Below are 142,567 nucleotides of genomic sequence, written 5' to 3'. Positions count from 1 at the left end.
ACTGTTTTACCCACTTTATATTGTATTCCAGTCATGGCTCATCCTATATAACTACTGCTTTACCCACATGTTCTATTCATATACTGTCCATACTGTCTATGCACCATTCACATATTTATTTATGGGGGGGCTTGCGTGTGTTTTGTTGTTGTTTTGCTTGATATTGCTGCTTTGTTGGAGTTAAAAACATAAGTATTCTGCTGCACCTGCGATAATAACTGCAAAGCTGTGTACATGACCAATACACTTTGATTAGATTTTTTCGAAAAATTATGGACAATTTACTTTAATTAAATGAATTCACATTAATTCGTTTGGGTTTTAAATGAAAACGTCACTGTTGAAACGAGAAACCTACACTATATTGAATGCGCTGCGTGAAGGCTAGGCTACTTGTAATTCTCTCTATCCTGTAGGCAGGTCTCGCCCTCTGGTGGTGAAAATGAACACTACAATATTACTCTGTAGGCTCCACGAAGGAGTGATAATTGCAAAAGAATGCAATGCCAAAACATGTAAATAGCAAATGAAAAGTCATCCTAATAAAACACTGCATGAGTATAATGTCTGAGACGCAAAACATTTGACAGTACAAAGTAGAAAAACACTACAATAGCCTAATATGTTATTAACCGTCCAATGCAGCTGTTTTTATCTCAATATAGAATCATGTGTGGGTAACAATTAAGTCACTTACTGTGATTGTATTCAATTAAATTGGTCAAAAATAAACACAAATAGCTTCTTAGCAAAGAGCAATTTCTCAAGCAAGAATTTAGCATGGACTGTCTAGTGGTCTGAGTCCGGAGTGGAAAGCTAGCTGTTATTGGCAGAGGTTTGGATCTCTCTTTTATAGGTCGTTATCAATAAAACATCACAATAAGGTCCAGCGTGTTCGATTTGCCTGTTGTCCTGTTAGCTGTCCTGTTCCATTACATAACCTGGCACATTTAGCCCTACCGTAACTTTCGGGGGGAAAGGTAGTCATGACCCCTCCAATATCAGAGACATGTCAATTTGAACCCCTCAATAATATACCATGATGATGAATGTGATTGATAGTAAGCTATTTTCTCACCGTAAAGCGCCACGAGGCTACTGGCTGTCTATGTCTTTACACTACGCAGTGCTGCTCAGTTCCACATTTTATGATTGGATCCCCCCGCCGCTCATTATGCTTTCGGTTGAGGCTTGTAAGGAGAACGCGCGACATCTCGTATCTCTCTCTCTCACACACTATCTCCACTCTTCTTAACAAACTCAGGAATCTGTGAGCTAATTTGAAACAAACAAAATGTTAGGCCTACAGTCAAATGTAACATGATACATTTATAAGCACGCATAATAATTATATAGAAAAGGATAATTATTCAAATGGAAATTCTCTATTGCAATGTGACAAAATGCGCACATCGCCCGTGAGCGCCATTTCTCAAAACGAGTAATAACTGGTGACGTTTATATTGGCCTAAATGTTTTGAGTTTAAAGACAACTTTGGTATTATTACAAACTTTTTTATGGTCTAGTTTATATTAGGCTACACCATTAGAGAAGGGCTGTTCTATGAACCTCAGGCCGTAGGCTCAAGCAAGCCTGTTTCTCTCCCCAGTCAGAGGCAGCCTGTCTCCCAGACTCTGACCAACAGCAACAGCATAGTAATCACCCTCAGAATACTTCCCGAATAAACCATTTTTTATTTCATTTCGAGAATCTACAATAAAAATGGTCTCACCCTAGTCTTCAATGATAGGAATGCATGTGACGTTACACAACATTAAGCTGGTTTATTTATCCTTTATTCATGTATTTTTCCCTTCTTTATTTAAATATGGAAGGGAAAACAGGTACTGGTGTTTGTATGTACTGTTTCACGATGAGTAAAAGGCTCATTTATAAACTAAATTGTAATAACTGTGTTATTCTTAAACCATATTTTTGTGTAGCAATAGTAGCAGCTCATTCAATTGTGGGAGGTGAGGGGGCATGGGGGGGAGGAGGCATGAATGTAAAAGTTTGGGAAGCACTGATCTAGCCAATGATTAGCAAAAAATACAGAATGGCAACCCCATGTTTCAGCTTATTATTTATAGCCACTATGCTGCATCAGTTGGGGTACAGGTGATGATGCTTATTGTTTAATAGCACAGCAGCCTGATAATATGGACAAATGTTGTAATGCACATTTCTGGATGGGAAAATTATATTTAAGATAGTGTCAGCATCATTTTATTTTAATTTATTTTGGAGTACAAATAATCAGAACTGTGGTTCACAGTGGTTCTACAAACGATTACTTGGCACACGTGGGGAAGGGTACTGTCACGTTCCTGACCTATTTCTGTTAGTTTGTTATATGTGTTAGTTGGTCAGGACGTGAGTTTGGGTGGGCATTCTATGTTTTCTGTTTCTATGTTGGTTTTTGGGTTGCCTGGTATGGCTCTTAATTAGAGGCAGGTGTTTGGCGTTCCTCTAATTAAGAGTCATATTTAGGTAGGCGTTGTCACAGTGTTCGTTGTGGGTGATTGTCTTCCGTGTCTGTGTCTGTACACCACGCGGGACTGTTTACGGTTTGTTCGGTTTGTGTAGCCTATGTTTCCTATTCGTGCGTTCTTCTTGTTTTATGTAAGTTCGTCGTCTAGGTCTGTCTACACCGTTTGTTGTTTTTGTTAGTTTAGTCAAGTTCGTGTTTTCGTTAATAAAATATGTCATTTCACTACGCTGCGCCTTGGTTCCCTCAATACTCCTCCTCTTCAGATGAAGAGGAGGAGGACTGCCGTTACAGGTACGCAAATAACAATAATGGACTATGATGATATTTAAATCTAGTTAAAGCAGGGGTTTGGTGGTGACTTTCTGAACTGTTAAATTAGACCAAAAGTTTAAAGTAATACAGAAATTATTGGTATTTCAGTTGTGGTTGGGATATTTTGACAAAATTATCAGTAAAGTTTTGATCACCAGAAACAACCATTTCACAGCTATTTATTTTTTGTTATGACCCCTGAACCCCACCTATAACTTTTCAGAAGAAGACCCAGATGCAGAGAGTGTCGAAGTAACAAACATTTATTTCTAGAACAGGGGGCAGGCAAAACGACCAGTCAGGGGCAGGCAGAGGTCAGTAATCCAGATCAGAGGCCATAAGGTACAGAATGGCAGACAGTCTCGGGGTCAGGGCAGGCAGAGGTCAATAATCCAGTGTGGTGAGACAAGATATAGAACAGCAGTCAGGGTCAGGGTCAGGGCAGGCAGAATGGTCAAAACCGGGAAAACTAGAAAACAGAAACTTGAAAAAGACAGGAGCAAGGGGAAAACACTGGAAGGCTTGACGAACAAAACAAACTGGCAACAGACAAACAGAGAAAACAGGTATAAATACACTGGGGATAATGGGGAAGATGGGTGACACCTGGAGGGGGGTGGAGACAAGCACAAAGACAGGTGAAACAGATCAGGGTGTGACACCCTCGAAGTTTGTTGATCCCGGAATCCATTGACCCTGAACCACATCAGCCTTTCAAAGATCTCAAACGTTTTATCCACAAAACAACGGCTTTTCTTGAAATAGGTCAACTCAGCCACCAGTGGGATATATTTAAACCTCCAAAACTAAGGTTTACTTTTGTTCCCCTTCACTTGGTCTGTCTCAAGTGGAGAGTACCAATATTGCATTATCATTGCATTCTTGACTAGGTTACTTTATTTATTTTTATTTATTTAACCTTTATTTAACCAGGTAGGCAAATTGAGAACACGTTCTCATTTACAATTGCGACCTGGCCAAGATAAAGCAAAGCAGTTCGACACATACAACAACACATAGTTACACATGGAGTAAAAACAAACATATAGTCAATAATACAGTGAAAAAAAATAAGTCTATATACAATGTGAGCAAGTGAGGTGAGATAAGGGAGGTGAAGGCAAACAGATATATGTATAAATAAATAAAATATAAAAAGGCCATGGAGGCGAAGTGAGTACAACACAGCAAGTAAAATAAAAACTAAAAAACACTGGAATGGTTGGTTTGCATTGGAAGAAAGTGCAAAGTAGAGACAGAAATAATGGGGTGCAAAGGAGCAAAATAAATTAATAAATAAATAAATAAATACAGTAGGTATTTACTAACGCTACGTTAGACAAAATTCCAAAGGCTCGTATTTGCATATATGACAAAATCCCACGTTTTTGCTAATCTGTTTCCCACACATACATGTGCTTTTATGGAGAAAAGATGAAGAAGGTCTTTACAACATTTAAGTTTTATAGTACTTCATCAATAAAAGGCGAAGAGCCTTATGGTCTTGTTAAATAGCTGTCATGTACCTTTGTTACAACTGCTGCATGGTGGCATATGCTACTAAAGTGAATGATTATGGATCAGCAGGGTATGTTACCTGTGGGTCAATCTCATGTCAATCTATATGTTAAGTATTATTGGTTGTTTGACTGTGAGCATTTGATAAAATGCACGCATTATCATAACTTGATATCTCTGAAACATTTTGTAAGTAGGAGTGCATCCTATGCAGATTAAGGAAGACCGGGGCTATACAGGGGATATAGGCTAGGCCTAACTAATATATTCATGTCGCAGTTAGAGCGGTTTTGCGCCGTTTTCCTCCCACATGTTGTTGGAAGACCAAAGTTAAGGTAATATAACGATTGGGACACACAAGTGATGCTCCATGATTATCCATGAGAACTCGGAACTCGGATATCTCTGACTTCCGACTTCAGTGAGTTCAAAACAAATGGGAACTCTGAAAAAAACTATCTCCGACTGGAAAAAAATCTATTTGAACTGTCATCTAACTCGGAATTCCAACTTCTTCTTCAATGAGGTTTAACGGCGGTTGGTGTCCAATAAATGTTGCATTACTGCCCCCTACTACACTGGAGTATAACTCCCTTATACTTAGCTTAATTTCTTTTTTACAAATACCCTACCATCTAACACTACACTCACTAAATGAAAATGAACATTGAAAATTGAAATAATACATTTAAAACACCACCCTACTCCACTATTTAAATCTATTTAGTCCTACCTCAGGCCAACAGCCTGAAGGGATGGGGCATCACCACTTAACACACCCTATAACTCTTCTGACGTCAAGTCTCTCACACCCAAATACCTCTCTGCAGCTGCCACCACCACCTCAATTTTCTGTGACTTACATTCCATCCCTGCAGTACAGTTGATATCCATTGCTATAAATTCTAAAAATCCAATCTTACTGAAACATATATCACTTGTTGGCCTATCCCTCTGTACTGGTACATATCTACTACTCACATCACTCCTCTCAGTATACCTCCCCCTTGACCCATCTTCCTTACTTTATTCACTGCCTCAGCACATGACTTCTGCACTACTCTAACCCTGGAAACCTCAAGCAGTCTCTCACATGGGACATTTCTGATCCCCAGCTCCATGGTCACCCTACAATTAACACATTTCACTACTTCCTCCCAATGGTACATATTCCTTTGTCTCATGCCCTTCTGCACACTTCTCACGTCTAGGAACCTCCCTCCTACACACTGCTGCCACATGCCGATAAGCTTGACACCTGAAACAACGTAATGTATTCGGCACAAAAGCTCGTACAGGATAACCTATGTATCCTAACATCACTTTGTCGGGCAAAGACTCAACATCAAAACTCAAAAGAACAGACAACGACTCTTCTGTTTCACCACTCACGCCACCCTGTGTGCATCGCACCAAACAACAAGCATCACAAACACCGGGAATCTTCCCCTGCAGTTGGTAAACTTTCACATTTACCGCTACCTCAGTAATCACTCCTTTTAATGGCACCCTTTTCTTGAGAGCAAAACAACTCACATCTCTTGCCCCCATTCATTTAACACAGAGCGCCTGGTCCCTCTGACCAGCAGAAACACAAACAATTATCACAAGACCACTCCTGGTTACCCTCACCGATTCCACGGCACCCAACTCTGTTTTCACCCACCCTGAAACCACAAATGCATCAACCAAAAGGCAAGGGTCCAATTTTGGAAAATAACTTCACTCCTACTGTCGAAGACTCATCTTTATCCTGACCCTCGGTGCAAGCCTCGGGCTCCGAGAACTTCATCACACCTACCACCTCCGATACACTTCCATTTCTACCCTGTCTTCAGCTCACTCTGCTTACACTTTATACCATTCTTCTTTAACAAACCATCTCCCTTTTTTCCATATTTTTTAACTGACTCAACCTCACCCTCTTCCTCCCTCTCTCACTTAGACCTCCTCTGCCTCTCTTTTTCCCTCCATTCCTCCTTCTGATAATACTGCACTTCTCTTGCCATACATCTTGTTCTTGCCTTCTCAAGGGATGCCTTGAGACACAATCTCCATACAATCAGCACAAACCACTCGGGATGTAAAGCTCAACAGTGCATCCCACTTGTAAAGCAGCTGCTTCGTCTTGATGTTCCTCTTTCTCAATAGCTACCGCAAAAATGCTTTTCCATTTCAAACAAGCGCGCTCTTCCAACCACCATCCACTGTCTTGCTTCCTTTTCCGTTTGCCTTCCCAGCCGCCCAGCCGGGTCTCTAACACAGGTGTTTTTCTATCTCTCCGGAATTCGGGCCTCTTTCTAGAGTTCCGACTTTCCGACCTGAAGATCACTGACATCTTGATTTGACCTCGTATTCCCAGTTGTTTTGAACGCGGCATAACTTTAGCAAATGATGCAGATGATTATAAAAATGCATATAACATGTTGAAGGGCTACATTTAGGTGTACACGTCCAGGTAATATATCCTATGCAATATGATTGGTAGGCCATAGCAGTGTGTTTGTCAGCAAGGCTTAAGATGTAGCTCCTTATTAACTGTATTCTTAGTCATTTTCAAACTGTTAGCTGCACTTCTCTTCTCAACACATTAACACAATAAATGATATTTTACATTTCAAAGGGGGGGAAAAAACGAATGTGAGATCCGAACCATTGCCACAATCTGCAACAATTACGTGGAGCTATTTGACCAGACATTCTAGCTGATTTGATTATCAGAACATGCCATTGGACTTCTGTTAAGGACAAGTCCATAAACAAGTGATGGGTCACGTGCAACTACATAGACAATTTGAATGGGTTGGTACGTAATTTGAACTGCATATAATCATGGCCACCTGGTGAGGTTAGCATAGGGCAGAATTCTCAACAATAGAATGTTATATACAGTTGAAGTCAGAAGTTTGCATACACTTAGGTTGGAGTCATTAAAACTCGTTTTTCAACCACTCCACAAATTTCTTGTTAACAAACTATAGATTTGGCAAGTCGGTTTGTCTCCTAGAAATGAACGTACTTTGGTGCGAAAAGTGCAAATCAATCCCAGAACAACAGCAAAGGACCTTGTGAAGATGCTGGAGGAAACAGGTACAAAGTATCTATATCCACAGTAAAATGAGTTCTATATCTACATAACCTGAAAGGCCGCTCAGCAAGGAAGAAGCCACTGCTCCAAAACCGGCATAAAAAAGCCAGACTATGGTTAGCAACTGCACATGGGGACAAAGATCATACTTTTTGGAGAAATGTCCTCTGGTCTGATGAAACAAAAATATAACTATTTGGCCATAATGACCATCATTTTGTTTGGAGGAAAAAGGGAAAGAACACCATCCCAACCGTGAAGAACGGGAGTGGCAGCATCATGTTGTGGGGGTGCTTTGCTACAGGAGGGACTAGTGCACTTCACAAAATAGATGGCCTCATGAGGAAGGAAAAGTATGTGGATATTATGACGCAATATCTCAAGACATCAGTCAGGAAGTTAAAGCTTGGTCGCAAATGGGTCTTCCAAATGGACAATGACCCCAAGCATACTTCCAAAGTTGTGGACAACAAAGTCAAGGTATTGGGGTGGCCATCACAAAGCCCTGACCTCAATCCTATAGAAAATATGTGGGCAGAACTGAAAAAGTGTGTGCGAGCAAGGAGGCCTACAAACCTGACTCAGTTACACCAGCTCTGTCAGGAGGAATGGGCCAAAATTCACCCAACTTATTGTTGGAAGCTTGTAGAAGGCTACCCGGAACGTTTGACCCAGGTTAAACTATTTAAAGGCAATGCTACCAAATACTAATTGAGTCTATGTAAACCTCTGACCCACTGGGAATGTGATGAAAGAAATAAAAGCTGAAATAAATCATTTTCTCTACTATTATTCTGACATTTCACATTCTTAAAATAAAGTGGTGATCCTAACTGACCTAAGACAGGGCATTTTTACTACGATTAAATGTCAGGAATTGTGAAACTGAGTTTAAATATATTTGGCTAAGGTGTATGTAAACTTCCGACTTCAACTGTATATGGGGGATACAACCATCCCAGCTCTGCAGATTTTGCTGTGAAGAGACAGAATCATTTATTTTTATTTTTTATTTAACCTTCATTTAACTCATTAGATCACTTGTTTTTGGTACTGCCCATATGTAGCTTGTTTTTGGTCACAGGTTCAGGAATGGCTGAAAAATTGCAACATTTACTTGAAGCTGACTGCTGGGTGATTTGAAAAGTCATAGTCAATCGATCAATAATATAATAATACTCTTAGCAAAGGCGTTTATCTGTAATTTACAATCTGTAGAAACTGAGAATAGCACAGTGGAAAAATATATGCAACTAGAAGTCAAAACTAGATTGTCTTCAGAGATAGATGGGAGGGGTTGAGGGTTTTTGTATTTGTTATGGATCCCCATTAGCTGCTGCCAAAGCAGCAGCTACTCTTCCTGGGGTCCAGCAAAATTAAGGCAGTTTATACAATTTTAAAAACATTATATTACATTCACAGATTTCACAACACATTGTGTGCCCTCAGGCCCCTACTCCACCACTACCACATAACTACAGTACTAAATCCATGTGTATGTATAGTGCGTATGTTATCGTGTGTTTGTGTGTGTGTGTGTGTGTGTGTGTGTATGCATGTGTCTGTGCCAATGTTTGTGTTGCTTCACAGTCCCGCTGTTCCATAAGGTGTTTTTTTAATCAGTTGTTTTATATCTAATTTTACTGCTTGTGTCAGTTACTTGATGTGGAATAGAGTTCCATGTAGTCATGGCTCTATGTAGTACTGTAGTCCGTTCTGGACTTGGGGACTGTGAAGAGACCTATTCAATGCATTTCTATGCACTAATTGTAACGGTTCTCTTCGTCCTCGTCTGACGAGGAGTAAGAAATGTCGGACCAATGCGCAGCGTGGTATGTGTCCATAATATATTTCAATTAAATATCACTGGACACAGAAAAACAAAAGGAACAAGAGAGCACAGTCCCGTATGGAACAAACACTGATACGGAAAATAAACACCCACGCAACACAGGTGGAAAAAGGTTAGGATTGAGAATCATACCAGGCCAAACGAAAAAACCAACATAGAAAAACGAACATAGATAACCCACCCAACTCACGCCCTGACCATACTAAAACAAAGAAATAACAAAAGAACTAAGGTCAGAACGTGACACTAATAGCAGTAAGGCCAACAGTGAAGAGGCGACTCCAGGATGCTGGCCTTCTAGGCAGAGTTCCTCTGTCCAGTGTCTGTGTTATTTTGCCCATCTTAATCTTTTCTTTTAATTGGCCAGTCTGAGATATGGCTTTTTCTTTGCAACTCTGCCTAGAAGGCCAGCATCCCAGAGTTGCCTCTTCACTGTTGACATGAAAGTGGTATTTTGCGGGTACTAATGAAGCTGCCAGTTGAGGACTTGTGAATACATACAAAGCTGTTCATTTCAGTCTATTCAAACAGACCTCATTTCAAAGGAAACAAGCACTCATTAAGATCAGGTATGGCCAATTAGAAGGCGAGGCTAACACACCTGAACACACTTAACAATATAGAAGATAGAGAGAGTTTTGTTGATGCTGAGAACGGAATGTATATGTTTTGAAATGACATTCTTAGAATGTTCTCTGAACATTACAAACATTTTCTTGTGGTTTTTATGGCAAGTTTTCTTAACGTTCTCAGAAAATTTTGAGAACGTGACTTCAAATAGAACCATAAGGAAACCTGTAGGAAACCTTATGCTGAAGTACTGAAATTCCCACAGAAGAAAAATAAGAACATTTCCAATGTCAAACCAGTTGGAGAACATTCCCAAAATTGAAATGAAATTTCAATGAAACGTTCTGTTAAAGTAATGAAATACCAAGAAAATAATGTTTTTTTTGTTGTCAATTCCCTTAAATGTGCCGAGAATGTTCCAAAGCCAAGCAACTATCCTGCACCATTTGGAGAAAGTTGTGGGAAGGTTGTATGCAAAATAACTCACCCAGCACTAAGAAACATATGGTTCTCAAAATGTTATGTGCTAGTTGCGATTCTACTACAGGTCACATTCTACTAGAGTCACAATCTACTAGAGTCACAATCTACTAGAGTCACAATCTACTAGAGTCACAATCTACTAGAGTCACAATCTACTAGAGTCACATTCTACTAGAGTCACAATCTACTAGAGTCACAATCTACTAGAGTCACAATCTACTAGAGTCACATTCTACTAGAGTCACAATCTACTAGAGTCACAATCTACTAGAGTCACAATCTACTAGAGTCCCATTCTACTAGAGTCACAATCTACTAGAGTCACATTCTAGAATGTAGTCAGTTAAAATAAGGGATGCAGAACAAGTCCCCATTCTCTCACCACAGGACCTCCATCTCTCTGAGCCAAGGCCAGAGACACCCAAAGCCTTATCTGAGTGAGCCAAGCAGGGCATTCCTCTGGGCTGGGGGAGGGGGCAGCTGGAGGGGACAGGGCAGGGGTGCATATGGTCAGAAGGGCAGAGGGTGCGGGAGAGGGGTTGAAGGTGAGACCATGCCTGATGCTTGATGGTGGCACATAGCTGCCAAGTGTATTTGTCAAGGTTATTATAGATTTGTGTTTTTATATTAGATTTAATGGAGTTTTTTGTATTTGAAATTCTGTTTAGTTTCAGTTTGTTTTCAGATCCACTTTCCTCATTTTTATTAGGTTGAAGTTTTATAAAAACATTTCTATTTTGTTTTTAGATTATTTCATTTCAGTTTTCGTTTTAGTGTTAGGGACAGAAAGAAGCCTGTGCGTGGGAGGCCAGAAGTGACATTTTTGGAATGTCACTTATTGCCACTGTGGGGCAGTAATACAAAAGGTGATGGGTCAGGTCATAGGTTAGTCATAGGTTAGGTTTAAAGGTAGACTCAGCGATATGACGTAGATGCACGAAACAAACAGTATCAGTGGGTCAATTTCCGCAACAACCAGGAGTGTTGAATTGCGAGGCTAAACTTCTCCCCTGTTTTTATCCCGTGGCTACCATGTTGTAGCAGGATCAAGTGCACATGTGCACATGCTCTGTGTGACTGTGAGAGTAAAGTCTTGCATCTTGCTCATCTCAATGGGCGCGTTCAAGCGGATCACTTTTGTCAAGTCAGTGATCATCGATGGTCACCACCTTTTAAAGTGTGTTGTATTCTGGGAATAAAAAATGTAAGTCAACCTCAATGTAAACCGCCAGATTCAGAAGCTTGAAAATCCCATTAGGAAGAAAAGCCTGAAAACCCCAATTAGATTTTTGCCGGACAAAAAACAAATCATTTTATTTTATTTTAGCTTGTTTTGGAGTCATAGATAATAGTTTCAGTATAGTTTTGGTTGTTCAAATGGGTTTGTTAATATAATAATTGTGTGTGTGTGTGAGTGTGAGTGTGAGTGTGAGTGTGAGTGTGAGTGTGAGTGTGTGTGTGTGTGTGTGTGTGTGTGTGTGTGTGTGTGTGTGTGTGTGTGTGTGTGTGTGTGTGTGTGTTAAAGCCGCAATTCATGCCACACTGCCTCCAAACCCTCCGTCACCTAGACCAGTTGGCAACCTCTGCTAAGTGGGAAATATGGTTTGTGTTCAGGGAGAGCTCAGCCCTCTCCGTCACCCACACAAAGCTCTGGGGTTTACACAGAGAACGGAACTCCGATCACACAGCCTCTGAGACAAAGAGAGAATTCACAGAGAATTCACCCTATATAATTCCCCCTCTACTTCTTCTTCTCTCTCTCTTTCTCTCTCTCTCTCTCTCTCTCTCTCTCTTTGGGTGTTGCCTCCAAACTACTGGGCATGGCGTTGGTGACCATGTTACAGATGTAGGACCTTAATTTGAGCCAGTTTGCTACAGCATGAAACTAATCTTGCAGGAAATGTGGATTATAATTAAAGCACATTTTTGTATGGGTTGATACATTTTTCATTAGGGCAAATACCGTCTGAAATTTAAAAATGGAAATTACAAACTTTAGAAGCCTTTTAAAACTCAACTACATTACAAGTTTGCATTTCCTGCCTTGCAGGAGAATTCTCAGCAACGAAAGAGTGCTAAAATGAAGACCCTAAATCTGTAGTTATTAGTCTATATGTCACACGCTGATCTGTTTCACCTGTCTTTGTGCTTGTCTCCACCCCCTCCAGGTGTCGCCCATCTTCCTCAAAATCCCCAGTGTATGTATACCTGTGTTCTCTGTTTGTCTGTAGCCAGTTCGTCTTGTCTTGTCAGGTCTTACCAGCGTGTTTTCCCGTCTCCCTGCGTTCTCAAGTTCTGTTTCCTAGTTTCCCTGGTTCTGACTATTCTGCCTGCCCTGATCCCGAGTCTGCCTGCCGTTCTGTACCTTCCTAACTCTAACTTGTTTACGAACCTCTGCCAGTCCTGACCCCAAGCCTGCCTGCTGTTCTGTACCTTATTGACTTTCCCCTGGATTACGGACCTCTGCCAGCCTTTGACCTGTCTTTTGCCTGCTCCCTGTTTGGGTCAATAAACATCTGTGACTCTAGCTGTCTGCATCTTGGTCTTATCCTGAGTTTTGATACTATAATCTGTCTCTCAGTGTTCACCTCCTGCTCTCATGTGGGACATTTGATTTATGGTTCTGTGGCATTTGAAAATGGTGTCACATATGAGACAAGCCCCTGACATTCTCACCTAACAACGTCCAGCTGGAGGAAGGCTGTCACTCGCCTATGTAAAAATGGGTGTGTGACCTCGCCAGTTGATTCATACACAAATGTGCGTGTGCACACACACATTCACACGCACGTACTCACACATACACACATTCCGCTACACTCGCAATAACATCTGCTAACCATGTGTATGTGACCAATAAAATGTGATTTGACACATGTATACATACACCCACACATCCACACAAACACCAGGGATGGGGGGACCGTCAGAGACATGACATCATACAGTCCCCCAGAGAGAGAGAGAGAGAGGTTCAGGTTGGTTCTCCCCTAATATGCTTACTGTTGCTCTACTCACTATGGCCTTGTATCAAGACACACATGAACGTGCAAGCACACACGAACACACACACACCGAGAAATAAAAAGAGAGAGAAAGGGAAGTGAAGGAAAGGAAAGGAAAGGAGGAGTGTAAGGGTGATGGAGTGGAGAGGGCCAGAGGCTGAGGAGGATATCTCCCACAGTACTCAGCTTAGGGTCTCTGTGGTTAATGGCTCCTGTGGGAGAGAGAGGGAATGAGGGAGCAAGGAAGAAAACGAGGGCGAGAACATAGAGAGAGAAACACATTAATGGTATGTTGCTCTTATCAAATACATAGCAATAATAAAGTCTACCTCAGAAGCAGCACTCCCCCAAATTACCTCTGGAGAATTACAGTGTGTGTGGATTTTAGCAAGGAGTAAAATGTTTATTTAGGAACTGTTACTGCATTGCTGCTAACTGTATGTACGTGTAGGCCACTCAGCAAACTCAGCCGGTCATACCCATATCCCAGAGACAGAGAGGGGAAGAGAGAGAGAGAGAGAGGGGTAGAGAGAGAGAGGGGAGAGAAAGAGGGAGAGAGAGAGTATAAGAGAGACTCTGTGAGAGAACCTTCCTTGCCTTCTTAAATACACCTGCAGTGCAGACTGACTGACTATGCAAGCTCAGTCAGAGATGGAAAAAGACAACATTTCACTAAGCAAAGGAGATAATATGTTTGTGTGCGTGTGTGTGTGTGACCCAACTGCTGTGTCAAGCTGCCCCTGCACTCCCCATGGAAATCTGAGGAGAGACATAGTTCAATTCCATCCATTTCATTTCAAGTCTATTCAGAGAAATTAGGCTACCGAAATTCAATTAGTGAAGTAAATGTTTTTCATAGAAAATGTACTTTATTTCTATTCGTTCCCTAAAGCAATAATATACGTGTCACGCCCTGGCCTTAGTATTCTTTGTTTTCTTTATTATTTTAGTTAGGTCAGGGTGTGACATGGGTAATTTGTGTGGGTTTTGTAGTGTCTAGGGTGGTTGTAAGGTTTAGGGGGTTTATTTAGAGTAGTTGGGTTTATGTTTAGTATAGTTGTCTAGCTGTGTCTATGTTGTGTGTAGTTGTCTAGGAAAGTCTATGGTTGCCTGAATGGGTTCCCAATTAGAGACAGCTGGTTTCTGTTGTCTCTGATTGGGAGCCATATTTAAGGTAGCCATAGGCTTTAGTTTGTTGTGGGTAATTGTCTATGTCTAAAAGTTAGTAGCTTGTGTGTGCACTTTCGTTTTGTAGCTTCACAGTCGTTTGTTGTTTTGTTAGTTTGTAAGTGTTTTGTTTCGTTTTTCCTTCTTCAAAATAAAAAGAAGATGTCTTATTTTTTCACATGCTGCGTTTTGGTCCGTCTCTCCCCCACACGATCGTGACAGAATTACCCACCAACATCGGATCAAGCGGCGTGTAAAGCGGCAACAGGACCTACCTACACAGGATTCTTGGACATGGGAGGAGATACTGGATGGTAAGGGACCTTGGGCACAACCGGGAGAAAATCGCCTCCCTCGTGAAGAGCTAGAGGCAGCGAAAGCCGAGAGGAGGCGATATGAGGAGGCAGCACGGAAGCAAGGCTGGAAACCCGTGAGTAATACCCCAAAATTTCTTGGGGAGGGGCTCATGGGGAGTGTGGCGAGTCCAGATGGGAGATCTGCGTCAACTTCCCGTGCTACCCGTGAGGACTCTAAGAGGGAACCTGAGCCAGTCGGGCTGATATTGGAGGTAAGCAATGGGAATGATACAGAGACTGTTAAGGATTTATTGGGGAGGTTGGAAGAGAGTGAAATGAGGGAGCTGCTGTGTTGGTGCGTGAGGCACAAGATCCACCCGACAGAGCGTGTGCGGGATGTGATGTTACCTGAGTCAGCTCTCCATGCTCGTCCTGATCTCTCCTGTGACAGTCCCCAGCCCAGTACCACCAGTGCCTCCTCCACGCACTAGCCCTATGGTGCGTGTCTCCAGCCCTTTACCACCAGTGCCTAAACCACGCACCAAGACTCCTGTGTGTCCCCAGGGTCCAGTATGCCCTGTTCCTTCTCCCCGCACTAGCCCTGAGAAGCGTGTCCCCAGCCCGGTAACACCAGTTCCGGCACCACGCACCAGGCCTACAGTGCGCCTCAGCCGGCCAGAGTCTGCCGTCTGCACAGCGATGCCTGAACTGCCCGTCTGCCAAGCGCCATCTGAGCCATCCGTCTACCCAGCGCCATCTGAGCCATCCGTCTACCCAGCGCCCTCTGAGCCATCCGTCTACCCAGCGCCCTCTGAGCCATCCGTCTACCCAGCGCCCTCTGAGCCATCCGTCTACCCAGCGCCCTCTGAGCCATCCGTCTACCCAGCGCCCTCTGAGCCATCCGTCTGCCCCGAGCCATTAGAGCCGCCCGTCTGTCCCAAGCCGTCAGAGCTGTTCGTCAGTCAGGAGCCGCTAGAGCCATTTGTCAGACAGGATCTGCCGGAGCCGCCAACCAGACGGGATCTGCCAGAGCCGCCAACCAGACGGGATCTGCCAGAGCCGCCAACCAGACGGGATCTGCCAGAGCCGCCAACCAGACGGGATCTGCCAGAGCCGCCAGCCAGACGGGATCTGCCAGGGCCGCCAGCCAGACAGGATCTGCCAGAGCCGCCAGCCAGTCATGTGCAGCCAGATCCGCCAGCCAGCCATGAGCAGCCAGATCCGTCAGCCAGCCATGAGCAGCCAGATCCGTCAGCCAGCCATGAGCAGCCAGATCCGTCAGCCAGCCATGAGCAGCCAGATCCGTCAGCCAGCCATGAGCAGCCAGATCCGTCAGCCAGCCATGAGCAGCCAGATCCGTCCGCCAGCCATGAGCAGCCAGATCCGTCCGCCAGCCATGAGCAGCCAGATCCGTCCGCCAGCCATGAGCAGCCAGATCCGTCAGCCAGCCATGAGCAGCCAGATCCGTCAGCCAGCCATGAACAGCCAGATCCGTCAGCCAACCATGAGCCGTCCAACCAGGATCCGCCAGAGCCGTCCAGCCAGGTTCCGCCAGAGCCGTCATCCAGCCAGGATCCGTTCCTCAGTCCGGAGCTGCCGTCCCTCAGTCCGGAGCTGCCGTCCCTCAGTCCGGAGCTGCCGTCCCTCAGTCCGGAGCTGCCGTCCCTCAGTCCGGAGCTGCCGTCCCTCAGTCCGGAGCTGCCGTCCCTCAGTCCGGAGCTGCCGTCCCTCAGTCCGGAGCTGCCCCTTATCCTGGTGCTGCCCCTTATCCCGGAGCTGCCCCTTAGTCCGGAGCTGCCCCTTAGTCCGGAGCTGCCCCTTAGTCCGGAACTGCCCCTTAATCCAGTGGGGTTAATGTGGAGGGTGGCCATTTGGAGGAAGCTACGGAGGCGGGTAGTGACTGGGGTGGGGTGGGGACCACGACCAGTGCCGGAGCCGCCACCGTGGAAGGACGCCCACCCAGACCCTCCCCTAGACTATGTGCTGGTGCGCCCGGAGTTCGCACCTTAAGGGGGGGGGTTATGTCACGCCCTGGCCTTAGTATTCTTTGTTTTCTTTATTATTTTAGTTAGGTCAGGGTGTGACATGGGTAATTTATGTGGGTTTTGTAGTGTCTAGGGTGGTTGCAAGGTTTAGGGGGTTTATTTAGAGTAGTTGGGTTTATGTTTAGTATAGTTGTCTAGCTGTGTCTATGTTGTGTGTAGTTGTCTAGGAAAGTCTATGGTTGCCTGAATGGGTTCCCAATTAGAGACAGCTGGTTTCTGTTGTCTCTGATTGGGAGCCATATTTAAGGTAGCCATAGGCTTTAGTTTGTTGTGGGTAATTGTCTATGTCTAAACGTTAGTAGCTTGTGTGTGCACTTTCGTTTTGTAGCTTCAGGGTCTTTTGTTGTTTTGTTAGTTTGTAAGTGTTTTGTTTCGTTTTTCCTTCTTCAAAATAAAAAGAAGATGTCTTATTTTTCACATGCTGCGTTTTGGTCCGTCTCTCCCCCACACGATCGTGACAATACGTTTCAAGTTAAAATGTCACTGTTAAAACGAGAAACCCACACAGACTATATTGAATGAGCTGTGTGTCCTTTTAATCCTTACTTGCCACTACTCATCAGTCTCTCCATTTATCCTATCATAGGCAGTTCTCACCATCTAGTGGTGAAACTGAACAGTAACGCAGTACACAAAGGTATTATAATTGCAAAAGAATGCAATGCCAAAACAAGTCAATGGCGAATGGTAAGTAATCCTAATAAAACACTGCTTTAGCAATATGTCTGAAACTCAAAACAATTGACAGTACAGAGTAGAAAACACTATTTAGCCAAATTTTTTATTAACGGCTACCAACGTATTGCCTACCAGCATGCCTAAGAGACAATTTAAGCTTGATCCTAAAATGTTGTTGGAGGTTCCGTATGGCGGGTGTGACCCATTTGCGAAGCCTCATGATCACTGGCGATTTTAGCATGGAAATCTTGGTGGAGCAAAAAAAAATGAAAGGCTGAATGCATGCCAGCAAAGCCAGTACACAACACGACACTATACAATACATTAATTGCACTATAACGGTGACAAATGGTACACACAAACTGTTAGGGCCTACATCAAGCTGTCCCAACAGTAGTCCCAACATCTTACCACTTCTACACTTGGTTATCAGTGGAGCCTTGTCTGGCAGCGAAACAGTTCATTCAGCCTCATTTAATGCCTTTTAAAAAACATAGCTGATATGGCTGAATTGCTTGACAATTTAGATGTACAAACTATGGCATAAGGGATTAGAGGCAATCCGTAATTTCGATTTAGACATTAATGAGCGAGCTACTATTTGTTTAGCACTTTTGAAATGTACAGCGACAGAATTCATAACATGGGCCGTTCTTACAGTGTTCTCCCTGTACAGCAAGTCAGACCGTAGGATAAATAAAAAGGGCATATAAGCAGACGATGAAAGCCCTTACAATATTCATTGATTACATTTCTCTAAAACAGGTTATAGGCTACATGTGCACCACCAAGTCTGAACAGTAGGCAAAATTAAGAGGGGTAAATAGACCAAATTATTAGGGTGAGGCACATGTGCTACTAACAGCTTACTACACTACATACACTTAGTATTACTTTCTTAGTTACAGTATACATATCTCCCTGGCATATTACATAATTTATTCAGCAGCATACAAGACATTTTTGGACTCACCTTGTTGTGCTGTGCTCACTTGAACAGGAAGGTGGCACGGCGGTCCTTCGTGGGCAAATTCTGTCATCGAAGTCTGGCACTCTCTTGATTTATGGTACTTTCAAAACAACTGTGAACTCGGAAAAAAACAAGGTCAAATCATGATAACGTCATTGATCTTCAGGTCGTAGCTCTAGAAAGAGGCCGGATTTACAATTCCGAGTTGGATGACCGTTCAAAACGTATTTTCCTAGTCGGAGCTTGTTTATTCCGACTTCCCAGTTGTCTTGAACTCACTGAAGTTAAGTTTTTGCAGTTCCGAGTTAACAGTTGTTTTGAGTGCGGTACAAATCATGCTTCATTGACAGCATGGCCAACGTTGAATGTTTATCATTTTAAACTTGGAAAAGAGCCCCTTTATCCCAGATTTGGGACCACACAGCCACTGTCATTAATTCCTTCCAAACCACTCATTGTTGAATTTGCAATTTCTAACTTGTTGTGTAATGTTAATGTCCAATGGCCGATGAGCACCGATATGTTTTATCTATCATTTCTCTTCATTATTTCTCTTCATGTGACAAGGATTAAAAAGGATTTGCCAGTAGATTGTCGACTTGATTCACGATGATGACTGCTAGCTAAGATTTTGAAAGTATGATGTTTACATGATCAGTCCAATCAAAGCTAATGTACATATAACGTGATTTGACGTCATTTCATGGATGGGCATTTCTAATGTAACTCTATGGCAGCATCCAAAGGGCTAGAATTTTCTAGGTCTACCCTTAGACCTGGCGGGGACGTAGTGTCCGCATGAGTGACAGAACACTGAGCCAATCACGGCGCAACGCTCCGTATTTTCTGCTGGCTTGCCCCACCACCACATAAAGCACTGAGCTAGGCTGAAACACCTTCATTTTGGAGCTGCCTTACTCAAGAAAACAAAAAAAGAGACCATGTTTGTATGCAGCTTTATTAACTAAATGTTGTTATTTTTTTTACATTGTTTGCAAACTAATATGTGACACATATTAATGCCAAAATAACATTCAACTTTCTCTGTAACTTTCTCACTCATCATTATTCATTCATGATTTTTCTTAATCATGGCATTATATGGATTGATTTTGAAGTTTTCAGAAGCATCTTGTCTACTCACTTAGAAATAAAATTACTCCAGTCATCATTCACCATTCAGTTCCTATTGGGCAAAATATAACCCAAAATACATCCAAAACAAACTGCAAATACATCCAATGAGTTTTTAAGAGCCACATGCTTGATGTAGTCATTGTGTGTTTGGAACATGGGACCAAATACTAAACTTTTGACTACTTCGGTACACTATAACTATAAAGGAAATTTGTCCAAATACGTATTACATCTTCAAATGGGGGGACTATCTCTATGAAGTGCTTTAATTTCTAAATGGTAGATCAGATATGTATGAAAACAATTATCCACAAGAATTTGAGGTCCAAAAAAGCTGAAAAACCCCCACAAATTCACATCAGTGCTTTTGTTTGGAGTCTCCTATTTATCTTGCTATGGAAAAGCTGAAGCACACTTAAAATACACAAAAAATAGGACAAATCAGACAAATGATTTCTTGCCTATAACAATCTGTAGCATAGTTTCTGTAAATAGCTCACTTAATGTTCACACTTCGATTATCAGCCATTATAAAGATGAATGTATTCATTTAATTTCCATCCTCAGCGTGCAGTGAACTGAATCCTGTAAATTCCATTCTATGCAGCATATTTCTATGTGCAACGTTCTATACGTTGCGCCCTACTGTCCCGCCTGAAGTTATAGTTGAACCAATGGGAATGACAACAAATCTTCAAGGTGACCAATTACATTGCAGATTTTCCACGATGGTCCTTCCTTGACATATGGCCTGCATTTTGGACAACCATGTAGCGTTTCAATGTCCCTGCTGAGGACTTAAATATATTAGTATTTGCACCAGCAAATGTGGTGCTCGTCATTTGATTAGATTTGGAAAGAAAATAAGTGCTGGTTACTTACTAGGTTCCACAGGACATTGCAGCCCAGTGGTGGTCGCAAGGATGAGACAGTGCGGATACTAGGGAGAGGCCGTGAGGACGAAATTAAGGAAGGGAGTGGGAGGTCTTGTCCCTGTCTCATACTAAACAGCAACCAAGCAGTGTACTGTGGACAGCATTGGATTGAAACTGCAACCCGAGGTTCCTAAACACTATCTGGCTGCTAAAGTGCAGCTTGCCCGTGATAAGGCCAGGGACCAGCCGAGGTGGAAGTGGCAGACGCTGGCATTGGGCTTTTGCGACACCAGTATGCTTTAAGCTGTGGTGTGAGCGAGCCACTTTCACATGCTCTCCAAAAATGGAGACAATACAAGTCATTATAATATTGTGCATCTTAACTAGCTAGCCACCAACTCAGTTAATGCACCGTTTTGGGGCAGATTACTGATAGAAGCAACAGCCCATGTTCGTGTCAAGGTAACGTAGTTATGTTTACTGTCTGAAGGATTTGTCATAAGAAGGCTCCTTATCGAGAGCGAGCATTGGGGGGGCGTTGTGGATTTAGCCAACTTTGCTAGCTAGCTCAGTGCAATACTTCTGCTTTTAACTAGATTTGAATTTGTTTTAACTAAACACATACATGTTAACATTTTAACTGGGAGGTTGATTTGTGGGGGTTTACAGAGTTGTGTTTTCAAGGTTTACTTGATTAATGTTGTCACAGGCTATAGCAATCCAGCTAGCTAACGATAGCTAAGTAACCGGGTCAAACTCGTGCACCCTAATGAAGGAGTACAAAGTGGTTGTGCTGGGAAGCGGCGGCGTCGGCAAGTCCGCGCTGACTGTCCAGTTTGTCACGGGCACATTCATCGAGAAATATGACCCTACAATTGAGGACTTCTATCGGAAAGAGATCGAAGTGGACTCGTCGCCTTCGGTGCTGGAGATCCTTGACACGGCAGGGACAGAACAGTTCGCCTCCATGAGGGATCTGTACATCAAGAACGGCCAGGGTTTCATACTTGTCTACAGTCTCGTCAATCAACAGTCATTTCAGGTAAAGGGCCTTTATCTGGTGTTACCTGTCAACATGTCAAGGAGCCTGCAGCCCCTTGATAGAGTTGTAGCCATGTTTTAAATGGGCCTACTGAGCAATGCCTATTGTATTCATATCATTCTGAGTGCCTCATTCCTAAAACCATTGTTGACAGCCTAATCTCTACAATATAAATCCATTAACCTCTCTTCTACCCCATTCCCATAAGTCTGTCCTCTACACACTGAAAGTTTGTTAAGCTCAACAGGTTAGAAGAATGGCCAAAGGGCTGCTACTTAACCCATTGATATACATTGAAGAGCTAGGCAGCAATAACTGTTGCGCAAACATTTCCCCACAGTTCCTGAGAATATCCTTATATCCATCCCTAAATTCCTCCCCCCTTTGCTCCCCAGGACATCAGACCGATGCGAGACCAGATAGTGCGGGTGAAGCGCTTTGAGAAGGTGCCACTGATCCTGGTGGGGAACAAGGTGGACCTGGAGTCTGAGCGGGAGGTGGCAGGTGCAGACGGTCGGGCCCTGGCCCAGGAGTGGGGCTGCCCCTTCATCGAGACCTCAGCCAAGAGCAAGACCATGGTGGACGAGCTGTTTGCTGAAATCGTTCGCCAGATGAACTATGCCACGCTGCCAGAGAAACAGGAGCAGTGCTGCACGGCCTGTGTGGTGCAGTGAGGGAGTAGGGGACACTGTCCCTTCTACACCTCTCCCCCAGGTAAGAGACGGAAGCACTATACTTCACCCTCCACACACACATAGTAGGACAAAGAAGTGTTAATGCACAATAGGCTGGTCACTGACAACGGGCAAGAATTCACAGGTTGTGAAAAGATGTATGGTCATGGATAGCAGGAGTGTAGAGTTCATAATCCGTGTACAAAAAATGTACTTGCGGAGGAAGGGAGATGAGAGGATCAGGGGTGGAACAAAATTACAGCTGTTAGAAAAAGCAGACAGGGAAGGGGGTTTGCTGCACAGATTGTTAAAACTATTGGTTTAGCCTGCTATCATTAGATCAGACGAATAATGTGGCGTGAAGAACCCAACTGTCTGAGCAGTGAGCACAAGGGCAGAAAAGAAGAGTAAGAGAAGAGGCTGGCAGTGTAAAGGCAGAGAGACTTATGAGCCACGGAGAGGGTAGGTCCCAGACAAAGGAAAACGCAGCATCCTGAATATAAATTGATGTTTCAAAACAGGAAGCAGACTTTCTGCACTGTGTGAGGTATTGGTCGTTTTAACTGGGTTTCACAGTTTACATATTGATGAAATGCTCATTTCCTTAACTGTATAAAGGTCTTAATTACACAAATATCAATATCTTCATACTGTCTCAACACCTAGTAGTGTCTTCAGTCTTTCCTTTACTCTGTCAGTAAGTAAAATAGTACTTTTTTTGTTCTCCATTGTCGTTATTTGGCAGGATCTCTCCCAACTGGTTCCTGCTTTGATGACCCAGGAACCACTTCAGCTCAATCACACCTTTTGACCTCTCCAGCTGGCAGTGTTACCTACAGTACCAGAGAGCAGATTCTTGTCTGTCCATAGTCCAATTCAAGGGAGTCTTGAGCTTGCCCAACCTTTGATATCTTGACTGTGGAACACATTCACCTGCAGACTCACTGGCCTTCATGGTGACCCGGCCCAGGGAAGACCCACTTTTCAATGTGTAGAGGATAACCTTATGAGGATGAAGGATTGTCTATGGATTTATATTTTCTCGTTTGGGGTTGGGGATTGCTGGGGCAATGAGCAGTGATCTGTTCAGGACCACAGCAACCCTTTTTGAAGCTGCTCCGTCATTAGTTCCCCTGGTTTTACTTTTTACTTGTATCGATTTATTAAATCTGGTATCTAATTTTAAAGTGATAACGGACATGCAGGTTGAGGACTTGGGTCAGAATTTAATCAAACCGTGGTAAATGTATGATTGCTGTGGTTTATAGGGCCTAAAACCAACTGTATGGTGGTTATAAAGCAGACCAGCCTTCAACTTTCTATTTTTCGATGGGCATGGTCGAGCCAGGTCTCCACGCATGAGACGTTCACGTTGAGCATAGAGCACTGCATGTTTGTTTTCTGGTTACCGCTGTGTGGTTTGCTTTAAATACAGGAGACACAGGTTCCTCTTAGTCATGCAAATGACTAATATGTTACATGGTTTGATCAAATTCTGACCCTAAACAATCTAACTTGCCCTGAACCACATGTCAAACACGATGTACGGAGGGCAGTGTCTGCAGGTTTTTATGCCACCCTTGTACTTGATTGATGAATTAAGGTCAATGATTATTAAGGAACTCCACTCAACTGGTTGTCTAGGTCTTAATTAAAAGGAAAAATCTGCAGACACTAGGCCCTCCATGGAATGAGTTTGACACCCATGCCCTAAATGATCTAACTCACATTGTTACTTTTTTTTATTACGTTTGCTTTTATTATTTATAAAAATATCTAATTGCTTTGTTAGCCAATTATCAACTTTTTTTTTTATACTTGCTTTTGGTTTTGCTTTTGTGACTTTACAGTGTGTTTTTGAAGATGAGAATTAACAGAGCCTTAAATGATTTCAGTCTTACATTGGTTTCTGTGTGGTTATTGTCTTACTTCCAACTCTTCAATGTAATTACTGCCATCATGTAGTACAAATCTGATACCAAGATTGAAGAACACTGGCCAGAGGGGTATCCTAAGAAGCAAGCTAGATCTACTCAGGGTTTTCTAAAGCTAACCAGCTTCAGTAAGCCTCACATTCCAGCTTCATCTGTACTAAGACAGTGGATATAACTCTAGCGGGCTCGTAACTGCATGTCACACGTGGTTAGTCGAACGCCAAACTCTTCACTGAGACTGCTGAAACCTCAATGGATTGGAAAGTCTAACACATTTTCATTTGTGCTGAAATCAAAATGAAGGAAAAGTTATCTTGCAAACTCAGTAGGCATATATATGGAGATGCGATATTTGCGTCATCTCTTAGTTCTGAAGGATTTGCTGCTGTAGAAATTTACCTGACTAAGGTACATTTGCATGACTGGTTACCTCGCTGAAGGATACCTCTCTGATCATGTGGTCACACGTTTGGTGTCCTGAGTCACTGTTGGTAAGGAAATGCTCTTACATTCCTGGTTTAGACTGTTACATTATTACAGCTGATGTGATATACTGTACCAGTCAAAAGGTTGGACATCTACTCATTCAAGGGTTATTCTTTCTTATTTTCTACATTGTAGAATAATAGTGAAGACATCAACTGTGAAATTACACATGGATATAATGTAGTAACCAAAAAAGTGTAAACAAATCAAAAAAAGATTTGAGATTATTCAATGTAGCCACCCATTGCCTTGATGACAGCTTTGCACACGCTTGGTATTCTCTCAACCAGCTTCACCTGGAATGCTTTTTCAACAGTCTTGAAGGACCACATATGCTGAGCACTTGTTGGCTGCTTTTCCTTCACTCTGCGGTCCAACTCATCCCAAACCATCTCAGTTGGGTTGAGGTCGGGTGATTGTGGAGGCCAGGTCACCTGATGCAGCATTCCATCACTCCTTCTTGGTCAAATAGCCCTTACACAGCCTGGAGGTGTGTTGGGTCATTGTTCTGTTGAAAAACAAATGATAGTCTGACTGAGCACAAGCCAGATGTATGGCGTATCGCTGCGGTAGCCATTCTTGTTAAGTGTGCCTTGAATTCTAAATAAATCACAGACAGTATCACCATCACACCACCTCCTCCATGCTTCACGGTGGTAACCATACATGCGGAGATCATCCGTTCACCTACTCTGCATCTCACAAAGACACGGCGGTTGGAACCAAAAATCTCACATTTGCACTCAGACCAAAGAACAGATTATTTGAGCTATTCGTGCTATAATATGGACTTGGTATTTTACCAAATTGGGCTATCTTCTGTATACCACCCCTGCCTTGTCACAACACAACTTATTGGCTCAAATGCATTAAGAAGGAAAGACATTTCACAAATTAACTTTTAACAAGGCACACCTGTTAATTGTAATGCATTCCAGGTGACTACTTCATGAAGCTGGTTGAGAGAATGCCAAGAGTGTGCAAAGCTGTCATCAAGGCAAAGGGTGGCTACTTTGAAGAATCTCAAATATAAAATATATTTTGATTTGTTTAACACTTTTTGGTTACTAGGTGATTCCATTGTGTTATTTCATAGTTTTGATGTCTTCACTATTATTCTACAATGTAGAAAATAGTACAAATAAAGAAAACCCCTTGAATGAGTAGGTGTGTCCAAACTTTTGACTGGTACTGTACAGGGGTTTCAACTGGCACAAGGCTATCTTCAGAAGTCTTGTGAGGCTGGTGAGTGTCCTTGAGTAAGTAAGCCGAACTGTTCAGGCGCTACAGACAATTTCGTGAGAAGCCCGAATTTTAGGATGTCTCATTGTCTGAAAAAAGCTGCCTAATAAACAGACTAATTTTAATTGGTCTTTTTGTATTATGCTAATTTGATTTTGTCGGGGGCGTGGATATCGACTCTAGGGGAATATCTACCATCCCTCCGCTAAACCTTTATGTAGTATTGTAATGAAACAGGCAGGGAGCAGGCCTCGAACCCTCGACATTCTAGCCCGAAGTCCAGGGCGCCATCGCCTTGTGTCCCAAAAGCATGTTCAAGCGGCAGAGTCGATATCCGCGTTTATAAACCCAGGGTCGTTACAGTATGTTAAGCTTACTTACAGTACTTCCTCATGTTCTTATTTGTATTCATTGTGTTTTTGTTCTACGTAATGTTATTTTTAGTATTACATTGTTATTGATTACTACATCGTTGGGTTTAGAGCTTTCAAGAAAGGCATTTCACTGTACTTTGTGCACGTGACATTAAAATGTGAAACTTGGTTTAATATTCAGATTAACCAACTCAAGTGGCCTTAAGGTTGGGCCATTTTGGCTGAGACAAGGCTACTTACTTTTACTTTGCTCAATATTCGGATAGAATATGGTGTAGGACAGTTATGATTTTCTATCGTGTAGAAAGAATAGTGTCAGCTCTATAATATACTGTATTTCTATCTGCAACGTGATGTGTGCTACACACAGTAAGGCCAAGTACTGTCACACAATCATCCACGAGGGGGCAGCATTATCTTATTTTAAAGCAGATGTTCATCATAGTAGATTCTTCAGCGTTTGAGGTGTCTAACCGATTTAAGTATTTTCACATCACTAGTGTAGTTTTCTAAATTGTCAGGGATACTACCACTGTTTCTACAGTATTTCAATAATACCACATTTCTTATTCGGCGGAGAAAATGTCGAGGCAGCAGGTAAATCTCTAAATCTCCTTTAGGTGGCAGAGTGATGTATTCTTTTGTGTAAATAAAACATACGAACGTGACGTCAGGCTACTGACAGATGTAAACAAACAAACAATCGATACATTTTGGTACAAGTACTGTAACATTTGATAACATTAGTTACATGCGTAACCATGAAGAGGGTATTTGTTACTGTAGGAACAACGAGATTTGATGACCTAATTGAACGTGTTACTTCCCCTGAAGCTGTTCAAGTGAGTATGATCTGTGAAAATGGCTACATAAGCTAGCCCATAGACGGTAAATGTTATTTAAGCAATAAGGCCCGAGGTGGTGTGGTATATGGCCAATATACTACAGCTAAGTGCTCCTCTACAACACGACGCAACGTGGAGTACCAGGATACAGCCCTTAACCGTGGTATATTGGCCATATATCAGAAACCCCTGAGGTACCTTATTGCTATTATAAACTGGTTACCAAAGTAATTAGAGCAGTAAAAATAAATGTTTTGTCATACCCGTGCTATATGGTTTGATATACTACGGCCAAGTACCCAATTGTCATAAATTAGTAAAAGTAAAGATACCTTTATAGAAAATGTGTTAAATATACTTAAATATCAAAAGTAAATGTAATTGCAAATATATATTTAAGTTGTAAAAGTAGAACTCATTTGAAATTGCTTATATTAAGCGAACCAGATGGCATCATTTTCTTGTTACATTTGTTTTTACAAATAGCCAGGGGCACACTTCAGCAATCAGACATCATTTACAAACGAAGCATTTGTGTTTAGTGAGTTCGACCAGATCAGAGGTAGTAGGGATGACCAGGGATGTTCTCTTGATAATTGAATGAATTAAAAAATTGTCCTGTCCTGCTAAGCATTCAAAATGTAACGAGTAATTTCAGGTGTCAGGGAAAATGTATGTAGTAAAAAGTACATTGTTTTCTTTAGGATTGTAGTGAAGTAAAAGTTGTCAAAAATATAGTCAAGTAAAGTACAGATACCCCAAACAACTACTTAATTAGTACTTTAAAGTATTTTTACTTAAGTACTTTACACCACTGGCTCTAATGCTCTGACTAAACACAAATGCACTCTACTCTGCACGCGATACAGTTTAGGAAACAATTGTAATTTAACTTTAATATAAGCGAGAAATACTTGTTCAAATACAAAAGATACTTACTGTAAGCAGTTTAGGAAAGTTGCACCCAGTTGTATTTTGAGAAACACAGGAAATGTGGGATGGAATGGTCCAGTGGAAATGCGAGTGCAACGTAAGAGGATGTGTCTTAGCGGCGTGTGAAAACAGCCGGATGCAAGTAAGTGTATCTTTTGTATTTTAAAAATGATTTCACGCTTATATGAAAGTTAAGTTCCAAAGGTTTGCAAAACTGTATTGCAAATTAGGAGTATTTCTGTCTAGACAGAGCTTTGGCATTAAACATAGCATCGGGTTTGAAGTTCACTTGGGAGCCAGCTGTGATCAGTAACATCAGCTGAGAACCCAAGGGAGGGCCGGCTGTAAACTAGGTATACCCAACTTGGGTTCATGAGCTCTAGCTAGCCAGCCTGCCTCAAAAACTAGACAAGGATAAGTTGTGTAGATTTTTTTATTTATTTTTATTTTACCAGGTAAGTTGACTGAGAACACGTTCTCATTTGCAGCAACGACCTGGGGCATAGTTACAGGGGAGAGGAGGAGGATGAATGAGCCAATTGTAAACTGGGGATTATTAGGTGACCATGATGGTTTGAGGGCCAGATTGGGAATTTATCCAGGACACCAGGGTTAACACACCTACTCTTACGATAAGTGCCATGGGATCTTTAATGACCTCAGAGAGTCAGGACACCCGTTTAACGTCCCATCCGAAAGACGGCACCCTACACAGGGCAGTGTCCCCAATCACTACCCTGGGGCATTGGGATATTTTTTTTTTAGACCAGAGGAAAGAGTGCCTCCTACTGGCCCTCCAACACCACTTCCAGCAGCATCTGGTCTCCCATCCAGGGACTGACCAGGACCAACCCTGCTTAGCTTCAGAAGCAAGCCAGCAGTGGTATGCAGGGTGGTATGCTGCTGGCGTAGATGTGCCATACCTTTTCATTGTTCTATTTATAGTAACGTTTCCTTATCCTTCTTGAAGGTGTTCAACATTTGCTCCTGCAGGTTGGACAAAGCTCCATCTTCCCAGATTCAGACAGCTGTCATAAGCTCACGTTAGAGGCCTTTAAATTCAAGGATTCCACCGCTGAAGATGTCAAATGTGCCAACCTGGTTATCAGCCATGCTGGTGTGTACAATGTCCGAAGAAATAAAAAAGCTAAACTACCAAACCATTTTGCTGGTCTTTAATGTTGATAATTTATGATAATTTATAACAATGAAATGCCTCTTCTTGTATTCTCGGGGGCAGGTAGTTGTCCGGAGACCCTTGGTGCAGGCAAGCCACTGTTAGTGGTGTTCAATGACAAACCTATGGACATTCACCAGCTAGAGCTGGCCAAACAGCTACACCAAGACTCACACCTACCTACTGTACTTCACTGCCAGGTCAGTGTAAATCCTCATGTACAACTTAATCATGAGGACTCACACTTTGTCAATCTAACATATTGTACATTTCTGCTAATGAAGTCCCAGAGTTGTCAAACTGATTGAAATTCATTGGGTCAACTTATAAATCTAATTTTGTCTCAAATTTCACAGCAATCTCACTGAGACCTTGAGGACGATGGACCTTTCGGTTCTCTCACCCTTCTTACCTAGACAACCAAATAATTTTGCCAATTTCCTGGACAAGGCCCTTGGTGTTCAATGATTCCAGCGCAGGGAAATATCTGAGGTCGACTCTGTGTTCTTTTATGGTCTCTGGAGATGTTTGCACTCTGAAACTCTCCTCGTCTTTGAGATGAACTGGCGGTGGGGTTGGACAGAGGGAAGCCTGGGCCCCATGTGCCCGGCTTCTAGGTTCTCCTATCAGCATGCAGAGCAAACGCCAGAATGTGACATCAGCCTGTGCAAGACTTTAATATTAAGAGTCTGTTGAAAGGTCTGGCCATGTTCTATTTCATCTAGTTGAAGACAGGCTGATTAGGCATTAGATGCTGACTTTTTAATGGTGGATGGGGTATGTTTCCAACTTGAAATGATAGGAAAGACTCACGGATGTAGATACAGTATATTGTAACTCTCATCTCTATGATTTGTTATGAACAGAACAACTTAAAAAATATGTATAATTTGATGTGCTGTTTGGTGTGCTGTTCATATTTGGTGTTGTCTCGATTATACTGTTGTTGTTGTCTGAAGTGTAATTAAGCTTCTCCTTCACTCCTCATGACACTGGTCATCACACTGTAATAAGGCTGGCATAGACAGCAGTGGGGTTGCACTCTGACGTGAAAACAAACACCACATCCTGTTCAGATGGAGATGAACACAGATGGAGAAAGCAGTCTCCAAAATCATAGGATCAAAGTTGTGAAGCCAACAAGAGAAGAGAGCACTCCTGTGAAATCACAATTCCTATTATGACTTCATAACCATGTATCCAATGATTCCAATCCATGGAATGTTTCTCAAAAAGCTTTCGTGACTTTAGGCTTCTCATTATCGCAAGGGACTCCGGTTCCTCAGCTTCCTGAGTGATGTTCATCTGTATTAAACATGGAGGTAAGGCCAAAGTCATAAAATGCATTCCGCTAGTGACACATTTGATGTTTGCAGTGTTAGAAACTGTATTTCACACAATTTCTTTATTCTCATCCTATCTCCTCGCAGACAATGAGCAGTTTCTGGCCAACACCAACTGCCCCGTGGTTCTCCTGCTGCAGTACATAAGAGCTAAGATGGGCCTGCCGGAGACAGGTGGGAGTTCGGGGGGGGGGGGTCATCAGGAAGGGTGGGATGGATGGAGGGCCTTAATGATGATGACAGCTTCCTGATTGAAATGCTGCTGTGCCTATCGTCTTTTACAGACTAGGGGGGTCTTGAGTCTATCCTAAATTTAGTGTCACTGCTGTAACTAAAGCAGGGAATGTGGATGGAGAGCGCTGATGTGAGAGTCAGGGATTTGGTTGGGGGGGGGGCAGAGGCATGGTAGTGGGGGTTCACCGGCTGGTGTTAAATATTTCACACTGCTCAACTCGAAGGGTGTCTGCTTACACCTGCTGGGTCCTGCCACACTTACCACTGTGTTGCCGCTAAGCCCAGAGCAAGCCTCGTGCACTAATGAAGCTATCTATCATTACCACTCTCATTAGCACTGAGATTAATGGGGCTTGCTGATGAGGGGGTTTGACTACCGCAAGGCTATCAGTAGTAAATCCTGCACTCTGGCTCTACCCCTCATCAGCCATCTTTGTGTTATGCTATATATTCAACCAGTTTTGGCTCTTTCTCTACATACGGATAGATTTGTCTTAAATGTGTGTGTGTGTTTGTGTGTGTGCACTTTTTTCAGAGCTGGTGGATCTGTGTGATGACCGTGGGGCTCTGAAGCTTCTCTTTCTGTCCCAGCAGCCTCAGGAGTGTGCCAGCCGACTACTTCCTCCCCGCTGCTCCCTCACATTCTGCATTGTTAATCGTGAGTTCTATACATAATAGAAGTAGAACCAATGGAGTGGACAAGGCCTCTATGAAACTATTCCTAGTTACCAAAAAGGAGTTTCTATACATGGCTCTTCTTTGTTTAGAAGTTTATGTTTATCTTATCAGGAAACCCAAAGGATGGAGCCTATATTTCCATCACCCCCTTAGTGGCCAACCCAGACCCTGCACTTCTGGGTAACAATAAACTCTGCTTGTCAATTATGTGTGTGCATTCACATAAAGTATTTCATGTGTGTCTTCTGGAGGATTGATTTGTTTAGCCATTGTCTTAGTGCGTGTACATATGTTGTTCCTGTTTGTATGTGTATCAGAGACCCTGCAGACTCAGACTGACAGCCTGGAGAGGGCTCGTCTCAGACAGCTCCGCTCTCAGGAGGACCGCAGAGCCACGGAGGCGCCCTCTCAGACCCAACCCACACAAACCGTGAGTGTGTGTGTGTGTGTGTGTGTGTGTGTGTGTGTGTGTGTGTGTGTGTGTGTGTGTGTGTGTGTGTGTGTGTGTGTGTGTGTGTGTGTGTGTGTGTGTGTGTGTGTGTGTGTGTGTGTGTACACTCCACCAATTATTTGGACAAATAGAAGTATTAGAAGATTGCCAACTTTTGTACTGTGTCCCACAGGCTAAGGGCCGGGGCCGTACAGTACATATGGACACCCCTGATGATGAACCCTCCAATCGCCGGACTGGAGGCAGGAGGAGCAGGAACTGAAAGAACCTATTAATTTTACAATAATTGATGTGCATATAAATGTTGAAATGTAATAAAGTGAACATTGAGTCTATCTAAGTCTACGCCAGCCAATGGCCATTAGTGTTGAATAATACGGTTGATCAAAATAGAAATATGACTATAGATCTAAATAGAAATCTGTTATACAATTGTTACGCTCCCATGTCTAATACGCTTTATGTTCTGAAAGGAAGAGAGTTTTAACATAGTCCCTTGAAGTTAAGCAATAGATGATGTCACCTTCTGCTTCTGTGATTGGTGGGTATGAATACCTGTTCCTTACCAAGCTTTACCAGTTGGGAAAATTGGATGGAAATGACTGAATTGGGATGAATATATTTAGAAAGGGTGTGAAATCGTGACTGAAGCTCTGACATCAGTGTTCATTTTATGTTATGTCTTTTAATCTTGCTTTGCTCAACAGGTGTTGAGGTGTTGTTGCAATAATTATGTGTCTTGCAATATGTTCAACATGCACAATTTACTTTTGAATGCTTTATCAGAATTTAATTTATCTTGAAATTAATTTCCCTTGACCAGTGAGTGATCTTAAATTAGGGGTGGTATGTTGGGACTATCTGCCTGAGGGACTGAATGAGGGGTGTGACAGTGTGCCATTCTCTTTTCTGAAGGTTTATTTAGCCACCTCTGGTGGGTGGCCTGTCACTTTGAAACAGGAAGTTATGGGTTAAATGCCAGCCGGAGGTTCCTCCCAGTGTTTGTGTGTACCATTTTCTAAATTATGTACAGGCTTGGGTCAGATGGTTTTAATAACAGATAACTTCCCTTCTTAGAATCACTGGATTATTTTCTTAATGTATGTCTGTGGAAGTCCTAATAACGTTTGAGGAACAAAGGCCTTCGGGATTTTGTGATGAAGTTCCATTTGAAGTTTAGTTTTCATTTCATTCAACTGGATTTTACCCAAACTGAAACAAGTACTGTACTTGTTTAGTCCTTTCCAAAGTGATTACCTCAAGAAAAGGAAGAAGGAGACATGTTATAAGTATTTGAAATGGGCCACTGTGTCAGGCCATACAGCTGTGTCTTGCAGATGGCCTAACCACTTGCTAAATACTGTGAAGAAATAGGGAAGTTAGAGAAACAACTGAGCTGTTCTTGTAAAAGGTTACATTGAGAATCTAGACATCATTTAGAAAGTGGAATGCAACATAAAAAAATACATTTTCCATGCCATTATCTGATTCGGGAATGCTTGCTGTGTGATTCTTCTCTTTGATTGAGAATTGATTTACCCAATCTCTAGAGCATCTACACTGTATATAAAAGACCGAGCAGTATACACTGAGTGTAAAAAAAACAACATTGGTAACACCTTCCTAATATTGAGCTCCCCCTTTTGCCCTCAGAACAGCCTCAATTCATCGCGGCATAGACTCCTCAAGATGTTGAAAGTGTTCCTCAGGGATGGTGGCCCATGTTGACTCAAATGCTTCCCACAGTTATGTCAAGTTGGCTGGATGTCCTTTCGGTGGTGGACCATTCTTGATACACACTGGAACTGTTGACTGTGAAAAACCCAGCCTTTTTGCAGTTCTTGACACACTCAAACCGGTGCGCCTGGCACCTACTACCATACCCCATTCAAAGGCACTATATATTTTGTCTTGCCCATTCACCATCTGAATGGCACACATACACAATCCATATCTCAAGGCTTAAACATCCTTATTTAACCTGTCTCCTCCCCTTCATCTACACAGATTTGAAGTGGATTTAATAAGTGACATCAATAAGGGATCATAGCTTTCACGTGGATACACCTGGTCCGTCTGTCATGGAAGAGCAGGTGTTCTTAATGTTTTGTACACTCAGTGTATATGCTATTTCACTTTTTTTCCAGCAAATATCCATTCAATATTTCCATTAGCCTACTTTCTTGCTATAGTAAATCAGAACATTGTGTATGAAATCATGATTTTGCATGCCATGTAATAGTTACATCCCTTAATGAATTTAGGAGATGAGATAATGGGGTTATTAACAATTCCAATAAGTTTTATAAGTCTTTGCCCTTTGCTGTAAAACAGCTTGATCAGGTTCCTATCAGATTCATTGAGACCACATGACAGCTTTATGCAGCCCTTTCACATCACAAGAATTTCATATTTAGACTTGACCAATCATGGAATGTTCTAACATTTAAAAAAAAAAATGGAATTGCTCCTCCAGTTCAATTGTAGAAAGGTTACACTTTATTCTGATTATTTAGATTAGAGTTATCTGGTTCAGACTGGTCTTGCATGTCTGCCAAAATGGCTATCACATGATGTTTTTGTGGACATAACTGTGTGTTAATCTAATATGTATTCAGGAGTTAGATTCTAGCAGCTCAGCTTTTCTCCTCTCTAGTTTCTCCAACAATTACAACTGTTATATCTAGCACATTCAAAGGATATTCAAACTTTTAAAAGTAAAGTCATATAAAATATGTCATGGTATTTACATGTGCGAGGTAAAAGTAAAGTCATACGAAATTTGTAATGGTATTTACATGTGCGAGGTGAAATAAATATTTCAGGCTGGTGCAATTTCAGTAACCAGCAGACCATAGCTCTAAGGAGTGTGCTGACAAGGCTGACTTGTCATTGCTCTGAGCTTGTTTTGTGTGCCTGGATGTGTTTTTACCAGCTGTAGAATGAGAATGCTTGTACACCAGTACCCTCTCCCAGTGGAACTGGGGCCACAATGACTGTAAGCTGTCATCATTAATGGGGGTGAATATTGGGTACTATCTCCCTTGCCATTCACTGGCAGTTGATTGACTCCCTGAACAGATGACTCAGTCCATGGCAATAACTCCTGATATTATATAAGGCCCAAGATCTTAATCAAATCCTTGTTCTAGAAAAACAGGTGGACGCTGATGATATTGATATCGGTTCCCTTATGGGAGAATTAATATAGGCCTTAATGTAACAGCTAATGAACAAATTACAGTTAAACAGAGGTCCAGTGAAATGGGGTAGCCTCATCCTTCCAGAACATAAACCAAACAAAGGGCTAACTACAATTTCTAATGACTGTTGCAGTGACATACCTGGAAAATATTCAGACCTTGGATGTTCCCTTGGAAGTAAACGGTTGCCTTTCACACTCACACTCCCTGTAGGTCTCTCACCTCACCTCTCTACCTCAGCCTTGTTGCTTATGACGTATTTCTCCTGAGGGAGGCCAAGAGTGTGAGAAGCTACTTTTGGCAATAAAACAAACCACATATAAAATATTTAGATGGAATTACATTTACCTAAATCAGAGTTTATTTATTTTATGCACAGGATACAGCAGGTGTAAAAGGTACAATAAAATGCTACAATGACATACTTGCACGCTCCTTTCAACATTGCAGTAACAAAAAACAAAAACTCAATTGTAGTCTTTTTTGTGTCTCAAAGGCCCACCTTTTTCTTTAAGACTGTGGAAATCTAATAGGAAGAGTATTTGATCAACAGCAAATGTTACAGAAGGTAGTGCATTAGGAGGGCATGTGTATGTCTCTGACAAATGGATGTCTTTTGGGAACGAAAACATTGTACATTTTAGCAGGACATGATTGAATGATGGCCAGATTACTGTTTTAGGACAAAAACACTATTCATTCAAGACCTGTGTGTGGACTGAGTTAGTCCAAGCAGAAAGCAACAAGGGATCAGAAGGTCAATAAAATAATAATTAAATCAGAACGCAATAGTTATTATTTGATATCACATGTTTGGGGAGAAAGCTTGTTTATATACTTGTTTATTTCCAGACACCAACAGCAGGGAACAATGGGATGGCTGTGATTTAACCTGGCATTTACAGATGGAACTCTCCCACTTCTTGGCCAAGTTGAAGAGGCAGGGAAAAAGTGTTCTAAGTCTGTGTTAGCTCTGTGGCTCTGATGACATATGCCAGAATCTTGGTCCACTCTCTCTCAAATGTGTTTACTTGAACAGGAAATATACATTGACTTATTTACACAACAACCACTTTATACTAGGCCTCACATTCAGTTAAATGGATTGAGGACCTTGCTGTTGTAGAATCTTGATCTAATTTGACAAAGATTGGCTCTTTTTAAGGGACTGATATAATTTATTGTCCAACCAAAATAGTAGAATCCCAGTGGTGCTCTGAGATATTGGTTTTCTCCAGGTTGGAGAGCACGTCAGGCTCTGAGACAAACTTACTAAATACAGACAGGAAAGAGCACTCCTTGGCTTGAGTCCCCCCTGGGGCCCAGCTGACAGTGCTATGAAATGACGAGATTTTATGTAATAATTTAATATCAAGAAATAAATGGATTACCCTGTCTAATGTTTTCTCCGCCTGTTTTGCTTCTCCAGGCCTCTCCTGGGGGTTTGAATTATGCCAGCCATTATGGAGTTCTGGGCAAGAGTGAACCATTTCATGTTTCAGCTTCTGTACATTGTAAACTGTATATGTTTCCTCAGATGAAGGCTATTCTACTGTCAGTTAGATGGTTTGTTATTTTTCTATATCGCACATATATGAAATTATGTAGGAGGATAAATAATGATCTTCTTGGCGAGCATTTGTATTGAGTCAGTGTGTATGAGGCAACTTTTACAGACAATATTAGTCTATGGGATTTCCAGCCAAGCAAAGCGGTTTGGTATCAGATTCCCCACAAGAGTAACATTGTTCCCTGGTCCTTTGCCCAAATAAAATACCACCAATTAACCTATTAGAAGTTGAAGCATCAGAATCTTGTAGTTTTCAAGTTACTGTATATCATATTGTCACAAGTGCAATCTCAGATGTGTTTCATTACTGCTTTTTAACCACTTTTGTGTTATCCATTGTCTGTTTTTGTGATGTTAAGCGTTATCTGTATATGATGAATTAGTTACCTCTCTAAATGGCTGGGCAGTCAAAAATATATAGCTCAGTGGGTCAAACATGTCTGGACATGCCCTTAAAGTCTTGACTTGTGTATCACACTTGTTTTACCAAAGTGAAACAAGTCCCAAGCCAATCATGTGAGGATAAAGATATGAATAACCATACAGGTGAAATATATATATACATTGCTTACACTTCTCTAAGGCCATTCAATTTTAATTGAGTAATAATAGCCATCTCACTGGGCACAAACTGGTTGAATCAACATTGTTTCAACATAATTTGTCAATGTATTGTGACGTGGATTCTACATGGAAAATAGTTTTGATTTGAAAAAAGTAAACTGTTGTTTTAAGGGTGATATTTCAAGGGTGATAAGGGTGATATTTATGTCAGCATGGTAACCAAAATTCAGACCAACCTTGAATAAAACATAAAAATGTGTACCTTTGAAACAATGTCAGATCTTCACAGTTATATATGTCGGGGTAAAAATAGTCTAGGCAGCACCTCCTACTGGAGTGTTGATTTATCTACAGGTACCCTTTGGTCTCCCATCAGGGTTTTAACCAAGCCCAGCTTCGATATTTGTCACTGACTATTACCAATGTGCTATCGTGAGAATGATTGTTGAGAGCGCTCCGAGCGCTCCACTTAAAAACCAAATATACACTGTTGCTATCAAAGTAATTTCAAAAGGGTAGGTTTAACAGAGCAAATTAAATGTGACCATACTTTTTTATTTAACATATAATTAATGCTAGTCAGGCCTATATAGCATTTGCAACTTAAAATAGACAATACTATAGGCCTAAGGTTTCAAGCTCTGGATGTATCACGTTTCAGGTATGACACAGATGCAGACAGTGTCGAAGAAACAAAAGTGTATTTCTAAAACAGGAGCAGGCAAACGACAGGTCAAAGGCAAGCAGGGGTCAATAATCCACAGTGTATGGTCCAGAACGGGAGGCAGTCAGGTCAATAATCCAGTTAGGTGGGGGTAAGGTACAAAAATGGTAGGCAAGCTCAGGGCAGGCAGAAGGTTCAAAACCACAAAGGACTAGGAACAGGAAAAAGAACCATGCAGGGGAACAACATGCTGGTAGGTTTCAAAAACAAAACAAACTGGCAACAGACAAACAGAGAACTCAGGTATAAATACACAGGGGATAATAGGAAAGAAGGGCGACACCTGGAGGGGGGTGGATACAAGCACAAAGACAGGTGAAACAGATCAGGGTGTGACAGGATGATTTCAAATGTAGTGATATTGAATTGCGTTTGATTGTCAACACAACCAAATATCAGCATTTGAAGGACATGTATCTTATGATTGAATAGTTCCATATAAATTTGTAGAAAAACTGGAATTAAAACCAGACTTGGGCAAGTTAACATGTTACTAATGCAGTGGAGAGCTTGTGTTTATAACTTGGTGATTATAACTTGTTTGCTTTCCTTTTCCTCAGAAGTATCAGGGAATTGTTCCGTATGACATTATCTGATGCATGCATATGTTCCTTTTTTAGTACAATCTTCTGTTCCTCTATTTTGTTTCATACAGACAGTTTTTTTTCTGATGAATTACTAGTAATCAAGTATCAGGATGGACATTTTTCAATTAAGGTATCTTTACTTTTACTCAAGTATGACCAATGGGTCTTTTTTACCACTGCACCCACCTACAAACACACCTGCTGATGTCAAGCTTGGCTAAGAATATACCCATACATCACTTGCGGTTCTTTTTTTTAGGGCCCTATATGAGAAAAATGTATTTTGGACCCAGTAGGTACTGGAGTAAGTCCTGTGAGAGATAATTTTGTTGCATGGCTTTCCTCTCTGTGGACTGTGGAAAAATAAAGAAAAATACACTGCAAATTGATCTCAACGTTGAATGCATCAAATGTTTTTTTTCCACCAGACCATAGCTAGCAGTAATTGACTTTCATATCAGCCTTTCAGTGAAAGAGTTGAAGCCTTAAATATCTCTGTAAATTGATTGTGCTTTAGCATTTGCACGGACCCTACTCTTTACTCCGCCCCTTTATGAGTTGATTGGGCACACTGTTACTGGAGCTGTCAGTGCATTGCGAGTTTTTTTCACCTCTAGCTAAATGCCCAGACTTGTAGTGGCCCCGCTTTGTCAGCTGGGTAGGTGGACATCAGGAGAGACAGAGCCGTATCCATGCACTAATTAGTTGTAAAATGATCATCTTTATGAAAGAAATGGATTACCCTCTCAGAAACCAATGTCAGCGCGTCCAGAACCAGGTATTTGTCTTGACTTAACTACTAAAAAGCCAGTCAAATTCCAATTTATGATTAACGTTAGCTGGCTATTAATAAAGTTCCATCGACTGTGTCGTTCATTCATTTTGTCCTGAAAAACTAGTGGCAGGTTTTGTCTCTCACGAAACTGTTAGCCAATGTTAGCTCCAGAACTAACGTTAACTACTTATACTTAGTTACATCCCTTGATAACAGTGGGGTTTTTTTGTCTCGAGATTTGCTTTTGCTTTTGCTACCTAACTAATTTAATGTCCGAGCTAGTTTGTCGACATAAAATGGCTAGGTAGCTAACTGCCTTGGTAACTCACTCAGACAACTGACTTGATAACTAGCTAGCTAACGTTAGATGACAGTTGACTAGGGGCAGGTGAGCAGCTACGTTTTAACTAACAGGTGGCTATTAAGTTCGCTAACAAGCTAGCTAGTTTACTAGCCAAGGCAAGTAACATTAGCTAACTAACTAACGGTTCTTCTGAGCCAACTGGCCAAAGAAATGGCCAGCTAGCGAACTATTGTTTGTCATTTCTGAAATGGTAAATCACGTTAACTAGCCAAAGTACCAACAATGCAATGCCAATGGTCATCATCGATTGTCATTTAATTTATATAGTTAGGGGGCTTATTGAAGGGACGGTAACAAGCTGTCAATAATTTTGATTTGTCAGTCAGTCAATAAATGAACATTTGCTGTTGTTGAAAAATGGTTTAGACATCTATTCAACTAAACAAACAGTGTTGAATAGTAACCTAGTTCTAGAATGTTGCCATAATGGATTGACAACTAGTTAACGTTAACTGGATAGTAAAAACGAATATGTTAATCTGCAAACTAGGCTATACTTTTCTTCGTGATGTATTTGCATTATGATTGTAGCTATATTTTCTGCCTAGGTTTGATGGCCATCAGCCGCATACTCTTTTCTCTTTTTGTGGGAGAAGGCAATAATGACATCATCTCTAGAGATTTGCACGTACAGAAAAAGTGTCTGCTAACGCAATGTCATTCCATCATTTTGGCAGTCAGTATGTTCTGACCAGCTGCAAAGAATATAGTTGGCTTGCTAACGAACAAAGACCGTCGTTGACAATCAGTTCAAGGAGCAGTTTTTCTGTTCTGTTTCAATCGGCCTAATGCATTGTCCTCTGTCATAATGTCAAAGGTTTGATAAAGATATTTGTTTTGTGTGTATTTTTTCAGTAAGATTTAGACCTTGTGTGCAGTGATGCTGGGTGCACTGCCAATCAAAGTTGTTTTTCTCATTTCTGTGCTGTTTTTCCATGTACAGCCGAGAGGTGGCAGTGCGGATAGGATAACTTGTTTACTGCGATTCAACATTCAGAAGTAGCTAGAACAATAGAGGAATGTGCTCAGTGACATGCATTCCTTAATATTTGATGTAAAATTAGAGTTGACCTGTACCTGCACTTGCATATAGGGGTTTAGACCTAGGCTTTCTTCAATGCTATGTATATGTCAGATGTGTCACATTTATCTCCTGCACCAAACCTGTCATACATAAAAATGTGATGAATAGCCATCCTTATGAGATTTGCACCAGGCGTTTGCAGATTTGACTAGACAGAAGCATGGGATGTATATTTTTTTAATTTGAATAAACAAGAGCCTTTCTGAGGTTTACAGTTTTGGACATGTTGCAGCTCTGGTTAGAAAACAACAGACATATTGTTGCATCATGCTTTTGGGTGTTCTTTGTGCAGAACCCAAAGTAGGGCCCCTCCTAGACTATTGCTCCCTTACCACTGTATATCTTGTCAATAAAAGTGCCAGCAGATAAATGTCAAGTGTTAAAAAACTGTATTATCTGCTGACATTGATATGAATTGGCAATTCTTACACAAGTTGTGTGACAAGTTGCAAAATAAATGTACACACGTGTTTCAATCATTTCACCCGCACCGCTCGATCGCGTCTGCGTAGGAAAGCGCTAAAATAGAACTTGGTTCTATTTGATACACGCGACACACTGCAAGTCCCCTCCTGTTGTATTCGGTGCATGTGACAAATAAAGTTTGATTTTATAATTGGATATCAGGAAGATACAAACCCTGGATGCTTGAAAGACAAAGGAGGAGAGATTAAAGAAAGCTAAAATCTAACTAGCTTTAATTTTTTATCTGTGGATTAATTGTCAGAGTAGAGAAACATACGATTTTGTATGACTGGGTCAAAATTCTGGGAAGAATCAACTAACAAGAGGACCGTGTGCATAAAATAACCCAATGTTTATCTCCCAAGACCAGCTAGCTATCTGAATGTCCATGAATGTTTCATTTGTGTTTCGACCTGTCCCCAAATTATTAAAGTTGGTTTTGATATTTTAGCCTGCGTGTCATGATCGGGACTGGTGTGGGTGGACAAAATCACCATGCGTACAATCACCGCGATGGCGCATATGTCTGTGGCTGGTGTAGTCAGCATATTAGGCGTACTTTTAGTTTGAAAAAGAGGCAGAGAGAAGGTTGAAAAGGGGGTATCATGTATGTAACTAACCAGGCTACAAAAGATGACTAGATCAAACAAAGTAACCTGAATTCTGAAACACCTTGTGTGCATTAGCACTTGTTTCTTGTCTATGCTCAGCTGTCTGCCTCATGTCACCATATAATCTGGTTCTACCTGCTTGTCATGTTTTTTTGTTGTGCATGTCTCTCCATATGTAGCATGGTATGTTTGTGTGGGTCGTCTGTGGCTGCTGTCCTGCCCAGCCCCCCCCCTACCCCCACCCCCTACCCTTCCTGTGGGCTGCAGCTGGTTGTTTAGCACACCTCCCTTGCAGAGCCAAAAACAGAGCTCGCTGTTTGTGTTTCCGGTGAAGAGGGACGAGTGTGTTAAAGGCACGCAGCCGGTACTCGACACTAGCAGAGCAGCTAATAACAAGGACAGACCCCTTCAGGCTCACTTAGAGGGATATTCTATCTGCATTCCATCTCCTCTTTCATCTGCAGCTGACCTCCTCCCTTGCAGCCCCCTGCACTACCTTATCCGCTCCCTCCCTCCCTGTCACATTTACCCTTTGAACCACTACTTGCATCATTTTTCTAGTCTTCGTTCTCCTTTGCTTGGTCATCTCTGCATACTTCCCATTTCTTATTTCATACTCCACAATTTATAGGCCATTGTCTATTTAAGCAATAAGGCACCTCAGCGGTTTGTGGTGTATTGCCAATATACCACGGCTAAAGGCTGTTCTTACACACGATGCAACGCAGTGTGCCTGTGGATACAGCCCTTAGCAGTGGAATATTGGTCATATATCGCAAACCCCCGAGGTGCCTTATTGCTATAATAAACTGGTTACCAATGTAATTGGACCAGTAAAAATAAATGTTTGTCATACCTGTGGTATACGGTCTGATATACCACGGCTGTCAGCCAGTCAGCATTCAGGGCTCGAACCACCCAGTTTATAATCGCCTGTTTCCCATCCCCTTTTCCCATCTGTTTGTTTCTTCTTTCCCTCCCCTCACCACTGCCACTATCCTTTGCATCTCGTTTTTACCTTGTGACGTTCTCGAATCAATAAACAAATGAGTTTCCCTGTGCAGCAGAGAGGCAGGGACCAGGGTCAGAGTGGATGATGTGGTAAATCAATGGTTCTTTTGCATTTCAAATCATGTTAACCTCTGCAGAGACCCAGGGAGTTACAGGCCTTTGTCAGGACAATACTTTATTGAAAGGCTTTCAGCTGATTTACAGCCGCTCAACCTTCCTCACTTAATACAATACAGCAGTCTGCTCTTGGAAACACTATCAGTAATCCCTGTGCATGTTATTAGTCTCAGCCTTTACACTTTGATATTATATGCTGTTGCAATCAGTATGGCATGTCTCTATATAGGCCTACAGTTGAAGTCGGAAGTTTACATACACCTTAGCCAAATACATTTAAACTCAGTTTTTCACAATTCCTAACATTTAATCCTAGTAAAAATGTCCTATTAGGTAAGTTAGGATCACCACTTTATTTTAAGAATGTGAAATGCCAGAATAATAGTAGAGTGATTTATTTCAGCTTTTATTTCTTTCATCACATTCCCAGTGGGTCAGAAGTTTACATACACTCAATTAGTATTTGGTAGCATTGCCTTTAAATTGTTTAACATGGGTAAAATGTTTTGGGTAGCCTTCTACAAGCTTCCCACAATAAGTTGGGTGAATTTTGGCCCATTCCTCCTGACACAGCTGGTGTAACTGAGTCAGGTTTGTAGGCCTCCTTGCTCGCACAAGCTTTTTCAGTTCTGCCCATACATTTTCGATTGGATTGAGGTCAGGGCTTTGTGTGTGCCACTCCAATATCTTGACTTTGTTGTCCTTAAGCCATTTTGCCACAACTTTGAAAGTATGCTTGGGGTCATTGTCCATTTAGAAGACCCATTTGCGACCAAGCTTTAACTTCCTGACTGATGTCTTGAGATGTTGCTTCAATATATCCACATACTTTTCCTTCCTCATGAGGCCATCTATTTTGTGAAGTGCACCAGTCCCTCTTGCAGCAAAGCACTCCCACAGCATGATGCTGCCACCCCCGTGCTTCACGGTTGGGATGGTGTTCTTCGGCTTGCATGCATCCCTCTTTTTCCTCAAAACATAACTATGGTCATTATGGCCAAACAGTTATATTTTTGTTTCATCAGGCGAGAGGACATTTCTCCAAAAAGTATGAACTGTCCCCATGTGCATTTGCAAACGTAGTCTGGCTTTATTATGGCAGTTTTGGAGCAGTGGCTACTTCCTTGCTGAGCGGCCTTTCAGGTTATGTCGATATAGGACTCGTTTTACTGTGGATATAGATACCTTTGTACCTGTTTCCTCCAGCATCTTCACAAGGTCCTTTGCTGTTGTTCTGGGAATGATTTGCACTTCTCGCACCAAAGTACGTTCATCTCCAGGAGACAGAACGTGTCTCCTTCCTGAGAGGTATGACGGCTGCGTGGTCCCATGGTGTTTATACTTGCGTGCTATTGTTTGTACAGATGAACGTGGTACCTTCAGGCATTTGGAAATTGCTCCCAAGGATGAACCAGTCTTGTCAGGGTCTACAATTTCTTTTTCTGACGTCTTTGCTGATTTCTATTGATTTTCCCATGATGTCAAGCAAAAAGGCACTGAGTTTGAAGGTTGGCCTTGAAATACATCTGCAGGTACACCTCCAATTGACTCAAATTATGTCAATTAGGCTATCAGAAGCTTCTAACGCCATGACATCATTTTCTGGAATTTTCCAAGCTGTTTAAAGTCAGTCAACTTAGTGTATGCAAACTTCTGACCCACTGGAATTGTGATACAGTGAAATAATCTGTCTGTAAACAATTGTAGGAAAAATGACTTGTGTCATGCACAAAGTAGATGTCCTAACCAACTTGCCAAAACTATAGTTTGTTAAAAATAAAAATAAATTTGTGGTGTGGTTGAAAAACGAGTTTTAATGACTCCAACCTAAGTGTATGTAAACTTCCGACTTCAACTGTATGTGTTAATTTCCTTGATTAGCCTATAGCAATTGACTTGTGCCTAGAGGCCCTTTCAGTTGATTTCATTAGTTGTTACTCATTTATACTAAACAAAAATATAACCGCAACATGCAACAATTTCAAAGATTTTGCAGAGTTACAGTTCATGTAAGGAAATCAGTTGATTGGAATAAATTAATTTGGCTATTCTATGGATTTCACATGACTGGGCAGGGTGGGTCTGGGAGGGAATAGGTCCACTCACTGGGAAGCCAGGCCCAGCCAATCAGAATGAGTTTTTCTCAACAAAAAGTCTTTATTACAGACATACTCCACCCTCCCAATCTGACGATCCCGCAGGTGAAGAAGCTAGATGTAGAGCTCCTGGGCTGCCGTGGTTACACGTGGTCTGCGGTTGTGAGGCCGTTTGGAAGTACTGCCAAATTCTTTAAAACGACGTTGGAGGCTGCTTATGGTAGATTCATTAACATTCAGTTCTCTGGCAACTGCTCTGGTGGACATTTCAGCAGTCAGCATGCCAATTGCACTCTCCCTCAACTCGAGACATCTATGGTATGTGACAAAACGGCACATTTTAGAGTGACCTTTTATTGTCCCCCAGCACAAGGTGCACCTGTGTAATGAGCATTCCATTTTAAACAACTTCTTAGCATGCCACACCCCTCTGGTGGCTGGATTATCTTGACAACGGATAAAATGCTCACTAACAGGGATGTAAACAAATTTGTGCACAAAATGAGAGAAATAAGCTTTGCTGGGATTTTTTTATTTCAACTCATGAAACATGGGACCAGCACTTTAAATGTTGCGTTTATATTATTGTTTTTATTGTAGTTTGTACATTAGCTATGTATTTTTATTTTGTGCCACTTGTTAGTTGGGCTATACGTACACAAAAAACAATTGTGTTAAGAGTCAGCAGAATTGATGTGCGACTCATTGTCATTTCCTGCCTGGGACTGATGAAAGGATGTTGGTTCCTGTTTTAGTTTGACTAGACTACTTCTTATAATGGAACATGTTGGAGATTAATTTCCCTATTTGAGCATGTCAAGATGTCTGGGGAGACTAATTGTACCGTATAGAAAATGTATGCCGTTGTGATAGTTTAAAGTGTCTGACTTTTTCTTGTCTGGTTTGAATTATTAGTGAACAATTGCAAAATTCCAACAACGATGAACAGAATGACTAGTTCCATGTCTTCTGAAGCAGGTCACTCACCCTACCTGTATGTGTGCCACTGACACCTTCCATACAGGTTCTCTCATACTGTAACTTAAAGGGATACTTATGGATTTTGGCAATGAGGCCCTTTATCTTCTTCCCCAGAGTCAGATTAAGTTGTGGATACCAAGTTTATGTCTCTGTCTAGTACGAAGGAAGTTAAAGGTAGTTTTGCAAGCCAATGTTAACTAGCGTTAGCACAATGACTGGAGGTCTATGGTATCTGCTAGCATGCTTGATTCTGTTTCCCTACAGCGCTATCAGGTAAATGGTGACTGGCCTGTGGAGAGGTGCTGAACACATTTGTCTTTACTGCCACTGTTAGCCTGTTTTTCATCAGGCTTGGTTATCGGGCCCTGATGAACTGTGATTATATTTACAGTGCGAGTGGGACATGACCTCTGAGGCTCGTAGCATCCTGGTTGGGAATAGGGTTCCATCTGGCTGACTGGTCTGGAGTGTTGGCATTACAGCTTTAACGCATCGGTCTGACACGTTAATAACACACACTAATAATGTGGTGTCATGGCCACAGCAGGATGTTTATGATACAGCCTTTAAAGCCTGACCTAGCCCTGACTGAAATTTTAACTTGTGTTTAATTCGCTTGTATGGAACTTGATTCCCAGAAAGTTCCTCAAAATACCCATGGAGACTTGGTTAGACCGAGTTCCTGGAGAGTGGGACTTTGATTGCTCTCCGACATGGAAAATGTGGGGCCACAAATCAGCAAGCACAGAGTTGTGGGGGCATACATGTAGGGTTGTGTGAGTGACGTACGCCAGTGTCAAAGACCTTGATGCTAGACCAATGAGGCCCATGTCGTAGAGTTGAGCTCCCGCGTTCCTTGAAAGTAGGCAAGTGGGTCAGGATCCAAGTCTGCATGTCAAGAGCTTTCTCTCCTGTTTGCTGCAGTCTCTGTCACTGAACCACTTACATGTTTTTCTCTCTTCAAAGGCCACACCTGACCATGCATGCTCTATATAGGACTACCATGAGATTGACACATTGCAGTCAATGGCTGTTGCATGGTGATTTTTAAAAAGAACTAAAGTCATTGTGAATGAGGACTCGTGTATTGGAAGGCCATAGAAATAAAATGTCACATTTAATCATTGAGGCAATGAATGCCATGGGCTGTCAGCTGAGTGGTTAAACCCCCTAGGCCTATCCTGTTCCCCTTCTTGACATCCACCAAAATGTTGGAGATGTGTGTTCATTTTAATATTGGATAGTCTTTGTGCCTAATGTTGGAGGAAGAGCAGCGCCACCTGCTGGGTAAGGTGTGAAGTGAAGCGTTTTTATGAGCCACAGAGAAGCTAGTGAGGTATGCTAACATGCGGCTAAATGCCACGGAGCTATTACGTGAGGTGTTAGAGCTACATAACGACCATCGCAAATCACCATGGATACGCCACACCCCCGCTGATATAGATATACCTTTGGTATGAGGGGAGCCATAACTAGTGGCTGTGGCGGTCACGAAATTGTCCGCCGGGGATTGTCACACAAATAACTGTCGGTCTCACGGTAATTGACCAAAACACATTTAGGATCTCCTGGCTTCCACATATAGCCTACAAGCCATTTAAAAAAAAGTCAATGTAATATAGCCTACACCTTAATAATAAATCCATGATTTATTTTAGACAGGTCTAAAGAAGCATGATATGAAGAAAATGTAGTCAATTTCAGATGAAAAGAATAGCGTACTCTTGAGTTGTCCTGATGAGGTTATGCCAAATGGCTGTGGGTTACACTAGTTCATTTAGCAGACAAGATTTGCTTATAATTCCGTGGCATTATTTTAGAATATGAAGAATTCAATTTGAACAAGACTGAATAAAATATAAATATTGTCTCCAAACGATTTGAGGGAGTGCGCACATGCGCCTATTCTGTTTTGAGCGGTTAACAAAGAAATGGGTACTCCTGTATGCTTAATTAAGAGTTAATGTAACTTTAATTGTTATACAAAAGTTGGCCAATGTGTTTATTTTTTTACATTGTAAGGCTGCATGATTAGATTATAAAGTCATGAGCTCTGCTTTTGTACACACTCCAATAGTCTCATTCACAATTTGACAAGCACTTGATGATGCCTTGAATTTCACGGTGGCATCCCCTTTGTGGCCGTAATGCACCCTGAAGAAATCCATGCCTTTTGCGGCCTGGAGTATTGCGTTGTGCCCTTCTCCCTGAGTGTGCTGTGCCATTGGAAGCCCTCTCACTCACATGGCTCTTCAGAGGTGCATGTTGGAAGAACTGTTCACATTTACTTTTCGTCAAGATGAGTAGGCCTAACAACCAGCAAAAGCACTAGCCTATGTCAATCTACTATCCCCCATAGTACATTAGTTGACCTGTTCTGTGTGAGAAATAAATATTCCAAACATAGTCTGGGACAGTTGTGGAATGTGATAGATCCCAGATTAATACAACCACTAGCATCAAAACATGTTTTATGCAATGTGGCTAACGCAACAAATCAGAATGTTTAGCTTAAAATGGCTATTTATTCACATTATAAGCGCAGCAATGCACACATGGTAGTAGGCATAAGCGCAAATGTTCCATTAGTGGAAAACACCATTATCAAAAGTGACCGCAAATGCGATTATGCATGTAATGCTTTTATTATAAAGGGGCATTTTTTATGGTGAAAATTATCTTCCCCAAACTTGGAGGTCACATGCTGCTTATATATGCCAGTTAGACTCTACACCCTTTGTAAAGTGGATTAATGTACTTAATTTTAAGAAGTTATTTGGCCACTTTAGTTGTAATACAAACCGTATCAAAGCATATAGGCCTATGGGCTAGGCTACATGAGGTGTGCGACTAGGATTCCAAAAAGTCACATTGTTTCTTATGCTGGGCGTCATTCACAGGGGATAGTATTTAATTCACAAGTGATAAGCTAATATTGTCACCCATCACACTTTTCTTGATTTAATCTTGTCTTTACATATACTAAATAATGTGGGACGTTATGATTTAGAATGAACCATTATCATGCACCTGTATCGAAAACGGGTGCAGCAGGAAAAAATACATGTCATCTATATACTTAAATAGCGAATGGAGAACGCTTTTCCCTGTGGTTTATTTTCTTGCCAGCCAGGTAGGCTATACTCCTTGTTGTAAATATAAGCAATGTGCTTAATATTAGGAACGTTGAGAAATAAATATAGTAGGCCGAGCCTATAGGAAGCTGATGGGACCCTCTTTTTAATAGAGGCCATCACTCTGTTTTCTCCAGCATTTGCATTGCCTATAGAAATGTTGAGCAACTTGAGCTGATGGGCTCTCATAAAGGGTCTGATTAGATTTTCGAAGACATTTGCATTGATATCACAGTGATTAGAGGGACAATAGAGTGCTGAGTACCAGGCAGTTAGCAAGTTTAGTAGGCTACTAATGACCATCAGCAGCATCAGAGCTTGAAGCCTAATTACCTCGACTTAAATGGTCATGTGGAATTTGACTGCCTTCATCACTCGTGACCGCCGGTGTGGCGGTAATAAGTTCACCGCAACAGCCCTAGCCATAACTGAGAACACCAGGCTCTGCCAGCAGAGGCTGCTTAGCCACTTGGACTCTATGTAAGCTGCCCTGGCCTCTCACATTTCACACACTGTGGAACCGAGTCAAGACCCACTCTCTCCAGCCCGGTGCCAACACCTTTTCCTAGAAGCCGTTGTGAGAGAGGTAATAAATCCCTTTAGCCTTTATAAGACCAGTCTCTCTGAGTCCATGTTTCTCTTGGCCTGTGACTCTCCTCCTCCCCTGCCAGACTCTCCCTGTCGGTTTGGACTTTCCTCCTTCTTTACTGTGGTTCTTCCCTCAATGAGGCCTCATTCAGTTCCAGACTCACAATCCCCCATACACCCAAGTTCCTCTACATGTATCTGCTCTACTCATTTTATCATAGTAAAGTGGAGGACTTTGAGCAGTTAATTCAGGGTAGTCTCATTGCATCCTCCTATGACTATTGATTTTGCACCCCATTATTTATATCTCTACTTTGCACATTCTTCCACTGCAAATCAACCATTCCAGTGTTTTACTTGCTATATTGTACTTACTTTGCCACCATGGCTTTTTGTTTGTTGCCTTCACCTCCCTTATCTCACCTCACTTGCTCACATTGTATATAGACATATTTTTCTACTGTATTATTGACTGTGTTTGTTTATTCCATGTGTAACTCTGTGTTGTTGTTTGTGTCGAACTGCTATGCTTTATCTTGGCCAGGTCGCAATTGTAAATGAGAACTTGTTCTCAACTTGCCTACCTGGTTAAATAAAGGTGAAATAAATCAAATAAAATTGATCTGTTTTGTCTTTTGGTTGATCCTCTCTGGTACTGTGAATGTGTGGGATGCTGAGCTCTTTTCTCTACCAGCAAGTCTCTCTGCCTGAAAAGTGTGCAGAGCGGCCTTGTTTGTGTTTTGCAGGGGAATATTGTGAGGAATGTCTAGTGGTACAATATCTTTGCTGCGGTTATAAGAAGGCTCCTGTCAACGGTTGGTTCAAAACCCACAGTCCTGACCTGCCTGCAATTCACATACCGATCTCACTGTAGGCTGACACCACAGGAACCATCAAAACTGAGGCTATCTGTCAGCATGCCTGCCACCATAAGCAATCCTCACTAAATAAGGCTTGTGGAAAAACTGGCATTTAATTTATTCCCCATTTTTTGTTATAAAACATTGATTTTCACCTGGGATGAATCATTGCATAGACCTAGTTGGCAGTTGCTGTGTGCATTGTCAGTGGCATATTGTTTCTGCCACCTGTCTCACCCTCCTCTTCCTCTGGTCCTGTCCAGGTGACGAAGGTGAACGCTGAGAAGGAGCGGGTGTCACTGCGGTGCATGAAGGCTCTGGCCAGGAGGGGGGGTGTGGACGCCGTGTCCCAGCAGATGGCCTCTCACCCCCAGTACCTGGAGAGCTTCCTCCGCACCCAGCATTACATCCTCCACATGGACGGCCCCCTGCCCCTGCAGTACCGCCACTACATCGCCATTATGGTGAGGCCACTGGACACACGCGCACTGCATGATGCACAGAAATGCCTCTTGTATTTGCGCCAATCACCCACGCACAGTTGCATACACTTGCATTGACCCCACTTTCATGTACATAAACATTTACACAGACACGAACTCGCCACAACCCACCCACGCACATTGACCCAAACGTGGTCAACATCCTGGAGTCAAGCCTACTTTTATTGAAGTGTGTGTCTCTGTCCCTCCCTCCATCTCTCCCAGGCTGCAGCGCAGCATCACTGTGGCTACCTGGTGTCTCTGCACTCGGCCCAGTTTCTCAGGGTGGGGGGGGACCCGCTGTGGCTACAGGGGCTGGAGGCCGTCCCGCCTCGCCTGCAACACCTTGACCAACTCAACAAGGTTCTGGCCCACCAACCCTGGCTCACCGCCCGCTCACACATACAGGTACCACAAGAACCAGCTCCTTGAAAAAGTTATGGGCTCTTATAAAAATATCTAATGTGCCAAAAACTAATGTTTTGATGCCTAAATTTGGATTTGGGGTGTGAACAGCGGGATGTTCCCCAATGTTGGAAGGGGGACCTGAGTGAAAAAAGTTTGGGAACCGCTGGTTTAGAAGGTCATATCCCTGATCAGTAGAGTTCTCTGCCCCTGTCTAATCTCCACCATAAGGCCCACTCTCTGCTGTGTCCTTCCCCCACCAGGCATTGCTGAAGACGGGGGAGCAGTGCTGGTCTCTGGCTGAGCTGGTTCAGGCTGTGGTGCTGCTGGCCCACTGCCACTCCCTCTCTAGCTTTGTGTTTGGCTCTGGCACCGACGCCGACCCCGTCCCCCTCCACATAGCCCCCAACGGCACCCCCCCGGGCTACTGCCTCTGTGACGCTGCCAACGGCAATGTCAGCGCGCCTCCGCCTCTCACCACACCCTCAGAGCACACCACACGACGACGGGTAAGGGTTGTGTGCTGTATCAGACTGAGTATGACATCGGCGCTATTTCACAACAGATTGTTTCATGTTGTTCAACTTCACGTCTTTTATCATTTCATCTGTCTTGGCAGTCTCTGGACTCCAGTTGTGAGATGGTGTGTCTGAAAGAGAGGATCCAGAAATCCCAGGAGGAGAAAGAGAGGAGGGGGGAGTGTGTCCTACACACCCAGACACTTCAGCACACAGGTACACGCACACACACACTCAGCTGTCCCCGCTCACTTTCACATTCACACCTGACATTGTGAAGCGGCGAGGGCTAAACTTATCCTCATGTGTGAACCAGTGGAGGCTAGTGGGAGGAGCTATAGGAGGACAGGCTTTTTGTAATTGCTGGAATGGAGTCAATGGAACGGTATAACAAAAATATGTAAACCACATGTTTGACTCCGTTCCGTTGATTCCATTCCAGCCTTTACAATGAGCCCGTCTGCTTATTGCTGCTCCCACCAGCCTCCACTGGCGTGAACGTTGAGTGACAGATCGACTATATTTATTTATCCTCTCTCACCGTTTCCTCTCAGATGTGGAAGATGAGGAGGAGATGATCTACTCAGCAGACCCCTCTCGTTTCATAACAGACCCCGAGTTCGGCTACCAGGAGTTTGCCCGCAGGGAGGAAGACCACTTCCAAGTATTCCGGGTGCAGGTAAGGACATGGTTTACATTAATGTTGGAATACGTGACGCCCTCCCTAAGAGGTGACCGGCGTCCATATCAGTAAAGTAATAAATCAGCTTTTGTAGAATGTGAGTAGCATATGCTGCATCGTATGTCTTTGGGCATATAGTTAGCTGAGGTGTTACAGGAAACATGCCAGTATTTCAGGTTTGTTTGTGCGCTCTGTCTGGACAGGACTACTCCTGGGAGGACCACGGCTTCTCCCTGGTCAACCGGCTGTACTCGGACATCGGGCACCTGCTGGACGACCGTTTCCGCAGCGTCACGGCGCTCCCCTCATCCCACGGGCCTGACCTGAAGAGAGCCATCTGGAACTACATCCACTGCATGTTGGGAATTAGGTGAGGTCATTCTATTGGTCTACACACACACACACACACACACACACACACACACACACACACACACACACACACACACGTATACATACACAGGAACCAGCACAAATCGTATGAACACTGGGTACATAGTTTGAGTTCTTGTAAAGTAAGATGCTATCGTGATCACATGCATTGCAGCCAGGTTAGTCCTATGATTCAACGCTTGGGATTCGCTGCAAAGGCCCCGCTTGGATAGCGTTCATGTTTGCATGACATGTGACACTTGTGGTGTGGGTCTGCAGGTACGATGATTATGACTACGGGGAGGTAAACCAGTTGCTGGAGAGGGAGATGAAGCTTTATATCAAGTCTGTGGCCTGCTACCCTGACGCCACCAAGACCCCGCTGTGTCCCCTGCCCTGGGCACCACTCAAACCTTCCGAGAGGGTACGCACCCCACCTCATACCAATACACTCTGCATCCATATAAAGCTGAACTATATACTGGAACTAAATCTACTGGAGAATAATAGTTTTGTCCAAGTAATGTGGTCAAATGGGATGCAAAGTGGTCATTTGTGTTCCGTTTCCCCCTCAACCCCATTCCATCTCTTGCTCTCTCTTATGATATCATCCTCTTTTTTTCCCTCTTTTTTTCTCTCTCTCTCTCTCCTCTTAGATCCATGTGAACTTGCTTATAATGGAGGCTAGGTTACAGGCTGAGCTTCTGTATGCTCTGAGAGCCATCACCCAGTACATGATAGCTTAGGTTGGGAGGGAGGCACAAAGTTCATCACCAACGGTACAGAAAGACCAAGCTAGAAGGCCGCAGGGTGGGAACCCCCTTACAGCAGGCAGGGATATGGGGAGGAGACTGGCGATTCTGAGGAAGAAGCGTTGTGCAACTATCTGTCCTATTTCTCAGTTAAAAATGGGACAAGAATTATAATGCAATCATTTAAGATCTAGTGGAAAGCTATTTTCCAAAGTCAAAACACGCAACGCAATTCCTCTCTTCCCCTCGCTCTGCCTGCTCATTTTCCACTGTGCAAGGGTGGTCTGTACACTTCTCATTTAATGTATTTTCCTCTTACAAAATGTCTCTGCTCTTGATGGTTAATGTGCAATTATATTACTATTATTACAATAGATATGAATTATTTTTATTCATGTTTGTCTCAATTCTGTGATGAAAGCAGACGGTTGGTTCTGCAGTGTAGCAAAGAGATGCGTACCCATGGCCAACACAATAACCCATTTCTTGGTTTGTTATTAGTCTTTTCAACTTTACATTTGTTCCAAACTAATTGTTTATCCTTATTGGATTGAGGGGATGTTTTGGAGATATTGCCATAGTTTGTCTTGTTACAGTCCCTGTCAGTGTTGGTGTAGGTAGTTGGTGAGGGTGATGGACAGTTGTTCATTGTAGCTCTCTTAACATTTTTGCATTAGTACTGTAAGGTCAAGAACAAATCAAGACACTGCAAGACGGTATCACACAACTATAGTTTTTTTTAAAAGCACTTTTATTTATTTATTTATATATATATATATATATATATATATATATATATATATATATATATATATATATATATATGTATAAACAACGTAGCTCAGTGGCAGAGATGAAGGCCAAAGTTGGTCTGAGTCTTTCCTTTCCGCTGTATGGCGTCTGATAGAAAGGATCCTTCTTGGGTCCCTCTGTAGTTAGATCAGCTGATCTCCATTCCTACAGTCACTACATAGCCCCAGAGCGTTCTTGTGTAGGTGGAGTAGTGCAGAGCTACACAGGGTCCTAACAGAGACCATGGCCCCAGACCTGAAGGAGATCACAATTCACTTCAGTATCTTAGATAATTCTGAAATCGCTACAACTATTTAAAAACACGTTTTAACTTTAATATACACAGGGGTGGCCAAAGTAATGTTTTGTAGAGTGACGCACAGCCGTATGACTGTCAGTTGTTATATTGATGTGCTCTGGCATAGATCAAATGAAGGAATCTCCATTTCAAGGAAACCTCAAACATCCCTAAAACTGCATTGGTCAGCAGCACTCTGAACTGGAATATTGCAACAAAAAAGTCCCCAAAAGTGACCTGCACTGGGTTTTGAATTGCTGTTAAACATACTCTACTATGCTACAGAAGATGTAGACTACGGATCAAATGTCATCAGTGGTCTGTGTATGATCTTGTGCATGTGAAAAGTAGGTTTGTCTTTCAATTATTTATTTGGTGAGCTTTATGACCTAAAATAAAGATGCTGATGCATGGTACAATTTGCAGAGCAGAACAATGTGGGTACTGCAAACTAGATTTTTACCTTATTGAATTCTTTTTTTCTTTTTTTACACTTTTTGTAAACTTTGCATCACAGTACTATGATTGTTGAGCCCTTTGTTCAGTTGCTGGGTTCGCTGCTATATCCTACCTGTTGTGCTGCACCCTGAATATTTCAGCGGCAGCGAGGTTGACGACTCTCAATGGGCTCGACCGTTTTAAATGACAGGAGAGGGAAATTAAGAAAGAAGGAAGTGCATATCAATAGATGCAAAAGAAGCGCTTTTTAGTGCAGGTGCCTTTAGGCCAAACTGGACTGGTGCTTGAGTGAATAGGCTAGTCTACTCTGGGTTGAGTGTGGGCCTCATTCGAGCAGACTGCCACACTGCCTCCTCTGGAACAGTGTTCTGTGGCCCATATAGAACTCCCTGTGCCATCACCGCTGGACACATGGACACTGTTACTCTACTTGGAGTACTACAGTCCTCATTGGCACCTTGTCAACACCTCCATGACATTGTTATGGCTCCAAATGCAGGAGCCAAAGCGTTTTGTGTTCCTGTCTGTCTGAAGCTTCTGACCACCTGGCCAAGGAACTAAACGATAGAGCCACTGACACAGTTGGATGTTACAGTTGTTCAATATTTACCACGTAAATGAATGGACAATATAATTTAAAAAAATGTCAAACATAATTGAAAAAAGCTTAAAAAAAAATGTTTTTGGGAAATGTGAAGACTTATTTTTTCTATAAAGATGTTCTATCAAGTGAGTGTTTCCACTGTTTTATTTACTGTGGTTGCCTAATAGTGCTTTCACATTTGCCATATGCTGTAGTCAATTCCAACTCAACTTGTCAGTGCGTACAACTGAGGGACTTGACAACTACGTCGGTATCTCAAGCAAACCAGTTTAGTTGAACCATTCACAGTACTATTGGAATAAGTGCAATTCAGAAACATATTATACACTGAGTATACACCTTTATAATATTGAGTTGCACCCCTCCCCCTAGCCTACAGAACAGCCTCAATTCGTCAGGGCATGGACTCTACATGGTGTCAAATGTTCCACACAATTCTTGCCCAAGATGTTGTTTTGGGTGGTGGACCATTCTTGATACACAGGAAACTGTTGACTGAAAAATCTGACAGTGCAACAGTTCTTGACACAAACCGGTGAGCCGGGCACCTACTACCATATCCCATTCAAAGGAACTTAAATATTTTGTCTTGCTCATTCACCCTCTGAATGGCACATATACACAGTCCATGTCTCATGGCTTAAAAATCCTTGAACCTCTCTCCTCCCATTCATCTACACTGATTTGAAGTGGATTTAACAAGTGACGTCAATAAGGGTTCATAGCTTTAAGCTGGTCAGTCCATGTCATGGAAATAGCAGGTGTTCTTAATATTTTGTATACTCACTGTATATCATTGAAGCATATTTACAAAAATATGAAATAAAGGGAGGAGAAGGTCCTTGCAGTTAAAAAGATGGTTGTCTTACGTCATTGAGGCAGAGTAAGGGTGAGGCTAGCCTGGATCCATAACAGCATCTGAGACCGAAGACAGATGGCAGGGTGATTTGAGCATGTCTGCAATCAACTCATCACGGATCCCTGACCGTAGGCCAAGTTCCCTTCTTATCCCTCACCCCCGTGATCACTTTACTGAGAAATCCACATTTAACCGATCATGTTGTTGTGCAATATGAAACAAACAAGCAGTTGTGCTCATGCATATTGCTAATAGTTGGCACAGAAGTGTTATTAGTGAGATCGTTTAGGGTTGCTTCGATTTCATTTCAATAGTTTGTCACTAAAATAGAGCAGTCAGTATGATTTATTTTAAGGGTATAACTGATTCCAGCTATGATAAATGACAGCATGAAAGATGAAGGAATTGGGTTCAGATTTTTTCTTATTCTCCATTCCAGTCCCACCAGTCCTCACTTGCTCCCATTCTTAGAAACATAGACCAACAGGTTGCAACAGAGGCCTGAATTAATTCATAAGGTAATGTCCTACATACATCTGTAATTACTTTGAAAGGCCTCCCTCCCTCGTAACATGATTAAAACATGGTAGCTGCTATTGGATAACATATGTTAATCCATTATAGTCTCACAGAAATGTTGGACTTGCGTCTGAGAATCCTTTTTCTATACACGTACCCCCTCTAGTGGCATATATTAAGCATTTTGAATCAATGTTAAAACGTTTAAAAAAATTACATCCCAATGTTATATTCTTTGATACCATTAAGTTCATGAACAATATACATGTGAATATTAGTGAACCAATGACATTTTTAAATAAAATAATTACTTGGCTAAATGAGTTAAACAGAGTTTAAAGTTTATTTCCACTTTCCAGAACCGTGTTCAACGTTATCTCTGGCTGACTTTACAACATGTAAAATAAGATTAGGAGAGAAATATATGGATGTCCAGAAAACAGACATATCAATAATTAAAATGTTTCCCTCGTTATGTTGAGATCACAACATATTTATCTCATGATCATGACATAACAAAGGTTGTTTTGTCGAGATCACGAGAAACTCTATAAATAGGAGTGGGCTTATTAATGATTGACAGTATGGTTGAAGCGGCAGAGCCCACCGTGGATCAGCGCATATGTTTTAAAGGAAAACTACACTCAAAAATGTTTTGCTTGTCAGCAATGAAGTTTTCAAGATGTAACTTTCAAAATACAGAAATCATCCTGTATGATGCAAAATGTAATGATTTCCCTATTTTGAAAGTTACATATCTTAAACGATTGCTGCCAAGCAAAACATTTTGGACTATGTCCACAATGGACTAATGAAACAAATACCAAAATATAGTTTTTAGGTGGAATTTTCCTTTAAGCTCTCGTAGGGCATCTAAGCTCTGAACGATGCCTGACAGGCAGCCCCGTCTCCCAGGCTGTGTGCCACCCCCAAGACCACAGCCATTCGGATGCGAGCAACAACACAGCTAACTTTGCTAGTATTGTGAGCGAGCTAGATAGCTCGTAAATTTTTTTAAATAATCTATGCTGGTTGTTAGCTTGCATAACTGATGTGTATAATTGTAAAGGGACACTTCATGTTTTATGGATAATAAACATTTACAGTGGGTGAGCTCCATTCCTGACAGGCTGATCAGATTCAATTTCAGCCTCAGAGCTTGATCAGATTCAATAGCAGTCTCAGAGGCTGATAAATCAGGATTCTGCCTTGTAGGCTTTTTCATAGGCAAAGCTCCATACAGGCAGATTAGCAGTCAGTGCATTATGTATATGATCAAGCGTGGGTGCGCTCTATTCCTGGCAGGCTGATCAGATGCAAAAGCAGCCTCAGAGTGATAAGTCAGGATGCTGCCTTGTTGGCTGTCTGCAAGGAGCCTTCCTTTGAAACAGCCTACAAGGCAACATCCTGTTTTATCAGCCTCTAAGGCTGCTATTGAATCTAATCAGCCTGCCAGGAATTGAGCTCAGCCCCTGGATCAGATATTAATTTGCCTATAAAGCACCTTGACAGCTAATCTGCCTGCAAGGAGCTTTACCTATGAAACAGCCTACAAGGCAGCATCCTGACTTATCAGCCTCTGAGGCTGAAATTGCATCTGATCAGCCTGTTAGGAATGGAGCTCACCCACGGTAAATGTGTCCCTTAAAATGATACACATCAGTTATGCATGCTAACAACCTGCATAGATAACAAGCTAGCTAGCTAATAAGACTACTTAGCTAGCTCACAAGACTGGCCAAGTTAGCCGTGTTGTTCCTTGCATGCGATTGGCTGTGGTCTTGGGGGTGGCGCACATGTCAGACATCGTTCAGGGCTTAAATGCAGCCACAGGGCTCCTTAATGGTGGTTATCGTGCATCTGAACAAAGGAATGGATGGTGTGTGGTCCTTTTGATTATCTCGTGATCTCGACAAAACAACGTTTGTTATGTAGTGATCATGAGATAAATAATTTGATCGACATATGGGATTTTTTTTTTTTTTATTCAAATGTCCTCCTGTAGTAATAAGACCAAAACTAATCAAAGTAAATCAACCCATATTGGCTATGCACAACTTATCAACCCCTGACCCCCTTCCCCCCTTACAAAAAATAAAAAAAAAACTTACTCAACCCTGTCCACATACTAAAATGCTGTATTATCAAAAAGTGGGGCCATTTTTTTTATTTCAAAATAAGAAAATTACTAACTGCTACTTTTATTATAAGAAAATTAGTATTAAAGAAATGTAAGAAAAATATTGAGAGGAAATATTACAGGGACTAGGGGATACAAAGTAAAAAGCCCATAAATTGTAGGTGACAGTGGCTGAAACTCCAGCAGATTACTCAAGGCATGACCGAGCAAATAAAGTCTATGAGAAGGATGTCCTCTATACCCTGTGCTTTTACAAACAGCCACCAACACACAAGTTACACCACTGTCCAACACTGACACATTCACACAGTCCTATCAAACACTCACACCCATCATAAGATGCAGAAGACATGTCTTAAAGACCCGGCCAATAATGGTAACAATAGTATGACTCTGTGGAATCCATCACAGCAACCAAGTTGATTTGTTGTACATCAATGGGACCAGTAAATTAATTGCCTTTTGCTTACATTTCATACATCATTACTAAAATACCTCAAACTACACAGTATTCACTTTAATTTCAAAACTATTTTTAAGTGACAACGTTTGGGGATCACAATACAGAAAAATAAAAGGTTTGTTTCTTGAAAGATGCACTATGCAGAAATCGCGCCGCCATTTCCTGGTTGCTAAAATTCTAATAGCTTGCCTAATTTCAGTTTGTGACAAAACAATCACGCAGTGTAGAGAATTATTGTACCATCTAAACCACTGTGAAATATATTTTCCATAACCAAAAATTATATTTTCAGATAGTGTACAAAATTGAAAGTAAAAGACAAAAATGAAACTTAAAACGGGAAGAATAGAAATAGTGCACATAGAACAGATCTACCACTTCTTAGACTTGCTTACAATGACGCCAATTTTGTCAGGTCGCCCAAAAAGTTACATATTTCAGCTTTAACTAATCACTACCTCACTTAAAATATCCTTGTGCTGCATACAAATGATTCAAGGCCCTGAAAGAATCTAAATATGCACCCATTGCATTATGGCCCTCTTAGGGTATGTCATAAATGACAACTAGCACCGGTCAATAGAAAAATCTGTGCGAAAAAGAGTGCTTTATACAAATGAAAAGCTAAAGTATTCACATGGTTACAGTGAAATTATTAATAATGGATGTCAAACTCCATCTAGGATGCATTCCAGATGAAAAACTGGTCAACACAAAAAACATTTACAATAAATGAAACCTTTTCTTCTGTCGTGATCAAGTATTTAAATACAAACTTTCTCCTAACACAAAACTCATCTTCAAAAGGAAAAAAAAAACATGAAAAATGACATGGTGCATCTTGCTATTGAATAACATGCTATAGTGTTCAATATTGGCAGTTTAACAACCTCGAACGAGACTATTGTTATGATATACATGACTAAAGATCTCTTGTTTATTTCCATCTTAGATAGTAAAATTTGAATTTATATTTTTACGTGTTAAATTGAAAGTGGTATGAATCAAAGACCCTTGTGTCAAGGATGCCTCACGATTAAGAAAATGGCAAAACACGAGGGGCTGTTGGTTTCAAGTCTTGTATTTTAACATAGAAATTTACCTAAAATAAATGTAATTCTGATGATTATCTGATTACTCCCTTAAGGAAGATGTTTCCATTATTATTTTTTTTAAATGACCCTGAGATTTAATTGCTGCATCATTTGAGATGTGAATTCAGCATCACTGCTGAAAGCTAAATGTCCTCCACTGTGTAAATAACATGTGCGGGTTTTAACTTGGATTTAAATTTCACAATAATCAAGTAAAATTAACTAAGTGGCTCGTCAATTTGGAAAATCAAGTTATACTGGTATATCCACACATGTACTTCGCCTCAACTCACCTGCCTTGTCATTTGTTAAAATGCAAATTTCTTTTCTTTTTTCTTTCTTTGGCTCCACTTGCGAAGCTTATCTACACTAAAGTATTTTTTGTCCCAAGCACCCACTATCTGCCATGTAATTCTTAGTGTTCTTTTGGTTATGTATAAAATCTACATGCATCTCATCTTTTACAAAAATAAAAGAATATATAGAAAATGACCGTTCAAAATGATCTGAAATTGTTTTTCTCCATAACGTCTGATTAGTAATAGAAATATATTCATATATGTTAATATTTCACATATAACCTCCATCTAAATTGTATATTAAACTAGTCAAATATTTTACTTCTCACATGTTGTATTAATTTAAAAAAAGATGGTTAGTAATGTATAACAAAGTTATCAGTGAGAAAATATTCCCACATGAAGGCCCAGTTTCCCTTACTTTAAGGGATAGAACATTGCAGGAAAACATTAAATGCAAAACCCTTCAAGAGATCTTAACAATTTCCTTCAAGATTTCTTTTGAATTTTCCTGATTGATCTGCATAGCATGACAACCTTGCCTCTTTTCTTTGATGAAATGATTCAACCGAACTTGGTTTAGTCTCTTATTTTGCCATTAGAGTACAGGAGCCACATGACAGGAATACTCCCAAGTGCCTTGAAACACAACCCAGTTCTGCAAAACCTTCAAACGGCCCTTAAAGCAGTGGAGGGAAACTGCTTTCAATGATATAACACTTGGTCAACCAAATAATTTGTTGGCAAATACAATTACCTTTGAATGCCCCCTGTAAAAAGCTCACAAATCACTTTTCTTCACATTGTTAGTGTAACTGCACATCAAGAAAATAAAAAACTCCACATAAGTGTTTTCTACCCTGCTCTTTAGCACACACTGAGCAGTCATGAATGCCAAGCGGTAAATGCATATCACATACCCTGTACTGTTAAATTACTACTGACATAACTCGTAGTTACTTTGCAGCTCCAGTCTCGTCAATGAAAAAGAAACAGAAGCACATGTTTCGTACCACCAAGCGACCAAATGTTAGACTACGTCTGGTCAACATGCGGAGCCCAATGTCAAATCATACATCTTCAACTTGGTCTCATCCAATGACTTAACATCATCAGCCTTTGCTCGTATCATCTTCTCAATATTTTAATTGAGGAAAGTCCAGAGGAGTGTGTTGGAACTTCATTCCCTCCATAGATAAAGATGCAGCAGCTTCATTTCATGTCCAAGTTGGTGGTTGTCGGTAATAGTTCACCACCAACAATTTATATGAAAACTGGCAATTCCTTCCTGTGTGCACTGTCCATTTCACCTTCAATATCAAAGACATCAAGGAAGTGTACCATATCAATCCTAAAACTACTTTGGTATAGTAATAATATTCATTGTGATATTAACTTAGAGTTGTTAGTTGTGCTTCATCTTTTCACCTGAAATAAATTCTGTCATACTTATCTCAAATCCTCAAAAAAATACGGCAAAGTCCCCAAAAGTTGCAACTGTTACTAGGGGCAGGGACATGGATGGCCTGTGACATGGATGTCTGAGGTCTGATTTCGTCAAAAGTACAAGCACAAAGGTTAAAAAAATTGCTTCGGAATTGGATCTTCAGCCAATAGGGAGATGAGGATTAGGAATGAATGCACCAGGTGTGTTCTAGGTTGTAGGTGTCGTTGAGTTTGTGTGTGATTGGGGATCCTTACCTGCAACGACAAGTAAAAGACAAATGTTCAAATTGTAGTTTATGATCTTCTTGATTAATCTCCAGAACAAAGCAGGGGATACAGGAAGTGAGTGAGGGTGAGAGGGAAACAAGGGTAATCATGAAGAGGATAAAGAAAGCAAAGGGTAAAAAAAAGAGTGGTTTAGTTGTACAGTGCAAAACTAGGTTAGAGAGGTTAGAACCTGAAAGGATAAAATTCAGCATACCTGGCTAACACTGCAAGGTTGCTGAGAAGTTAGCTGGGTACCCAGTTGTGGGCGGAGCTCTGCGTAGTTGCAGGGCCAGAGTAGCTTTGCCCACCTGGCATTATGGGGTCAAAGTTGAAATCAATGCCCTCTCCATCCATGAGGTCACTGTTGATGATATAGTCAACGTCACAGTCCAAGTTCTCTGTGAACATCTCAATGTCCAAGTCAGTGGGCAAGCGGTCTTGACTTGGTAGGAAGGAGCTCGGCGTTCCAAACTGGCCTATCCCTGGCAGACCTCCTCCTATATTGGATAGGCCCCCTCCGTGGTGAGGCCCCATACCTGGCAGCTGTGCATGCTGAGCTTTGAGGGCTGAGAGCTGTGGAGAGTCTTGGGCCATGCCTGACAGGATCATGCCCAGGCCCAGCTGAGAGTGCTGCTGTTGGAGCTGGGACTGCATCCTCATGGATGCCACAGTGTTTGGCTCAAGCCCCTTCCCCAGCAACAGCTGGTTTGGTTTGGGCCGCCCTCCCACCATGGGACCCCCCATGCCCATCATCCCCACTCCACTAGGACTGGGCATAAGGGGGTCCACCTGGGTCATCATGAAATCACTGGGAGGCGGGGAGTCTGAGGTGAGCAACGCCTCCAAGCTGGAGGGAACATGGGTGCCATAGAGACCAGTCCCACGGGAGCCAGGGCTGGGCATGGGGTTAAAGAGAGAGTTACCATAGTTTAATGGTTTGGAGTTGTTATTGTTGCCACATTGTGTGCCTGAGGACTGTCCCCCAGTCTGGTTGGGGGCCTGGGAGATGTTGGATGGCTGTAGCTGACGGAAGGAGGGGAACCCGGAGCCCCGGGGAAGCAGCGTTGAGGCAGAGGGCAGAGGGGTGGGGGGAGCCGGTGGGGCTGTGCTGGGACTAGCCCCTCCCTGCTGCTCGGTCATCAGTGTCAGGCCATCGATCAGGTCCAGCTCCTCCATTAGTGTCTCAGTGAGGGTGGGGGGCAGGTTGCCCGTGGAGTAGCCCAGTAGACCTTCCTCAGGCAGGTCATCCTCATCCTCCTGGCCGGGGCCGATGGGGGACAGCCGGCCACTCAGGGTGCTGGCATTGGAGCTGGTGCGTGGACGGAAGCTGGTCCACATGTCAGGGTCGTCTAGGCTACCACGGGATGAGGGGCTGCCACTGTTTACCCCCCATTTAGGGAACTGCTGGGAGGAGTTGGGACTGTCTGCGCCCCCGTCGCCATCTCCCCCAGTGGTCCCGCCCAGGCCTGCTGCTGCCTTCTTGGTCTGCTTGGCTCGCATCCGGCTTTTCAGCAGTTTGCTGCTGTTGTCCATGGAGGCAGCACGGCGACGGGGGGCTTTCCCAGTCTTGCCCCCCTCTGGGTTGAGCATCCACCAAGAACTCTTGCCTGTGGACTCATTGTGAACTCTCAGGAACTTGTTGTGGAGTGATAAGTTGTGGCGGATTGAATTCTGAGTTAGAGGAAAGGGGGGACAAGAAAAAGGGTTTTAAGATTGGTGCCTTGTTAAATTTTCAGAAAACATTCAACTTGGTCTGACGATAGATTTCAAGCAATAACTTCCATTATTCACTAATTAATGCAGTGTAATAATGTATCATGTGTTCACAGCAAATGGGCTGTATAACATGTTTCTAACAATGTGAATAACAATAATGATGAGCATGTTTTTTTACCTTCCACCCTGCTGAGCTGTTGCTATCTCCTTTATCTTTGAAGTAAGGCACAGTTTTCACCATCCAGTCATATATCTGTGCCAAGGTTAGACGCTTCTCTGGAGAGTTCTCAATAGCCTGACTAATCAGGTCCGCGTAAGACTGGTTCCCCCATGCATTGCGCCGGGATGATCCCTTTCTGGGTGTGGCTCCACCTACTCCGGCTACGACTCCTCCCTCTGTGACCACAACTTTCTCAGGCTCGGATATGATTTGCTGTTGCTCCTGCTTATCGTCGTCGGCGGGCGGGGTTCCCGCAGAAGATTCAGGGCCGTCCGCCACCTCCGGTTTGACAGCTGAGATGTCGGGTCTGGGGAGCGGCCATGTGCACGACCTAGGTCTGCTTTGCGGCTCAAAATCTGGGTCAATCATGGGTACCGTCGAACCCTCCATTGTAAGGTTTTGTTTGCTACAACTATCCTAAATGTAGACAACTAAGAGATAATACTTCAAATAAATCATCAAGGTAAATAATAGTGAGACTGAAATATTGAAACAAAATGTTTTTTTTAAATCAAAATAACAATATTGTACTTTTGTAGGGTCATAGGTGAAGAGCGTTGGGCAAGTAAACTGAAGGCTTGAATCCCTGAGACAACTATGTGAACAATCTGTTGATGTGCCCTTGAGCAAGGCACTTAACCCTAGTTGCTCCCCTAAATGACTAATGTAAAATGTAATCTGGGGACATGTATTTGTAATAGGCACACCAAAATGTAGGCCTATTCTTATCTAAGAAGGGGTCTATGTTCAAAGTTAGACTATATTGTCTAATGTAATTATTGTATAACCAAAAGTTCTCTATAAACTTCAACTATCTACACCAAAACGCTATGTTCCATTCTCTATTAAGGGGACTAGTAGAAGAGAGAAACAATAATCTGGATACACCAGTATAGTGGTGTTAATCCTGAGATTGGAGATTAGGGGACCCAAATAATCCCTTTAATAGTAACTATCATAAACCTTCCGATTTACATAGAGCAGAGGAGGGCTGTGATGACGGTTCCTTTGTTTGTATAAAAGAACAAAGAGAACTCAGGGAGGAATGCACACCAAAACATCTGGATTGCAATCAGAGACCAATGCAATTTATGGCCCACATAACGTGTTACTGTGGGGTATATACTTAAAATATATATATATATAAACGTTTGTCTCGGTTTAGTTTTGGTAGTTTGTTGTGGAAAATGTAAATATATTCGATGTTTATGAAGGTAAAAGTAACGTTAGCTATAAAATTATTGCTCTCACAACACTATAAATTGAACTGACTTGTTTTGTTTTTAGCTTTAACATTATAACATAAAAGTCGCCCTCAAATACATATACTTTGCAAATAACCCACAAATGAGGATTACCACAGTGGGTCACTGATACAAAAAAGCCGACTAGGTTTACTGTGCCTTCGTCTGCACTTGTAAACAACGTGCTGCCTCGCTCCTTCGCATGTAGAAATAACCTCCAGCTTCAATAGAACACTGGAGTTGATATAATATTACTTTGAATATTGATATCCAAATTCAAAGCAATTTAGTAAACAACAACTTTTTCATTTCAACATACATCTGTCACTGCTCCCCGTGAAACAATATTACTTAGAATGAATACAAAATCTGGATTCATGGAGTTTGCAATAAAATAGTCAATGTTTCAAGTAAAAAATCTGCAATATATGATTATCTAAGCAATGACACGTTTACTTCTGATGTCAAAACAGTAATGTTATGCTGGCTGTCGCTTCTTTGGCTACAGTATTATCTAAGTAATTTTAGTCGACTGACAAAAATAAAATGTTGAGCGCAAAACCTTACTGAACAGTTTGATCATGGTGGTCTGTAAAACAAAATGAGAAGAAACAAATGAATCAGAAAGTCCGTGGTTTTCTGATTCAAGTTTTCACGCTCCTCCACATTGCGGGCAAGCGCGTGTCACCATCTGCCATGTTTCTTAACACGCAGCAGCACACGATGCTCGCGCGAGCACAAACCTTAAGAGTGTGCCTAAAATTGGATCAGTCGGCGTCTTGTGACCAATTTAAAGCACGGTTCGTAATCCACGGTTTCTTGGAGTTTAGGCTCTCCCACCTCGGCTCGACTCCACACACCAAACGTAGTTTTTAAAATAGCGTGATAGCCACTTAACGTTAGCTGCTGGCTAACTCCAGTTATTTTGGAGTTTAAAATCCTCTCAAAAGTCGAAAAAAAAGGCTTCAGTACCTTCCTTTGGAATTCTCCCCATTTCAATCGTTAGTTTTGCTTGACTTGTGGCTATTCTGAATGTCCAAATATTCATTCATCGTATATCTTTTTTTGTTTAGTTTTGACTCGAGGCGAAGACTCCCTTCTGACGTCTGTTTACCACTGCCAGAAAACGTGTACTGCGCTTGCGTGGTGAGGACTGCTGGGAAATGCAGTCAGTCATGTGACTTCTTAAAGCACGAATGTAAACAACGAACGTCTGTCGAGCTAAAAGAGCTAAATCAGGATTGTGTAACATTTCCTAAAGTGTACACACACCACCTACACACCTAAACCAAAGCTGGAAAGTTACCCAACAATGGTCAATCAGATTTCAATTGCCCAAGTAGCCCAGACTTCTAGGCTACAGATCTTTCCAGCTCCAATCTAGTCTTGAAGCACATGCATCCCTCTTTCATTTGACACTCAAACTTTCACCAATCGTCCCAGTCTGTCGGTATACTGCCATAAAAAAAAGTTGGTCGTAGTCAGGTTACTTTAAAATTACCATTGTTGTACAGTGACATTCAAAAATAAGGATTTGTGTCCAGAAAGATCTGTGAAGAAGATTCATTTCAGTATGATATTTTTTTCTCAAGAATATCGGTACCAACCTAGAAAAGCATAGGAATGTTCGATGTGTTCTATGCAACACGTTTCATTTGAATTTTTAAAATCAGCCTAAATCAGCATGTTACGGTGTGTTTATTTAAACAATAATCTGACAGTGTGCACAAGAACTACAATTCCCAGTGTATTTTAGAGTATAACTTTGTTTGGGGAGTGTTTATCGAATGCAGCGCGTGATGTAAGCAGAATAATAATATAATGTGATGAAACAGCAGGGAGCATGTCTCGAACCCTCGACCTTCTATCCCGAAGTCCGGCGCGCTATCCAACGTGCCGCAAAGCATGCTCGTGCGGCAGAGTCGATTTCCGCGCTTATAAACCCAGGGTCGTTACACTACAGTAGAGCTAGACCTATGTACAGTAAAAATATACATCTGGTCTGATTTAGACTCCTAAAAGTCTTTATTTTGGAAACAATTATTTATTTATTTTACAACAGAATAGGCCGTCCTGTAAATGTGTAAGACTTCAAAATGATAAACAGTCGTTCTCTTCATTGATAATATTTTAATCACATTTTGTCAGTATGATTACTGTTTTACACTCGTTTAATTTTGGCACAATTGTTTCATTCTCTTCTACAATTGGTCAAAGTAAACGCCGGTAAATACTTGGGAAAAGAGGAATGTGTTTCCTCTGTTTCGATTGGCTGCGGAACAAGAACCTTCGCAATTGTGTCGTCTCGAGATCAGCCGCAGCTGAAGCCGAACATGTCGGATCCCACTGTTGCAGATACTCGCCGATTAAACTCTAAACCACAGGATCTCACAGATGCGTATGGCCCCCCAAGCAATTTTCTTGAAATCGACGTTTATGACCCACAAACAATTGGAGTTGGCCGGAACAGATTCACCACCTATGAAGTGCGAATGCGGGTGAGTGTTCTAGGTTTGTACTATCTTGCAGTATTGAAATCGGGGCCGGTGATTTTGGTGATTTTGGCAGGGCCTAGTTTAGGTGACGCTAGTATGATGAGGGAACATGGGTGGGACGGTTTTTCGAGAGACTGGACTTTTTGCTGTTCAAATGCTTAGCCTTTCACTTCTTTGTCATTTGAAATAATCGTTATATACAAATTCCTGATGCAGTCGTTGCTAAGATCCATCAACATCAAATAGCCAGTATGTGAAAGAACTGTGTTAATTTGGTAGCAGTGTTTCTGCCAGATAACATAGTGACTAGCATGGGCTATAGCTCTTTTATTAAACTCTGTTGATTTCTGTAGGATGTATAGGCTTTTTCTCCAACCCAGAATAAAAGCCTGCACACCCTTGGAATCCCCAGGACCAAGATTGGAGAGTACTGGGCCAGCTAACACTGTAGTTATGAGATAGACCAACCAGCCACTAGGGTGTTAAACTTTCATGGTATTAGAAAGATCTGTTTGTACATGGGCTAGTCTCTTAAATCCCAGATCTAGGGCATGCTGAACAGAGACTACATGTGTACTGGGCTCCCGAGTGGCACAGTGGTCTAAGGCACTGCATCTCAGTGCTTGAGGCGTCACTACAGACACCCTGGTTTGAATCCAGGCTGTATCACAGCCGGCCGTGATTGGGAGTCCCATAGGGTGGCGCATAATTGGCCCAGTGTCGTCCGGGTTTGGCCGGTGTAGGCCGTCATTGTAAATAACAATTTGTTCCTAACTGACTTGCCTAGTAAAATTTAAAAAATATCTACTGTATACCCTTACTACTACAAATCTCAACATTAATGCGACAATCTCTCTGTGTTTCCCTACTCGAAAGATGTGGTTGCATTATAAACCATCCATTATCACTAGACGCTGCACCACACACCAGTGTCAAAAAACTGAACAGTGTTTTTCACAGATTCAGAGACAAGATGCTGATCAAATTATTCATCGGTGAAGGGTTCTGGTGTAAGCACTGATGTCTGACCATGTCACTGAATGCTGTACTGGAAATGCCACTCCTGGATTTCTGTCATTTAATGTGATTTAATATACATTTTTTTCACATGCAGACAAATCTTCCCATCTTCAAACTTAAGGACTCTGTTGTGCGGAGAAGGTACAGTGATTTTGAGTGGCTGAAGAATGAGCTGGAGAGAGACAGTAAGGTAGTTACACACTGCATAACTAATTGTTTGTATGTCGGACCAGTATAATACTAATCTAAACAGAAATGTTTAATACATTAAAGTTTGTATGTGACTAAGTTACTGATAAGTTGTGTGCTTTCTAAAGATTGTGGTGCCCCCTCTCCCTGGGAAAGCTTTAAAAAGACAGCTGCCCTTCCGAGGAGATGAGGGTATTTTTGAGGAGTCCTTCATTGAGGAGCGGAGGGTAGGCTTGGAGCAGTTCATCAACAGGTGTGTATCGTTTCTGTCTATAGTATTTCTCTCTGTATGGCTGTGTCTCCATTTCAGTTCATTATCAAATGAACTCCCAGCCATCTGCCTTTGACTCCACTAATAATCAATTATGATTGCTATTTAACTGAAACCTGCTACTCTCTCCTCTATCACCAGACTTGCAGGTCATCCCCTGGCCCAGAATGAGCGCTGTCTGCACATGTTCCTTCAGGATGAGTCCATTGACCGGAACTATGTTCCTGGAAAAGTACGCAAGTAGGATGGGCATGGTTGGGGTTCCGACTGGGTGGGTGTGGTGAAGAGGCTGGTGGCAGTAGGTGGGAAGGACTGGCTGATCCTTAACGGTTTCTATCCATCTCTCCCGGCAAGGAATAGCATTTTATTTTTACATTAAAGAATATAAATACTGTGTGTATATGTATGTACAGTGCATTCTGAAAGTATTCAGACCCCTTTTTCCAAATTTTGTTAAGTTACAGCCTTATTCTAAAATTGATTTTTTTCAATTTAAACCATTGATCTACACACAATAGCCCATAATGCAAATGGATTTTTTTTTTTTTACGTATACCTTATTTACATAGGTATTCAGACTCTTTGCTTTGAGACTCGAAATTGAGCTCCGGTGCATCCTCTTTCCATTGATCATCGTTAAGATGTTTCTACAACTTTATTGGAGTCCACCTGTGTAAAATTCAATTGATTGGACATGATTTGGAAAGGCACACACCTGTCTATATAAGGTCCCACAGTTAGCAGTGAATGTCAGAGCAAAAAACAAGCCATGAGGTCAAAGGAATTGTCCGTAGAGCTCCGAGACAGGATTGTGTCAAGGCACAGATCTGGGGAAGGGTACTAAAAAATGTCTGCAGCATTAAAGGTCCCCAAGAACAGTGGTATCATTCTTAAATGGAAGAAGTTTGGAACCACTAAGACTCTTTGTAGAGCTGGCCGCACAGCCAAACTGAGCAATCGGGGGAGAAGGGCCATGGTCAGGGAGGTTACCAAGAACCCGATGGTCACTGACAGAGCTCCAGATTTCCTCTGGAGAAGAACCTTCCAGAAGGACAACCATCTCTGCAGCACTCCACCAATCAGGTCTTTATGGTAGAGTGGCCAGATGGAAGCCACTCTTCAGTAAAAGGCACATGACAGCCCGCTTGGAGTTTGCCAAAAGGCACCTAAAGGACTCCGACCATGAGAAACAAGTTTCTCTGGTCTGATGAAACCAAGATTGAACTATTTTGGCAGAATGCCAAGCGTCATGTCTGGAGAAAACCTGGCACCATTCCTATGGTAAAGTATGGTGGTGGCAACATCATGCTGTGGGCATGTTTTTCAGTGGCAGGGACTAGGAGACTAGTTGGGATCGAGGGAAAGATGAATGGACAAAAGTACAGAGAGATCCTTGATGAAAACCTGCTCAGGAACGTTCACCTTCCAATAGGACAACGACCCTAAGCACACAGCCAAGACAACACAGAAGTGGTTTTGGGACAAGTCTCAATGTCCTTGAGTGGCCCTGCCAGAGCCTGGACTTGAACCCGATCAAACCTCTGGAGAGGCCTAAAAATAGCTGTGCAGCAACGCTCCCCATCCAACCTGACAGATCTTGAGGATCTGCAGAGAAGAATGGAAGAAACTCCCCAAATACAGGTGTGTCAAGCTTGTAGCGTCATACCCAAGAAGACTCGAGGCTGCCAAAGGTGCGTCAAAGTACTGAGTAAAAAGTCTGAATACTTATGTAAATGTGATTTCAGTTTATTTATAATAAATTAGCCAACATGTATTCAAAAACCTCTTTTTGCTTTGTCATTATGGGGTATTGTGTGTAGATTGAGGGGGGAGGAAAAAACTATTTAATCAATTATAGAATAAGGCTATAACGTAACAAAATGTGGAAAAAGTCAAGGGGTCTGAATACTTTCCAAATGCAAAGTATATGTATTTACACTACAGTTCATAAGTTTGGGGTCACTTAGAAATGTCCTTGTTTTTGAAAGAAAAGCAAAAAAAAATGTCCATTGAAATAACATCAAATTGGTCAGAAATATTGTGTAGACATTGTTAATGTTGTAAATGACTATTGTAGCTGGAAATGGCTGATTTTTAATGGAACATCTACATAGATGTACAGAGGCACATTTATCAGCAACCATCACTCCTGTGTTCCAATTGCATGTTGTTAGCTAATCCAAGTTTATAATTTTAAAAGGCTAATTGATCATTATAAAACCCTTTTGCAATTTTCTTAGGTCAGTTGAAAACTGTTCTGATTAAAGAAGAAATAAAACTGTCCTTCTTTAGACTAGTTGAGTATCTGGAGCATCAGCATTTGGTTCGATTACAGACTCAAAATGGCCAGAAACAAGACCTCTCTTCTGAAACTCGTCAGCCTAATCTTGTTCTGAGAAATGAAGGCTGTTCCATGTGAGAAATTGCCAAGAAACTGAAGATCTCGTACAACGGCGTGTACTACTCCCTTCACAGAACAGCGCAAACTGGCTCTAACCAGAATAGAAAGGAGTGGGGGCCCCCGGTGCACAACTGAGCAAGAGGACAAGTACATTAGAGTGTCTAGTTTGAGAAACAGACACCTCACAAGTCCTGAACTGGCAGCTTCATTAAATAGTACCCGCAAAACAGCAGTCACAACGTCAACCGTGAACTGCGTTGTTGGTTAGGGGCTCGTAAGTAAGCATTTCATTGTAAGTGTTCGGCACATGTGACTTATAAAATTTGATTTAAAAAGGCGACTCCTGGATGCTGGCCTTCTAGGCGGAGTTGCAAAGAAAAAGCCATATCTCAGACTGGCCAAGAAAGATAAAATATTAAGATGGGCAAAAGAACAGACACTGGACAGAGGAAGATTGGAAAAAAGTGTTATGGACAGACAAATCTAAGTTTGAGGTGTTCGGATCACAAATCAGAACATTTGTGAGACACTGAAAAGATGCTGGAGGATTGCTGAACGCCATCTGTCATCATGGTGGAGGCAATGTGATGGTCTTTGGGTGCTTTGGTGGTGGTGAAGTGGGAGATTTGTACAGTGTAAAAGGGATCTTGAAGAAGGAAAGCTATCACTCCATTTTGCATCGCCATGCCATACCCTGTGGACGGCGCTTAATTGGAGCCAATTTCCTCCTTCAACAGGACAATGACCCACAGCTCCAAACTATGCTATAACTTTTTCGGGAAGAAGCAGTCAGTTGGTATTCTGTCTATCACGGAGTGGCCAGCACAGTCACTGGATCTCAACCCTATTGAGCTGTTGTGGGATTAGCTTGACCGTATGGTACGTAAGAAGTGCCCATCAAGCCAATCCAACTTGTGGGAGGTGCTTCAGGAAGCATGGGGTGAAATCTCTTCAGATTACCTCCACAAATTGACAACTAGAATGCCAAAGGTCTGCAAGGCTGTAATTGCTGCAAATTGAGAATTCTTTGACGAAAGCAAAGTTTAAAGGACACAATTATTTAAATTAAAAATAATTATTTATAACCATGTCAACTTCTTGAGTATATTTCCTGTTGAAACTAATTTCATGTATGTTTTCATGGAGAACAAGGACATTTCTAAGTGACGCCAGACTTTTGAACGGTAGTGTATGTGTGTATATATATATATATATACATTTTGCAGTAGTTTAAGGTACCTGATTTTGCAGTGGTTTAAGGTACCTGAAATCACTGATCTGTCACACGTTTTTGTGTCTTACAATGTCTTTCCCCTTTTCTTAGGTGTGAATAAGGTAAGGTTGCTTTTTATTCGTACTAATACTATTGTGATAACCCCCCCCCCCCCCCCATAAAACAAAAAAAACTACTCAGATTTGGTATAGTGGGTTACCAATGATACATCCATGCATTTACACGCAAACATCTGTCTTCGCTTTGCCTCTACTTTCTCAATCAGCACCTGTCCAACGTTCTCTTTTGTTCATTTTCTCTGCGTAAATGCAAGTGTAACTGTTGGCATGATCTGGTTGCATGCATGGGGTAATCTTCACAATTCATCTTTAGTAGAGATAACTTAGTTACTTCCCATTTTGACTCAAACCAGTCATGCAGGCTTTCAAGGGGGCACTAAGTGAGACCTAGAGCGCAGCATCTAACATGCTGTATATCACGCAGGCTTTTTCATTGTTTTGCTAACCATTGTTGGTATCTCACCCATAGTTTTTTATTTTTTATTATGACAAATTACATGTAATTACATTGAAGTAGCAGTGTACATCAACTGCTCTCATCTCCAGCACCCTAAAGTCTGCATCTAATACCACTGATACTGGTAACGCAATTGCTCTATATTATTTTATCTTTAACTAGGCAAGTCGGTTAAGAACAAATTCTTATTCATAATGACGACCTACCCTGGCCAAACCCTAACCCAGACGACGCTGGGCCAATTGTGCGCCGCCCTATGGGACTCCCAATCACGGCCAGTTGTGATACAGCCTATGAATCACTGACTAGTTTTTCAATCGTGATTTTAAAAAAGTATTGATTTCAAACGGCCAATGCTTCGTCATTAATGGGTCAAATGGAACATACCCCTAAAATCATATCACTTCTTATTTTTCTATGATAGATTGTTAACCCATCCATAGCATTGGAGCCTAAAACTGACCTACTCTTTTTTTCCCCCCTAGTAGCTACTATGTTATAGAACATTACTGTTCAACAAGTAAAGCCTATGTCTATGTGCCTCTTTTGTTTAGACTATTTGAAGACTTGGTCTACATAAAGTTTAGCAAGGCGACTGTAGAAATGGCAACTAATGTTCAGATGCTAATGAGGCCATGAATTACCTGTGAATTGTTTTCCTTTCTATAGCAGCCCGGGGATGAAAATGATGGTCTACTCAGCCCAGCCCCCCCACCCCTACACCCCCTGGCTCTTTGGCTTTATCACTAGAGCTCACGTTGCCTCTTCCACAGGGGGCCTCCCCTCACATCCTCCTTAACAACTGCATCTGTGTTGGAACGCTCTGTAAATACGATGTACATATATACATATCTTATTTGTAATCTATGTCTGGGGAAGCTGTCAGGATACTTACATGCAGAGCATTTAACTTGTAGCAGATGTTGGAGAAGGTGAATTCATGAAACGAGTGAGTTAGTAAGCTACCTTGTGTAAACCTTTTGAAACAAGAACATTTTCTATTTGACTTTAGGCTTAGTCAGCAAGACTAATGATTTAGTAATAGTTAACAACAAATTAGAGAATACTGCGTTGTTTCAGTAACGGAAGTTTGCTTCCTTAACTCATGAATTTTGCTTGGTGAAGTATAATTTGGTGTACATTTCTCATGTGAAAATGACAAAGGCTCTGAATACTTATTCCAGAGCCCCCAGTTTTTCTTAGTTATAGAGATTGATCTCTATATTTTCAAAGGGAAACCTGGCCCACCTGACTCACCAAACACAAAAAAAACAATTATATTACGTTCCATTAAAATACATTTTTTATTAATGTATATGTACTTGACAACTCATTAGTAAATCTTGATTGAGGAATGATTCCACACTAGAATTGTATTTTTGCAAAGAATTATGATTGAGTATTCGGGGACAAATTTTCATACAATCTCAATTGTCATCAAAGATTTCCATGGCACTTGCTGCAATAGCAGGGATGTTAACCCCGATCTTCTTGGGAAAACTCCCAACCTAGCTTCTCACCACCATGGCCACATAATCGTTCTAAACATCTCTTCTCTACTGCAACACTATTGTAGGATGTTTTTTGTTTTAACTTGTGAAATAAAGGTTGATCGATGGCTAAAAGAATGTCCAGCAGGATACATATTTTTACACTTGCTGATCCAGGGTTGTGCCTCAGAAGGAAATGTATGCAGTGTTTAGGTGCAACTGTTCACTCTGATCTGTTTAATGTGTGGGGTGAGGCTGATTGTACAAAGATCGGCCCTCTCAATCTGATTGCCCTGCAGCCCTGACAATCAGCCTTCACACCGCTGTTTATCCAACCAATCGGCGCTTGGATGCGAGAAGAAGCAAGTATTGCCTAATGTCTATACAGAATGATAGGGGCCTCTAGTGGCCAAAAGGCCGTATTAGCATGGGCAGCTCCATTGAGGGCTTCCATCATTTTAATGTAGTCAATTGGGTGGGACTTCCAACTTCATTTGCTGATCCCTCTTGGTAACCTTGCTGGAGTCATGTCCTACCGGGTCCTCAGGAGTGATCAGCTAATCGTGAAGAAGAAAATTGACATCTTCAAAATGGAGATAGCATGGGCAGTTCCATTGAGGCTGTGACAGACGCTATAATGGCTGTGACAGAAGACATTAACAGAGATGAGTCCATCTATCTATGGTAATGATGGACTCCCACATTATGTTTTCCTATCTTAAGGTGTTGTTCATCCATTGAACCTAACCACACAACCATAAAGAACTATCTCTAATGGAAACTGCTGTGTGTGTGTGTTGGTGACAAGACAAGTGTTCAGTATGGGCCTGAACATCTACCCGGGCAGCACTATAGTGGGCAAATCAAAACCAATCAGCATTAAATGTACATGCACAACCAACCGCTCAGACAAGCTCCAGCCAAACGTTTTTTTTTCATGGTCCTAGCGAGCAACAATTTTTTTCACTGATGCAGCTGGACATTTTTGGTAATCAAGCAACAAAGACAGTGCCTGCTGCCATGTGATTGTACTGTGCCTTCCTCGGACATCCTCGGCCTCAACAAAACTAATGGCTTCTCGCCAAACATTTAATTGGGGTTTTGTATGTTCATAAGTATTTGCCCGCCATTCATATGCATAAAGGCTGATTGTTGCTTTTTTTATTTTATTCACGTTATTGGTCACAGTGTAATGTTAGTTTATTAAACCATTGTGAAAATCTATCAACGCTGGTTTTCTCATTTAACAAATATTCTGTTATTATGTCTAATTTCGATTACCTATTTAGTGGAAATGACTTTCCCCAATTAGTAGTCTTTCAATTATCAAGACCTACCATTGGTCAAAAAGAGAAAAGGCAAGGAAGCGACCAGACTGGAGGGAACGAGCCTAGCCCAATATGGCAGAGTTAAGATCTGATGTGATTGGTCAAAATACCAATTAGTGAAAAAAAATATCAAAATGTGGATTTCCTGTGTAAATGCAACCTCTGACTAATTATTAAATTAATGAGACAAAGCCTAAAGTTGTCTGCATACATAGGTTCGGTTTGCTCCTGGCGGAACTAGGTGAACGTCTGTGCTTATACTCCCTAAAAACCTTAATTTGAAAAACAAGAAAAAAGCGGCAAAATTATTGTTGTTTGTTCGTCATGAGCCACCGTAGAAACAACATAGCCAGAAACACTTCCTCGAAATAGTCTGAATTAATCTAAAGTAAATCAAGAAATCTGTCATACATTTTTGCTGAGGTCTTAGTCGAGCAGTTTTACATCTACCTAAGATTTTTGGTGCAGTATTTCTTAAGTGAAATATGCATTAAAACTAGTTGTCTCTCATTGAAGGACAACAAACACAATGTCCCAGTCTTATTAGGAGTAGAATTTATGACCAATCACCAATGAAGGGGTGTAGACTTCCACTACCGAACTCGACTTGCCTCAAGAAAAAATGTGTGCACGAACAGCGAAGACTAAAATGAACAAAAATGTTGCCAAATTTTATCCGAATATATGCCAGAACTGTTTAGACTAGGAAGCATAAGCTTAATGCTGCGTTCACGTACTAGTCGGAACTAGGAAACGTACACACACGTGCCACGTTCAACGAATCAGCAAGTTAGACATGTCTGAGTTCCAAATAGCATGTGATTGTGACATGGTCCAATAACAACCTGTTAACAGCATGTGTACCGGGTCCCAAGCTACATTCATAATCGGTAGACTGTTCTGATTGGAGAATCACTGTTTGTGTCGCTGAGCAGTGACAAAGAAACTATTAGCTGTGTTCAAGAGCATCAAAATGGTGATGTATCATGGGGAAATTGTGACTGACTGATCAATAAATAATATTGAGTAGTTATTTATGATGCAGGGTGATTTGTAGATCAGTGAGTCTTGACTCGTTTTTAAAGTCGGCTGCAATGTTGAACGCGCCCATTAAATCCAGTTTTTAGATGCTACCTCCCCCAATCAAACATGGGTTCCATGTTGTATTCTCACTTTGAACGCACACCTGCTTATCTAGGTAATCAGCCTTGCAATGAGGGCACCATGCTGCCCCGGATGGGAAGTAGAAGAAACATGTGCGCAAATGCTAGAACAAAACATTGCCACCCATATTCTGATTATAGATGTAGCTTCAGATGTAGTGGGACACATGCTGCAAGCAGGTACAGGCATTGTACAATGACTTATCTTGCATGCTGTCACTATGGAATGTCCTTATTTATGAAAAAATGTATCTAATATTGGGCTAGAAAAGAGACATACCTGGTGTAATAGCCTTCAAGTAATATTCCAAATATTGTATTAATCTATCTATTACTACTACAATGTAGTAGATAAAAAAGACAGATATCCCTTTTGTTAAAGATACATTCAAGTAATGTAAACCATGTTTTTTTACGGAACTGAGAGAATCTACTGCACATTATTTTCATTTATACAAGGGGTGGGTCTAATCCTGAATGCTGATTGGTTAAAATCGCATTCCAGCCAGTGTCTATTCCACAAGTTACCACCGGCTAAATCTATGACATTAAAATGCCTATTTACTTTGTTCCATCTGACTGTGCCAATCCACTGTCTCATCAGCCCAGCCAGGCAATTTCTAAACTTTATCTCCACTATAAAAAGCATCTAGACATTATCTCACATTTCTTTTAGACTAACAATTTGTTTTCAACAGCGGAGATTTGTATAAACCTTGCTGTCAGTGAGATTGTTTCAATATTAAAATTCAATCTCCAGCTGTCCCATAGTAATGAAGACAGGTAGGCAGCTTTTCTCTGCCAGTCGCAATCTTGAATCATCATTTTATGGATATATACAAAAAACTATCAATAGAAAACAGGTCAAACGAAACGAAGTGCAGCTAGTTTGCAGTCTTTTCAGCTTCAGTTTGAAGTGATTGTGTTAGCTGTGTTGTTGGCTAGCTCCTCTGAACAACACAACAGTGTTCGGACAATACCAGTACCAGTCAAAAGTTTGGACACACCTACTCATTCAAGGGTTTTTATTTATTTTTACTATTTTCTTCATTGTAGAATAATAGTGAATACATCAAAACAATGAAATAACACACATGGAATCATGTAATAACCAAAAATGTGTTAAACAAATCAAAATATATTTCAGATTCTTCAAAGCAGCCACCGTTTGCCTTGATGACAGCTTTGCACACTCTTGGTATTCTCTCAACCAGCTCCATGAGGTAGTCACCTGGAATGCATTTCAATTAGCAGGTGTGCCTTGTTAAAAGTTCATTTGTATAATTTTTTCCCTTCTTAATGCGTTTGAGCCAGTCGGTAGTGTTGTGACAATGTAGGGGTGGTATACAGAAGATAGCCCTATTTTATAAAAGACCAAGTCCATATTATGGTAAGAACAGCTCAAATAAGCAAAGAGAAATGATAGTCCATCATTACTTCAAGACATGAAGGTCAGTCAATCTGGAATATTTCAAGAACTTTGAAGATTTCTTCAAGTGCAGTCGCAAAAACCATCAAGCGCTATGATGACACTGGCTCTCATGAGGACCGCCACAGGAAAGGAAGACCCAGAGTTACCTCTGCCGCAGAGGATAAGTTCATTAGAGTTACCAGCCTCAGAAATTGTAGCCCAAATAGATGCTTCACAGAGTTCAAGTAACAGACACATCTCGACATCAACTGTTCAGGGAGTGAGTGAATCCTGCAAAGAAACCACTACGAAAGGACACCAATAAAAATACTTGCTTGGGCCAAGAAACACAAGCAATGAACATTAGACTGGTGGAAATCTGTCCTTTGGTCTGATGAGTCCAAATTTGAGATTTTACGGTACCAACTGCCGTGTCTTTGTGAGACGCAGAGTAGGTGAACGCATGATCTCTGCATGTGTGGTTCCCACCGTGAAGCATGGAGGAGGAGGTGTGATGGTACTTTGCTGGTGGCACTGTCTGTGATTTATTTAGAATTCAAGGCACACTTAACCAGCATGGCTACCATAGCATTCTGTAGAGATACGCCAACCCATCTGGTTTGTGCTTAGTGGGACTATCATTTGTTTTTCAACAGGACAATGACCCAAAACACACCTCCAGGCTGTGTAAGGGCTAGTTGTCCAATAAGGAGAGGGATGGAGTGCTGCATCAGATGACCTGGCCTCCACAATCACCTGACCTCAACCCAATTGAGATGGTTTGGGATGAGTTGGACCGCAGAGTGGAGGGAAAAAACAAGTGCTCAGCATATGTGGGAACTCCTTCAAGAATGTTGGGAAAGCATTCCAGGTGATGCTGGTTGAGAGAATGCCAAGAGTGTGCAAAGCTGTTAAAGGCAAAGGGTGGCTACTTTGAAGAATCTAAAATTATATTTTGTTTTACATTTTTTTGGTTCCGTGATTCCATATGTGTTATTTTATAGTGTTGATATGTCTTCACTATTATTCTACAATGTAGAAAATAGTAAAAATAAACGAAAAAAATATTGAATCAGTAGGTGTGTCCAAACTTTTGACTGGTACGGTACATTCGGGTGTGTTGTATCAAGTTGTATCAAGACAGAAGTTCAATCGGAAGACCGATAGTTTTCATCTTGCTGATCGCAAGGGGCCTATCAATTCTTCAGGTATGTAGCTAACTAATGTTTGGTATACCAAAGACATCGAATGAAGATTGTATTTGCTAGCGATGTGTTCCAAGAAATAGTCTTAACCAAAGCGTGTGCTCATCGATAGGAATGAATGAATTAACTCAACGTCATTCAAGGAATGGAGATTTATAGTGAATAACAACACCTGAATCGAATGTGGCAGTACTATTTGGTCAGCTGGACAACATTTTCGCGATGCCTAGCATTAATTAACGAGAGTCTTTGTAGATATCTAGCGTAGTCTGGCAGACATGCTGGAGTGTTTGGTTCTAGCTAGCTTTTCAGACAATCCAGCTGTCGGTTCTTTGGTTTTAGCAAGTCTTCCTCAACCATAGGGCTTGAGTACTAACGTTAGCTAGTTAGGTGTTTTGGCTGGCAAGTGAATGGACCGTCTAATTAATCTTGCTGTAAATCAGGTAGCTAGTTTACCAACCTCGCCAAACCAAACGTAAACGAGTTTAGTAATGTAAACCTTGGGCGTGTTTTATGTAGCTAACGTTAGATTGATAACTAAATTCCTGTCGAACATTCCTTCTCTATTTGATCTAACGTTATCAATGTACTCTTGTAATCAGGTTGGTGTTTATTTTTCTTCCTTGTCGAACACGGACTGTTGTGTGCAAGCCTGCAGCTCTCCATTTTAAATGTATTAATAATCTTAGCTGGCTAGTTAATAATACAACCTGGTCTCAGAGCATATCGTATTATTCTGTATGTAAGTGTTGTACACATTTAATGTAGTATGTATTGATTTGTGGATGTCAATCATCCATTTTGTATAATGTTACAAATTGTTAATTTGTATGATATTTTACGAATTCAAAATCGTACCATATGTTATGCACTTGCTAAATCTATCATATGTTACGAATTCCATTTTGTTGTGGAAAACATTAACTTTAGCCACCTATAGCTAATGTTAGCAAGCTAGCTAACGTTAGCTAAGCTTGGGGTTACGTTGGGTTAAATGGTTAGGGAAAGGGTTAGTTAACATGCTAAGTATGCTGAACAAAAATACAAGTGTAACATGTAAAGTGTTTGTCCCATGTTTCATGAGCTGAAAAAAAATCCCTGAAATTTTCCATAAGCACGGAAAGCTTATTTCTCTCAAATTTTGTGCACAAATTTGTTTGCATCCCTGTAAGCATTTCTCCTTTTCCAAGAAAATCCATCCACCTGACAGGTGTGGCATATCAAGAAACTCATTAAACAGCATGGTTTTGAGGGAGCGTGCAATTTGCATGCTTACTGCAGGAATGTCCACCAGAGCTGTTGCCAGTGAATTGAATGTTCATTTCTCTATCATAAGCACCCAACATCATTTTAGAGAATTTGGCTGTGCGTCCAACTGGCCTCAAACGCAGACCATGTGTAACTACGCCAGCCCAGGGCCACATCCGGCTTCTTCACCTGAGGGATTGTCTGGGGGGTAGGGGGGGTCTGTATGTAATAAAGCCCTTTGGTGCAGAAAAAAATATTTCTGATTGGCTAGGCCTGGCTTCCCAGTGGGTGCACCTGTGCCCAGTCATGTGAAATCCATAGATTAGGGCCTAAATAGTTGATTTCAATTGACTTATTTCCTTATATGAACTTTAACTCAGTAAAAACTTAAATTGTTGCGTTTTTATATTTTTGTTCAGTATAGTTGCAAAGTAGCTAACATGCCTAAGTTGTCCATGAAGAGATTCAAACACGCAACCTTTGGGTTGCTAGACGTTCGCATAAATAGATATCTCCACCCCGACCAACCACCCTCCTTTTCCTTTTTGCCTTAAGTAACCTGTCTTATGTAACATACCAATTACCGTATGTCACCATAGCATATCATACTAATTTGTTTCCTGGATTTACGTTTACTATGAGACCAGTCTGAAGGTCACTAACTGATATATTCAATAAAATATAGTGCATAATCTATTGCTGCTTAATCAGCTAAGTGAGTACTGACACTTTCTATTGTGGAAGGGTCTACGTATGTTTGTGGTGTTGCATAACTATGTTCAAGTACCTGCTGAGGCTCGTCTTTTCCAGGTGTTTTTCAAATTTCTGTGGCTTTTTTTTCAGCCAAAAAACAACCACCAATCAAACTACCGCACCTACCTTTTTTCAGAGTTCCAAGGACCGTTTGAGTGTTGAGTAATTTATGGTAACTGGAAAGACTAGTGTGAAATAACCCCACCTGAAGGAGTGTCACTCAAGGAGACATGCACAGGCTGTGCAAGTGCATTATCTGCTTGAGACCTGTTAGTGCCCCCGGGCTTAGAGTATGGTGGGTGATGAGGCAAACAGCTCTCATGGAGGACATGCTGTGTAATCAAATATGTCATATACTGTGAGATATAACCTTCAAGTATAGCATGGCACTCCAGTACTCCTTTCAGCCTTTTGGTGAAATTGCATTATTGTGTGGAGACACGGGTGCGGTAGTAGATAGAGGGCTTTACATAGCAAGAGATGGCTGATGCTCTGTCATCTAGGCCCATAATTAGATTGCCCTTTGAAGACAGGGACCTGATGAATAACAAATGCTGTGTGTGCATCAACTGGCATAATTTCAGAGAAGCCAAAGCAAAGTAACCATGGAAACACCCACAAATTGAGCATTATGCCCTGTGTCTCATTCCTTAGCAAAAGTTGGCAATGATTCATTCCATGGTCAAATGATATGACAGGTCTTCTGAATGAGGCCTGTCACCTTGAATTGTTGGAACTGAATCATGAACCTTTTTCATTTAGCTGTACAGGCTAAACCTGAGCACTCACTTGTTTGATGGAGGCCACATTGTTTCCCCTTTTTGTTGTTTTTCCAAACAATAACAATGAGTGGGAGTAGAACCTTTTTTTCTTGATATTTAAAACCTCTGAGCATGGAACAGCTTGTTCTAGTTGTAGTCATGTTTGGCAAGACAACAGTATTGCGTTGTTGAATTCAGAAATGTCCTGGCACCCAGGTCATATTTCCTGTGTCATAAGTTCTGCTTTACAATGGTTCTTCTATGTTTACAGTCAGGGTTTAAATTTTGCAGGTTAGAGGTCTACTATTTCACCTGCCACATTGGCGAGTGGTCAGGGCTCCACAGTGCGAGCATTTCACTAGCATTTGTGAATACAAAGTATGATCACATTAATAGCTAAATAAATTCTGCAGTAGCTGTTTTCAGAGTATTTCTGCCGTTTTGTTCCATAGCTGGTAAACGCACAAAGTCAAAGAACTACGAATTATATAGTATAGTAGTATATTATATAGCCTATCCCACCTCGCGCTACTGTGCTCACGTGAAGAGCTGAGTGAAGGATTATTTTTTGAAGTGCTGAGCACAGGCATAATGGTCTAATTTAGTTGAAACGAAAGTCTACTGAAGTGAGACTTTGTCACTGTTTCTTGGCTATTTACATTGTTCACAAGCTATGTTTTTCAATGTTTGAGTTTCAAATGCTAGGGAAAAGAAGACAACACGGCTACTAGTCAGACTCATTCTCACAAACATGACTCGAGTCGCCTTACCACTGTAACAAAGATTTCTATTACTAAACCAAGATAGACCACAGCCTGTTTACATTGGAACAAATTAGTCATATGGGCGGAACAAGCAAGGAGGTGGGCAGAGCCAAGCACGAGCTAGCGAGATCCTATTGGCGCGTTCTAGCATATATTTGCATATTTCGGTTTAGGGACCGCCTACTCTGAAGTGCGCGTGTGCAGTAACTAAATTTGCACTCTAAATATTGACTTTTTTTTTTTTACTTTGGCAAATGGTAAAGTCTACAAAACTGTGTCCACTGTTCGTAACATATTTTAGTTTTGGGAACAGAACTATTGGGGTCAAATGTTTAATTGATGAGAAAATTACATTTTGGCTGACATTCTGCTATCTCGTTCCATCTTCTCCCACTGCCGACCACTGGGCTTTCCACTCCTCACTACCAAATGCCACTCAGATGCTTCACATTTATACATCCAGTGAAATATCTGTCTCATTGTTCTATTTGTGACTAAGCTCCTGTAAAAATAATAATAATAATAATAATAATAATGTGATACAGCCTCGATTCGAGCCAGGTTGTCTGTTGTGACGCCTCTAGCACTGAGATGCGGTGCCTTAGACCGCTGCGACACTCGGAAGCCTGTTAAAGGGGCAGGTGAAAATTTGTCCCAAAAAATGAAACGAAATGAAACAACATTTATTTCTTACTAGTAATGCATGTATTGTTTTAGGAACATTACAAAGCATGCTCATTTGTTTTATTATACAGTGGCTGGTAGACCAAAAAGTTAACTTAAGGCCTTCTTTACAGTTAAAAATAAAAATACAGCTGTGCCACTCGGGAGCCCAAAACAGTTATATTCTTTAATACTTCTTAGAAATTACCAGAACATGCAATTAATTTCCCACATCATATTGCAAAGACTTTGTGATGATGTTTAGCCCACACATTTCACCATGGTCATGCTAGGCTACACAAACATAATCATGACTAATTATTTGTTCACCTCTAAGAAGGTTAGCAGGCTTATGTAACACTGTTGATTATCCTCTTAATGGAGGAGAAAGGCCAACTGTGCTTGATATAGTTGTTATTCCAGAGGCTGGATTTTCCCAACTTAGCCTGGCTAGTATGTCAGTCTACTGCGCTTAGTAGATGACAACATGCAGCCTGGCAGACCTTGCAATCCCATTTTGACTATCTCTATCAGCCTAAAGTCAGCAATATGTTAATAGTCAAATTGTTAGGAAATTGTAAGTGCCGTGGGTGTAGTAACTTGTGACTGAGATGTCTATTTGTTGAACTCATAGCCTATAGCAGGGCCATTTAACGTATTCTTACGGGGACAGATGTAAAAAGGTTAATTGCACGGGGGCCGGACATTTTGCACATGCGATTATTCTTCAGAAGAACTGTATTAAAGAAAGCAATGCATTACCACCAATATAGCACTTTGGAGGGTGCTCAACCAACACCAGTTGAGGTGCAACCAAAACAATTGATCATCATTGAAAGGAAAAGGTGCAACGCTTGCTCACCATTTTTTTTGTTTTATTTAAACAACTATTAAAAGCTTAATTAAAAGTAATTAGGTCATTTTTTAAATCCTAATTAAGCATGTCAATAAAAAGACAGCTATGCCAAATTCCAGTCTGAAGGAAGAATTCTTTGAATTAATTTTTCTCAGTCATTAGATGTTTGTTGTCACACCCTTCTAACGAGTCCTTGTGAGCATCAGAGAGGGAAATGGAAGGCACATGCGTGTTACTGAGAGTCGTAGCTTTCAGGAATGGTGTCATAGCTTAAACCGTTCAAACGCTAGAGATAAATTCATATGAAGAAAAAATTATCAACATGCCACAGGCGCTAGAAACCACACTATAGACAACCACCATAGTGCTAGAAACCACACTATAGACAACCACCATAGTGCTAGAAACCACACTATAGACAACCACCATAGTGCTTGTCTTTTTGGCACTGAATGTTGGATTTGGGCAGGGATTTTTTTTCAGATCTTTTGTTAATGTTCAGAATTGATCTAAGGACCGGTATAAATTAATATACGGGCCAGATCTGGCCTGCTGGCCGCCAGTTGAATAGCCCTGGCCTATAGTGTGTACACTATAGATTTAAGAACAAGGGCCACAGGGGAATGAGATCTAGGTGTAGGAAATGCAGTTGCCTGTGTCCCCTGTAGACATTGTCTCCTGTCAGCCAAACAGAGTTGACATGGATGCTCTCTCCCTCCTGATGAGGTGTGTTTCCCAGACTTGGCCTGATTAAACTTGCATGGCCTCTCTGGTGTGTGTGTGCCAGCATCAACCCTTCGAACTGGACCCATTGCCAGACAGGACAGCTTTATTATGTCCAACCATGGTGCCCACACAGTGGGCTTGGACAGCAATTTTTTTCCTGCTGAATAGTTCCTTTTTTGGGCACAGTTGGATAGGGCAATTCTAGTTTTCTTACCCAGCTTTGTATTGGGATCATCTGTCTGCTTCTTAAAAATTTAATCGGTCTGGTGTGTCAAGTCAGAGGCCTTTCATCATGTTTTTCCATTCCCCTCTCTCTCCCAAGCTTTATTTGCCAACTATGCTGCCATTCCTGCTATTCTCTCTTTTCACCCTGTTCTCTTTTCATTTATTTTCTTCATTCTCCTATTTTAGTTTTTCTGGCTGCACATGAATGGGGTTCTTGACTCCCTCCCTTTCAGTCTTTCAGATTCAATATGGTCTCAGCCAAGGTCAGGGTACTTGTCAGCACTATGCACTACTGCAGGGCTTTCTTTCCTCAAGCGGCCACCAGCCAGTGGTCGGGGCCTAAATGGCTGCCTGACATTATTCACTATTCAGCCAGACAGGTAAATTCCATGTAAAAGGACCTACGAGCTCCAACATCTGAAGTTCATATGAGCATGTCAAATGATAGCTAAGAGTCTCTATTTTTGAGAAATTAAGGCATATATACATTTTTCAACCATTTTCCATCCTAAAAATGTGGAATAAGCTAACACTATGATTTCTTGTCAAACAGATGGAAAGGGGGTCTTAAACATCTACCAGAAAGTCTTAAAAGGTGTTAGAAATATACCAAAAAACAATGTTGAAGTAAAGACCCCTGCCAACTAATATCAACACTTTTTTATATTTGGTTTATAAGAGAAAAAGTCAGCATTCTGTAAGTTCAAGAAATCTTGCCTTGTGCCTTGAAATTCCATTACCAAAAACCCACATCATTAGACATGATCCGGAACTTTGGCGACTACTAAGTCTTTTTTAAACCTTCCGCTTTAGACTGGATTTGTTGGTGTATTTCATACATAATCTATGAGCAGAATTACCTAAATTGACCACGAAGTCCCTAGTTTGAAATCAACTTGTTTTCTGGAAGTTGTACTGCACCATTTTCCCCCCACATGGGCCAGCTCCCTAGCAATTTGAGTTCTAGCCATTTCAGTCAAGACTAGCAAGATGGACATGCAATGACGTGGTGTACATATCTGCACCTATGTGATGTAGTACCAATTTTCGGGGACCACTTTTGGCTTGTGAGCACAACTTTCAGAACTACTGTCAAAAAAAGTATACAAAACTGGAGAGTCTCTTTTGAGATATTTTCTCATTTCTCTCCCTCATGAGGAGGAAGGATAATGAATGTTCACAGAACAAGTAAAGGTAGACATCAATTAGTTGTAATGTTTTACTGATATCAGTTTTGTTTATGAATTAAATGAATCGGTAACAGAATTTCTGCAATTGAATTGGCTACAATGGGGAAATCATAGTTGTCACAAAGCACAGTTGGGTCCCCTGCTACTGTCCTCCCTTCTGCTGGCATACTGTCATGTTGATCTGATGTTTTCTTTCTGTAGTCTGGTGGTCAAAGCAAGAGTGTGAAAAGTCTCTCCAATTAATGTCACCTCTCCCAGCTCTTATTGACACCTACCCATGAGCCCCCTTTCTTCCCATTTTACTGTAATAAGCATCCTCTCCCACTGAGCACCAACTGACACCGGACGTCCATGAATGATGAAAAGTAGTTGGAATTTGGTCCGGCCTGACCTTGATTTCAATGTCCACAGACGTCTGGTACGGCTTTCATTTGGCCCAAACATAGACGTCCATGGGCTCCAAGTGGTCTAAGGCACTGCATCGGAGTGCTTGAGGTGTTACTACAGACCCGAGTTCGATCCCAGGCGACCGGGAGACCCATTAAGCGGGGCCCAGTTGGCCCAGTGTCGTCCGTGGTAGAGGTGGGTTTGACCGGCCGGGATTTCCTTGTCCCATCGTGCTCTAGCGACTCCTTGTGGCGGGCCAGGCACCTGCAAGCTGATGTCGGTCGCCAGCTGGATGGTGTTTCCTCCGACACATTGGTGGGCTGGCTTCCGGGTTAAGATAGCAGTGTGTCAACAAGCAGTGCGGCTTGGCAGGGTCGTGTCTCGGAGGACGCATGGCGCTCGACCTTTGCCGCTCCCGAGTCCGTAGGAGTTGCAGTAATGGGACAAGACTGTAACTACCAATTTGCATATCACGAAAAAGGGGTAAAAGTACTTTTTTAAATTTATTTTTATTTTTTTATAGACGTCCATGATTGTTTCAGATTTGGACCGGACCAAATCTGAACCAATCATAGACATCTATGTTTCACAAGTTTGGACAGCACAGTACACCACCATGATAGTGGTAGTTTTTTATGATAGTTTTGGCATCTACTCTACATGGAATGACTCATTCTTTCGTGTGAGGAAGCGTATTGCTTTGTTTTTATGACTGACATTTCACTCCCCATTTGATTTCTATGATATTTCGCTTCTGAGAAAGTAGTCGATTACAAAATAATGATCGTTGTGTCTGAACTTGTCCCTCCAAACCACTTTCCGCTCTCATTTGACAGTAGATTGTCCTCTTCCTCAGTTGGCTGTAAGAAGATCCTTCATCTCCTCCTCTTGATTTGGTGACCTGTCCTATCATGGCTGAGAAGCTAGCGTCCTTCGGTAAGATGCTGCTCCGGCGACGGGCGCTGGACTGTAACCAGGAAGAGAGCCACTTCGCCCGCTGCCTGACCACGCTGGACCTTATTGCCCTGGGGGTGGGTGCCACTCTGGGGGCTGGCGTCTATGTGCTGGCTGGAGAGGTGGCCAGGGAGAAGGCCGGCCCAGCCATCGTCCTCTGCTTCCTCATCGCAGCGCTCTCCTCCGTCCTTGCTGGTCTGTGTTATGCAGAGTTTGGTGCTCGTGTGCCTAAGACTGGTTCAGCCTACATGTACAGCTATGTGACTGTGGGGGAAATCTGGGCCTTCATCACTGGCTGGAACCTCATCCTCTCCTATGTCATAGGTAAGTCAGAAGTGGGTTAGTAAAAATTAGGGATTTGAAATGAAGAACCAACATGAGAAAAAAATGGGCAGGAAATGTTTGATCTTTTCTTTGTGTAAAGTTGCAAGAAACATGTTTTTAAAGGTAAAAGCAGGATATGAGGTGCAAGGATAACATAAATGTATGTGACTGCACACAACTCCAAGCTGCTTAAACTGCAGTGATATTACTGCTATACCCAGCCAGTCAGTTGAGATAATCAGCCATTCTGAGTAGCTGAATAATTAGACTGAATGATTAAGATTCTGACGAGGATGTGAGCTGAAGAGGTTTTACAGGCAGAGCAAGTGCCTGGTCCTTCAGAAGGATTGCCTCATGACAGAAGAGCCCTTGAAAGTATGACTCCAACCTCCTCATTGTAAGTCTCTCCCTCTTTCAGGCACAGCCAGTGTTGCTCGGGCCTGGAGCTCCACCTTTGACAACCTGGTTGAACAGAAGATCTCAGACTTCTTCAGAGCCTCCATGTCCATCAAGGTCCCTGGGAATATTCTTGCTGAATACCCAGACCTCTTCGCCTTCATCCTGATCTTGCTGCTCACTGGTGTGGCTCGCATATCATTAACATAACTCAGAACACATTTGAAAGCATAATACACAACCTCAGCGAAACTACAGCTACTAAAGAGAGGTTTCTATGGCTGCCTCTTCATTGCTGCCCTAGCGCAAGGGCAGAGTGCCCATTCAGTGCAGCATTATGATTGGCCGCTGCCCACATCTGTGGCTCTGACACTTTGCTAACACCCACACAGGCCTGCTGGCATTTGGCGTTAGCGAGTCGGCCCTGGTGAACAAGATCTTCACGGGGGTCAACCTGGTGGTGCTGGGCTTCGTCATCATCTCAGGCCTGGTGAAGGGAGACCGTACCAACTGGAACCTCACCGTGGAGGACTTTGTCAACACAACCAACATCACTGATCCAGAGTGAGTCACCAAAACACAAGACAGGGAGGGGAGCTCAGAAAGAGGAGTTTATTAGGCAGGAATGGTGTTATGTTTTAAAATAAGACCTATGCAGTAAATGAGAGGGTACGAAAGTCTGTTTGCAAAAATAGATCAAAGCTTTACCCCATCAGGGGTAGCAGTTCTCTTCTTGAAGACTAAATATGAAACGATTACTCTTTCTCTTGGGCATTTTTCTGTGTTTAAGGGTACTACAATAACCAGTCCCCTGTTCTCTTTCTTTGTCCAGGATCATTAAAGAGAAGTTTGGCACTGGGGGTTTTGCTCCATTTGGCTTCAGTGGAGTCCTGTCTGGGGCAGCAACCTGCTTCTATGCCTTTGTGGGGTTCGACTGCATCGCAACAACAAGTAGGCCATTTCTTCTTGTCTCTTGACACCAGAGTATTTTTTTCTGTGGTTGACGACTGTCAAATTTAAACCATCTCTATCTACACAGGTGAAGAGGCCAAGAACCCTATGCGTTCCATCCCCATCGGTATCGTGGCTTCTCTGCTCATCTGTTTCTTTGCCTACTTCGGGGTGTCTGCGGCTCTCACCCTTATGATGCCCTACTACCTGCTGAACAGAGAGAGCCCACTGCCAGAGGCCTTCAGTTATGTGCACTGGGACCCTGCCCGCTACATCGTGGCTGTGGGATCCCTCTGTGCCCTCTCCACCAGGTGACTGGCACAGACAGTTTCCCATAGAGACTTCTCATGGCCTTGTGTGCACTTCTAGCAAAGGTAGAAAGGCACCCAGATGGCAGGCTATTTTTAGTTTATTTATTTTTGTGTCTGAACAGATGTTTCTTTTCATATACTGTGCTTTCAGTTCCTTTTTTTGTTGTTCCAATTATGATATGGAATATATGAACCAAACTTTTTTTGGTTTCTTGTGTTAAATGTTGATGGCCAGTCAGTGTTTGTGGACTGTCCAGAGACATGGCTGACCTCTGTGTGATGGCGATGACTTTGTCTCAGTCCCTCTGTCTTTTCTCTTTCCAGTTTACTGGGCTCAATGTTCCCCATGCCCCGTGTAATCTATGCCATGGCTGAGGATGGCCTGCTCTTCCGCTTCCTCTCAAAGATGAACATAAAAACCAAGACCCCCCTGTTAGCCACCATCGTGTCGGGTATTGTAGCAGGTAAGCTTAGCCCTTGCTTTACTGTGCACCAACACTTAGTTTTCTGTCAACTGTTTAGCAGCTACTCTATGTTTCTTAGAATTTAAATGGATTCTTTCTCTCTGCAGCCCTGATGGCGTTCCTGTTTGATCTGGCAGCCCTGGTAGACCTGATGTCGATAGGAACTCTCCTGGCATACACACTTGTGGCAGTGTGTGTGCTTATCCTCAGGTTAGTGCAGAGGATCTTGGCTAAAAAGAGTTTTCAGTCAACGTAAGGTTGACTCTTTATGTGTATTTGTTCTCAGGTACCAGCCGGGTACCCTGGGCCTCAGCGGTGCCAGTGAGAAGCTGGTGGAGCTGGTGGGTCTGCAGAGGGCAACCATGGCGGAGGGGGACAGTGGGGACGAGTTTGACCAGGAGGTTGAGGGGGAGACCAGGGCCCTCAGGGAGAGGTTCACCCTCAAGATGCTGCTGGTGCCCAGCTGTGACGTCCCCACCAAGACCTCCGGACTTATCGTGTACATCACTACCGCTGTCATCTGTGAGTCTCCCCCTTTTGTCAGGGTGAAGTGTTGATGACGTTTAAAGCTGTTTTGGGTGTACCAGAATAGCTCCACATATTTAAGTGAGACTTTTTTTGATAAGTTTGGCATACTGGTTACAAATGGAAGCAGCTGTCTGATCATTTCAATGCATTCTCTCATTTGCATTATGTATGACCAAGAACTGTAAAGTATAATTAAGATTCCACTATACATGCTGAAGTTCACAATCTCTCTTTTTCTCTGTAGCTGTGGTATTCACCCTGCTGTGCGTAGTGCTGGCTGTGTGGGGGGCAGAGGTGGTGAGTGGCCACCCCCTGTGGGTCACCATATGTGCCATACTGGCCTTCCTCGCCTTCCTGTGTGTGGCCATCATCTGGAGACAGCCCCCGAGCAGACAGGCACTCACCTTTAAGGTATGATGGGAGTTGTCAATCACATGACTCAGTTCGCGTTTGTTGTTTCATTCATCCTGAGAAACCATTTCCTATTTACTGTAGGTTTCTGCGTTCTCCTAGAAACCACTGTCTGTCTGTACTTGTTTCATTGAATCATCAGCTCTTAGCTTAAAACAAAGAAAATTAACATTAGATGTTGTACTTGTTAGTCTTATGTCCAGTATGTGCTAATTGTGGTTAATGTAGAAACTAAACAAAAAAATGTGAATCCCCTCAGGTACCCCTACTCCCAGTGCTGCCATTGGTCAGTATCTTTGTCAACATTTACCTCATGATGCAGCTGGATGGGCCAACGTGGTGTCGCTTTGCAGTGTGGATGACTATTGGTTAGTGAGATTCCCACCCCTTATAATTGCTTTGCCTCTTGCTCTTGTGCCGATCTGTATTATTACTCAACGTTGTGTTACTCAAGGAAAGGAAAGGGGGATACATAGTCAGTTGTACAATTGAATGAAAGCGTTCAACGGAAATGTGTCTTCCGCATTTAACACAGCCCCTCTGAATCAGAGAGGTGCGGGGGCACAAGTACAGTGTGTCGGTGAGGTTCACCTTTGACATGCTGCAGTTTATCACTGTTTAAATCAGTTTTTCTTCCTTCTCTTTCTCCTAGGTTTTCTCATCTACTTTGGTTATGGGATTAAGAACAGCTCAGAGGCCACACCCAACCGTGGTAAATTTGAGACAGTCCTCCGATCAAAGAGTCCCATCTACCTGGCAGAGGATGACAGTGAGGTGGAAGGGATGACACCTTAGAGAAGAATAGTGGTGGAGTAGATGGTGTACGCCCCAACAACATACCACGCAAGACGAACAGGTGCACAGTCTCATCGCGTCAATTTTCAACTGTCGGGGCATTGTGCTACAACTGACTGTCTTCTCCTTTGTTGATATTTGGTCATTCCTATAATGTAGAGAGACCTTCACATGCTAAATAGATTTTGGATGTACAGTATCAGTCAAAAGTTTGGACATCTACTCATTCAAGGGTTTTTCTTTATTTGTATTATTTTCTACATTGTAGAATAATAGTGAATACATCAAACCTATGAAAAACACACATGGAATCATGTAGTAAGGAAAAAAGTGTGATTCATCAAAGTAACCACCCTTTGCACACCTATGGCATTCTCTCAACTAGCTTCATGAGGTAGTCACCTGGAATGCATTTCAATTAACAGGTGTGACTTGTTAAAAGTTATTTTGTTAATTTCTTTCCTTCTTAATGTGTTTAAGCCAATCAGTTGTGTTGTCACAAGGTAGGGGTGGTATACAGAATATAGCCCTATTTAGTTAAAGACCAAGTCCATATTATGTCAAGAACAGCTCAAATGAGCAAAATGAAACGACTGTCCATCATTACTTTAAGACATGAAGGTCAGTCAATCCGGAAAATGTCAATAACTTTGAAAGTTTCTTCAAGTGCAGTCACAAAAAACATCAAGCGCAATGATGAAACTGGCTCTCATGAGGACCGCCACAGGAAAGGAAGACCTAGAGTTACCTTTGCTGCAGAGGATAAGTTCATTAGAGTTACCAGCCACAGAAATTGCAGCCCAAATAAATGCTTCAGAGTTCAGGTAACAGACACATCTCAACATCAACTGTTCAGAGGAGACTGCATGAATCATGCCTTCATGGTCGAATTACTGCAACAACTAAAAACACTACTGAAGGACACCAATAATAAGAAGAGACTTGCTTGGTCTAAGAAAAAAGAGTAGTAAACATTAGACCGGTGGAAATCTGTCCTTTGGTCTGATGAATCAAAATTTGAGATTTTTGATTCCAAACCACGTGTCTTTGTGAGATGCAGAGTAGGTGAACGGATGATCTCCGCATGTGTGGTTCCCACCGTGAAGCATGGAGGTGTGATGGTGTGGGGGTGCTTTGTGGTGCACTGTCAGTGATTTATTTAGAATTCAAGGCACACTTAACCAGAATGGATACCACAGCATTCTGCAGCGATACGCCATCCCATCTGGTTTGTGCTTAGTGGGACTATCATTTGTTTTTCAACAGGACAATGACCCAAAACACACCTCCAGGCTGTGTAAGGGCTATTTGACCAAGAAGGAGAGTGATGGAGTGCTGCATCAGATAAGCTGGCATCCACAATCACCCGAGCTTAACCCAATTGAGATGGTTTGGGATGAGTTAGACTGCAGTTGAAGGAAAAGCAACCAACAAGTGCTCAGCATATGTGGGAACTCCTTCATGACTGTTGGAAAAGCATTCCAGGTGAAGCTGGTTGAGAGTGTGCAAAGCTGTCCTCAAGGCAAAGGCTGGCTACTTGTAAAAATCTCAAACATATAAAATGTATTTTGATTTAACACTTTTTGGTTACTACATGTGTTATTTCATAGTTTTGATACCTTCACTATTATTCTACAATGTAAAAAATAAAGAACCTGGAATGAGTAGTAGTGTATTAACTTTTGACTGGTACTGTATGTGCACTGAGATATACACTGATTGTACAAAACATTAAGAACATGTGCGATTTCCATGACAGTCTGATCTGGTGAAAGCTTATGGTAGTAGGTGCCAGGCACACTGCTGGGTTTTTCACGCTCAACAGGTTTCTATGTGTAACAAAAATAGTCCACCACCCAAAGGACACCTAGCCAACTTGAAACAACTGTGGGAAGCATTGGAGTCAACATGGGCCAGCATCCCTATGGAACTCTTTCGACACCTTGTAGAGTCCATGCCCTAACTACTTGAGGCTGTTCTGAGGGCAAAAGGGAGGGGTGCGTGCAACTTAATATTAGGAAGGTGTTTTTAACGTTTTGTACGCTCAGTATACTCGATCAACATGAACTCGGCAAATTTCTGCATATCTAAACATTGAAAGGGTTCTTTGTATTAAATATGTCATTTAGGTGGTACAAATGGCATGAAACAGAGTTCCTCCATTTTTAATGTGTTATTCTAGTGCCTGGTTGTTTCTGCCTGAATTCAGCCATTTTCCCCAAAATGGTGTCTGATCTCTACTGTCTTTGCCCTGTGAGTTACTGCTGGGTAAAGTAAGCACATCAACAGGGTGTGTCGTGTGTCCTCCTGTCCATATAGGTAAATTACTATGGTATTATTTGTGTTCTTTGGGGACAGGCAATACCAAGGAGAGGGTCAAACCACCCCAGAACTCACTGTCTGCACTTTAGAGATGCATGACAATTAAATTACATTTTGTAAAACTTGGTCCTTTTTCCAAAAGATGGTAATATTTCTAATTTTTTAAGAATTTATCATTTAGAGAATATTTTTTTAAACAATCATTAATTTCATTTTGTTTTCATATTTATACAGATACATAGATATGTATGTTATATTTGTTAATTATTGGAAGAGCTGCCCAAATAATTACTCAATTTAAAATTATGCTCTTAACTGTAGAGATTGTGTGACGAGAGAAATAACTTATTTTTGTACCATGATGATCGACAAACTCTACCAAATAGAGAGATGTCTATAGGAAGGTACACTTTAGAAAAATGCTGATATTCATTGGAGCCCAAAACTGGCACTACTAAAAGGCAGAGAAAGGATTACAATACATTAGCCTAGTATGAAAAGGCTTACAGGTTTCATTCCTGTTTTAAGGTCTTAATCTCGTGGTACATGCTACTTACATGATTGATTCCATGTATAATTTTGTACATAACTGTTTTGTATATAATTGAAAGATGGGCCTGGGTTTTAATGTCTTAACTCTGAGTGTCTAACTGAATGTATTCATAACATGAACTGAAAACCCCGCCAGCCTCAGTCAAATTTTGTTTCTAGACACTTTGCTGTGGTGTTCAAATCAACTTATGTTTTTTCTGTTTTTAACTATGTGCCTCAATGTATTTGCTCACTTCAAGGATATGTATGTAACTGTTATTTGTATTCTATGCCTATTTACGAGACGTGGAAATGGTCACATCACAGATAGTCAATTCAAATTGGTATCCCTTCATATTATTGCGATTTTAAATTACAATTTTAAGATCAAGACTGGCCAGTCTTGTGTAAAAATGGTCTAGAAAGCACACTACAAACGTCTACAATGTGGGGATCTTTTGTTTTTATGCTTCCAGGGGGCTCAAATCTTGTTACAGAATCATGTTGCAAAAAAAAAAGTTTTGCACATTACATCAGTGTCTCATACAAGGTTTTGTGGCGTGAGTTACAATACTAGGATGTTTACAAACAACCTTGAAGTCATCAGAACAGTATTTGAGAAAATAACAATTGTTGTACTAACTGTTTCATGTCCATTTGTACTCTTACTGATTTTAAAGCATAGTATAACAGTACATGTACTATCTGTAAATGTGTCAAGAGAAATTACTGTATATAATCAATGTTTTTTTAAAGTAAATTTGAATCCAATGAAAAATGATTTCTGTCTTCTGTGACTTAATGAATGTTATTTTTTTCCAGGCTTTCTTTACAAGGTGGCTTGAAACAAATGTCAAATTATCCCAATTTGTCGATTTCCTTCGTGTCCGACTTTCATCACTTGTTCAATCAAAATGGAATCTTATGGTAAGACTGCAACTCCCAGAAATACTTTTCGTTCCCTATGTTGACAAACAGCTGATTTCCGGTGTCTTTAAATGTCCTGCCATTATTCTTCAACAAGCAGCAGCTAGGTTCGATGTTATTTGACGGAAAGAGACACCCAAACGTGGGATACGTTTAACCATTGGGATGCTTAAATATTTAAGTATTTGTTTTATACCGTTACGGTCTTTAGAGATGTGAGGTTTATTTTGGTAAGATTAACGGTAGTGATATCGCGGGTTGTCGTCTCTGTGCTCCCACAGTTCCTCTTTTCTGCCGCAGTCAGATATTTTCACCTTAGTTACATTTTAGCAACGTAGCTACCTACCTACATAAGTTAGTTACCTTCCTTGTAAATTAACACAGCTACCTAACGTTTCTTCGGGTGTCATCTCCTTGCTAGCCTACAATGCTACTAGTTACAAGCCAGCGTTAGGATATCTTGTCAGGCAGTACGGATGATTTTGAGTTAATCTGTCGAGGTTAAAGCAACGAGTTTATAGCCATCTGTTGTTATTTAAGTAACGTTAGTGTTGGCAAGCTACTGAAGCTAGCTAGCTAACTAGCTAATGTGTAGCCAAATGCTATCTAAGTAAATTGCTTCCGTCTGACAGTGTATGATTGCTAGGCAGTGATTGATTGGATACATACGCTTGACACCTAGCCACCATCGTTCGCAGATATCACATCAACAGGCGAATCTTGTAACCAATTTTATGTTTCACGTTGGTCAGAGCGCTTGAGTTGGTGCCAGGCTGTGGAAAGCAGAGAAAGAAGGGGGGGGGGGGGGTGAGAGAGTAGTGAAACGCACACAGTGTTCTTTGTGCCAGGGGTTTGGCCCAGTCTCCATCAGCAAAGCGCAACACTAACTGCCCAGTCGGCTCTGTTCAGAGCAGCTTCAGAGCCATGACAACTCAAAGGGATGTCGATATTGTGAGTATTAATTGCAACCCAACACAATCAATCCTTAGTTACTGCATAAGATCCAATGCTGTGCATGTCTAATATTGACGTGGTTACAGTGCTTGTGATGTTTTCCATGTCTGAATGTATTTGGAGGCTAGTTTAGGATCAGGGATTAACTGAAACAGAATAGCTGCTGTTTCTGTAATCATCTGTCAAACTACATTTTGAGATTGCCCCACATTTTTTGTAGAGGTGAGCCTTAAAGGCCCAGTGCGGTCAAACGTGATCCCCCCCTGTTATAAACATTTCATTTACATTACATTTAAGTCATTTAGCAGACGCTCTTATCCAGAGCGACTTACAAATTGGTGCATTCACCTTATGACATCCAGTGGAACAGCCACTTTACAATAGTGCATCTAAATCTTTTAAGGGGGGGGGGGGCAGAAGGATTGCTTTATCCTATCCTAGGTATTCCTTGAAGAGGTGGGGTTTCAGGTGTCTCCGGAAGGTGGTGATTGACTCCGCTGTCCTGGCGTCGTGAGGGAGTTTGTTCCACCATTGGGGTGCCAGAGCAGCGAAAAGTTTTGACTGGGCTGAGCGGGAACTGTACTTCCTCAGTGGTAGGCAGGCGAGCCGGCCAGAGGTGGATGAACGCAGTGCCCTTGTTTGGGTGTAGGGCCTGATCAGAGCCTGAAGGTACTGAGGTGCCGTTCCCCTCACAGCTCCGTAGGCAAGCACCATGGTCTTGTAGCGGATGCGAGCTTCAACTGGAAGCCAGTGGAGAGAGCGGAGGAGCGGGGTGACGTGAGAGAACTTGGGAAGGTTGAACACCAGACGGGCTGCGGCGTTCTGGATGAGTTGTAGGGGTTTAATGGCACAGGCAGGGAGCCCAGCCAACAGCGAGTTGCAGTAATCCAGACGGGAGATGACAAGTGCCTGGATTAGGACCTGCGCCGCTTCCTGTGTGAGGCAGGGTCGTACTCTGCGGATGTTGTAGAGCATGAACCTACAGGAACGGGCCACCGCCTTGATGTTAGTTGAGAACGACAGGGTGTTGTCCAGGATCACGCCAAGGTTCTTAGCGCTCTGGGAGGAGGACACAATGGAGTTGTCAACCGTGATGGCGAGATCATGGAACGGGCAGTCCTTCCCCGGGAGGAAGAGCAGCTCCGTCTTGCCGAGGTTCAGCTTGAGGTGGTGATCCGTCATTTCCGCACTGAGGTTGGAATAATGCTGTGAAAATTATAATGCACTTTTAGTGTAAGAGCTTTTTTTCATACTGCCTGAAATGTCAGCCAGTTTTGGTGGGAGGGAGTTTTGGCCTTCTATGGTAATGTCACCATGTTGTAAATTGGTTAATAGACCAATAGAGTTCCAAACCTCTCTGCCTATAACAGCTCATTTAAACTTCCCTTCCCCACTCAAAACATTCCCAGACAGTCTTAGCTAAATTCTTGCTTGAGAAATTGTCCTTTTACTAAGAAGCTATTTAAAAATATATATATCTTTGTTTTGAATTTAAAAAAATAAAATCTCGCTAAGCTACTTAATTGTTACCCAGAAATGATTTGCTATTGAGATATAAACGGCTGTATTGGACCTTGAACTGATTTGTTTCCTATCCCCAAATCACAGCTCTACCCTCTTGGATATTGTTAATTTCTGAACAAACCTGTATGACCAGTGTAAAAACCATGTCCGTGGCACTTTTGTGTTAAGGCATGGCTGGAGAGGGGATTGTTTTTTCGGAACTGAGGAGAACCAGTCAAATTGAAATCCTAAACAATCTAAAATCAATGCAGAAGCTAGTAGGCTACTCTGGACTGCCTGTACTATTGTACTGATGCCAGCTTGTGGTGTTCTGGAGTCGTCTACTTTTGCTTATTTGGTAGAATCCCTCATTGTCACATTTCTGTTCTCAATGCAAGCATTTTGCAGACCTTTTCTCTTAATTCAAATCTGAGTTTTTAAAGCGCATTTTTGTTTGTCTCTTGATTGGATAATCTTAACAGTATATCCGTGATGGATTAGAAAAAAGGGCAGCTGGGCAGATTCTAGTTCGTTTTTTGTTTGTTTGGTTGTGGATAAGGGGGGGTTAAAGCTTGTTAATGATGACATGGGTATGTAACCCCACACGAAGGGGTTATGCAGTTCATGGGGGGGAGGGGATGGGACTTCCTCTGCTTAGGGGGGGTTGGCGTGATTGTAAACAGATCATTGTAGGACTGTCCTGACGTCACACCTGGTGGCACGCTCTTTGTTCTGGCTTCCCTGATTACCGACAGAGAAAGTTTAGGATCAAATTAACACATTGTAATATGTGGGGAAATTACCCATCTGTTAATGTAACATTGATATTGGTCTCCAAACTATAATAGTATTGGTAGGCCTAATGGTTGGAATGCCATGATTTCCCAGGCAATTGCTGGATTCTGGTGGAATACCAATATCTACTTTGGTGAATGATTTATTTTTTTAATGTGAGGCAGTGGTTGTGTGTGTGCAGCGTGTTACGATCTGTCAACTGATGGAGAGATGCAGAGGAGGGGTGGAGACAGTGTGCCTTCCGTCCATAATGATGCTCCAGAGCATTTTTCCCTATCGGAGGTTCTGACCTGGGTCTGCTGCCACCACAGGAGGGAAAGCTTTGAGCATGGGTCTCCTCTTGTGCAGGCACTGCTGTGTATGCTTAACGCTACTTACCGTAGCGGATGTTTTAGGAGTTTAGAATTGATGAGTTGATAATAGATCCCATTTACATAGCCTACATGGAGTGTCTGACAGGAAACCTCAGGGTTGCACTACCTCATTCTACTTCATGTGAAATTATGTTTCCCTATTGCCCAATAGGATTTCAATTTCATGACTTGTATGTACTTTGATTTCTCTGAAATAATCAGTTGGTTTTATTCATCATTTGATTCATTATTCTGTGGTATTTGGGATTTGACTCAATGCACTGGACCAACAGACTTACCTTGTCCTCTTTCGCCGTTTATTCCCAGCAGAACTCTGCAAACAGCATGTGGATGATGTAACCGTTAAACCAAATAACTATTTTAAATCCAAGAATAAATATATATTTTTAAAGTGCCATTACCCAAGTCTCCTAAAAAGTAAACCAGGACCATCCTTTAGGACTCTGTAAATGACTAATAAATATGAAATGGTCTGTTTGTTTTAGGGAAACATGTCATGAGGTGCTAGTACGATTAGGGCAACATGTCAGACACTTTTTCATGTATTATTTTTTTCTCGATGCTTTCATTTAGTGGACTGGGTGGGTACAAAGAAGAGCAGGGAAAAGCCCTTTCTAAGATCTTCACGTAACCCCCCCGGGTTACTACGCGTTGGCAATATCAATGTAATAATGTGGCCCAGGGCTGTCTGGGACACCTGGGGTTATCACATTAGGCCGACAGCCCGGAGAGAGGAGCTGCTCCCTGCCTCAAGCCACTGAAGGCCCACTGTTCTCCCCCTCCACCCCATCACCCCCCAGCTCCACCCTTATCTATGCCCTGTCCTACTATAGGGGCTCACTACACAACAAGCTCAGTCCTCTCTGAAGGAAGCAGCCCAGTCAAAGGGGCTGAGAGCTGCACCAGAGAAATCTAATTAGACAGGAATGCCAATTTCGGTGCAGGCTTCCGAAGGTCATCATGTCATTCGAGGTGAGAGAAAACGGAAGGATTCCATGTGATTAGGCGAAGCTACGTGCCTCTCATTGCTCGATGAGGTGGAAATGTGGACTTTTATTATACTGTAATTTTGTGTGATTTCTGTGGTGCATGTGTAGGGTTATTAAGATGTTTTGTTTGGGCCATTCCAGGTGAACCTGCGTCTTATCCTGGTCAGTGGGAAGACACAAGACTTCATCTTCTCCCCCAACGACTCGGCCATGGACATCGCCAAGCACGTCTTTGATAACTGGCCCTTGGGTGAGTTTTTGCATGTTGGGAGGTGGACCAGTAAACTACCACTTCACTGTCTTGTTTTTTATTGAGTTGTATTGTGGAATTAATCAGGTCACTTCAACTGTCTGATTTATTGTACTGGGCATACTTCTGTTTCTTGTTGTGAAAGACCACTTTGAAGTCCATTACTGTTATAGGAACAGCTGTTGGACCATGCCTTGTGTCGTAGCACTTTATTCCATCTCCACACCCCTGATGATGGTAGTAATGTTTGTGTGGGTTCAACCACTGCAGGAAGTGTCTGTCTGAGTGTTTCTGGCGCTGATGATCCCCCCCCCCCCCCCGAGCTTCTGTGTGTTGCTCTAATGTTGTCTCATCGCTCCATCAGGATGGGAGGAGGAGCAGGTGAGCAGCGCCAGCATCCTACGCCTCATCTTCCAGGGACGCTTCCTGCATGGCAACGTCACCCTGGGAGGTATTTGATGGACCCTCCTACACACACACACACACACACACACACACACACACACTCATCCTACATGTCTGAAATTCACTAGTGAATACTGTGATTGAATCACCTGTGTTCTTTGAAATTAAGTTTGACCCTAGAGTCGATGTCCGCTCCCCCGCAAACATCTAATTAGCATAATAAAAACATCAACTGTTTGAGTAAGAGATATTCTGTTTTTTTTTGTTGAATGGGCTGTGTCTCAATCCGCCAATGGCAGCCTTAGACTCTAGAGGGTTACCCGTGCCACACTTAAGGACGTTCACTGGAATGAATGAATCTTCAAAGATGGAGAATGGGCATTCGGAACATGTTTAGTAATACCATAATTAAAGAGGATTTATATATTCTGTATATTAATTGTTCATTGTGTCTCTGTCCTTTTTTTGTTTTTTAAGCTTTAAAGCTGCCCCCTGGCCGAACAACTGTCATGCACTTGGTTGCCAGAGAGACCCTGCCAGAGCCTAACTCCCATGGTGAGAACCCCTCTGTCTTGTTCTGTCTCCTCATCTCAAGGAGGTCAACCCATCCCATCACCTAGCTGTCAGGGACCATGTTGAGCTGTAATTGCTACAGCTTTAGGCCTTATGGTCCCTTTTAAACCGAAAAGTCTGGTGATATTGCTCTCTAGTTGTCGTGTTTGCAGTTGTCTCACCAAGTTTCTTTCTATCGTCCTCGTCTTTGTAGGTCAGCGTAACCGGGAGAAGACCGCGGAGAGCAACTGCTGTCTGCTCTTGTAAAGATGACAACAAACAACAATCCTCCCCTTAACCCTCCCCCACGTTCACCCCTGCTCGGCTTCTGTCTGCCCGTCAACCATGGATTTGGAGAGATCACAGGGAGATGGGTCACAGAGCTGTCAGCCTGCTGTCTGGCACATGTTTGTGGCACTCTGACCCAATCGGTGGCGTTGGAATTATTTGTATTTTTTATTTTATTTTTTATTTTTACCCATTTATTCAGATCAATTTTCTTTTTTCACCCTTTTGACAGATTCTGCCTTTTTTCTTCTGTGTTGTAAAACCATGTTAAGAATTTGTACATATAATCTCCGTGGTTACCCAGGATGAGCTAGCTGGGTGGCCATACAGGTTTTGAAGACCTTCCACAGAAATACTGTCAAACTATGACTTCGGAACATTGACCCGTACTGTGGCGTTGGTCATTTGCATTGACTCCAAGTATCTTTCTGCTAATGAAAGGGAAGTTCCCATGGCTCTTGTAGAACGGTGTTAAAACCTCTCATTGCACTTAACTGGGTTGTTTATTTGAAAGTGTTTCTTCTAGGTTTTTTTGTATCGTCTTAATCTTCCCATCTTACAGAGGAAGAGAGAATAATGTCCTACTGTTAGACAAAGTGCCATCCTCCTCACCCGATGTAGACCGTGCACAGTACAGTAGTTGACTCCTACTAGCAGGGTGTGTGTAGTCTGCCATAGCACCAGTGGAGTGGTGTGTATCTCTGTGACAAGGGCCACACTTGTGTTTGTTGCTGGACTTGGACCAACAGAGGAAGAGTTCAAAGTTGTGCCACACACCTGTGTGTGTGTGTGGCATTGTCACGTTTTTGATCACCTCGACGGTGAATGATGAACTGGTCTAGCTAGAAGAATCTAAACTAACTCCTACACGTTCTCCCCTTGGTTGTGAAGCCCTGCTTTATCCCTTCTTTTTTAACTGAGTGAAAAGTATTGAAGGATTGCTTCTGCGTGACCATTGTCATTCTGTATGGCTTCCACCTCTGATCAACGTGACTATTTAGACTACATCCCGTCCCATGGGACGGCCCCCTCGCCACTCCCCGTCCGACCTGAGTGAGGAATAAGGGAATCGACACCAGGAGCCAGTCAACAGAGAGGTGTTGGAGGGCTTCATGGCCAGCTACAGAACATTAGGGCTAGAGGCATGAGGGAGCAAGTCCTTGGAGAGGGTTCCCCTCTGGAAAATAGGAGGAAATGATGATGATGGTGGTATTTGACCTCCTTTTTGTTTGGATGCTGTCTGTTTTTGTTTGCCTTTTTGATTGTGGAATTATTCAGTAATATCATTAATATTGCAATTGGAAAATGTCAATTTTTATCTTCTATTGATATTGTTTGTCCAGTTGCTGATGTCTGACTCCTGTTAATTGAATGCTTTTTGTCCCAGGGGTTAGTGTGTGTGGGAATTGCGTATTAATTTTACATGACTGTTGTATGTGTGAGTGGATGGTTTGGGGAAATGACTGAGTGTATGGAGACAGTTTGTGTATTTGAGTAATGGGTGTGTGTTTGCGAAAACCTAAAAATGGTGTGTTTTGTGTGTGAGCACTGGAGGTTAGTGATGCAGGTGGTGGAGTAGGAGGATAGATTGGTCTTGGGTGGCTGTGGTTTCCATGGAAACAGTGTGAATCCTTCCTTTTAGTGAGTGTCCTTTGGTTAGTGTCCGTCAACCAATGTCACTGCTATGAAATGTAGCTCAATATGAATAAATGTTTAAAAAAAATAATACTAATGAAATGTAGTCTGCTTAAAGCTTGTATTATAAATTAATAAAACATCTTTAAAGAAATGTTCTGTAAGTTTTAAAGTGTAAAACACTTTGCTTGTACAATATGCATTCTTCATTGTGGAGGTTGTGACTTGCGATATAGGGGACAGATCTGTTCTTTGTCAGTAGCAGAGCAGATGGATGGCCGCCGGGTGGCAGTGTTGTGTAGCTCCTCCATTCTCATCCTAGTCCCTGGGCTATCACTGTTCAACACCTCCTGGTTGAGTCCCATACTTGTATTTTTTTTATTAACTAGGCAAGTCAGTTAAAACAATGACGGCCTACCCCAGCCAAACCCGGACGACGATGGGCCAATTGTGCGACGCCCTATGGAACTTCCAATCACAGACGGATGTGATAGCCTGGATTCGAACCAGGGACTGTAGTGACGCCTCTTGCATTGAGATGCAGTGCCTGAGACCGCTTTGCCACTCGGGAGCACCTGTACCGATAAGAATTCCATGTGTGTGTGATACTCCAAGGTCAAAATGTACTATTTGATGTTGGCTGTTACATAACCTTTTCCTCTGACTGTAATAATGGTTGGCTGACTATCTATTATTCAGAGATTCTTTGCAATGAATGTAGTTAAGTAGTAGACTGATCAATATTACTCTCCAATATCACATAAATTACCTTAACAATGGATAAGAATCAGTGTAATTTTGATGGATTACCATATGTGGACTTGGATAACTAAAGCATAGTAATCAGTCACTAGATTAAATAAAGTTTAAATAAAAAATAAAAAATAAAAAATTGCTATTTTAATACATTCTGATAGCTTTGGTGCTGGAAATAAGTTTGGGCATCTTGGATTCTGTCTGCGAATTAGACCCCATATAAAATGCTATGTATGTTGTAGTGATGTAGTCGTAACAGTTGGTCGAGATCCTATTATTCTCTCCAAAAACCTGGTTGTGATGTATAGCTGAGAGAGCTCCAGGTTTCCAGTTGACGTTGGCAATAAAATTTAGGAAAAGTGCTGTCAAGCTCCCAGATTTATTCTAAAACCTACTGCTGTTCTTAATCTTTTAAATCAAACTACGTGTTCTTCCATGCGTCTGCTCATGTCTCTCTGTCCGTCCGTTTTTAGCTCTCTGGCAGTGGATGAAGTAACAACACAGAGAGAGATGGTCATAACAAAGGGGTCTCAACTGTGAGGTGATAACCAGCAACTCTGACCTGAAAGCAGCATCTGTTGAAAGCATCACTGCTCTATACACAGATACCACTGTTTCAGGATGAATAACTTTGCGGTCTTGCATGAATTGGCACGTGCGGTTAGTCTGTCCAGTGTGTTAGAGTGGGCCCCAGTCCAGGGTTGGCGACCAAGGGTAACAGAACCACACATGGTTCAGCTGGGCCGTCTGTGGGTACAGTGTGCTATGCTGCTGTGGTGATCGGCAGGGGTGGGGTGGAGTCCAGCTGCCGTACCCAGCTTCCTCTGGCCTTGGCTGGGAACTCTACTCTGCAGGGAAGCCGTGATCTGGGAGAGGGGCTGCATGTGACGTGGCGGAGCGGAGGCCTGTCTTTGTAGGGATTTCTGAGGCCCTGGGAGACCCGTCACTCTTTTTCCCTCTGTTCATCTTGGGCTCTATGTGAGAAACACTCCCTCCTCCTGCCCCCACCCCCCTCCCTTTCTCTCTCAGAGGCCCTCTGCAGACACTGGGTAATAGGTGTGTGAACATCATAAAAGTATTAGATGTCTGAGGCTCTGCACTTGCAGTGGGTTGTGACTAAGGTTGCAACGCTACCGGAAATTTACCAAAGTTACTGGAATCTTCTGTTTTAATATATAGTACTAATTGGTTATATCTGTGTCCACATTGTCCATGAGTTTCTAGTATATAGACCACATGGTTCAAGAGAAAATAGCCTAATTAATGAAAAAAGTATTTAGTCAACAATGGTCTTATTTACAGTGGTGGAAAAAAGTACTCAATTGTCATACTTGAGTAAAAGTAAAGATACATTTATAGAAAATGACTCAAGTAAAGTGAAAGTCACCCAGTCAAATAGTACTTGAGTAAAAGTCAAAAAGTATTTGGTTTTAAATGTACTTAAGTATCAAAAGTAAATGGAACTGCTCAAATGTAGTTAAGTATCAAAAGTACAAGTATAAACCATTTCAAATTCCGTATAATAAGCAAACCAGACTGCACAAATTTCTTATTTTTTTTATTGACGGATAGCCAGGGGCACACTCCAACACTCAGACATAATTTATACAAACAAAGCATTTGTGTTTAGTGAGTCTGCCAGATCAGAGGCAGTAAGGATGACCAGGGATGTTCTCTTGATAAGTGTGTGAATTGGACCATTTTCCTGTCAAAATGTAACGAGTACTCTTAGGTGTCAGGGAAAATGTATGGAGTAAAAACTACATTATTTTCTTTAGGAATGTAGTGAAGTAAAAGTAAAAGTTGGAAAAAATATAAGTAGAAAAGTAAAGTACAGATATCCCAAAAAATTACTTAAGTACTACTTTAAAGTATTTTTACTTAAGTACTTTACACCACTAATTATTTTCAATGAACTCTGTAACTCTTCTTACAATTGACTTTTTCCACAACTGCCACCAGTTTGATGTCAAAACATTGACAACAAATACATATTGACATACTAAAATAAGGGGGGGAAAATATATATATATAAAGGATATTTCATGCTGAAATCCTCATATTAAACACCAATGGTATTCACTAAGCTGATGGTTTATATTTAGGATCATGTTTTACAGGTTTGTCATTCAATAAACAAATGTATTTAATTATTTCATATATTTTACCTGTGATAAGGCCAGATAGAGGGTCAGAGATAATTAGACGCCATTAATAATCTGAAGTACCCAAAAGGGCCACTAGATGTCTTGTGATAGATTACATAAAATCCTTGAAAGATACCAAATTCCTGTACTTTACTGGTAAAATTTGAACGTTTCCAGTAAATACCCTCCCTTCACAAACCTAGTTGTGACTTACTGTTTATAGATTTTTTCATTCCTCTGTTCTTTAAGCCTTCCAGAATCCATTTCCCCCTTCCTGCTTCTGGCTGGTGCAGATACATCTTGCCTTGTCATTCCCACTTATATTAAAACCAGCTGTGAGTGCACACAAGCACACACACACACACACACACAGTTGAGCACATAGACTGAGGACAAGCTACTGATACCACAGAGTCTGAGCTTGTCATTCTAAGTCAGTCAGCCTTTCTGTACAGCCTGGTTAAACTTTCTGTACAGCCTGCTAGTGTGGGAGAAAGCCAGACGGGATGCGTGAGAATGTTGTTTCGGTGTGTGTCGCTGTCTGTCTGTGTGAAAGTGTGTACGTACACTTGTGCCTATTTTTTTTTTACAGCGTGTGCATTCCTCTGTCTCATTTTTTTTATGCACCAGAACCCCACTCATGGTGGAGTTATAAGAGTTCAGTTGGTCAGTATGAAAACACACACACACATCCACCACACATGGCTTAAACTCACACAGCTGGGTGTGAATGAGTGTTCACACACTGACTGAAGCCGTCTTTTCCTTCTGTTCACTCCCTTCTCCAGTCATCCCCTCTTCTCCTAATTGGAAAAATGACACCAGTTCATGTGACTCCATTCGTTCCACGTGAAAGGACCCACACTAGACAGAAGTCAAGGACGCGACGTGGACTTTGCCTTGGCATGTGGAGAGGGAAGGGGTCAACATAGTCCTACTGTTTTCACAGCCAAGAAGTAGCGGCACCAATGTAGAACTGTGGAGGGAGCCACCCAGTCAACCACCGGGCATCGTTTCGCGACATCCATTTTTTATTTGGCAGTGGATTTTACCAGATGGTCCCTTGTCCCTTCATAAAATTCCACTGTAAAAGGGGGCAGGCCAGTGTGGGGGGGGGGGGGGGGGGGGGGGGGGGCTTTGAGCAACAATATACAGTTGATGTCAGAAGTTTACATACACCTTAGCCAAATACATTTATACTCAGTTTTTCTGAGGGCTTTGTGATGGCCACTCCAATACCTTGACTTTGTTGTCCTTATAGCCATTTTGCCACAACTCTGGGAAGTGTACTTGGGTCAATTGTCCATTTGTAAGATCCAATTTGCAACCAAGCTTTAACTTCCTGACNTCCCTTCATAAAATTCCACTGTAAAAGGGGGCAGGCCAGTGTGGGGGGGGGGGGGGGGGGGGGGGGGCTTGGCAACAATATACAGTTGATGTCAGAAGTTTACATACACCTTAGCCAAATACATTTATACTCAGTTTTTCTGAGGGCTTTGTGATGGCCACTCCAATACCTTGACTTTGTTGTCCTTAAGCCATTTTGCCACAACTCTGGAAGTGTACTTGGGGTCATTGTCCATTTGGAAGATCCATTTGCAACCAAGCTTTAACTTCCTGACTGATGTCTTGAGATGTTGCTTCAATATATCCACATAATTTTCCTCCCACATGATGCCATCTATTTTGTATAGTGCACCAGTCCCTCCTGCAGCAAAGCTCCCCCACAACGTGATGCTGCCACCCCCGTGCTTCACGGTTGGGATGGTGTTCTTCGGCTTGCAAGCCTCCCCCTTTTTCCTCCAAACATAACGATGGTCTTTATGGCCAAAGAGTTCTATTTTTGTTTCATCAGACCAGAGGACATTTGTCCAAAACGTACAATATTTGTCCCCATGTGCAGTTAGTAGTCTGGCTTTTTTTATGGCGGTTTTGAAGCAGTGGCTTCTTCCTTGCTGAGTGGCCTTTCAGGTTATGTCAATATAGGACTAATTTTACGTAGGTTTTAAGTACGTTCATCTCCAGGAGACAGAACGCGTCTCTTTACTGAGCGGTATGAGAGCTGCGGGGTCCCATGGTGTTTATACTTACGTACTATTGTTTGTACAGATGAACGTGGTACCTTCAGGCATTTGGAAATTGCTCCCAAGGATGAACCAGACTTGTGGAGGTCTACAATTTTTTTCTGAGGTCTTGGCTGATTTCTTTTGATTTTCCCATGATGTCAAGCAAAGAGGCACTGAGGTTGAAGGTATGGCCGTGAAATACATCCACAGGTACACCTCCAATTGACTCAAATTATGTCAATTAGCCTATCAGAAGCTTCTAAAGCCATGACATAATTTTCTGGAATTTTCCAAGCTGTTAAAAGGCACAGTCAACTTAGTGTATGTAAACTTCTGACCCACTGGAATTGTGATACTGTGAATTATAAGTGAAATAATCTGTCTGTAAACAATTGTTGGAAAAATGACTTGTGTCATGCACAAAGTAGATGTCCTAACCGACTTGTCAAAACTATAGTTTGTTAACAAGAAATTTGTGGAGTGGTTGAAAAACGAGTTTTAATGACTCCAACCTAAGTGTATGTAAGCTTCCGACTTCAACTGTAAATTCTGTACCTAACAGAGCAGGGACGACCGGGTGGAAATGACAGAAGTGGAGAATAAAGGCGTAAGAAAGAGGGAGTAGTCAAAGGAGAACAGGACTGAGGATGGGAGCCCCCCCCTGAGGCATCCAGAGATTTAATCTGTTGTCCCACAGGTTGGTAGACCCATTAATCAACCATAGTTATAAACTGGGTGGTTCAAGCCCTGAATGCTGATTTGCTGACAGCCGTGGTATATCAGACCATATACCACGTATATGACAAAACATTACTTTTTACTGTTCTAACTATGTTGGTGACCACTTTATAATAGCAATATGGGGGGGGGGGGGGGTGGTATATGGCCAATATACCAAGGCTAAGGGCTGTATCCGGGCACTCCGCATTGCGTTGTCCTTAAGAACAGCCCATAGCCGTGATATATTGGCCATGTACCACCACCCTTCACTCGGGCCTTATTGCTTAAATATAAACCATTATGTAAGGCTGCCTCCTTGCGGTCTCTTCTGTCACAATCTTATGGTTGCTCATGCTCAGTCTATCCCCTCATTGGCCTCTTGTTTTTCTACCTCTTATCCTGTCCTGCTGCCTCAAACCCAACAACATACATTTAGATCATCTCAGATCACATCATCACATCATGCTTATGTACTGCACTGGTAAACATGCTCTTAAATGAAATTCCTTTACTCTGCCTTTAGGGATTGTCTTCTTAGTCTGGTACCCCAACCAGCTTAATAAGAATAGTCTAACATCCATCCCATTGAGAGTAACCCCCCCCCCCCCCCCCCCCCACACACACACACACAAAATACACACTGCATAGGAAAGTATAAATGAAGTGAAGGAGAGGAACCAATTCAAGCCTCTTTGGATGAGTTGATCTGCTGAGGATAATAAATTAGCCCTCATGTTGACTTTTAGCAGTGGTATTAGTAATCATATTCGATGGAATAGTAATCTCTGCCAAGGCAGAGTCCTCTAGGGGCTGCAGATCACAATACAAATAGCTCAAAGATGATGTGTGAATATAGGGCCAGTTGATGTTTTTCTACAGTAACATTTTGCCATAGATTTGTTTGGATTATTTGGCTTGGCTCTGTATGTGCTCATTGTTAGAGCAGGGCGAGTGGTCACTTTATGGGACTGGTTTCTATCCAAACTCTTAGTGTGGCTTCCCTTGAAATAAAATGAGAAAAAATAAGCTAGGAAGAAAAACATACCAAAGAAATTATACAAAGATAAACTGTGCCAAAACTTGGTAACTACATGCCTTTCAGAATGGTTCAGAATCAGCTACTTCTAAGCCATCAAACAGGTCATGTAAAGTGATTCAATGTTGTTATCTTTGTGTTTGATTACACTTTAGTCATGCACATTGAGTTATTTTGGTTTATCAAAACAGTTTATCAGTTTTAATAAACCACATATTGTAAATCTATCTGATTTGTCTGCTCTGTGCCACCAAACAGACATGATCTTTAAATATAGTGACAAGGATATAGATTCAGTATAGATATCCTGACAGCTGTTTACATAAATATTATTCTGACAGCTGTTGTCATTGGTTTACATAAATATTACCACAGAAAGAACATTGTTTACTTCTGACAAATGATTAATCATATTTCTCTCAGGCTTTGATCAGATGACTTGCGTTACATCTCTGGTCTGCGGTCATGAATATGTATCTTTAATGACTTCCATTTGGTTCATGTTTGCATTTTCTCATCTCTCTGTTTTTCTTCCATGATGGTGATGATGATGGGGATGATGATGATGATGATGATGATTTATGAATGGGTGGCTCTGGTTTCTGCATCTCCTCAGTGGCTCAGACAGTCAACTCCCGAGGCACCAGAAAGATAAGTATTAGTAAGGAGTTGTTTGTTTGAAGTTTAGTGTCTGTGTCTATTTGTGTTTTGGATCACTGGACCAGAAGGGGAGGAGAGGTGTGACCTAATCTGGACGTGTGCCCATTCCTTTAACACATCTCGTCATTCACTGACCTACACAGTGGTGCCGTGAGATTCAACTGGACTGTATGAAACTGGAATCAATCCGCCTGGCCAAAGTGCTCTGTGACATCATTCCAACCAACTAATCCCAGTTTGCGTGAGTATTTCAGAGCGTTTCCAATTGAAAATGTGAGCCTGTGCTGTGTGTGTGAGAAAGTGCGTAATGAAATGCTTGTCTTTATACATTTCTAAGTGTTTCCACAGTATCTGCAAACATTGGTGCTGTATTTCATTGATTGCCTTTATTGGGCTTCTTGTTGCTGTATACCCACATGAAAAAATACTACAGTTTACTATATAATACAAGAGTACTTACTATAGAATTCTATAGTGAAATGTAGTATACTATACTATAGACTGTTGTATCCCTTGATCACGTGTAGTACCTACTATAGCATGTTGTTGTATACTGTAGAATACTATAGTAAATACTACAGTAAATAGTACAGTATTCACTGTAATGTTTGTGCCAAATAAAGTCTGCAAAAACACTACAGTGAATACTATAGTATTTATACCATACTATAGTATTTTTTAATGTGGGTGTGGTTCATTAAGGCATCTAGCAGCAAATTGCAGTGCATTACAGTAGGTGGTGAGAGATCATAAGAAGTTCACTGTCAGCTGGTGGTATGATCCGGAGGTCTGCCCATTGCCCAACCCTGCCATTCTACACTAAATTACTGCTCTTATCCCCACTAATGGGCTCTCTTGGTAGGATTCCCAATGGTGATGGGGATTTAAATAGCTGGCCCCTCGCCCACCACAGCTCTGCATGGATACAGCTGGGCTGCATGGTCTGCTGTAGGCATTATGATACTATTGATTATGTTGTATCACCGAACTCCAAACTACGATGAGAATACAGGTGAGCCAAACTCCACCTGTTTGTTTTATATGGGATTCCCATCCAACATACAATGTATGGGGATCGACTTGAGTCCACTGATGAACCCTTATGGATCCACAATGGATTGGTCTGGACCGGATCAGTCCGGTTCCATGAGACCAGCACTGCCAGCAGGTTGTGTGTGATCTGACTTTGCAGTGACTCTGACTGTATTGATTGCATAGGGTTAACACAGAGTGAAGACGTGGGCCGGCCTAACCTTGGCCTAGCTGAATCTGACACCTCAGCACCTCCATCAGAGGGTATCAAATGAGGGAGTGTAGGGAGCCAGAGGGTTAAAGGACAAGGTTAGACGTTACTTAAATCCACCCGCATTCACTAAAGTCCTGTGTTGCATTGTTGGATGTCCTCTGCAGTTTCCTTGTGTTACAGCCAAAGAAAAGGGGGAAAAACACCACTTGGAGAAAAAATAAAGAAAGTGAAAGGGTAGAGGATGGAAAGAGTCCCAAAAGAGAACAGAGTGAGAAAAAGAGAGAGTTGGAGAGGTGAGGATCAGGGGAGGGAAAGTGATAGAGACAGAACAGTGCTGAGAGCATGCTGCATCTCATTGCAGAGTAAAGGGAGACGACAGAATCCCTGAGTGTTTGGTCTCTATTCTTCATCTGTGTGCTATGCTGATTCCCTGTGCCTGGGTCTGGGTTGAAGAAGGATGATTCAGGGACTTGGGTCTCCATGGCTCAGCACGAGGTCCATATGTCTGTCACATGAAGTCTGGGCAACTCATGAATGGAAACAGCAACAACAAAGAATTCAGCCATCCCTCCTTCCAGCACCACAACATAACACTCCCTCTTGCTTGTTGCTTGTCCCATGTACTGTTTACTCCAGAGCTATTTGTTTTTCCGCTTGATGCTCTCTCTCCAACCAGTCTCTTCGTTTACATCCTTCTACTTTGTTTTATTTACGACATCAACAGATGGATTTGATGAAGCATTTTTGTTCGAGTACTTCAATTTGAACTATATTATATTCTGTGAAGCCGTAGTTATTCACCTCCATGTGAACTAGCAGTGAGTGTTTATACCTCTGGTGTCTGTCAGTCTGTCTGAGGGTTCTGTCCAGCTGGGCCTCGGAGACTGGGAAGCTAGCAGTGGCAGCGGGTGCAGGGAATCAGGATCCGGTGGTGCTGAGAGCAGCAACAAATAAAGGTCACATTGACTCTATTGTTTTGCAGAGCTGTAGAGTCTATTATTTATTGTCAGCAGTTTTATATCGTGTTTTATTTTCTTCCCAGGTCTCAGTTTATGGAGCCTGAGAGAGAGAGGGAGGACTCGGATCCATGACCGTTTTGTGTGCTCTCCGAGTGTTTGTTGTGTGTGAGAGGGCATCTGTGAATCCCTGGGGAGTAAAACTCTGAGTTAAACGTTGTCTGAGACATGGTGGAGCTGGTGAACCAACGCTCTTTAAAGCAGACAATTACTGTACTTGCTGCCAAGACTCGGGCACATACACTACATGAAAAAAGACTGTGGACACCTGCTCGTTGAACATCTCATTCCAAAAGCATTGCCATTAATATGGAGTCGGTCCCCCCTTTGCTGCTTTAACAGCCTCCTCTCTTCTGGGAAGGCTTTCCACCAGATGTTGCAATATTGCTGCGGAGACTTGCTTCCATTCAGCCACAAGAGCATTAGTGAGGTCAGGCACTGATGTTGGGATTAGGCCTGGCTCGCAGTTGGCGTTTCAATTCATCGCAAAGGTGTTCGGTGGAGTTGAGGTCAAGGATTTTTACAGGCCAGTCAAGTTCTTCCACACGGATCTCGACAAACCATTTTTGTATGGACCTCGCTTTGTGCACAGGGGCATTGTAGCCTTCCCCAAACTGTTGCCACAAAGTTGGAAGCACAGAATCGTCTAGAATGTCATTGTATACTGTAGCGTTAAGATTACCCTTCACTGAAACTAAGGGGCCTAGCCCTAGCTATAAAAGACACTATGCATTGGGACAGGTAGTATATGCCTGGCATCCACCAAATCCAGATTAGTCTGTCGTACTGCCAGATGGTGAAGCGTGATTCATCACTCCAGAGAACGCGTTTCCACTGCTCAAGAGTCCAATGGCGGCGAGCTTTACACCACTCCAGCCAACGCTTGGTAATACGTATGGTGATCTTAGGTTTATATGCGGCTGCTCAGCCATGGAAACCCATTTCATGAAGCTCCTGACAAACAGTTATTGTGCTGACGTTGATTCCAGAGGCAGTTTGGAACTTAGTAGCGAGTGTTGCAACCGAGGACTGACGTGCTTTGCGCTTCAGCACTCGACGGTCCCGTTCAGTGAGCTTGTGTGGCCTATCACTTCGCGGCTGAGCCTTTGTTGCTCCTAGACGTTTCCACTTCACAATAACAGCACTTACAGCTGACAGGGGCAGGGGCAGCTCTAGCAGGGCAGACATTTGACGAACTGACTTGTTGGAAAGGTGGCATCCTATGACGGTGCCACTTTGAAAGTCACTGAGCTCTTCAGTAAGGTCATTCTACTGTTAATGTTTGTCTATGGAGATTGCATGGCTGCGTGCTCGATTTTATACACCTGTCAGCAACGGTTGTGGCTGAAATAGCTGAATCCACTAATTTGAAGAAGTGTCCACATACTTTTATATATACAGTGCATTCGGAAAGTATTCAGAGCTCTTGACTTTTTCAACATTTTGTTACGTTACAGCCTTATTCTAAAATGGATTAAATAAAAAAAATCCTCATCAATCTACACACAATATCCCATAATGACAAAGCGAAAACAGGTTTTTAGAAATTGTTGCGAATGTATATATAAAAAATAATAATAATCCGTATTCAGACATTTTGCTATGAGACTGAAAATTTAACTCAGAGGAATTCTGTTTCCATTGATCATCCTTGAGATGTTTCTACAACTTGATTGGAGTTCACCTGTGATAAATTCAATTGATTGAACATGATTTGGAAAGGCAGACACCTGTCTATATAAGGTCCCACAGTTGGCAGTGCATGTCAGTTCAAAAACCAAGCCATGAGGTCGAAGCAATTGTCCGTAGAGCTCCGAGACAGGATTGTGTCGAGGCACAGATCTGAGGAAGGATATCAGAACATTTCTGCAGCATTGAAGGTCCCCAAGAACACAGTGGCCTCCATCATTCTTAAATGTAATATGTTTGGAACCACCAAGGCTCCCCATAGAGCTGGCCGCCCGGCCAAACTGAGCAATCGGGGGAGAAGGGCCTTGGTCAGGGAAGTGACCAAGAACCCGATGGTCACTGACAGAGCTCCAGAGCTCCTCTGTGGAGATGGGATAACCCTCTAGAAGGACAACCATCTCTGCAGCACTCCACCAATCAGGCCTTTATGGTAGAGTGGCCAGACGGAAGCCACTCCTCAGTAAAATGCACATGACAGCCCGCTTGGAGTTGCCAAGAGGCATCTAAAGGACTCTGACCATGAGAAACAAGATTCTCTGGTCTGATGAAACCAAGATTGAGCTCTTTGGCCTGAATGTCGTCACGTCTGGAGGAAACCTGCCACCATCCCTACGGTGACGAATGGTGGTGGCAGCATCATGCTGTGGGGATGTTTTTCAGCAGCAGGGACTGGGAGACTAATCAGGATCGAGGGAAAGATTAACGGAGCAAAGTACAGAGAGATCATTGATGAAAACCTGCTCCAGTGTGCTCAGGGCCTCAGACTAGGGTGAAAGTTCACCTTCCAACAGGACAATGACCCTAAGCACACAGCCAAGACAACGCAGGAGTGGCTTCGGGACAAGTCTCTGAATGTCCTTGATTGACCCAGCCAGAGCCTGGACTAGAACTTGATCGAACATCTCTGGAGAGACCGGAAAATAGCTGTGCAGCAACGCTCCCCGTCCAACCTGACAGTACTTGAGAGAATCTGCAGAGAAGAATGGGAGAAACTCCCCAAATACAAGTGTGCCAAGCTTGTAGCGTCATACCCAAGAAGACTCGAGGCTGTAATGATTGCCAAAGGTACTTCAACAAAGTACTGAGTAAAGGGTCTGAATATGTATGTAAATATGATATTTCAGTTTCTTTTAAGTCCAGTAACTCACTCACACCTCATACCTACATGTGCATAGGAAAATAGCATAGGAAAATAGAAATAATGCACATTTGCATGGAAGCTGGGTTCTCAAGGAAAGTTGAAGAAGTGATTCAGGTCAGCCTGAAACTGAATTGATTGTTGTGGGTCACTTATAGGAACTGTTGCATATTATATGGCAGCTGGTTCGGATTTGGCCTCTGGCTGCAGGTTAAGCAGACTGAGTCCTGGAGGAGGTCTGTGGCTGCAGTCTGCAGACCTCTGTCATGCTGCCTGGGACCCTGCAGGCCAATGTGATTCAACGCCTTCTTATACACATGATTTATCCTCTCCATCTGTCCCTAAGGTGCCGGACAGACCCACTCTGTTTCACAAATGCTATTAAAACTCACAAATGCCTCGCTATTAACATTGCGTGAGTGAGTGAGAGAGAGAGAGAGAGAGAGAGAGAGAGAGAGAGAGAGAGCGAGAGCGAGCAATAAAGAGAGAGAGAGTGTATGCTTAAATTGGCACATTTGTTAGTGTGGATAATCCAAGTGAATTCCCATCCAAGTGTCAGTGAGCCCAGATCTCTGTTGAATAAGAGCATATTTGATGTGGAAGAGCCAAGCGAATGGAGGGCTGAATGGAGGTTGAACTTCAACACAGAGACACACAGCTGCAGCCCAGCCCGCCTGTCTTGGTCCTTGGCCTGGCCTTGAGCCTGCAGCTCTGTTCGCCAGTCCCTCTCATAGTAATAATCACAGACGAGTGTTACCTCTCGGATCTTCTGCTCGCCGTCTGTCAAGTGTGTGAATACTTGAATAGCTTCAGGCTCTGTATGTAGCTGTGTGGTGGTCACATCCAGAACACTATCTAACTCCTCTCCCATTTTCTTTTCTCTCTCTCATCCGCTCCCTCTCTACTTTCTTCTTCTCCCTCTGTTGGGACTATTTGAAAGGCGGCAGCCTCCGGATGTGAGGGAAATGGGACAGCTGAATTTGGAGAATAAGCTGTCTTTAAATCCATCACTTTTGTGTATAGAAACCCGAAAGCACAACCCCCCCCCCCCCCCCCCCCCCCCCCCCCCCCCCACACACACACACACACACACACACACACACACACACACACACACACACACACATACACACACACACACACACACACACACACACACACACACACACACACACACACACACAGCAATTGTTTCATAGTTACACAGATTGAGACATGTATATGATGTGTTTCTTTTGTTGCTGGTACAGAATCGCTATCACTAACCCCAACAGCCTTTTGATTTTCTAAGCTTCTCCCAAATAGATTCCTGCTGTCGGAGATGAGGCTGGTGTTTTTCTACGTTTTCATAAGCACTGTATGTGGTGTTTTTGGTCTTATTATAAACAGACAGGCATTAGCAACGCTTTCGTGATCAGCTCATTCTTGCTGGCGCTGATCCTCTTGGGAGGTCTGTCAGTTGGCTATTGATACCACCAAGTTAGTTTGCAATTAAACAATTGTTGTTGCAGTGTTTTGTCACAGGGATGTTGTGTGGCTGATTAAGATATTTGGAACCATAAATATCCGAGCCACCTCCCATCGGTTGGATTTATAGACCTCAATCAGCGATGGATTAAAATCTGGTCACAACAATAGCTTCAATAAGGTAATGGATCAGAGATGAGGCCTGCTGGAATCCCATTAGGCCTGCTGTTGCCTCATCTATCTCCAGGGAACAAAAACACAGGTCAAGCCCATGGCGGAGCAGCAGTGAGAGTATTATGCTCCTCTGAAATGAGTTCCATGGCTTTCTCTGCCACACGGTAAGTGGCTTAGATGGGAGGCCTGTTTCTGACACTGGGAGTGAGGGAGTGCTTTGTTTCCATCCGATACGTGGTGTTTAAAGGATTAAGCGTGAGCTTCGGAGAGGCTCGCCTTTCTTTGAGTTCTCTGATTGCTTTAAAGCCCCATCCGTCTACACATCCACTGTTTTAGGGCCCGGGGACCAGAACAGGCTGCCTAGTCCTTCCCAAGTCAAGAGGAAAGAAACTTAATAAAAAAGTCTGCCTGCCAAAACCTCAGTGAATTCCTGATGAGGGAAAGAATGCTGCAGGAAAAGAAGCCACATTCCCATTCTTTCTGTTTTCCCTCACTCCATCCCTTTTTTGATAAACATGAATACTTCCCTGTGCCATCCCTCCATCCTCTTCACTCAGCTCCTCATTCACTTGCATAGTTCTGTCAGAGACTAGGAGAACCATGAAATCCCTCAAATCCAGATCTCTGGCAGTGACGTTGAAAAGAAATAATTCAACTTGCATTTGAGATCTCACTAATAGATAAACACAACCGTTCATCCACTGATAGTTTGTTTATCCATTGTTGGAAAGTTTAATCTGTCTTACTGACGTCAGAAGAGAAATGTAACAGGGTAAGTAGGATAGGGTGTGTCGAGGGCTTGTGCAGAGTGATTGACTGAAACTGGGCCTGTTATATTTATTTTTATTCCCCAGCCTAGTGGTTTAGAGTCTTGCAGAGGAAATGTCTTGTTACGGAGCTTCAGAGATGTTAAGCTGACTGCTGGTTGTTTTCCCTCATGTGATTAATGTCAGTTGATTATCTCTGGTTGGGGGCTGCGGAGCAGAGCTGATTAGATCTACAGCTGCAGATAGGACCCAATGGTCTGGCAGCAATCGTCTTATCTCTGTTTGCCAGATTTGTGTTTGGAGTGTCTCCATTGAACACACACACACAGAGAGAGAGTGTAATATTGTGAGTGTAGTATTTGTGTGAGTGTCACCTTTTATTGTTTATTTCACTTTTGTTTATCCATTTCACTTGCTTTGGCAACATATGTTTTCCATGCCAATAAAGCCCCTTGATTTGAATTGAAATAGAGGGGGTTTCTGCATGACTTGTATTTCTTCCTAAAGTCTTCCCTCACTGTATTGTGGAACTAATTGGGAGTGAAAGGTGAGTTGAAGTACACACACATATTTCCCCTCTCACCCCACATGAGTTCCAGTGTGTGGTCACTAGATGATCTGCCTGTCATCGAGACTGTTCGGTTACCTGGCAACCTCCATTGTTCCAGTGGGAGTGCCTCCGGAGAGGGGAGAGCGGAGGGGGGGCTGATAACATTCCAGGACATTCCATTGAGAACTCAGGTGCTACCCTCTGCCAGGCTCATAGCTCTGTAGTGTGTATGTGCTGAAAGACAGGTGTGCTGGTACGCTGTGCTCTCCGAGCCTTGAAGGGAAAAACCACACCACATCCATTGAGGCATGTCTGCCTGAACTTCTTACTCATAGGGACATGTGCAGGTTTGAGGATGAAGACAAGGGAGCTAAGCTTCTCAATAACACTCTCTGCAAGATACAGTGCCTTTCGGAAAGTATTCACACCTCTTGACTTTTTCCACATTTTGTTGTGTCACATCTTGAAATTAAAATGGATTTAATAATGTTCTCTGGCTTCCACACAATACCTCATAATGTGAAAGTGGAATTATGTTTTTAGAAATGTTTACAAATGAATTCAAAATTAAACGCTGAGTCAATAAGTATTCAACCACTTTGTTATGGCAAGCCTAAATAAGTTCAGGAGTAAACAAGTCACATATTAAGTTGCATGGACTCACTCTGTGTTTTTGAATGACTACTTCATCTCTGTACCCCACATATAAAATGACCACAAAGACCAGGGAGGTTTTCCAGTGCCTCGCCAAGAAGGGCACCTATTTGTTGATGGGTAAAAATAAAAAAGCAGACATTGAATATCCCTTTGAGCATGGTGAAGTTATTTATTACACTTTGGATGGTGTATCAATACACCCGGTCATTACAAAGATTCATGCGTCCTACCTAACTCAGTTGCCGTAGAGGAAGGACACCGCTCAGGGATTTCAGCATGATGCCAATGGGGACTTTAAAACAGTTATAGAGTGTAATGGAAATAATAGGAGGAAATTGAGGATTGATCAGCAACGTTGTAGTTACTCCACAATACTAACCTAAATTACAAAGTGAAAAGAACAAATAAAGAAATTCTCCAAATCATGCCTTTTTATTTGCAATAAGGCACTAAAGTAAAACTGTAAAAAAAAATGTGGCAAAGAAATTTACTTGTCTAGCAATGATCAACAACCAACTTGACCTAGCTTGAATAATTTTTTAAATAATAATGTGCAAATGTTGTACAATCCAGGTGTGCAAAGCTCTTAGAGTCTTACCCAGAAAGACTAACAACTGTAATCACTGCCAAAGGGGATTCTAACATGTATTGATTCAGGTGCGTAAATACTTATGTGAATTAGATATTTCTGTTTGCAAAAAATTCTAAAAACACATTTTCACATTATATTCTTTTCACTTTATATATTTCTAAATAGTTGTATGATGGCTGTATCCATAAATGATTATTTTAATTAGAAAGAGGAAAGGGAAAGCTTTATTTAAAGCCTACTTGTGAGTTCCTAGGTCAAACCATGTGGTAACTAGCATCTTAATTAGCATTGGGAGGAGGGGGGGCTGTCAAATTGATGTTGGGGTTGCTTGTCACAATCTGTTAACCATCCCCATTGTAACAATATACCCAGTAAGCTAAATGACATCGAAAAGAAGTTTGGATAGCACAGTACAGTCCAGTACAGTTTAATTTAGTAGAGCAAAGCAGAGTACAGTACAGTTGCGTTTAATTCAGTAGAGTAGAGTAGAATACAGTATATTAGAGTGCAGTGCAGTGCAGTGCAGCACAGTACCATTGAATTCAGTATAGTACAGTAGAGCAAAGTAGAGAACAGGACAGTTTAGTTTAATTCAGTAGAGTAGAGTACAGTACAGTATAGTACAGTTGAGTTTAATTCAGTAGAGTACAGTAGGATATAATACAGTACATTTTTGGTGCATTTCAATATAGGATTTACCCCAGTGTTTTTCCAAAACAATTTACATAACGATGACTGACTGTAAACCTTAACACCTTCACACAAAGCAATTGTTTTGATTATGCAAAGGTTATTGATTCTGCTCTTCACAAGTCCTCACTGTCTGCCCTAGCTATGGAAACCCTAGTATAACATAAGGGTGTACTGTACACACTAATGTAACATTGGTGTTATAGTTGAAAAGCAGCCTATGTAGGCTTACTCTACCCTACTGTGTTGTATCCTACTGTACTCTACTGTATTCTACTGTACTGAACTCTACTTTACCGTTCTGTACTCTACTGCACTCTACTGTACTGAACTCTACTTTACCGTTCTGTACTCTAATGTACTCTGCTGTGCTCTACTATGCTGTACTCCATTGTGCTGTTCTGTACTCTACTGTACTGTTCTGTACTCTACTGTACTCTACTGTACCGTTCTGTACTCTACTGTACTCTACTGGACCGTTCTGTACTCTAGTGTACCGTTCTGTATTCTACTGTACTCTACTGTACCGTTCTGTACTCTACTGTACTCTACTGGACCATTCTGTACTCTACTCTACCGTTCTGTACTCTAATGTACTCTGCTGTGCTCTACTATGCTGTACTCCACTGTGCTGTTCTGTACTCTACTGTACTCTACTGTACTGTTCTGTACTCTACTGTACTCTACTGTACCGTTCTGTACTCTACTGTACTCTACTGGACCATTCTGTACTCTACTCTACCGTTCTGTACTCTAATGTACTCTGCTGTCCTCTACTGTACTGTACTGTGTTGTCCAAACTTGTAAAACATAAACATCTATGATTGGTTCTGACCTGCCTGTCAAAACGGCGAATCACGCCACTCGGACTGAGAGTCAACAACATTCACACACACTCACACACACACCTGTTCCTGTTTGGGAAAGCATTCCTTCTTTTCAACAAAAGAAAAAGTGTTTTTTTCACCCTATCAATATATAAAATGTTCATCCAAATATCAGATGGTTACTGTTGTTGGTTTTTATTGAGCATTGATATGACGATTTGATTGGTTAAATAGCCATCATTAGCCGGCTTCCACCCGGTTACGCATCCCTGCACCTTAGAGGCTGCTGCCCTATTTACATAGACTTGCAATCACTGGCCACTTTAATAATGGAACACTAGTCACTTTAATCATGTTTAAATAATGTTTACATACTGCCTTACTCATCTCATATGTATATACTGTATTCTCTGCTGCTGTATTTTAGTCAAAGCCACTCCGACATTGCTCAATCCAATCTTTATATATTTCTTAATTAAAGATTTTACTTTTAAATTTGTGTGTATTGTTGTGAATCCTTTTTAGATACTACTGCAATGTTAGATACTACTGCGCTGTTGGAGCTAGAAACACAAGCATTTCGCTACACCCGCAATAACATCTGCTAAATATGTGTACGTGACCAATACAATTGGATTTGATTTGAGTGGCGGAAGAACTACAATGTCAAATCAAATATTCAACTACGTTAAATGTATTATTTATTTTTGTATTTATGTTAGATAGAAATGCTTTATTATTATGTTAGATAGCAATATTGTTCAATAAATAAAGGCTTTACTTTTTCTAAAACATTGTAAATTGTTTAAATTGTTGCTGAAAAACAAATTGTGTGACAACCAACCCCGGGATGTGTTTAATAGCTGTATTTAATGGCTTATAACTCCATGTTGGAATAAGATATGAGGGTAAAAACTATCCCCATTTCAACCCAATATTTCTCCTGATATTGAAAATGTCCATGTACAATATACTGTACTGGTGCTGAGAAATACACTAATTAGTAAAAAGTGTGACAACCAACCCCGGTCTCCTCTACATGTTGTGATTTAATGAGAACTTGTTTGATTATTTTGCAATATGCAGCATGACACATTGGGCAGAGGGAAGAGGAGATAGGATAGAAAGGTTAGCACAGGAAATAAAACTGTCTACCTAATCATGATACAGAGGTTTCAAGTGCCTGCAGATGACCAGCATATCTGAAACTACATCTGCATGGCTCAAAAAGCTCTTGAGCTACAGTAGCAGATCACGTCTAAAAGGCACTTCTGGATTATCCTTGGTATCACTCAGCACTCGCTAAACTCACATTGTAATAGCACTCCACCATGAACAAGCTGGTATATGCTTATTGTCCTCCATGGTGAGATTCTAGACATGCCAACTGTGCTTGAATCTCTGTTTGCTGAATGCTTTGGCAGGATTCCTTGAAGACCTACCCCAGAATGATGTCTGTCATTATGAATTCAGATCATTGAAACAAAGGAGGACTTGTACTATTCAAAATCGGATGGCATGGCTTTCTAGGGAGGGAGAGTTGCTATACAGAAAGATTCTAAGACCAGTTTTACAGTCTGCAACTGCAGCTGATGCCTAAAGCCTGTTTTTAGGAAGAAAAACTTATGTCACTGAGCAATGCGAGACTGTTGTAGTTAGTTTTTTTTTTATCATGACGCTACTGTGACAGGGAAAATACATATCTGTATGGGGGAAAGTGCTGTGTTATGTACACAGTTGCTAGCACTGTGGAACGAGGTACATTTTATTGCCAAGCCATGAAAGATGTTGTCATAGTTTGGCTTAGCTTCGTTTAGTTTAATAGGCGTCAATGCTGCAGATTTGAACATAATGGAATAGAAGTTGCATCAGAATAACCGCACTCAAAGTAATTAAGCATCATAGCCCTCCCCTCATCTTTTGAAATGCTGAATGGGAGTCCCATAAACAAAAGATCTTTGTACTTTCCTCCTAATACAAATTCAGGATCTCATCTAGTGACCCTGTGAGGCAAATTGATAACAAACTTCCATCTGGCATTGTAATGAAAACAGTGGAAAACTAGATTGATTCTGTCCATTTAGACGTCCTGCTGGTTATGGTTTGACCTGACCGGGTTGACCCATAGACTTGGGGTTGACCTCACTGGATTAGACCACCAGATCACCCTCTATTTTCCATGGCTGCACCCCAAACACAGAGATTAGGCTTGTTAGGGCAAGAGGTTGGTGTGGAGTGATAGGATACCGTTTTAGGACAGTTTCCAAGACTAACAAACTCTCGCCTCCCACACCCTTCACCATGCCTGAGCTGGTTAAGGACTCATCTCCTATCCTTAAAATTGATTCTAGCTTGCATTCTCTATTGCTGTTTTGCTAACTGTGTTTTCCCATTACTTCCTGCTCACTCTGCTTATGCTGCCAAATGGAGGATGACCTCATGCAGAGGGGGAAGTGGGGCTGGAGACGTACCATCTAGGTCCTGCAGGAGGACCGGGGACCAGCGGGAGGAGCTGGTACAGGGACCAGTGGAGGCTGATGAGGGGAGGGCGTCTCATAATAATGGATGGAACAGAGCGAATGGAATGGCATAATTCCGCTCCAGCCATTACCACGAGCCTGTCCTCCCCAATTAAGGTACCACCAACCTCCTGTGAGGGAGAGACAAGGAGAAAGGCACAGAAAGAGAGTGGGGAGAAAGGGAGAAAGGGATCAAGTGATTTATTCGAGGCTGTACGTTAAAGCGTCACATGAGAGGTTAATTGTATGATATGGAAAAAACCTTGGCCAACATCACAACGAATGAGAATCCACATAAAAGTTTAGAACATGTATTTCATTGTGGTCTTCATGATTATGGATGAAACGAAGACCGAGGTAGTGAGGTAGAATTTACAAAGGAAGGGAAACAGAAATAAAGAGAGAGTACAACTATATAGACAGATGGGGAGGACTTTGACAAGAAAAGGAGGGCGGGGGAGTAATACATATAACTGAATGATAAAAGAGAACTATAAAATACTGGAGTGCTGGAGTGAGGGCAGAAAGGGGACATTGTTTGTGTTCACAGCTCACCACTCTTAAAGAATTACACATTGGAGTCTCTGAATTCCAAGGAGTACATTGAGAATTGTGAGTGACAGCGGGCTCAGGCGGCCATTGTCATGAAAGGTTCATTCTACTGTTGTGAGGCCCAGATCACTGGCTTGAATCTGAACCCAATTATTGGATTAAAGAGTACAGAGAAACCCCTGTGATCCTCTTAATAATCCCTGTTTGCTTGGAGAACTGTCGTGAGGCCGGGCTGAGTGATTACACAAGGTCTGATCCCCTGGGCCTACCACGATGGCACAACATGGGCATAGAGAGTGGGTGTGTGTGTGTTTGTCCAGCTGCGCACTGACCATGCCAGAGGTAGCTAATAACCTACCTGTGACAGACATCATGCATAGATTTACAATGCTCTTTGTATGAGAGCTCCACTGTTACTATAAAAGGCTCTTATGATACTGTAATCTCTGTCAAATCCAATAGAACTCACCACTGTTTGCCCATAGGGAAAAGCTTATAAGGTATGAGCAGGGTGTTTGTACAGTATAGACGTGCAGGCTTTGTCTTGTGCCTACCACGGCAGACCATTTGCATGGAAATGTGATGTATGCCTACTCACATATACTCAGCGTGAACTCACTCATCTGGAATCTTTACTGTTTCCTCGCGGCTGAATCCGCTTTGCCTCAAACTCTGACTGCCACAAGTAATAAAACATATTAGCGAACATAAAACACAAAACAGTCAAGCTAGGCAAACATTAACGTAATCGCTTGTCAGCGCTGACTTATAACACAATAGGCAACGCTTTCATAATCTGTGTTTCTAAAATAGAATTTACATTTCCCCTCTATCCTGGTTAGAGTTGACAGACTAAACATTCACTCTGAAGAGTGGTCATACGATAAAGACAGCCATGTCCCGTGGGGGAAGGGGGGGGCTGCTTTGTTGGTTTAACTGAATCATCTAGAAAAGAGTAACTGGTTCAGGGAGAGAGGGGAAGAGAGAGGAGCCCCAAGGCCACTGACCCCCAGGACCTGTGTGTGGAGACAGGGTTCTTTAAAGAGAGATGTTTTTAACATTTTACAGGACCAAAATGTTTTTACAAAGCGCCCTCCTTCGCGTGAGTCTCTCTCTCCTGGGTGAGGCGTGAATCCCAGGTCAGGGCAGTAACCACGGTACTTCTGGCGGGAGTCAGTCCTGCAGAAATCCTGACCAGGAGCCTGTTTTTACAACATCTCACTAGGTCCTCCTAATTACACAAACTGAAAGAGAGCTGGAACTGGAGGAAATTTGGAAAATAGACAATGCTGAAAAAAATCCCAAATCTCATTGAAATATGATTAATGGTTCTAATTGGTCTGTTGATGCTCAATGTTGTGTACATGTATCATTGTAGAGACAATCCCAGAGAGGCATGAGTGTGGGAGAGGGAAAACTGACCTGAGGAACAAAAAAAAAGGAGCAGAGGGGAACAGAGGAATCTTAGTCGTTTTGATGCCAAACACACACAGAGGAAATCTCTCTCTCTCTCCCTTGCGCTCTCTCCTGCTGTGACACAGTTCATGTTTGCCCAAAGCCAGAGTGATACCATCAGTGGAAACGGCGAGGCTGCAGCCTGACGCACTTACACCTACAGGACTGTTTCTACCAACAAGATATAAGACCCCTTCATCATCATTCCGAGTTTAATGTGGCTTCTATTACCGGGGAAACTCCTGTAATTGACCATAACTTTGGCCTCAATTCCCTGTTCTCTCAACATATCCCTGGAGCACCTCGGAGAGAAGATGGATGTATCAGAAAACCCATTCATCACCAACACAGACTGCTGGTCGCTTGTTAATGTGAAAAACTCGTGAATCTGTCATCTCACATTCTAGCTCCTGGAGGCTTAAGGCAAGCTGTGACGAGCCATGCCAAAATAGTTCAAGGATGGGTGATAAGAGGCCAAAGTGTAAACCTTTGCTAGGTATGTGTGACATTCACAGTGAGGACGCATACACACCCACTTGGGGACAACAGCAGACACATTGTTTTTGAGAGAGCTTGAGTTCTGTCCTTGCTGGTAGATTCCACAGCTTTCCAGAAGGCGCTGTGTCTGTGAGTGGGACTTCTGTTACAGCGCCAGTGGAGGGTCACTGGGAGAATGAGCTGGGACATGCATTAGAAAAATCAAAATGTCCACATAGAGCCTAAGGGTAGTCACCCCCAAACAAACAAAAATCGGGGTCAGGAGGTAAATCTGACTGGGATGTGGGCAGGGAATGTATGAACACCACCATCACTGCCACAACATGCCCCAACATCTCAGGAATTCCTCAGCCTGCCTGTGGGCTATAATCACACCACTAATAAGGATAAATATGTCTCCGTTCAGGTGAGTTTCATCAAATCCTATATGATGGAAAACAGTCCAGATGGAGAAGTTGGATGGCATCCATTGCACCCCATACCTTAATTACTGTGTTTTTTTGAGACTGGGATAATCCACGTGGACTACTGGAAACTGCTTGCATTAGATATACAATAGCCTACAGTCGTGGCCAAAAGTTTTGAGAATGACACAAATATTAATTTCCACAAAGTTTGCTGATTCAGTGTCTTCAGATATTTTTGTCAGATGTTACTATGGAATACAGAAGTATAATTACAAGCATTTCATAAGTGTCAAAGGCTTTTATTAACAATTCCATGAAGTTGATGCAAAGAGTCAATATTTGCAGTGTTGACCTTTCTTTTTCAAGACCTCTGCAATCCACCCTGACATGCTGTCAATTAACTTCTGGGCCACATCCTGACTGATGGCAGCCCATTTTTGCATTATCAATGCTTGGAATTTGTCAGAAATTATGGGGTTTTGTTTGTCCACCTGCCTCTTGAGGATTGACCACAAGTTCTCAATGGGATTAAGGTCTGGGGAGTTTCCTGGCAATGGACCCAAAATATCGATGTTTTGTTCCCCGAGCCACTTAGTTATCACTTTTGCCTTATGGCAAGGTGCTCCATCATGCTGGAAAAGGCATTGTTCGTCACCAAACTGTTCCTGGATGGTTGGGAGAAGTTGCTCTCGGAGGATGTGTTGGTACCATTCTTTATTCATGGCTGTGTTCTTAGGCAAAATTGTGAGTGAGCCCACTCCCTTGGCTGAGAAGCAACCCCACACATGAATGGTCTCAGGATGCTTTACTGTTGGCATGACACAGGACTGATGGTAGCGCTCACCTTGTCTTCTCCGGACAAGCTTTTTTTCCGGATGCCTCAAACAATCGGAAAGGTGATTCATCAGAGAAAATTACTTTACCCCAGTCCTCAGCAGTCCAATCCCTGTACCTTTTGCAGAATATCAGTCTATCCCTGATGTTTTTCCTGGAGAGAAGTGGCTTCTTTGCTGCCTGCTGCCATTCCTGAGCAAGCTCTCCACGATCCTGCAGCTGAATCAACTTTAAGAGACGGTCCTGGCGCTTGCTGGACTTTCTTGGGCACCCTGAAGCCGTCTTCACAACAATTGAACCGCTCTCCTTGAAGTTCTTGATGATCCGATAAATGGTTGATTTAGGTGCAATCTTACTGGCAGCAATATCCTTGCCTGTGAAGCCCTTTTTGTGCAAAGCAATGATGATGGCACATGTTTCCTTGCAGGTAACCATGGTTGACAGAGGAAGAACAATGATTCCAAGCACCACCCTCCTTTTGAAGCTTCCAGTCTGTTATTCAAACTCAATCAGCATGACCGAGTGATCTCCAGCCTTGTAACACCTGTGTTAACGAGAGAATCACTGACATGATGTCAGCTGGTCCTTTTGTGGCAGGGCTGAAATGCAGTGGAAATGTTTTTTTGGGGATTCAGTTCATTTGCATGGCAAAGAGCGACTTTGCAATTAATTTCAATTCATCTGATCACTCTTCATAACATTCTGGAGTATATGCAAATTGCCATCATACAAACTGAGGCAGCAGACTTTGTGAAAATTAATATTTGTGTCATTCTCAAAACTTTTGGCCACGACTGTACATTATAGGCTGCTTAATAAGTCCATGTCTGTTGCTTTTTTTGCAACTGTATTAGGGACTAAGAATTTTAAGAGCCTTTTGCAATTTGTATTTTTCAGCATCTTTTCGGCTCTAAATGACAGATGGCATTTGATATAGCCTCAGTCTATTCACATTTGATTCACTCCCCAACCCCAGTGCCAAGGTCTACTCCTGACAGGAGAAACAAGTTAACAGTTTCACTTGGACTGTTTGCAGCTGGAGGACACAATGATCTTGACTTGAGGGCTTCAGAATGTTTCGTATGTGCTCTGCCAGTACCCATCTTCTCTCACCATCCTAAAAGCACATTTGTCCAGTTGAGACATGTTACGTTTTTTAGTGTACAGCAGGGGCGCTAGGACCGTGAGGGAGAGCGCCTCTAAATGTATTTTCAGTAAAATTTTCAGACAGTTATTTGTAAGCGCGTTTGAGCCGGACAGCGGTTGAAGCGACTCGCACTGACGGACAGTCACTTTGAGTAGGAATGAATATAAGCCAATAGTTGACTCTCATCAATAAACTTTGCTTTGACCGAATTGATTAGGACACGTTATCAAAGTGGCGACTCGCTCTCTGCAGGACTGTGAAGAGAAAGACAGATATACCTGTCACACTGAAGCGATGGGAGAAATCTGGAGAATTGATATGTCCGATAGTTTTGAAGGGGGCGAAAACGTGAATTGGATTTAAACACAGACTAACTTTTTAACAAAAAGGTACAGTATGACATTTATTGTCATTCTAAGTAGCCTAATAATTTGATAATCGTTATTTTGAATATAGTTATAGCTGGTTTGTTACCAGGAGGCTACATTGTAACATCACTATGTTTAGCCTGGGAAATGTGCTGCAAAGTAACTAATATTGTTGCTCCACTACTGTAAGTGAACGTTTCATTGCTAAACATGAACTTTTGCCAAAGTCAACCCCCCCCCTTTTTCAGTGAATTGAGTATACTGCCTCCCAGCACTATTCCCCTGTATTGGTGCAACTCAATAGTGACAGGGCAAGGTAAACATCATGTGTTGTCTTTGGGGTCTAACAACAACCCAATGAGTGGACATGGCACAGTACCACATTCACTCATGATGAATGAGGTTGGTGAATGACAAAAGACCCAGTGAGGGGGTTTTCAGGACAAAGCTCTGGCCCTGGGAAGCAGGTTGATCTCAGAATTCCAGAGTCTTCACTCAAGGGTCAAAGATGAGATGAAGAATGCCGACAACAGCTTTCAGGTGTACATATATCCATTATTCAAATGTTTATGTAGCTTATATAGGTGCATTGGTGCTTGTTATCCTCTCAGGATCCCTCAGAGGGCTATTTGTATTTGTATTTATTATGGACCCCATTAGCTGCTGTCAAGGCAGAGCTCCTCTTCCTGTGGTCCAGCAAAACTTTGTGACATCGGCTGATGTAAAATGGGGTTTATAAATACATTTGATTGATTGATTAAGGAAGTTATACAATTTTAAAAACATTACAATACATTCACAAAAGATTTCACAACACATTAAGTGTGTGCCCTCAGGCCACTACTCTACTACCACATATCTACAACAAAATCCATGTGTACGTGTGTATAGTGCGTATGTTATCGTGTGTTTATGCATGTGTCTGTGCATGTGTTTGTGTCTCTTCACAGTCCCCGCTGTTCCGTAAGGTGTATTTTAATCTTGTTTTTTTAATCTAATTTTACTGCTTGTATGAGTTACTTAATGTGGAATAGAGTTCTGTGTAGTCGTGGATTTGTGTAGCACTAGTATAGTACCCGCTGAGAGGGCTATAATCATCAGCTTTGCTTGTCAGAAATGGGATCTATGTGGAAATGGGGAAGGTCGTTCCATTCAAATTGCCAAATGAAATTGACTGGAATTGAAATGTATTTGAAATGACTGATGCAAGGTGCTGACAGAGTTAGTGGAGGTCCAGTGCCTTAGAGAGGATTCAAAAAGGCTGTTAGGCTGTTTGGCTCTACAATGTGTTAGAGCCGGAAGATCTTTCTAATGTGGGGATCCGTTTACTGTTGTGTACTTTGGGACTTACAATGGAGGGTCACCCAAACCAAACTCACCCTCCGCAGATTATTGGAAAATGGAATAAAGACTCACCATGATATTTCTTGACGTATATTATCCATTATTTTGGATCGTCCATCAAATGATTGCTGATTATAGGTTAGTGTGGTTAGATGTGAGATTCTACTTGATATTCTATCCATTTTCCCCAATTAAAGCTAATCTGTCTCAGACCATGGAAACTATAAAGGTTACAGCCTGTACAGACTTTAATAGCATTAGAAGTGGACACTCTTGTTAAGTCCTCTCTGACATGTTTGTAAAAATGTCCTCACAAATTGAAAGGAACCCAATAGAAGATGGCTAAATGTAGATGCTTGATGTGTAGGGGATTAGAGACCAGGGGTGTGTGGTGACTGCTGTTTTTGACTGCATAGCAGTGTAGGTCAGTAACACCTAAAATGGAGTCCCTGGGCTACATCTATTCAAGACATGAGCACCTTTGAGTAACTGTATCTTCTCTGTCGACACTATGATGATACAGTTGTGTGGTGGGAATTGCCTGTTTTCGCCTACACCTTTCCCCTGCCTCTCTTTGTATGCCAATGCCTATTGTTCCACTTTTAAGCTCCACTAATACCTGGCATGAACATGAGAGGGGATCAGAGACCAGGGTGTGGTGACTGCTGTTTTTGACTGCATAGCTGTATAGGTCAGAGTGTGTCCTGATCTTGTCCGTTTACACTTATAAGATCTGATCAAAATCAGTTCGCAATGCGTCTTTTAATCGTTTACGCCTATCTGAAAATGTGGGCATAATACGAATGTGGACATTATCTGGACACAAGATGCATGTTAGCACCAGGTATAAACAGGTCTTGAGACACCTGCTCTCTTCTACGCCACTAGAGCCTGAGGGTCCATAGTTCTCCTACCTATCGAGCTCCCCCTGGACCCTCTGAGCCTGCCTACGACACTCATACATAGAAAGGTAGTTCATGTTTAACGGCAGACACCACCTTGCCCCAGAGCCTTATCATAAATATAATTTGAGACGCCCTTCTCTTTCCGCATAGCAAGCTGGAATGCACGTCCTCTCCCCTTCGGTCCACCTATCCTCCCACTCATACAAGACACGGTAGCCAAGATTCAAAAAGTTATGATACGAGTGAATTTGCAGACAAATAAGCTGTGCAACCATAAGCAGTGTCCTAACAAAACAACCAATATCCAATGTGTGCCCCAACAGCCACTTTCCTTATGTACTCTTATCTTGTGTACATAACCAGATGGCTTGTATAACAAACCTCTCTTTGAGCACTAAGACCACCAGCAGAACTGACATTTTAATGCTTGTCATACCCTTGTAGCGTGGTTTAAAATGACATTTTCTGAATAGCCCACAGTATAGACATGGAACAAGAGCTGCATTGTAACCTATTCAAAGAAATGAAAATTCAGACCTGCATTGCGACATGAGCCTGCATTAGCTGATCCCGCGTGTATGAGCTCTGAGCGAGGGGATTTGGAAGCCATGTGTCAGACTGAGAGTGGACTGGTTTTATGGGGGATTATGGGTTGAGAGTGTTTGTGAATGATGTACTTAAACTGGGGAGACAAGCCAGTAAAGCCGGTGTTCTCCACACCATTGTGTTTCATTAGTGATGATCTGTTTTTAAGCGTCTTTAATCAAACAAGGTTTCTGCAAAGTCCATGACATTCCTAGTTCATCTATACCCTACTGTTCCTCACGGATAAGTATATTCCTTTTTTGTGTGTCTTTTGTGTATTGTTGTGGAGTGTACATTAAATGTTTTTTATGTTTTTCATTTCAGTGTTTTGCTCAATGACCATGTATCCACATCCAAACTCTGGCCTGGCTCATCTCTCCATCTTAGTCCTGCTCCTCTCACTCCTCCTCCCCCTCTCTCTGCCATCTCGAGCCCCTGTCCACCAACACCCCGTCCACCTCCACCTCCCCTCACTGGTGCCCCATGCACCCCTGCCCCTCTCCCGCTCTCGCTTCAGTTCCCAGACTCAACTGGACTTCACCACTCACTGCAATGCCAGCTGCTACCACAAAGGAGAGCAAGAGAGCAGGCGAGAGCACCTGACTGAGCAGCTGGCCTTCGAGACGCTCTATGCAGACGGTTCTCGTACCCTCACCACTGTGGATGTGAAGGATGAGGATGATTATGAGGGCACCATCAGTCCTGCCATTCAACCTCCACCAACAAGAGGACGTAGAGTTACCAGTAGGCACAAGCGTCAGAAAAGACAGATCTACGGGGCTGATGGACGCTTCAACATACGCGGTGACCACTTCCTGTTGGACTACCCCTTCTCCACAGCTGTGAGGATCTCCACCGGCTGCACTGGGGTCCTAGTGTCTCGACGCCATGTCCTGACCGCCGCCCACTGCGTGCATGATGGGAAGGACTACGTCAAGGGAGCCCGTAAACTGAGGGTAGGCTTCCTGACTCCTCCGTACATCAACGGCACCAAGCCCAGCCAGACCCCCACCAAGAAGCCCCTGGTGCGCTGGGTCCGGGTCAAACGCACCCGTGTCCCCAAGGGCTGGATCCAGGGCCCCCAGGAGGTCAGCATGGACTTTGACTACGCCCTCTTGGAGCTGCGCTGGCCCCACCGCCGGCCCTTCATGCGTCTGTCTGTGGCACCCTCCTCTGACGACCTGGCAGGGAAACGCATCCATTTCTCTGGGTTTGACAGTGACAGGCCTGGGGAGCTGGTCTACCGCTTCTGTCCTGTGGAGGACGAGTCTAACGACCTGATCTACCAGCACTGTGATGCCCGGCCGGGGGCCAGTGGCTCGGGGGTCTACGGCCGCGTGTGGGACACGGCTCTGGAACGCTGGGAGAGGAAAGTCATCGGCATCTTCTCTGGACACCAGTGGCTGGAGATTGATGGGGAGAACCACGACTACAACGTGGCTGTGAGATTCACCCCGCTGAAGTTTGCCCAGATCTGTTACTGGGTGCATGGGAACCGAGTGGACTGTAGTCAGGACTGAGAGAGAAGGGGAGGGGGGATGGCCTATAAAAAAAAGAGGCTATGAAGTCCATGACAGATAACTATTTAAAGTAAGCACAAAATCCTTTAAAGGAGATGTGGAGAGGAAATTACTCTCCAACTCAGTCTATAAAAGGCTAAGAGTGAAACGGGATTTAATCCTAATAAAAATAAAACATCTACAATACTATCGAAGAAAACATGACTGCTAAACCTTCATGCACCATAACCGGTTTCCCTTGGAGGTGTTAACCACTGACTAGGAGCCTTGCTGTTTTAGAACTATGGTAGCAGCCATTAACTTTATACTTTGGAATAGTATTGAACAGCTTTAGCCAATGGAGCAACTACTGGACTTGTTTTTTTTTTAATAGATATCATACTCTCCCTTTGTTCTCTGTAATACTGTGGCTGCATGTTTGCAACATTTAGGATCAAATGTACGGGTGTGGAGTTGATTTTACAAAGAGATGTGGGGAGGGGACTGCTTATTTGTTTAGGTAACGTCGTTTAAGCATGTGAATGATTTTGGAAAGTACAGGGACTTCTCATTCTGGGTTAGAAAGACACCTGTAAAATATATACTCGGCCCCAGAGGCATATCTAGCCACACTGACAAGATACGGCGCCTCAATACACCAAACATGTCAAAAAGGGTCAACGGTATCAATGGTGAAATCAGCAAAAGTCCAATTCTGAAAACCTAAGGGAGTTTCTTACTCTGAATGCTGGCAGTATAAACTACTTGCTTTCAAGCGGGTTAGGGGGTGAAAATCTGAATGTTGGTGATATTTTTTTGCAAATGCCTATTTTAATAAACTAAAAGATTTATCATTAATGGTTGTGTCAGTTATGGAAACCAACAGGTATACAAAGAATGAGTTGCTACTTGCTACTGTAAAATGGAATCCACTTTTCAGAGGAGTTAGCGCCCTCATGTGGTCAGTATTTAAACATTTAGGATACATGATGCCATTGGTCTTTAAAAACCACTAATTGTGTCAATTTGACAATTTCTGACAAATAAAACTCAATCAAGCCGATGTTAAAAGTTATACATTGCACAGAATACCAAGTTCACCAATTACAAATAAAAGCATCACTAACTGCCCAGTGTAAGCAGGTTCCTGGACCAACCAATCATTTAATAGATCAACTAAGTGACAATTTATTCAGATATTACCCAGACACTTGACAGTCAATTACACAGGCAGCCCATTCCGATCTTTTGACCAAGTATTGTCAAAATATTTTCTCTCATTGGCCAAAAGACCAATAATTAGGCAAAAGATCAGAATTGGGCTGCCTGTGTAAAGGCAGCCAATAGGACATCAATATTTTTGCCTAAAACACTCAGACATCCACATCTTCCATTTGGACAGGCTAAATTATCAACCTTATTAGCTTGTCATTCCTCAAATCACAAGCTAGACCAAAAAAAGGCAGAGTACAAAGTTAGTTTAGTGCCTTTTTATTAGAGATAAGGAGACGATACAAAACATCCACCATTCAATACCAGTCTAAATTCTGAACACTGGCTGTTCAAATACATTGCCCCCATCTTACCTTCACACTAACCCCACCAGATCCTGTTGTATAAGGAATGTGTTCAATTACTACATCAATGCCATGTTTTATTTAACTCAGAACTGGAAATAAAAATAACTGGACTCGCTTAAAAAGTTGTGTAATTTGCATGTTCACCCCCCCCCCCCCCCCCCCAAAATAAACCGTGCTCTCCCGGAGAACGTCGATGCGTCACGTGTTATCGATCAAGCATTAATGGTCTTGTACTACACCTAGTCTCAACTACACACACACTTAGAAAACTTAACTAGAAGTTTGGCAAAAAAAGGTAGTTGTATAATTAACAGTATCTTGCTGGAGCCAAGTTGGAATTGTAACAGTTGTTGCCCTGTCCCCTTTCTCTGCGATCATCATTCTAGCGGAATCCAGACAGAACAAAACCCTGTCCTCAAACATTTACATATTTAGTCTTCATACTCATCATCCTTCATCAATTTTATATATTTTTTATTTTATTTATCTTTTTATTGCTTTTTCTTAGTGTACGTTTTGTTCGTGGTCATCATGTCGTGTGAACTGGAATGACAGGCTGCATTTGTGGAATTTGAAAACTGTCACTTTCACCCCCCCCCCCCCCCCCAACAGTCCCACAAATGATCCTGGTCCTGCTTTGCCCCTCCTCCCAACCATATTGGAATGAACAGCCAACCCCTTCAGATGTCTGGCTTCAGTTGAAGCCTGGGGCTAAACTTATAGAGGGCTTCCTTCCAGGGTGATTACCGATGAGCCGCCAAGCTTGTCGGCAAGGGTGCGCCGGTCCTTGATGTCTTCCAAACCGTTCACTTGCCACTCATGCTTGATACCTGAAACGGAGGGAAGATTTTGCTTCACATAGAACACAAGGCATATTAAAAATATATGTATAATGCAATTACAGAGTTAGGGTTGAGCAAGGAGATGCCATTTAATTTGAAGAGAACCCACAGAGCCCAAAAGGTCTATTACTTCTGCAACTGTCAGTGCTTCTCACCTGTGAACTTCTTCTTGATGGCATCCTTTGAGCTGGCGTAGATCATCTTGCTCTTCAGGGGAGCGCCATCTGGGGCCCTATGAGGGAGGGGTAATGGTTTAACCATTGTCCCAAGTGTAGAAGCCAAGCGATTGAACCGTCAAGTGACACCATAGCAGAAAATGTACAACGCCCCCCTCAGCCTACACCCAAGTCTAGCCGAGCCCCCTTCTCTCATTCCTCACCAGAAGATGAAGACCAGGTCCTCTTTTTTGGTCTCCTTGGTCTCGTAGGTGGCGTCGTAGAGGGCGTAACGGCAGTCATCTGGGGGCAGCATCTTGACGAAGTGCAGGTAGGGGTCCTGGACCGTGACACCCACATCTCCTGTCAGGATCTCTTGGCCCTCCTCCAGGATGATGTGCTTCTTGTCCTCGCTCAGGCAGAACAGCACCGCCTTCTTCCTCTTCTTCTTCTCATCCTCGTTCGCCTGTGCCTTACGCACCTTCATCTCGTTGAAGACTGTGATAACGTCATCTGTCACTGTCACCCCGGAAGCCTGCGCAGAGAGGGACAGAGAGAGGTCAGTGAGAGTAATCACATGCATCTGCCTTGGACTTCTCACATTGCAGGAACGCACCCTTCAAGGACTGCCGATAAATGGAATCAATAGGGAGGTAGATGCACAATGACTAGCAGTTATGAACAAATGGCCATTAGTCCTATGGGTGGGGGGCACCATAAGGCAGATTTTAATCCTCTGGTTTCTATGACCTCTACCCACATGATCTGTCAAGATAAATGGGGACTGTACAAGTCCCCATCCATGGCATTGACCAGAAAAGCATGATGTACAGCATGGCACGCATTACTCAGCAGGCGTGGCATTCAGAATAAGGCACAGGGTTTAACCCCTTTTTCAAACTTGGACACAATCTGGAGAACCCACACCAAAATCTCTGATGAATAAGGGATACCTGTAGCTGTGAGGGGGACAGTTGAATGTTGGTCAGTCTGGTGTACCTCTGTAAATAAAGTAACATGCCAAAGGTGCATTGATAGATTGCCACTGCCTGATAAGGGCCAGTAACAGGTGTCTCTGAAAAGGGCAGATAAACCCGGTTACACAAGGAGGGTTTTTCCTCCTACTATAAACGTGTACAGTATGTGCGAGCCAGCCATGCCACGTAAGTAACTACTTTAAAAATAGCCATGGGAGTGAAGGTGGGGACAGGAATTAAGCCTTAGAATGTGTGGGTCGGTCACAGACAATGGATCCTCTGTGGGGGAAAAATAAATAGGCCACATCCGAGTCACAACAGCCCTATAAACCTTGCTCAGGTATTCTGATTTCCATTAGGGCATTTTACCCAACAGGTATCACATCAACCCATGCAGGAACCGGCCAGAGGATGTTACCAAGTGTCAAAACATCCCTCCGCCTGGCAGGGTTTTGGCCAATCCTTTCATCAGCCTTCTGCTAAATCAGGTAGACTAGACACTCTTTTCACCAAGTAAAGCCACATCCATACAACAGAGGCGGCCTTCATTAAAAATGCACTCCTGGCTTGAGAGTGGCTACATGCCTTCCAGAGCCCTGCCACTGTAGTGACCCACTTTGAAGTAATTTGTGTGTGAAGGGTGTGGGCCTGTTTGCTCTGGGCGTGAGGATGGCCAGGGCCTGTGAGACCACACTAGGCTCAGGACCTAGTCACCTAGTGTTGAGTTTAGATACAAACATCTGGATTAGAGACGTCCTGTTCAGAACGGAAAATACTTTGCAAGAGTATTAGAAGTGCTGCCGGGGAAAGACTTCCATTTCCAGGGCAACCATTTTTTCTAGGAAGTGCAAGGCACCACTACCAAGGGTGAAGAGGCCAGAGTGTTTGAAGAGCAGCCAACTGCCATGCAGCTCCACTTAATCCTGCTGATCTTCCAAAACAATGAGCACTCCTGTTACTATTCTGAGAGCTCTTCAGACAATGCATGTTTCTTCACACTGCAGCAAGCCACACCACAGACTAAAGCACTGACTGAGGATAACTGTATGAAAAGACAAATACCCAGAAGCCAGTGGAGATTATACCCTTTTAGTCCCTCCATGCAGAAAACATTCTTTTCAGAGCAATAGAGATCCCTTTCTTCCTGCAATAAAATACCACAGAATGTTGCCAAAAGTTAAGGTTCAAGTAACAGCACACAAGACAGACAATGTCAGGTTCGTGACTACAAAAGGTAGTTCTCCAGACTGACCGTCAGTTGAGGTGGTGAAAAGGGACAATGCATTTTATTCCAATTCACTTGAAATCAAGTGTAACAAAAACCTAAAATAATCCTTCACCAAGTAGCTATAATCAAGAAGAAATTATTTAACCCAATAATTTTACTTCGCTTGTCCTGCGTCTGTTCAACTGCACCCATAATAGGGCACTAAAGACTACTGTGGGCTCCTCCGGAATAGCTGGGACAGAACCAGCACTTCCTTCAGCCTAAACCTTGGACCCAGCCAGCTCACTACTCGGCAGGAACAGGGGCCAATCGTGTCCAACAGTGACCATTCATTCATTCATTCATCATATACACAATAGAACCAAAGCATTGATGTCATGTTGTAATACATTATTCACATGATCAAGAACGGTACATAAAGGACACACAAATGAACAGCAAGTGGGAAAATATAATCTCTAATCGGTCGACTAAATTGAAAGTAATCGAGATCCCCCTCCACAATCAGTCAGATTCACCAAATTAAGAACATAATTTAATATCATGCGGAAAGCATGACAACAGAAACCAGAATTTGCGCTTTTGGACAAACATGTTGATAATTCGACAAGTTTATTCAGCGTTGAACCTAGGTACGTTGAGTGAGACAGAGGTGCGTGCCACACAAACATTTGACGAATTGTTTATTGCGTATGCTACAGTAGATTGCCGTTCGTAAGCATCCCGGCACTTCGTTCCGACGCACCACTTGCCAAAAGTTGATGCGTAGAAACCAGGAAGAACGTCGTGGGAAACGCTTGCTAACGACAAAAGGACCGCTTGCAAAACCTTTAGCGTTAGCTCGTGGAATAACGGTGACACCCGACAATTTTTCACCTTCGCCTGACTGTTATAACGTTACCCATCACTAAATAAAAGTTACACCGGATAGACATTTAATAAACTAACGTTAGTTGCCTACTGTTCACAATAGAGAAAAGGTTCAAAAATGCTCTTTGCACCAAAAACCAGGGTGGGGCCATGAATGCAGTGATGGCACATGTGCACTATATAAGGCAAAACGATGTCGAGAAAATACCAGACCGCAAACGCGATTATTTTCACATGTTGCAAACAGAAGTCCCATCTATAATTAAAGCTAACGTTAGTCAATTGTCATGGCACCTACGCAAGTTAGTTCGCTAGTTATTAAAAACAAAGGGGCTCGTGCGACCGGCGGAGACAAAGGAGGTGGAAATCAAATTAGCTACATGTTAGCCATTTAGCAAGCTGTGTAGGCACAGAAATTACACTCCGTTAGCCATGCTAAACTAGCCTTTAGTACCGGCAAATACAAGGCCAGAGTGTGCTAGATAGCTGGCAAATTCGAGGGGGTGGGTTGTACTGGGCCGTAGCTAACTAATTAAACTAGATAGCATATTCGGTGATAAGTGACTGCTACTTGCAACTCGGTGCTTACAGTGCTAGACTGGGCATTAGGCCTTAGTGACGGAAGATTGGGTGATGGAGGAAATGGCGCCAGGCAGTTTTTGGGTCGTTTTCTTTCCATACAAAACACGTCCTATGCTAGGCGATTATAACGTCAAGAGACGAGCAAACATCTGCATAAAACACGTGAGTTAGGCACAGTCACCTGAATTATTCAAAAGTATTTTAAAACAAATTTACTACCATCCAAGATTCAATATTCAACTAGGAAACGTTCCAGAACACAGCATAGCAGTCACAGCTGACCCGACAATCTGATGATGCTGTCGGTTTCATCTCAAAATAAACTCACTGTTCACTAGCTAAAATCAACAAAAAATGCTTAAACACAGTAATGATACTTGTGTATATATATATATATTTTTGTTTTCAATGACATAGCTAGTTGTTAAATGTAAACGTACCATAGCTGTCTGAATTGGTCGGCGTCTGGTTAGAAATTGAATGAGCTGTGATGCAGTGTCGATCTCGCACACACTTGATACAGCACGTGGACGCGCTTAGCTGCGCGTGCTTGATGGCGGGGTGAGAAGCGCGAGCATCTCCAGGAAAGAGTGGTCGTTAGTTTTAACATGGAGCATGGTGGGATTAGAAATTCAACATTTTTGACAAACGTTTAAAATAACATGTTAACAAATAAACAACATTTATATAAAATAGAAGTCTATTTTCATGTTTTATGAAATTAGAATTGCACGGATGCGAGGATGAGTATCCCTTAATTCTCAAAAGATGCTGCACGTTGTTGCTTTTATGCCTGAGGCC

At 42.3% G+C, this 142,567-nt stretch overlaps 9 protein-coding genes across 25 annotated transcripts; 7 read left to right on the top strand and 2 right to left on the bottom strand.

The window, feature by feature from the left end:
* The first annotated feature begins 20,319 nt into the window (after positions 1-20,319).
* rap2c (RAP2C, member of RAS oncogene family) lies at positions 20,320-24,104 on the top strand. Of its 2 annotated transcripts, XM_055926998.1 has the most exons (4): positions 20,320-20,950; positions 21,198-21,530; positions 21,926-22,244; positions 22,950-24,104. In XM_055926998.1, the coding sequence occupies exons 2-3, from the start codon at positions 21,258-21,260 to the stop codon at positions 22,202-22,204; spliced, it is 552 nt and encodes a 183-aa protein (XP_055782973.1). In that variant the 5' UTR covers positions 20,320-20,950; positions 21,198-21,257; the 3' UTR covers positions 22,205-22,244; positions 22,950-24,104. The 2 variants fall into 2 exon arrangements, with proteins under 2 accessions (XP_055782973.1, XP_055782972.1); XM_055926997.1 differs by having other exon boundaries at positions 20,320-21,530.
* A 2,422-nt stretch (positions 24,105-26,526) lies between these two features.
* c6hxorf65 (chromosome 6 CXorf65 homolog) lies at positions 26,527-35,888 on the top strand. Of its 9 annotated transcripts, none has more exons than XM_055926993.1 (10): positions 26,545-26,837; positions 27,027-27,082; positions 28,989-29,135; positions 29,259-29,395; positions 30,447-30,517; positions 30,626-30,712; positions 31,308-31,430; positions 31,562-31,630; positions 31,768-31,880; positions 32,074-35,888. In XM_055926993.1, the coding sequence occupies exons 5-10, from the start codon at positions 30,493-30,495 to the stop codon at positions 32,161-32,163; spliced, it is 507 nt and encodes a 168-aa protein (XP_055782968.1). In that variant the 5' UTR covers positions 26,545-26,837; positions 27,027-27,082; positions 28,989-29,135; positions 29,259-29,395; positions 30,447-30,492; the 3' UTR covers positions 32,164-35,888. The 9 variants fall into 9 exon arrangements, with proteins under 9 accessions (XP_055782965.1, XP_055782964.1, XP_055782966.1 ...); XM_055926992.1 differs by having other exon boundaries at positions 26,547-26,837; positions 29,552-30,517; XM_055926990.1 differs by having other exon boundaries at positions 26,527-26,837; positions 30,447-30,712.
* A 3,246-nt stretch (positions 35,889-39,134) lies between these two features.
* Positions 39,135-56,128, top strand: LOC129858066 (sestrin-3-like). The gene is made up of 9 exons (XM_055926983.1): positions 39,135-39,327; positions 50,899-51,099; positions 51,343-51,525; positions 51,786-52,031; positions 52,142-52,256; positions 52,595-52,719; positions 52,926-53,092; positions 53,374-53,518; positions 53,751-56,128. The coding sequence occupies exons 1-9, from the start codon at positions 39,262-39,264 to the stop codon at positions 53,838-53,840; spliced, it is 1,338 nt and encodes a 445-aa protein (XP_055782958.1). The 5' UTR covers positions 39,135-39,261; the 3' UTR covers positions 53,841-56,128.
* Positions 56,129-57,701: 1,573 nt separating this feature from the next.
* On the bottom strand, positions 57,702-67,406 carry LOC129858065 (forkhead box protein O4-like). Its single transcript, XM_055926982.1, has 3 exons — positions 64,981-67,406; positions 63,301-64,757; positions 57,702-63,074 (listed from the first exon to the last, which is right to left on the bottom strand). Exons 1-2 carry the CDS (start codon positions 65,410-65,412, stop codon positions 63,330-63,332), a joined length of 1,860 nt encoding a protein of 619 aa, XP_055782957.1. The 5' UTR covers positions 65,413-67,406; the 3' UTR covers positions 57,702-63,074; positions 63,301-63,329.
* Positions 67,407-68,116: 710 nt separating this feature from the next.
* On the top strand, positions 68,117-77,106 carry LOC129858067 (sorting nexin-12). 2 transcript variants are annotated; one of them, XM_055926986.1, is made up of 5 exons: positions 68,117-68,764; positions 69,876-69,971; positions 70,099-70,223; positions 70,383-70,473; positions 73,967-77,106. In XM_055926986.1, the coding sequence occupies exons 1-5, from the start codon at positions 68,600-68,602 to the stop codon at positions 73,970-73,972; spliced, it is 483 nt and encodes a 160-aa protein (XP_055782961.1). In that variant the 5' UTR covers positions 68,117-68,599; the 3' UTR covers positions 73,973-77,106. The 2 variants fall into 2 exon arrangements, with proteins under 2 accessions (XP_055782961.1, XP_055782959.1); XM_055926984.1 differs by lacking the exon at positions 73,967-77,106 and having other exon boundaries at positions 70,383-73,960.
* Positions 77,107-80,813: 3,707 nt separating this feature from the next.
* On the top strand, positions 80,814-97,330 carry LOC129858063 (cationic amino acid transporter 3-like). 4 transcript variants are annotated; one of them, XM_055926975.1, is made up of 12 exons: positions 80,814-80,992; positions 89,419-89,840; positions 90,259-90,420; positions 90,629-90,800; positions 91,069-91,187; positions 91,276-91,498; positions 91,823-91,962; positions 92,070-92,172; positions 92,249-92,484; positions 92,735-92,901; positions 93,161-93,269; positions 93,554-97,330. In XM_055926975.1, the coding sequence occupies exons 2-12, from the start codon at positions 89,474-89,476 to the stop codon at positions 93,694-93,696; spliced, it is 1,941 nt and encodes a 646-aa protein (XP_055782950.1). In that variant the 5' UTR covers positions 80,814-80,992; positions 89,419-89,473; the 3' UTR covers positions 93,697-97,330. The 4 variants fall into 4 exon arrangements, with proteins under 4 accessions (XP_055782950.1, XP_055782953.1, XP_055782952.1 ...); XM_055926978.1 differs by lacking the exon at positions 80,814-80,992 and adding an exon at positions 81,053-81,432; XM_055926977.1 differs by lacking the exon at positions 80,814-80,992 and adding an exon at positions 81,053-81,591.
* Positions 97,331-97,522: 192 nt separating this feature from the next.
* On the top strand, positions 97,523-105,375 carry LOC129858064 (ubiquitin-like protein 3). 2 transcript variants are annotated; one of them, XM_055926980.1, is made up of 5 exons: positions 97,523-98,427; positions 102,233-102,341; positions 102,706-102,792; positions 103,224-103,301; positions 103,513-105,375. In XM_055926980.1, exons 1-5 carry the CDS (start codon positions 98,401-98,403, stop codon positions 103,563-103,565), a joined length of 354 nt encoding a protein of 117 aa, XP_055782955.1. In that variant the 5' UTR covers positions 97,523-98,400; the 3' UTR covers positions 103,566-105,375. The 2 variants fall into 2 exon arrangements, with proteins under 2 accessions (XP_055782955.1, XP_055782956.1); XM_055926981.1 differs by lacking the exon at positions 97,523-98,427 and adding an exon at positions 100,614-102,074.
* Positions 105,376-112,823: 7,448 nt separating this feature from the next.
* On the top strand, positions 112,824-136,390 carry LOC129858059 (serine protease 23). Of its 3 annotated transcripts, none has more exons than XM_055926971.1 (2): positions 112,824-112,847; positions 134,358-136,390. In XM_055926971.1, the coding sequence occupies exon 2, from the start codon at positions 134,369-134,371 to the stop codon at positions 135,551-135,553; it is 1,185 nt and encodes a 394-aa protein (XP_055782946.1). In that variant the 5' UTR covers positions 112,824-112,847; positions 134,358-134,368; the 3' UTR covers positions 135,554-136,390. The 3 variants fall into 3 exon arrangements, with proteins under 3 accessions (XP_055782946.1, XP_055782944.1, XP_055782945.1); XM_055926969.1 differs by lacking the exon at positions 112,824-112,847 and adding an exon at positions 130,737-131,220; XM_055926970.1 differs by lacking the exon at positions 112,824-112,847 and adding an exon at positions 131,250-131,739.
* Positions 136,391-137,007: 617 nt separating this feature from the next.
* Positions 137,008-142,316, bottom strand: LOC129858062 (cofilin-2-like). The gene is made up of 4 exons (XM_055926974.1): positions 142,207-142,316; positions 138,334-138,644; positions 138,110-138,186; positions 137,008-137,942 (listed from the first exon to the last, which is right to left on the bottom strand). Exons 1-4 carry the CDS (start codon positions 142,207-142,209, stop codon positions 137,830-137,832), a joined length of 504 nt encoding a protein of 167 aa, XP_055782949.1. The 5' UTR covers positions 142,210-142,316; the 3' UTR covers positions 137,008-137,829.
* Between the last annotated feature and the right edge of the window lie 251 nt (positions 142,317-142,567).

This window comes from Salvelinus fontinalis, chromosome 6 (assembly GCF_029448725.1).
Source record: "Salvelinus fontinalis isolate EN_2023a chromosome 6, ASM2944872v1, whole genome shotgun sequence".
Taxonomy (NCBI): Eukaryota; Metazoa; Chordata; class Actinopteri; order Salmoniformes; family Salmonidae; genus Salvelinus; species Salvelinus fontinalis.
Note: the sequence above shows the minus strand (reverse complement) of the source record. Positions and strands in the feature narration are given on the sequence as shown.

Excerpts from the sequence above, each read along its gene's own strand:
- LOC129858062 (XM_055926974.1), bottom strand. Across the intron at positions 138,187-138,333 it reads GACCTGGTCTTCATCTTCTG|GGCCCCAGATGGCGCTCCCC; the intron begins GTGAGGAATGAG and ends CCTCCCTCATAG. Across the intron at positions 137,943-138,109 it reads CATCAAGAAGAAGTTCACAG|GTATCAAGCATGAGTGGCAA; the intron begins GTGAGAAGCACT and ends CCTCCGTTTCAG.
- c6hxorf65 (XM_055926990.1), top strand. The coding sequence starts at position 30,493 with ATGTTCATCTGTATTAAACATGGAGGTAAGGCCAAAGTCATAAAATGC. Across the intron at positions 30,713-31,307 it reads GATGGGCCTGCCGGAGACAG|AGCTGGTGGATCTGTGTGAT; the intron begins GTGGGAGTTCGG and ends CACTTTTTTCAG. Across the intron at positions 31,631-31,767 it reads CCCAGACCCTGCACTTCTGG|AGACCCTGCAGACTCAGACT; the intron begins GTAACAATAAAC and ends TATGTGTATCAG.
- LOC129858059 (XM_055926971.1), top strand. The coding sequence starts at position 134,369 with ATGACCATGTATCCACATCCAAACTCTGGCCTGGCTCATCTCTCCATC.
- LOC129858065 (XM_055926982.1), bottom strand. The coding sequence starts at position 65,412 with ATGGAGGGTTCGACGGTACCCATGATTGACCCAGATTTTGAGCCGCAA. Across the intron at positions 64,758-64,980 it reads ACAGCTCAGCAGGGTGGAAG|AATTCAATCCGCCACAACTT; the intron begins GTAAAAAAACAT and ends CCTCTAACTCAG.
- rap2c (XM_055926998.1), top strand. The coding sequence starts at position 21,258 with ATGAAGGAGTACAAAGTGGTTGTGCTGGGAAGCGGCGGCGTCGGCAAG. Across the intron at positions 21,531-21,925 it reads TCAATCAACAGTCATTTCAG|GACATCAGACCGATGCGAGA; the intron begins GTAAAGGGCCTT and ends TTTGCTCCCCAG.
- LOC129858063 (XM_055926975.1), top strand. The coding sequence starts at position 89,474 with ATGGCTGAGAAGCTAGCGTCCTTCGGTAAGATGCTGCTCCGGCGACGG. Across the intron at positions 89,841-90,258 it reads CATCCTCTCCTATGTCATAG|GCACAGCCAGTGTTGCTCGG; the intron begins GTAAGTCAGAAG and ends TCCCTCTTTCAG. Across the intron at positions 91,963-92,069 it reads CGTGTCGGGTATTGTAGCAG|CCCTGATGGCGTTCCTGTTT; the intron begins GTAAGCTTAGCC and ends TTCTCTCTGCAG.
- LOC129858067 (XM_055926984.1), top strand. The coding sequence starts at position 68,600 with ATGTCGGATCCCACTGTTGCAGATACTCGCCGATTAAACTCTAAACCA. Across the intron at positions 69,972-70,098 it reads AGCTGGAGAGAGACAGTAAG|ATTGTGGTGCCCCCTCTCCC; the intron begins GTAGTTACACAC and ends TGCTTTCTAAAG. Across the intron at positions 70,224-70,382 it reads TTGGAGCAGTTCATCAACAG|ACTTGCAGGTCATCCCCTGG; the intron begins GTGTGTATCGTT and ends CTCTATCACCAG.
- LOC129858064 (XM_055926980.1), top strand. The coding sequence starts at position 98,401 with ATGACAACTCAAAGGGATGTCGATATT. Across the intron at positions 98,428-102,232 it reads CTCAAAGGGATGTCGATATT|GTGAACCTGCGTCTTATCCT; the intron begins GTGAGTATTAAT and ends GGGCCATTCCAG. Across the intron at positions 102,342-102,705 it reads CTTTGATAACTGGCCCTTGG|GATGGGAGGAGGAGCAGGTG; the intron begins GTGAGTTTTTGC and ends TCGCTCCATCAG.
- LOC129858066 (XM_055926983.1), top strand. The coding sequence starts at position 39,262 with ATGATCATCTTTATGAAAGAAATGGATTACCCTCTCAGAAACCAATGT. Across the intron at positions 51,526-51,785 it reads CCGCCCGCTCACACATACAG|GCATTGCTGAAGACGGGGGA; the intron begins GTACCACAAGAA and ends TTCCCCCACCAG. Across the intron at positions 53,519-53,750 it reads CACTCAAACCTTCCGAGAGG|ATCCATGTGAACTTGCTTAT; the intron begins GTACGCACCCCA and ends CTCTCCTCTTAG.